We start from the raw sequence: 144179 nt of genomic DNA, 5'->3' as shown, positions 1-144179 counted from the left end.
GCTTATAGCTATTCCAACCACTTACAGGTGAAGCACTCGAACCACTATATAATTATATAGCTATGCTGGCTAAGCAATTCTACGAGAGTGACAAATAGGAATATAATGCACTGCAGAAAAAGCTGGCCACTGCTATGGTTGTTAGTTTATATTTCTTTGATGTAATTCTCCAAATTGACTCCTGGAAACAAATTAAATAATTCTTATCAACAACTGTGGAGGTCCAAACTATTCCCTTCTTAATAAATGAAGTCAAAAGTGAAAAAAGACAATTTCCCCTAATTTCCCCATTTTCCTGATCAAATGAGGCTCAAGATAAGTACTTTTCCATATGATTTCCCATATTTTCCCGAAAAATAGCACTTGAACCCCTACAGGGGTTGCTATAGGAATTCTAGGAGAGTAAGGATTAAGAATATGCACAAATTTAACTCAAATATATAAGTAAGTATAGCCATGTGCATCAGCAAGAGCCACTAAATTGCATCAAATTGATAACTAACAAATTGAGTAACATCCCAGTGGGCACAGGTTAGGATTTCAATGTTGTATCAACGTTGAAACAACATCGAAGTTTCAACCTAACCTGATTTCAACCTGATTTTAACCTTAAGGTTAGTTGAAATCACATTGAAATTTCAACCTGATTTCAACCAACTTTCAATGCAAAAATTAAGGAGGTTGAAATCAGGTTGAAGTCCATTTGCAAATACAACCTGATTTCAACCAGTCGACGTTGACATTTCAACCTGACTTTAATGTTAGCTGTGCGGCTGTGCCCACTGGGATCAGTGTGTTTTATAAATACACAAAATAATTATTGCTACCTAATGATGTAATTTGTCGTTGTTGTTGGTTTCATTGTTTCAGTTAGCTCTTCTTGTGCCATATGAGTGCTTTTTTAGTGGATTTGTGCGTGGTATAAATGTACACTATTATATTATTAATGTTTAATAATGCCTCAATATGCTAACTAGCTCCTCCTTCCTAACACTAGACCATTCCATATTTCAAGAAACTGCCTGCATATAAACCTATATTCAAAGTTACATCTAGTCATATTTATAAGCTTGTAACCTATACTTACACCAGCCATATTGTGGCATATTATTGTACACAAAGATAACTGCATGGATCCCATACATGTATGATGTTGTCCACATAAATATACATTGTCATGTAACATCCCAAATGTAAAGAGTGAAAAATAAGGCCTATAAAAACCTGGAAACATGAAAGGATTAAGAATCCATCATCTCTGCATTCACACCAGTTTAAAATGGCAGTTAGAAATATATTCCCATCATGCACCTGTTTGACCCTTGGGTCAACCACCAAGGAATGCTAGTCAAGGCTATTAGCAGAATGCCTAATTGAATCGAATGCCTATTACTTAGAATTTTTTTAACCGAATGCCTAATACTTAGAAATTTTTCAGTGGAATGCCTATTACTTAAGAATTTTGTAAACCGAATGCCTATGACTTATCCGAATGCCACTGAGTGCCTATAGCAAACCGCCTAATCCTAGAATCACTTAAGAATGCCTAAGTTACGAATGCTTAGGAATGCCTAAGTTAATAGTATTGAGCTTTAACGAGGGCTTAATGAGTAAATAGGCATTCGGTAGCATTCTTGTGAGGCATTCGGAATGCCTGTGAACCAGCTCTATAGGCATTCATTAACTGCTGAGTGCTAGTGACCACCTAGTACCACTATCCTTGGCACTCGAGGGCTTGGCGAATACCTACAGAATGCCAAATAGGCATTCATGTTTGGTAATATATATATTAAAATTATATCACATACTTGATTACGTAACTGCATTAGCATAAACTCAATGGTCTACAGTCACTGGCTGAAAATTAGCCATTTTTGTTAAGGGAAATAAGAGCCTCAGAGGTTGAAATACCACCCTACCCCACACCGACCCCAACTCATCTACCCCAACAACTACCCTTATACCACCTCACCACACAACACCCTAACCTACCATCCCACCTATGTAAGACAATTATGCCCGCACCACGTGCACAGTAAACCCCAATTGATAGATTGCAATAATGGCTATTTTATTTTTTCATATTGTCGAACTCTCTATATTTTTTTAACCATCGTCATTTTGCCACCCCACCCTAATGTGGTGACCAAGGCGCATGCCCCCTGCCCCCTTCGCTACAACACTGACCCCACCACATCCTGGTGACCCCACTACCAGCTAGATACATGCATTGATATCCTCAGTATATAGCCCTGTACTGTACACACAACCACATTTGTCTTGCATACAAAAGTTGTTGGGGACACTGACAAATGACATTATGCTACAAAGTATTCACCATAGTAATGGAGAAAAGTTGTGATTGGTTGCTCTGCAGTCATATGCCTTGCTATCTTCAGTAGATAGCAAATTGTATGCCTTGCTATCTACAGTAGACAGCAAGTCTATAGGAGATAGCAATTTTGCATTCAAGGCCATCTTAAATTAATAGTTCATCTCAAAGCTCCCGACCGCATTAGTAAAATTGCCCACCTTTCGCGAGTTATACCTGGATTTAATAAATTTTAGCTGTTTTATTTATTTTACAAATCCATCACACAATAATCTCACGTCGTCAGACGTCATAATAGACTAAATCGTAAATCTGAATAAAATACTTCATCATGACCACAGTGAAACCTTGAGAGATGAAAAGGTGGTCTATTCTTGTCAAAAAGCTCGTCCCACAGATAACAAAAAATTAAAGTAAAAAAACCCCCAAAAAACAGCATTTCTTATAATAATTTAGGTTTTTAACTTGGGAAGGGCTTTAAGACAAACTATTAAATTATGATGGCCTAATACTGCAGAGTGCAGACAGCAATTTGCTTTGTATACATTATTCATTTCTAACAACAGCAAGTTGCATTTCTAACAACAGCAAGTTTCATACATTGATATCTACAGTCGATAGTAAAATACATACCGTAAAACGGGGTGGCTTTGGATGCTTTTGATGTATTGTCGTAAATATTTTTATAATGATCAGTAGAATTCTGAGTTTCATGTTGGCTTTGGCTAGTACCAATAGAGGACAGTTCATGCCCATAGAGTCAACTTGAGTTTATTTTATTTTCCGATAATTTTTGGGGCACAAAGTTTGTCCAAAGTCACCCTTGGGTTTGGGGTGACTTTGGACACCATGTATTCAAGTGCATGTCCAAAGTCACCCCGACCTGAAGAGTAGAGCAATGGAGAGGGTGGAAGTAGATGTGAGGTGGGTAGGAGCACAGAGGATGCTGTTGGGGTAGGGCATGGTCACTGTGGTGTATTTTAAACAATTAAGTGTCAAATTTTTTGGTATTCGTTTATTGTGTCCAAAGTCACCCCAGAAAGGAAGCCAAACCATGGGGTGACATTGGACACAGCCTGCTTTTAAATTCTTCAGAGTGGGTATAGATATCATGACTATCCAGGTAGGTTCTTGGTTCATCTAGCTGTGTTCACTACCCAACCAACAGGCTTGAGTTTCCACTCTTATGTTCCGGTGGAGTACCGAAAGTTTGACCACCACAAAAATCCTGTATTTTATGGGCCCCGCTAAAAAGTTATGAAAAACATATAAGATAACACATTATACTGGGAAACTTTAGTCATTTGTAATGTCCATATATATATATTACCACATAAGAACATATAAAAATATTCTTAGAAATGTTAAAAGGTAAAACAGCCTACATGAAATAATAGTTTTTCCTATATGCGTGTCCAAAGTCACCCCACCGTCCAAAGTCACCCCGTTTTACAGTACATTATTATATACAGTGACAATACATGTATGTAATTTTCATCCAATGCTATTAACATGTGGTAAAAAATTGAAAAAAAAAGTTATACATATGTAGAAATATTACAATACTAGGCGGTTACCCATTTTTGGCGGTTCTCGGCTGGGCGCGATTACCTGGCTGATGGTGACTGTACCCACCAAGTTTCATGCCCATACGACAGTTTTTACTAATTTGACCTCAGATGACCCCAAAATGACCTTCCAAAAATTGGCTCTCAATGTTGTCTGTACCCATAAAGTTTCATGCCCATACAACAGTTTTTACTAATTTGACCTCAAATGACCTGTGGGTGACCTTGGATGACCCCAAAATGACCTTTCAAAATTTTGGCACTAAATGTTGTCTGTACCCACCAAGTTTCATGCCCGTATGAGTTTTTAGTAATTTGACCTCAAATGAGCTGTGGGTGACCTTAGATGACCCCAAAATGACCTTTCAAAATTTTGGCTCTAAATGTTGTCTGTACCCACCAAGTTTCATGCCCGTATGACAGTTTTTAGTAATTTGACCTCAGATGACCCCTGGGTGACCTTGGTGACCCCTAAATGACCTTCCAAAATTTTGGCTCTAAACGTTGACTGTACCTACCAAGTTTCATGCCCATACGACAGTTTTAGTAATTTGACCTCAGTTGACCCCTGGGAGGGGCCCGGGGTCAGATGACTTAACGAACCTAAACCTATTCTTGCCAGGACAGAACTACACCCACCCACCAAGTTTGGGCCCTGTACGACCTACTACAGCCTCACACAACAGTTTTTAGTAATTTGACCTCAAATGACCCCTGGGAGGGGGCCCGGGGTCAGATGACTTAACAAACATAAACTTCTTCTTGCCAGGACAGAACTACACCCACCCACCGAGTTTGGGCCCCGTACGACCTATGACGGCCTCACATTAGCAGTCACAGACAGACAGACAGACAAACAGAGAGACAGAGAATAGCGTATTATTATATAGATTGAAATAACCCTAACACGTACTGCTTTTTGCTATTGGAATTTAAAGAAGAACGAACAAGAGAGAAGTTGAGCAAAGAATTCATTTGGTACCCCCGGGATTCAAACCTTAGACCCCTCTTGTGCCAAGCACAAGATCACCGACCGGTATAACCCTTACGAAAATGCAGGCAAAAAAAGGTGTGTGCCGAAGCGTGCTGCATGCTTAAATAAGTGTGCAGAAGCGAGCAAGAGCGTGTTCCTGTGTGCAAATTAGCCATGTACGTGCAGGATATGCATGCAAGTATCAATTGCACACATAATAAACTGTGCGCCGCACGCAATTTGCACATTATTCTCTGCACACACTTAAAAGTGTGCAGCGCACGCATTTCCATACCTATTATTCTCTGGACCCAAACTTGAAGCATGCAGCGCACGCATTGCACAGTTATCTTCTCTGCACTCAAACTTGCAGCTCGTGGACGCATGATGCATGCATGCAACTTCCTGCACGCATGCAGCGCTGCATGCTATATAAACGTGCAGCACAGACGAGAAAGAAACAGACCGTGTGCAATCAGTCAAAGTCTCAGCATCACCCGATAATGAGGGCTGATTGTTCCATGCAATGCGACAGGCGAGACTGCTACGCAATTACCGCGAACGTGCGCGGTGCATGCATGCACATGCATGTTTTTTATGCGCACACTTCATATGCACATGTGCGATGTGTGTGCGCATTGTCCTGCTGCATTCATGCTGCACGATTGCAAAAAAAAGTGCATCATTTTCATATAGCCACTGTCTTTGGTGACAGAATGTGACGAATTGGCCCTGCATGTGTATCAGCGGGCTTGCAGTAATTTTCATATGCAGGCTTGTGGCCCTCACAGACTTAGCGAGCGCGAGCAGCCGAGCGTGATGCGCAAGGCGTTCAACCAAATTAAAAGCATGCTGACGCAACCTCTCTGGATAGTATACAAAATAGCAACAGAGCACGAAAGTAGTGCTGGCTTAATTGTGAACAGAGGACCCGCCTTCAAGCAATGCAAAAAATGATCACAGGCATATATATTATCATACAATTGACCTACTCAATTCCGTGCAATTTAACCTTTTCTCTTCTCTTTTACTACCTTTTCTCTTCTCTTTTTCTCCCTTTTCTCTTCTCTTTTTCTCCCTTTTCTCTCCTCTCCTTTCCTTTCCATTGGGGGCTGGGACCGTCCCCCCTGAACACAGCTAGGTTGCGCTCCCCTCCGGCCCACTTTAAAGGCCTTTAAAAATAGTTAATGCCCATGCACACACATGCTTGTCAGACTTGAGTAGGCCTATATCACTGCAAGTTCCAAACCCTGCAAGCACCCGGTTGCAAATGTAGCGCATACACCCCATTTGGATTGTACACCCCGTTTTAGCATACATATCCTTTGTAGATTTGGCACACTGCACATGGCTTGGAGGCGGACGTGACATATGAAAATATCTTGTTCCCTCAAAATCTTGAGGGAACAAGATATATCATGAGGGAACAAGATAATTATCTCAAGGGAACGAGATAATTATCTTGAGGGAACAAAATATATCTTGAGGGAATGAGATTATTATCTTGAGGGAACAAGATAATTATCTCCAGGGAAGGAGATATTTTGAGGGAACAAGATAATTATTTAAAGGGAATGATATATTTTGAGGGAACAAGGTCATTATCTCAAGCGAATAAGAACATTATCTCAAGGGAATGAGATAATTATCTCGAGGGAATGCGATAATTATCTTGAGGGAATGCGATAATTATCTTGAGGGAACAAGCTATATCTTGAGGGAATGAGATCATTATCTCCAGGAACAAGATATATCTTGAGGGAATGAGAAAATCATCTCAAGGGAATGAGAAAATTATTTAGTGGGAATAAGATATATCATGAGGGAACAAGATAATTATCTCAAGGGAACAAGATAATTATCTCAAGGGAACGAAATAATTATCTTGAGGGAACAAAATATATTTTGAAGGAATGAAATAATTATTTTGAGGGAACAAGATATATCTTGAGGGAACGAGATTATTATCTTAAGGGAACAAGATAATACCTCAAGGGAAGGAGGTAATTATCATGAGGGAACAAGCTATATCTTGAGGGAATGAGATCATTATCTCCAGGAACAAGATATATCTTGAGGGAATGAGAAAATCATCTCAAGGGAATGAGATAATTATTTAGTGGGAATAAGATATATCATGAGGGAACAAGATAATTATCTCAAGGGAACAAGATAATTATCTCAAGGGAACAAGATAATTATCTTGAGGGAACAAGATATATTTTGAAGGAATGAAATAATTATCTTGAGGGAACAAGATATATCTTGAGGGAATGAGATTATTATCTTGAGGGAACAAGATTATTATCTCCAGGGAAGGAGATATATCTTGAGGGAACAAGATAATTATTTCCAGGGAACAAGATATATATCTTGAGGGAACAAGTTCATTATCTTGAGGGAATGAGATATGTATCTCGAGGGAATGAGATAATAATATTGAAGGAATGAGATAATATCTCAAAGGAAGGAGGTAATTATCACAAGGGAATTAGCTATATCTAGAGGGAAGGAGATAATTATCTCAAGGGAATGAGATAACTGTTTAAAGGGAACAAGATATATCATGAGGTAACATGATAATTATCTGAAGGGAACCAGCTAATTATCTTGAGGGAACGAGATAATTATTTCAAGGGAACAGTATATCTTGAGGAAACAAGATATTTATCTTGAGGGAACAAGATATTAATTGAGAGAACAAGAAAAATTATCTCAAAGGAACATGATAAATCATGAGGGACCAAGATAATTATCTTGAGGGAACAAGAAATATCTTGAGGGAACAAGATAGTTATCTTGAGGGAATGAGATAACTATTTAGAGGTAACAAGATATATCATGAGGTAACATGATAATTATCTCAAGGAACCAGGTAATTATCTTGAGGGAACGAGATAATTATTTCATTCCATCAAAACACATGCTAATTATCTCAAGGAACCAGATAATTATCTTTAGGGAACAAGATAATTATTTCAAGGGAACAGTATATCTTGAGGAAACAAGATAATTATCTTTAGGGTACAAGATAATTATCTTGAGGGAACAAGATAATTATCTTGAGGGAACAAGATAATTATCTCAAAGGATGAGATAATTATCTTGAGGGAACAAGAAATATCTTGAGGGATCAAGATAGTTATCTTGAGGGAATGAGATAACTATTTAGAGGTAACAAGATATATCATTAGGTAACATGATAATTATCTCAAGGGAACCAGGTAATTATCTCGAGGGAACGAGATAATTATTTCATTCCATCAAAACACATGCTAATTATCTCAAGGGAACCAGATAATTATCTTGAGGGAACAAGATAATTATTTCAAGGGAACAGTATATCTTGAGGAAACAAGATAATTATCTTTAGGAAACAAGATAATTATCTTGAGGAAACAAGATAATTATCTCAAAGGAATGAGATAAATCATGAGGGACCCAGATAATTATCTTGAGAGAATAAGAAATATCTTGAGGGAACAAGATCTTGAGGGAATGAGATAACTATTTAGAGGGAACAATATATATCATGAGGTAACATGATAATTATCTCAAGGGAATCAGGTAATTCTCTTGAGAGAACAAGATAATTATTTCAAGGGAACGATATATCTTGAGGGAACAAGATAATTATCTTGAGAGAAGAAGATAATTATCTTGAGGAAATGAGATAATTATCTTTAGGGTATGAGATAACTATTTAGAGGGAACAAGATATATCATGAGGTAACATGATAATTATCTCAAGGAAACCAGATAATTATCTCGAAGGAACAAGATAATTATTTCAAGGGAACAGTATATCTTGAGGAAACAAGATAATTATCTTGAGGGAACAAGATATTTCTTGAGGGAACAAGATAATTATCTCAAAGGAACAAGATAAATCGTGAGGGACAGAGATAATTATCTTGAGGGAACAAGAAATATCTTGAGGAAATAAGATAATTATCTTGAGGGAATGAGATAACTATCTTAAGGGAACGATGTATCTTGAGGGAACAAGATAATTATCTTAAGGGAACGAGATATATCTTGAGGAAACAAGATAATTATCTCAAAAGAACGAGGGGGTATATCATGACGGACCGAGATATGTGACCCCTCGGCACAACTGAGCCCGGATGTCGCCAGTGCCACTATTGAGATATGCTCCATCGAACTTAACAATAAAGAATAGGAAACAAAGGGTTTATTGACTGTTTTATTGATGTTTCACTACTTAAATGTCAAGTACTATAGACATGCTATACATCATTTTAAAGCTAATTTCAAGCAGAATATTTTGGTGGAATATCTCAAAAATGATGATTGGCGACTTCAGGGCTCAGTTGTGCCGAGGGGTCACATATATAATTATCTTGAGGGAACAAGATATATCATGAGGGAACAAGATAATTATCTTGAGGGAACAAGAAATATCTTGAGGGAACGAGATAATTATCATGAGGGAATGAGATAATCATCTTGAGGGAACAGGATAATTATTTTGAGGTACGTACACGGCGTGCAGGACATACACATCAGTTGCACATACTGCTTCGCATATTAGGCCAATGAAATGAAATGATTAGTTTCCTGTCACATTTTTTTCAGTGAAATATGAGGTCATGATTTCATTATTCATTATTTTGGCAAATTTAATTATTGTCAAAACTTTCATTTTTATATGGCTATTACCTATATTGTTGATAAAAGACCAGCTCAAAACAGGTATTAATACTAAGATCATCATTAGAGACATTTTGCAACAGATTGAGAAAAGATTTGAATTTATTTTTATTAAAATGAAAAGAAATTTGCAATTTTTGTAATCACTAGAAACATGATAAGGTAATCCTTAAATTTCCATTATTTACCACATCCTCTACCCCTACTAAGAAAAACTGCTGATTATGATCAGCAGGGGATGTCAAACATTTTGAGTTTCATTTTTGATTATTTCCATCTCAATTTTCAGATAATTGACTTTTATATGAAAATAATGAAAGTTTTGGTCAAATTGAAAAAGTTATGAGGGCGGGTAACGGGAAACTAATAATTTCATTACATACACTTTATGCAATACACTTACAACACGCTATACATAGTGCGTACCTGAACAAGCATGTTCACTGCTGTCTACCGTGTAATAGACGACATCCAGGACCAATTAAATTCAGCATTTAGAAGTTATTATACCACAGCCACTGCACTGACATGACTAGACAGTGCACGATTTGAGGTTGGTAATTTGGCATATTTTTTGGGTCCACGGGAACAGCCCTGAAGAACAGGGAAAAAGCCAAATGAAAGAAATGCGAGATTTGCTAAACCAGCATGAAGAACTCGGTGGGCAACATGAGGAACAAAGGAACTAAACATAATTCTTAGTCAGTGGGAGTGGTCTATTACCATGATTACGTAGACACATAATCTGATTGGACAATCGCATGATTTTGGGTGTCGTCTATCAGGCTGTAGACGTCCCCACGTCATCATGAGTGTTGATAACACGTAACACGCTCATAGAGGTGTGCGTATGTAACACGTTGCATGCGTAGATGCAGTGCAGAATACTCACATGCACTAGCAGTATGCGCAACAAAAGATGTGAAGTTTCGTTCATTTTAGAAAAAGGGGAGTTTTTATGACGGTAACTTAATTTTTGCTTTAAAAAATAGTTTACAGTTATTAAAGTAATATTTAACTGACTAAGAATGAGAATAAACGATAGGAATTTTTATTTTGACTATCCTCTACCTATGATAGACGACAGGCAGGTCCAATATTTTTATCGTAGTGGATACCGGCGCAGTTATTCTGTAAAAATCGTGCATGTTATGCAGAATGGACATGACTGACTAGAATTATATCAAATAATTATCCTGCGTGAATAAACTCACTTTTTTTACTCAGTAAGCTTACTAAAATTAGTACTAGTAGCAGCCTAAATTCTACGTACGGACTCACTCTGATGCAGTAAACGTTTGTGTAAACCTTGCAGCAAGCTTAGATGCCTGAAAGTTTGGAAAACGTCAAAATTTTATTAGAATTATTGCAGAATTACATTATTTTTCGCGTGTTTGTTTACCTTTGGATCCCAATTACAGCCCGTCACCACTTGAGACAGGCTCTCCGAAGCTTTCAATCATGAATATTCATTACCAGTGTAAATCAACTTCCGGGTTTAATTCTTTAAAGGGACCATTGAAAGAAAAACATATTTGGTATCAAAATAAAGCTAATAACATATAGAATCCATTTCTAAAATGATAAACGCAATTTTCCTTTATTTTACCCCCCAAATCGGCAAATAAAGACAAAGCGCCCAATGTCGCGTCGTTCCGCCCAATTCATATGTGCAGAGACACGTGGCAACCCCTGTGACGTCAAAGTGGTTATCATTTCCGCTGCATGGCAACACTGCATAGTCCAGACTTGGTCCTAAACCAACGCATGAACGTGTTTACAGCAATGAACTTTTATGTGCCTTTTAGGCCTAACAAGTATATTAAAAAGGATATTATAATATAAATTACAAAGCTACAATGACTTTTATGATAGGCCTATATATAAATTCTAGCTAGGCCTACAAAATTGGCCAACAATGGGGAAACATAAGTAAGTTAGGCCTAGGCCTTCATAATTGACAAAGTCAAAGCTGTCAGTGCTAGCTGCTCGGCGTTTGCAAGAGAGTATCATTTGTTTTGACTGAGGCATTCTGATATAGCAACTCTTTACAAGTAGGCCTATTATATTTCCTCTGAAATATCTGGTGAGGATAGGAAAGAAGCTGAAAGGCAATGATGTTTCGGGTTAGCCCATGACATGCGACTTAATTTCTTTAGACCTAATTAGCCTACCACCCGGGCGTGCGGCCTATTATAGGGTAGGCGGTATAAAATTAATATTTTGGTTCTCGTCCAGAGGATTTTCATGAATTGATGAGGGAGGGAAGTGGTTTTTTTCAGTGTAAAATCAGCATTGTCTGCAGTTTTCGGTCTTTTCCAACAGTGCTCGAGGAAACGATGACGCACTTTTTTTTTTCAAATGTGAGATTCCGAGGAATAAACCCCCTAGCCTATAGGCCCTACCACAAAAAGACTTGGAAGTAAGTGGTCCTTGTTCTCTAATAAACTTATTTATAGGCCTATGTATGAAAAATTCATAAATCATTCCAAAGTCTAAAATAATTGAAAAATCTAAAAAGAAAAAAATCTTACAAATCCCAGAAATTGAGGAGGGAGGGGACGAGCCTCCAAAACATTAATTTTATACGGCCTTAACCGCCAGGCCTAAAACGCAAACCGATCCTGACTCCGAAGTTTGGAAGTATAATTGCGAGTGATTAAAGTGTGTTGCTTGTTTCTAAACGGTCGCTCCGTGTAGAGACCACAGAATTAAAACTTCCTTCACACAATGAAATTTGGGGAGCTGAAAAGATTATTGGTGGATGTTACAATCCAAGTGCGGCTAGATTTGCGACAGGTTCGGCAGCATCCAGCCTAGATGATGCGATCTGATTGTGAAGTACCATGGCAGCGAAATTACAGCGCTTTGAACCCTCCGAGATCTGGGAAAAGGCGTTATTATATAAAAGCCGAAATTTATTTTTATTTATTTTTAAAAGCCTATGAAAAATGAGAAACAACTTTGAAGATAAAGAACCACGAGAGGAACTTATAAAGGCCACTCCAAACAATCATATGAACAATATTTACTGTCAGCCTTTAGTTTACGTTATGGAAATGCTTATAGGCCTAATCCAATCTCAACTCCCACTGATACTTGAAAGTGCAAAGTGTCCGAGCGTTTTATCAAAGGTAGGCCTACAGTTACAAAGTTTATGTTGATTGGGTAAATCTTGTAAAATACAGCGCGCCTGGCTGGATATTTCGTTTTAGAAATGACTGACATCAATTTCGCATAACCTAGGCCTACCCCGGTCCTAACCATCCATGGATTAAAATAAGTGTAGGCCTATAATATTTCCCATTTGATGTTTGTATATGGCATAATAGGCTTTTTGAAGGCCTATGTATGTTTATAGGCGCTCCTCGTAATTTATTTCAAGAACAGCTTGCATGTCATGTTCTTCTGAACCAACTTCTTCATCTGCCGTTCAGCTACTGCCCCAGTGCCAACGGCTCAAATAATATTGGCAAGTCTCCCGTATAACACATGGTAGGCCTATAATAGGGGAATACATTTGCAAAATAAAAGGGCCTAGGCCTACTTTGGGGTATGAAAATAAGCACTTTTGAAAGTTAACTTATGGAAGAAAAAGCTTTTTTATACCAATTGTCAGGTTTTGGAAAAAATAATCATTTCTTGAATATTTTTTAAGGTAGGTCCTACGGAAAAAATACATAGGCCTATAATAATAATACCCATGGGAGGTGCTCGCGCCGGCACATCATCTGCAATTTATGTGTTGCGACAAATCTTGGCGATATTCCCCTCAACATCGTCACTATCATACTCATAGGCCTATAGGCATACTCATAATTAGTTTTATGGTTTTATATATGCCATGTAGGGCCTACATAAAGTCATCGGAATCATGGTCATGTTGACCGGGGGGTTGAATTTATGAATAAGTAAAATAGGAAGCTGCATATGCTTGATGATGATAAAAAAAAAAAAATTGATCGTCCCCGCCCGCTTCCTTTCGCATGGCATTGCAATTGAGGGAGTCTGAAATTTTCTTTATTATAAGGGAAAACTTCTTTTTTTAAATGTTTCAAAAGTTAATAATAGGCCTATTGTCAATAGTTTAGATTTGCTTCTGTCCAATAAGCATTTCAATTTAGAGGCTTTGTTTTAATCATCCTCTCAGAGAACCATCAAATAACAAGAGCCTCGATCCTATCATCCTCCTCTACAAATTACACAACTTGTAATAATGTCCGGGAATAATACATATAGGCCTAAATGATCCATTTGCATTGTAAAAAATAACTAATAAATGATAAATAAAAAGGCCCCACTTCCTCTTTTTGATAACATGTGGACAATCAACTGGAATTTTGTTTTTACTTGACCTTTAAATAATTATAAGTGGTTGTATTACCATGATTATTGCATCTGATATTTAGATCGCGATCGCTGTTGTCAAATTATCCAGGCAAAAATGTCAACGCAACACAAAACGCGTAACCACAATGACGTCATCAGGAAAGCGCCCAATTTTCTACTTCTGATAAATGACGCGCGATGTAGCGTCGGAAGGGGGTAAATCGAGTACGTTGTTTTCATTGTATTTTTATTTCTAAAATAGTTAGTTCTTTAATTGTTTTAGATACTGATTCTATATTTTATGGGCTTTATTTTGATACCAAATCATATTTTCTTTCAATGGTCCCTTTAACGCAGGAAGAACATGCCTTTTGCAGATGGCGCGGAATGAGGGGTCAGAGGTCAATCAGCCTCGTTCATCATCTCTATACATCTCTAAAGTTTTGTAATTCCAAGACTTATACTCCGCAAAAATATATTTTCATCCATCAAAAAAAACCAAAAACTATGTTTTTTATTTATTATGTTTTAATCTTATCATTATTATTCTTTTAAAAGTGTATTATTTTGACACACCTGTCAAACAATCAATCAATTATGCAAATAAGTGATTCCTCCTCTGTGGTTCTCGTTATCATTTTTGCTCAAGATTATCATTCCCACACATCATTACTGTCAAAAGATACTGGAAACTGGCAAAACTGAATAAGTTCTTCCGGGCAGGTTCTTGGGTCAAGTTATTTTTGGAAGTAATGTCATTCCGTCAAAACAGATCGACCGTCATGCTCACGCATAAACTGATTGAAGTAAGCTTAATTTAAGGTCCCATTTTTTAAGCTCGGTACCCAAAAAAGGTGGAGCTGTTACATTTCTATCTCATCATATGTCTTTAGATGTGTGTAATTTTGTAATCCTCTATCTGACAGACTTGATTGTGGGCTTATTTTAAAGGTTAGTTAATAGGCTTCAAATATCAAAAGAGAAAAAATTGGTGAATTGTTTTAATTAATTACAACAGTTCGTTAAGCATTATTAGTCAGGGGTGGAGCACGGGCAGGAGGAGGATGGGCAGGAGGAGGAGGAGGAAAAGGAAGAGGATTTAGGCTGCATATTAGATTCAATAAGTTACATAATGTGGTATAATCATCAATGTAAAGCCACTCTATAAGATGACTTGAGTGCCAAATGATCAGAGCACATTTTTGGAACATTTATTTTAATAATCAGTAATTAAAAAGTGGTAATAAGTAACAAACTTGGCCGGATTTAATAGGCTTACATACATGTGTATTTTCATAAAATGTGTCTACTCTTGCAAGTAAGTCATCAACTGAAACAGTTTGTATTCAAAGCATGCAGAGTAAGTTTGTGATTGTTTTGGCATCACATAGATGGCTTTGGACTCAAGTTTACAATTTAATTTTAACACATCAATCAATATACAGGGTGGCCAAAACAAGTGTTTTGCCATAAGTGCAACTTTTGAACATGTATGTTTATTTAATTTTATGCCACCCTGTAACTTCATACCACTATACTAATGTGCAAGGCAAAAATATGTTGGTAAAATAACATGAATATTAATAATAACTGCATTAGTCATTCACCATCAATGTATCTATCTCTCAAAAGATTGCAGTATATGGAGATAGAAATTTAACGTTTGAGCCACCCTGTACATGTATAATTAGTATGAAACATGTGTAATTAGGTGATGCTTGTTTGGCAATGATACATAGATGTCAAATTATGTTAAATATTTAGTCAAAATTTACCTCTTTCTAGCTAATTTTAAACATCAATAACAAAAACACAAAAAAAACCCCATATTTTTGACCACCCTGTATGCATGACCGAATATTGATAAACAAAATTAATTTTGGTATGTGTTGGTGGGTATTGGGCTAAGCTACATCATGAACACATTCATGTATCATGTAAGTGCTTGATATGTACTGTAGAGGGAAATTAGTAGACCATAACTTTCACTGACTTTTAGTTTGTTACACCCTGTATATTGTTTAGGCCACCCTGTATATTTGATGAAACATATTATTTTTACAATCCTTATACAATAACCTTTCAGAATATGTATACTTTTATATACTTCAGATGTAAACTTTCTTAGCTATATTGGTTCAACTGTCAAAGGAGCTAAATTTCTTGAAAATACACATGTAACACAATTGGATCCCAGGTTAAAAAACATGGCCTTAACAAAACCGTTAATTTTTATTTGCCATTGTTATCAAAGTAAGTAATAGTTTGTTACCGGAGTGTGGCGTATATCATGGTAAATGACCCCGGGTAAATGACAATGTTATAATCGAATCAAAAACACGGACGCGACGCGTACATGCGTAAAATTATTTAAATAAAAGTATTAAAACACAGTCTGGAGACTGGGCTAGTCACGATTATCGCACTTTCAGTTTCCCACGCGTTTGAACGGGAATTGGATTGCGTAATTTTTCGATGTCTAGTGAGCAAATTTTTTCAATATTTTGAGAAAATGATGTCAAATTTTCTATTCTGTATTGTTTGGTAATAATGTCTTTTGCCAATAGTAGGCATGTTCATAAAATTTTGAAATTTAATAAATTCATCTAAAATTGCTTTCATTAAAAAGAGAATCATTTAACTTAAAAAATGAGTGGTCAATCATGTATGTAGGCCTATAATTTAGGTATCCTAGGTGAATTCAAATTTGCCATCAAATTGCATCGTTTTATATATCAAATTAAAGCCCTTGCAGACATGCCAACTAGTACGGTTTCACCGTATTTTGTACTGTAAAAGCGTGATAAATACTGGTAGTACGGTCACCTCCCAAAAATACGGTATTCCAGAATTTTGACCAAAATAATAAAATGTTGTGTCTTAAAGTTAAACAGCTGCAAGATTAGACTACCGACTGAATTACTGGTATCATTTGACCACTTTCTTGGTCTGTTAAAGTGGTTGCCTACATCGTTTTTCTCTCGACTTTCGGTGATGCATGCACATTAAAAATTATTATTTAATAGGCCTACAAGATGCTTTTTCCGAAATAATTTTCTTCCGACTTGCAGATTTTTCATGCACATTAATGTTTTTATTAACCACCTAATGCTATGTCTTCTGAAGGTATTTAGTTAAAACTATTTAGCTCTTTTGGTGCAAAAGAATAAGCATAAAAGAAGGTTTCCGACCTCCTTTTACTTCCGACTTTCGCACCATGCATGCACATTAAAGAAATATTTAATAGGCCTACAAGATGCTTTCGAAATAATTTTCTTCCCAATTGCAGATTTTTCATGCACATTAATGTTTTTTATTAACCACCTAATGCTATGTCTTCTGAAGGTATTTAGTTAACTATTTAGCTCTATTGGTGCAAAAGAATAGGCATAAAAGAAGGTTTCCAACTTCCTTTTACTTCCGACTTTCGCACCATGCAACCACATTAAAGAAATATTTATAGGCCTACAAGAATTATTGAAATAATTTTCTTCTGACTTGCATATTTTTCATGCACATTAATATTTTTATTAACCACCTAATGCTATGTCTTCTGAAGGTATTTAGTTAACTATTTAGCTCTATTGGTGCAAAAGAATAAACCTACAAGAAGGTTTCGGACCTCCTTTTACTCCCGGGGGGGTCACTCCCATTGTGGCCTGTACACCATCCGCGATAATCAACTTTTGAAAAGCACCCTAAACAAGGATTTAACCCTTGGCTAAAACGACACCCTAAACAGGGATTTCATTCCTAACATCAAATTTCATACCCTAAATTTCATTTCGCGTATTTAGAAATTGCAATTTTGCTACCCTTTTTCCAATTTTTCATGTTTTTGACACCCTAAGCGCGATCTGCAGCGTATCGTGCATACCCACTAAAAACGACCCTTTTACGCGTTTTCATTATCGCGGATGGTGTACAGGCCACAATGGGAGTGACCCCGGCTTTTACTTCCAGACTTTCGCACCATGCATGCACATTAAAGAAATATGTATAGGCCTACAAGATGCTTTCCCACTTTGTTTATTCAGATTCAGATGATGATGATCAATGATTTTCTGAACTTGAAAGTTTTAACAAAGCATGCTTCTAACAACATTAGAAGTATTGTTTGGTCTACATACTTTATCCAATTTTATGAGGTCAAATGTCACATACAAGGTCAAAGGTCGACTGAGGTCACCAAATCTTTTAAAAATTAATTTTCAACTGTGCATCATATATCCGGAATTCAGCTTGATCAGTTATGTAATTAAGGAAATATGAGCGACTTTAAGATGGCCTCTTTCCATGTAAAGTATAGCAAAGTAGCACTTTCAATGAGTGATAACTCGTAAAGGAAGCATCTTTCTGTATTGATTTATTACTTTGATGGAATGGTTCTTTGGTATTGCCAAATTTGATTGCAAATTTGTAAAGTGGGCCCCTGGACCCGGGCCGTTACGTGCTCGCTGCTCGGTCGCACAAGTGCCACTGCTCCCTCTCAATTATGTGTTCTACTTTTGGAGTTTCTGGGGTTGGCAGGTATGCAAAAGGTACATATTTAAAAAATACGGTTTTAGGGTGCAAAATACGGATTTTTGTTCTTCTGAGTACGGAAATCTGGATTTCAAAGTTGGCATGTCTGCCCTTGAGTAAACTAAGCCAAAACTGAAAACCTTTTTTCATAGCACTTTCCGTAGCAAAGTTACATCTTGTCAAAGATTGACTTTTATCAAAAAGATTCAGCTAGCAAAATTCCCCAAAACGGCATTTCGGGGGTGTTTCTAGATCTTAGTCTCATGGCGATGGCAGCTTTTTTAATGGAACTGCTATCAAAATCCTCTAAAATTCCATAATGCGACTTGATTATCACCATAAAAAATCATATATTTGGGTCAAGTGAAGTATAGAAAACATATTTATGTAGGTTTCCTTCACCCACCTATTCTCGAAAAATCTTTAAAATTTCATCAATGTATATAAAAGTGGTACCAACCGTATTGTGCTTGCTAATTTAAGACTCGGTTGAAACAAAATTAAGGATCGAAAGAATTTTAGTGTCCAAAAAGGCAAAATTATCGTCAAAGTTCTGCAGAAATCGGCACCCTTGCGAAGGGTTAAGAATGCGAATCGAGAACGAAAGTATCCGATCTTTGCGATCAAAAACACAAAATTACAACTTCAAACATACTATTGGCAAAAGACATTATTACCAAACAATATAGAATAGAAAATTTGACATCATTTTCTCAAAATATTGAAGAAATTTGCTCACTAGACATCGAAAAAGTACGCAATCCAATTCCCGTTCAAACGCGTGAGAAACTGACAGTGCATAATCGTGACTAGGCCTAACGCAGGGGTAACCTTGTCAATCAAATACTTAAGCCATATTATAACATTTCTTTAAAAATAGATTAGTATTAATTTTCAATAAAATATTAGCATTTACTGTCAGATATGTCCCCTTTTAATTTTGAGCCGAACAAGTGAGGTAAAGCAAGCCAAAGCAAGAAAATCGGAATTTACAACTAAGCGCCAATGCATGTCACGCATGGCGGTTGTAATATGGTACGACCCTCTGGCGTGTGTGTGTGTGTGTCCCATACGCCGTGTAACGTAGTACTGTGTTGACATCGCATACGCGTTCGACTAATATTTCTATCGTAATAATAAAAGCGCTGATTCAGGCGGTTTATTCAAAATCTCGGATTTTGACAAAACTACAGCACCTAAAGTCTTGATTTTTGCAGAGAATCTTTGTTTACTAAAGTACATTACAATCGTGTAAAAACCTGAATTTAAAATTTTTGTGAGGGCGTTCTCCTCGGCAAATGTTATAATATGGCTGGGTCAGTCCATGTCAATTCAACAGATGGCTCCCGCACTACCCTCTCAGAATTTCTTTGTATTTCACTCAAATGTTATACCTATAGTATAGCCATTAGAAAAACCCGCAAGTTTTAGACCCGGGTTTTAGATCCCTAGCCCTTGTCGTTTTCCCGTGGTGGCCAATCAAAAATTGGGGTGGGGGGGGTCTATTTTTACCATCAAAATGCTCAAGGGATCATACTGCATCAAATAAGCTGGTTCCTTAAGAAATTTGAAGTGCATCATTCTTTAACCCATTTTTAACAGCAAGGAATCTGAATATACAGATTTGGTGTAAAAACAACAATATTAATGAAGAAAATCACCAAAAAGTGTTTGGCAATTTTTGTTTGGTACATCATAAGATATATAACAAAAAAACACTCTTTCCAAAAATTTTTGTTTTGTTTTTTCTCTATCTTAAGACTCCATTAAAAAAAAATAGTTTTTTATTTTTTTGATATTGGCCTTATTTTTTGAGATGTTGACCATATAAGGCATGAAAATGAACTTTTTAAAATCCACAAACACTTATCTGCACAAAATGATGTTTAAAATCTATGGACCTTAATATAAAAAAATGAGAAAACGGTTTCTTGATTCGACCTTGCTTTTTACAATGAACATAACTGCTTACCTATGCTGTATTTATTGAGTTATCGTGTACCGTACCTAAATCATCAATTTACCGAGAAAATGAACATTGAAATAATGGCAGTTGAAGTTTAAAGTGGTCACATTTTGCACTTTGATCGAAGCCTACAGGAGAATGCACCGTTGCTATTACTTCAGTAAAGCATTTGACCTACATGTAGTAGACCACAACATCCTCATGAACAAGTTAATCAACCTAGGCGTGCGCCCATCTGTTGTTACCTGGATTGCCAGCTTTTTAGATGGTAGGGAACAATGTGTACGCTATCGCGGCCAAACTAGTGACTGGAAAAAGCTGAATGGTGGCGTGCCTCAGGGTACTCGCATTGACCCACTCGGTTTCGTTGCAGTCGTAAATGACGCAGTCATTGATACCCCATTGGTAACATTGAAATACGTTGATGATCTATCAATTATAGAACCTAGATCGCGTGCTCAAACTTCCGTGCTGCAGGAACATCTTGACAATTTTGAGCAATGAGCTGTAAATAATAACAATTAACATGCAATTAAAGCCAAATAAGTGTGCTGCAATGAGGAAGCCCCTTGATGAGGCTCCTCTTACCATTTCTAATGTTCCCCTTCAAGTTGTTGAGTCAGCCAAAATTCTTGGCGTCAAAATCAGTTCCAATCTGAAATGGGACATTCAAGTGTCTGCAGTGTTGGAATTAAGCATTTTTTTTATGTGTAGCAAAATTTGCTTTCATTACTTTTCTCTTGGTACATTCACATACTTCAGTGTGTAAAGCCTCCAGCATACTTTCCTGCAGCTTGCCGCTGCGGCAAGCGGCAGGGCGTTTCAACCAATGACAAGCCTTTTTAACCAATGACAAGCCAATTTATGAATAAACCTTATTATGAATGAATGAATGAATGAAATCCACAGCCCCTTGAGATGTTTGGGCGAAATCCATTCATATCTTGATATTTAAATCGGGGGAAAGAACTTGAAAAATCCACATTTTATCACCACAAGACAATTTCTTTGTGTATATTTAACTTATCACCTAAAACGGAGCCATTTGACCACTTAGGTTTTTGTGACATCAGTGCTTCCGTTGTACTTCCACAGGATGCACTGCACTGCGCATGCAGGTAAGCGTTGATTGTTGCCTAATTGTAGTGTTTTTGATGACAAGCAGAGAGTAATATTTTGTGGTATGATATGAGCATTTTGAAGGAATTAATGAATTTTTAAATTGATTTATTCTACAGCTATGAAGATGAATCTGTCACGGTAGCATCACCCAAGGGCAATACAAACAATGCTGTCATCCATCTTTAACCTCCCAAGGCGTAGGAGGTCTGCATCATCCACACCATCCACACCACCACCTCCTACCACCGGTGTATCAGACCCAAGAGAGGAGGACGGTTTTTTATTGGTGGGTCAGTCCGCTAGCGAGAGAAGTACAATAATGCCTACATCATCTGCAGTGCCTAATGGGGTATGGTACCACCTCCTCCGTCATATGATCAGGTGTGAATGTGTACATTTTGCTTCAGTATAATATTATTGTACTATAGTTTGATCAGCTCGTAATCGGCGGGCCTTATAGCATTGCGGATTAATATCAATCTATTTTATTTCGAGAATTGTCTTGTGACATGTCACCAGATATATTATAATTATTTTAAAGTCAAATCCTATAGGTGAGTTGACCTCAATGTTTATCAACAAAGGCAAGGGACCGGTATATCTTTATGCTTGAGTGAACCCCATGTAACCACTATACTGTTCAATAGTCTTATTTTGAGGTGGCGGGAGTTTTAAAAACACGAGCCCTGAACAAAATATGATGCGTGCATTCTGCCAGGCAATAAACAATGGAAATTGTGATGATGCGTGCGCATACTGCCAGGCATTGAGGTCAGAAGTCAACTCATCTATACTTTGTCTACTTTATTTAACGCGCACAATATAGACCAGACAGTTTGGTCGAGATTGGTGCAAGTGTCTGGCACTAGTAGCATTTTAAAAGAGGGTTTGACAAAAGAAATGGAAGAAGAAGATTCGCCTGCATCACAATATATCAGTGTGGCATTTCATGCCACCTGATGACCTGATATAACAACAGAAGTGGAAATGAGAGTATAAACTGATCAGTAGATACCAGCTGTAGTCCTACTAGTTAATGACATATTGGATAGCCATGGGGAAAGTTAGCCCATATTTGTATGACTATAATCTATGCCTTCAAGGTGATATAAACCTACTTATGTTACTGTCTGGTCTGCTGTTTTCCTGGAAAATAAGCCCGGAAAATAAGCATTTTCAATTTGAGTCTGTAACTTTTTTAGGGCAGTGTATGCATATTATTGAAAATTAAGTCCAACAATTGTCCAATTTGTGCACAAAAATGCAGAATTTTCTTGCTTATAGTGGTTATTTTGCTGGTGGGGTGTTGTGAAAAGAGTTGCTCACATGTGTACACACTTCATAGGCATCATAACTGTGGTTTTATGTGGAACACACATTGATATAAAATTGGATCAATTGAGCCCATATTTATTGGTCGAGCTATGAGTTTCAAAAATATTGGTCAAGACGAAGTCGAGTCCAATATTTAAAACTCATAGCGAGACCAATAAATATTGGGCGTAAAGCACCAATTTTATCATTATTATGTTTTGGATCCACTATTTTCACACACTTGGACTCATTAAAAAATAATAATGTCTGAATGTGGATAATTAATTAATAAACTGTTAAATGATAGCTGTAAACTCAAAATGGAAGGCCAAACTCATTTCAAAGTTCTGTGACTGTCTGAGATCCAAATACACCGTATTTTGCTATGTTTACTGTATATTTCAGAGCTGTTGAAGGGCCAATCACAACTGGTTAGCTGGTTGGATCTAACCCGCAGGCCACCTATTGGTAAATCCATAATTCTGTGCGTTCGACCCCAGATGTCGTCATTTGACGTCACATCGACATCTAGGGTCTAACCGCAAGGATTTATGGGATTTACCAAAATGGTCAATTGAAAACCCCCGCACTAAACCACAGTGGCTGCTGCTTATCCTAAAATTTAACTTTATCATTTAATTTGAACAGTTTGGTTTACACTTTTTCGTACAATTTTCTTCAGGATGCAAATGCAACTTAAGAAGAGCTGTAGAGGAGTGATTGCTCTCACTCCTCTCAAAAGGCAGTCCCTGCCTATAGTTTGTTTGGAGGAGATTTTGCACCATTAATCGCCTTTTCCATCTATCTGTAAGACTGTCTGTCCATCCATTCAGTTAACACTCTCTGATATGGGTATTGGGTAACTTAAAGTCATGGGCAGGGCTAAACTCGGAATGTTGACTTAAATTCACGGGCAGGGATAAACTCGGAATGTTGCGTCTGATATCTTGTCAATCAGATGAAATATTCCGCACCGCTCAGGTCAGGAACCAATCACAGTGTGCCTAGAGCCGCCCCGATGTCAGACACATCATTCCAAGTTTATGCTGGCAATTATAGCAGGGATGTAGAAAGTGGTTTCATCCTCTTGAGCATTTATGAGCATGGTTTTTCTTTTTCCTTGATTTTGAAAGTAGCAACCTGCTGCATCTAGTTGAATGAATGTATACTTTTATAAACAGCAAAATATGCTGATAAAGTATGTAATTTCACTAATCTGCATAGTTTTATTCATGTGCACATCTCAAACCTTGTGAACAAGTTATATTCAGATGTGTAATGCAAATGGTGACGAGAATTGCATACATGTAATCAGGAGGAGAACTGCCTTGTTTATGGTGTTATTCATCAGTCAGAGGGTAACAATTCTTGTCCCTATAGATCACTTGACATCATTGTTTATCAACAAAGGCAAGGGACTGGTCTATCGATATGCTTGAATTAACCGCTACACTGTTCAATGGCTTTCTTGTACTATATGAAATGTGGTGGGTGATTTAAAATGCATGTGCTCTAAGATATGATCTTACTCTCCCAAACAGGGGGTGTAGATTTCAAATGGAGTCACCCATTCAGGTATCTCCATTTGAAATTCACACTCCCTGTGTGGGAGATTAAGGTCATGTCTTTCATAGAGGGTATATGGATTTCAACTGGAATAACCCAATTTACTTTTAAGTGAACACCTGTAAATTGCTAAATTCAGTGAATATCTTCTGATAATATTTTTTATATCCTCTTTAATTACCAGGTTACCAGATCACCAGGTTTACCGCCAGCAGCTGTCGATTCTAGTTACCCAAGCAACCCGTCATCACCCCCTGTACAATGGAATCACATACAACAAACTGGTGATAACAGAACTATACACACCGCCTCTGCCGCCATGAGCACTAGCCCTGGTCTAAACAAATCAGGCAATTCAAATTGGGGGATTGCAGACGTTCCATTTCAGATGTCACCCATGTTGTGTCAATCAGCGTCAACTACGGATTTTTTTGTGCCAGATTTACAGGAGGTGAACTGGAGACAATACGACTATGACTTTCAGTTTGATGAGAATGTGAAGCGAGAGTCGGAGGTGGCGTTGGAAGACGAGGATTATGTTTGGCAGGGCACTGTGTCCTGACTCCTGATTGATGGGAATAAATCTGCAGGACATGATATTATGCAATGTGTAATATGCATATCTGTAGTTTGATCAAAGATAGAAGGCAATATTTTATAACCTCGTTTTTCATGTTGCTTCGTCAGCATGCTTTTTCGTCAGTGGTGCACGCTCATAAGACTTTAAAAATAGTGCTGGATTATATCTTTGATCAAATTATAGCATATATAGTGTTAATGGGTGAATTTATTTTGAAAATTCTCTAAAAATATGAGAAATAGGCAACAGTGTGAGAATTATTTTTTTCTGAATCAAATTGGGGTATTGCAGTTGAAATCCATACACTCTTTATGGAAGATATGACCTTAATCCTACACATAGGGGGTGTTAATTTCAAGTGGGGTTACCTGAATGAGTAACTCCGTTTGAAATCTGTGCTCCCTCTGTTAGCGATTAAGGCCATATGGCTTTCAAATTGAATACTAGTAGATCAGGGACTGCCTTTTGAGGAGAGCGAGCGCAATCACTCTCTACTGCTCTCCTTAGTTGACCATTCTCTCTGTACATTCTGTTGTAAATGCGCTAAGAGCTATTTAGTGCTCTCCTGCCAATTCCAAAAGACAGTCCCTGGTAGATCACACTTTGATAAGATTTGCTGCATTCCTCTGCAGAGGTACATTTAATCAAGTAGTTGAACCAGGCCTCAAATTTCACAATATCAAGGGCACTCATTTTCAAGGCCAGTGAGCAAAGGGCACAAAGGCCACTACCGTAAAAATTTGATAATAAGTATAGTTTGTGTCTATTAACAAGTTGCTTGGACAAGAAGGAATTTTTAGGGTACTGTAGTTGGGTTAACTTTTTTGATTAGAAAAAAAAATGAAAACGTTTAACAAACTACCCTAAAAATGTGTTTTTTTCTGAGCAACTCGTTAATTGGCACATGCTTATTATCAAATTTTTACGGTATCCTGAAGAACGTTTTGAAATTGATGTGCACAAGGCAAAGTGTAAGGGCAACCATGGCTATTCAAGAATTTCAAAGCCAGAGAGTTGAACCTCATACAAAATATATAGACCATCGAAACATCTGTTCTATGTACAAACAGGAGGTGATCTGTCCGTGGTCTAAGTTTATGTCTATCTGGCTCATCAATATACGTTTCTCAACATTGAATCGGTGATTGTTTGCAACATACACCCCAATATATGAACCCAGATCTCCTTTAATAGCTCTAATTGTCTTTGGTGGTCAGGTGTCTATAAAATTTCAGTTATTAAAGTGTCAGCAAATAGCTCACACATAGCATTGGGTCCTTTAGCTCTTGATCGGTGCCATAGTGAGATGTCACAAGTACAGTAATCATCGGACACCATGTGACTACCCCTTTCTAGTGATGCAAGGAAGTCCAATGCCAGCTGCTCATTCCAAGTGTTCATAGCACAAGGCCACTGATTGTGAAATTGCAGTGACTACTATGATCAGCTTGTTATAGACAAGAATTATTTGGTTTTTGTTACTTGTGCGAATCGATGAAGTCCCAACTACATGTACCCCCTGCCGTCCGCGTAAATTCGCAATATGCAAAGCGCAGTTCGTGTAGGCGTAGGTATTGCGCCCAGCTCTGTGTTCGCCATTCTAGATCAATCCACAATGTTATGAATCTCACCTGTTATGAGCTGATCAGAGTATACCACCAACCAAGCTTTCAAACACACTTCAGAGGGGGTAGGTTATGGGTTTATGACAACAACTTAATTGAGGACTCATTTGGGCTCATAATCTGAGATCAAAGATGTACTTTATCATGAGGTTCATTCAACAGTTGTTTTTCCTGTGCAAAAGTGTTTATTACTTATTTATATTAGATACACATGTACAGCACTGCCCATATTGTCAGTTATTATGTGCAATTTGGATGGAGTTTTCAGCAAACCTTTGCTTTCAGTTAAACAATCATGAAAATTAAATTTGATTAATTCAAGACGTCTTATTTTGATTATCATGTACTACACCAATATTCAATTTGTGGCTGCAAAAAAAAAAATTAGAAAGAATAAAAAGTTTATTTTTATAAGAGGCTACCCATATCAAATAGGTGGAAAAAAAAAAAAAAAAGAAAAAGAGGTAAAAAATAATATATTGTGATTATATGCATTTAAAATGTGGGTAGCATGTTTAAATAATTAAACCCTTTATTCAAACCTAACAGGAAATGTAAGAGAAGATATTGAGTCCAGTACATCGACTGCTCAGTGCCAGAAGTGGGTAAGTGTAATAGCTGCCCTTTCAGCATTTGGCAATTACACTCGTATATTGTAGTCATCTACACATGGCAGCAACATATGGCAGCTATTGCACTTACCCACTTCTGGTAATGAGCAGTCGACATCTTTATTCCTAGTTTTGGAATGAGACCAGAACATTGGTGTTATTTGTCAGATTGCACAGCAAACTTGGTGGCAGTACCACTTTGGTGCAGTGGTTTACCGATTATTGTTATTGTTATGTTTATTCAGAAAACAATCTATTATTAGATGCTAAGTTTTTAGTCTCATGCTTTACGCTTCTGTCTATCAAGGGTTAGTCGGTGAGGGCAGTACTAAGTTAAAGTTTAAATGCAAGAGGGTTGTTAGCCCTCTATATTTAGGCCAAATAAGAATTGTTGTGTTGACCCCACATGAACAATTTAGATTTTAGATTTTTTGCTTCATTTTCTAACAACTTTTATCTGAAAAAATAAAATGCCAGCTCAAAATCTTGAAAAAAATCGGGTCTGGTGGGTAAGAGCAACACAGCAACTTTTTTTGGCCTTATTATTTATGCTCTAACAAACTTCTTGCATTTGACTGACAAAACAATTGTAAGTCTTTTAAATGACCAGTTCATATCAATCTGGTTTCAATTGCTATATGTAAATAGCTTAATTAAAGGTTTACACATTCTTAGTTTCACCCTTTGACTATTTAAAATAAATGAAAATGTTATCCAGGAAATAAACAAATTATAAATGTTATTAATATGTATCGATCGTAAGATTCCATCTACAAGCATATACCTCTAAATGAGTGGTTTTAACAGAAGTGATTAAAGGCAGACGCCCTCCACGAAAACATTATTTGGAGTTTGAGCAGCTATATTACTGATACAGGTGGCTGTACAAACAAGTATTATTATAAGACCAATCTATTGTTGTAGAGGGTGTCTCCCTTTCGTCTCTCATCAAAAAGCACTCATTTAGAGGCATACGCTTGTGGATGGAATTCTACGATATTTGTTTTACACACTTGATCCACTTGTTTGGTTACAATGGTGTAATACAATCCTGTAAGGCGATGAAAAAAAAAGAAAACCTGTTCTACGGGCGGACGGACCTTTCAAGCAGGGTCGGTCGGTCGGGCTTTTTTTTTTGCTTTTCTTTTCTTTCTTTTTTAAATGACCTAAAAAGTCACCAAAATCTGTAAATATTTGCAATTTGGGAAAATACAAAAAAAAATTTGTTCCTGAAATTGTTGAAATTTGGGTCGGTATTCATTTGTACAGGAACATTTTTTTCCCAATTTGTTCAAAATCTGGGTCGGTCGAGCCCGTAGAACAGGGTTTTCTTTTTTCGTCGCCTAATCAGGATTTATTGGGTGGGGGCTGATTTTGAAAAAGTGGACTTGGTGATCAGGATTTATTGGGTGGGGGTGGATTTTGAAAAAGTGGACTTTTTTTCAAAAATTGGACAATTTCTTACCAAAAAGGTATATAAAAACCCCTATTTTTTACTCACTACGTTCACAATGTGACTTTTTGGGCCTTCGGCATCCACCCCCTAGTTACGGGCCTGGTTCAATATGTATTACAGTAAGAAGATGCCGTTGTGGAAGTTGCATTTGTGTCCACTCAATGTCACAAAACATGCAGAATATTCTAGACTGTAGCTTACATTATGCATGCTTTGTGAGGGTTGAATCCACCAGAAGTGCAACTTTCAAAAGTGCATCTTCCTTACGTAGTGAGCCATTGTGATCAAACACAATGATTTATGAGTCTTGACATTGTATATTGGACCAGGTGTGTAAAACAAAATAGGCTACCGATAACCTCAGCGGCGTAGCCAGGATTTTGGAACCGAGGGGGCACAACTTGTAAATGTACCGACGGAAATATTTTTTACCGACGGAAGTTGTGATTTGTTGACCCAAATTTTTTTGCATGGTTTGAAAAAGTGAATAGCAAAAAAAAAGGATCATAGGCAGTACTAACATAAAAACACATACATTTTTATATGTAATTGACAATTTTACATCATTTTCATTACAATTCTCCCGTTTTTCCTGTCACCCTGGGTGAAAAATAGTCTATTGTTAACCCAATTTTTTTTCAACAAAGCCTTCCATCTACCGACGGCCTTACATGAACCGGACGGCCATGACGAAGCGGGGCACCAGCCACACTGGCTATGCCACTGAATAACCTTCATAATTTCCTATTTCATAAAAACACTTTCCCAATTTATTTTAAAATTTCATAGGGGGAACTTAGAAGTTGTGACCCTTTATGAAAATATGGGTGTATACCAAAAACCATGTAAGCTTTAAAACTTTTGTTAAATAATTTATAATTTAGTACTTGTACATAATATTTGTATATCATGAAGCAGCGTGTTATGAAAATAAAGTTAAACGGCATACTGCAATATTTGTCATACATATATGGAAAGCACAGCCTCATGGATGTATAAAAATGTTGTTGATGTTTCTTCCTTCTTGGATTTTTCCCAGGGTTGGCACGATTTAAAATCAATTGATTTAAATCACGATAATCAAATGATTTTTTTTTAATCGCTGATTTAAATCAACTTTTTCAGCTTTTACCATTTTGATAAATTTAAGCTAATTTCTATGTTGAATTGACTGTTTTATTACTTCATTTGTGTAATGCTTCTACTCCTTTTGGATACAATTAATTACCTCTATGATGTCATTTTATCTATTGCTAAAAAATCATTTTTAAGGTGCAGAATTTTTAAGGTTTTTTCCCATGATTTTACCAAATTTTTTCTTCAAAATGTTCACATCTGAAAAGGCATTGTGATTTTTTGTAAATACCTAATAGGATTGCGCATATATGTCTAGCATTCCACTGGTCTCTAAACTTTATCATGGGGTATGACAGTTCTTGGAATAAAAAAAATACAATTAAAGAATTGATTAAAAAAAAAAATTAAATCAAAAAATCACCAACCCTGATTTTTCCAGAGGTGACTTTCAGGGTGGAATTTGATAGATTGGTAAAAAACAGGCCTAAAACATTTGAACTTGAACTGCTGTTTGGGACTATTTTCTGCGAGTGCAGAGCACAAGCCTCAACAGGTGGGATGGTGGGGGACCACCCCTGGAAGCTCCTGGGTCCACCCGCTTCTGGGCTTTGATGCAATGATGCTTTTTCTTGGGCTAATTTTTTGCTGAGTCCAGAGGTTCAGTCAGTTCAAATTGCTATTGCTATAGCATCCATGATTTGTTAGGGCCTGTGCAATAATTATGAGCCAGAGGGGTAAAATTTCCAAAGGGTGTGCTAAGAATGCTTGCCCCCTCTAAGCCTGCCAAAAAGTGCTTGCCCCACCCCTCTTGGCCTGTCAGATATTTCTTGCCACACTCTGCTTGTGCCAAAATTTTGGGATCCTAATTATTTTGCAAACTTTGAATGGTCAAGATATTCTTAGCGTTTCCGTAGTATTTTCCTAAGCATTTTTAGAGCATTTTATTTAAAGCGCCCCATGAATGTGTGCCAAAATTACTTGCTCCCCTCTCAGCTTGGAAAAGTACCATTGTACCTCATAATTTATTGCACAGCTCCTTAGTATGAGCTTGTTTTGAGTTTACAGAACTTATTCAAGCATTATTTTAAGAATTTTGCAAGAGCAAGCTGCCTGTCCAAATTGACAGGTGGCTAGCAGAAACCCTGAGCAAGAGTACAAGACCCCTTGAAATAATTTTTTCACGGCAGTGAAATGATGCCACTTTCCCCCACATCTCATATGCACAGTTTATCCCTTACATATCCTGTGTCTTGAATAGGTATTGTAGCCCACCAACCTGTGGTTAAGAGGCTAGGAAATAATTCCTAATATCTCACACCCTAGTTTGTATGCCTTTATGTAATCCTGCCCCACATAGTACATGACAAGGACTAAATTAGCCTTTAAACCTGGCAGTGAGTAGGAATTTTGTAACCTTTTTTATAAACATGTTTGCAATTGGCTTATGACCATCACATGCTAACAATACACATAACTGATTGGTTAATCAAAGCTAGGTAGGCAGGTCATGGTCAGTATACTGAATGTTTACTTTGTGATTAGGCCTATCTGTATAGAAAACTATGCAGCAAGCTACAATGGGCGATTTACTTCAGAAAAAATTCAATATAACTACATTGCATTGCACAAAACTATAAAGTCTATTATCTATAGTTAATTGAATGATGTTTATTGACTCTTGTAATAACCCAGCAATGTGTGTATAAACCTGTATAATATATTTTCTGTTACAAAATAATAATTGGTGTTCATAAAAGCAGGGCTATAAGACAAATATCCCTGAAAAAAGCTAGCATTTTCTTCGTAGTTATAGCCAAATTTGTTTCCTGTAGGTGGCTTAAAAACCTTTATGCGAAATTTTATGAGATCCTGTAGGTGGCTTAAAAACCTAAATGCAAAATGAGGTTTAAAAAAAATTGTTTTCCAGAGTCAAGACGCAGATATCATTATTAAGCCTCATATCACTTATTTATCGTGGTATTAAAGTGCAGAGTAGGTTAGATATGAATATTAAATGTTAGACCAAAGTAGACCAAAGTAGCTCAAAGTACTATACACCTGATCCGTGAACTTGTCTTTTTTAAATACAAATTCTTGTTAGATTTATAGTAAGTTAGGCCCCTAAGGGGCTGGCATTTTCTTGAAAAGGGGGGGGTCATAGAATTTTCAGACCATTCGTATCTTTAACTTCACAATCGAAATGTGCGTAAAATCTATGCAAAATTTTTACGCTGGCAAATAAGGGGGATGTCGTTTTGAGCAGAACAAAAGACTTAAAAAAGAGGGAGGGAAGCAGTTCTTAGCAGGTTGGAAGCACACGAGGAAAGGGGTAAGAGATTTTGGGCATGTCAAAAAAGGGTGGGCAAGAGATTTTGGACACTCTTTTATAGCTTTATGGGGTACCAGCCACATAGGGCCTAACGCTTTAAAAACCGTCTAAAAAGGATAAGTAGGAAAAGCCCCACTGTGCCCATGGGGAGCTAATTATTGCACAGTCCCTTCATTTGTTTTCAAAATCAGCTACCCCTCATCATATAACCCCATTTGTTGTACGTGTCACTCCCTTCTGGGGTCTCTGATTATTTCTGGGGATTTTATAGGCCCAAAACACTTAGGCCTATAAATCACCATGGCCCATGCAGGCTGTCATTTTCAGTCTCAAAACAGTTCTACTAAAGACCCCTCTGATTATTTTTTTGGGGGGGGGCTTATTTTTATATAGGCCTATAGGTCAAATACTAAAAAATAGGTCTAGCCCCGGGGTCTAGCACCTGTTTAAATACCCATTGAACCAATTTTTAGTCATGACCCCCCCACCCGTTTTTCAGCATCGGAATCGCAGGCTCTTTAAAGTCTTGACAAGTTTATCCCAAGTGCTGGCACCAAGAAGGGGGGGGGGGGGGGGTTCCCAAACATTTTTAACTTCCTTCATGTAGTTTCCTCGACCAGATAAAACACTGAAAAAATCACTGCTATGTCATCTCAAACCGTTGTTGACCCCTCCCCCTATGTATGTCGTCAGTTCAAGTGTGGTCTTTTGGGACCCCCCCCCCATCCCCCTCCCCGGCCCTCCCCCCACTGAGTTATTAACTCATTTTGCCCCTCCCAAATCAGGTGTAAAATTCAAAATTGGCCTGCCTGGATTAACACAAAATTCCTGCAAAATGTAGGCTATAGGCCTACCTTTATTATGTTGGGCAAAATTAGTGTAAACACAAAATTTCACCTTAATTTGAAAGTGGTTGGGGCCTGTGGGCCTTAGGGGCTGTGCAATAATAGCTAATAATTATGAGTCCTGGTGGGAGGGGTGGAGAAATTTTGGCGAGCCGAAGGGGGCGGGGAGCAATTTTTGGCAAGCCGAAAGGGGGGGGCAAGCAATTTTGGCACACATTTATGGGTGCCACTCTAAAAGGCATAGGAAAACACTAAGGAAACGCTTAAATATGCACATTTTCCTGCTTGATGTGCTTGCATCCAAAAAAAAGGCATGTGCAAGGGGGGGGGGAGGAGGAGGCAGATTTTTGGCAGGCCGGGGGGTAAAGCGTTTTTGGGAGGCCTCAGAGGCCTTTTGGAAATTGTATACCCCCAGTGGCTCATAGTTGCAGTCCCCCCTCCCCCATGTTGAAAATCTAAAGCCTATGGTTGCAGCCCCTTGAGCCTATAGGCCTACTAGCTTATACTGAGCCACTGCAACTATTGCTGCAGTGGCCACTTGTAGGCCCCAGGCATGCCATGCCAGCCTACAAAACGGTGCATTTTTATTATTGGTCTGTATTTTGTGAAATTGTGATGATAAATTTATGAAGTTCTATATGATATCCCCTTGCCTTTCCTTTATATATTTATATGTATAATTATATGGGGTCTCTTTGTTGTGTCAATGTTTTGAATAAATTTACCGCATTATTATTTCTCCAATCAGATTTTGCACGACCTGGGATCACTTCCGCTATGCTCAATAATTTCCTGGGCCTGATTTGGCTGTATGCCATTTTGGGCTTTAGTATTCGTGGACGAGGCTACATAATTTCTGCTGCCTGCGCTGCCGAAACGATTGCAGACTGAAGAGAGTAAACATCGGAAAAACGGGTCCCAAATTTTGGGCCAATATTAGCGCTGTCGATGATCGTAAGGAATTGAAATTTTGGGAGCTTTTAAAGGGACTTTGGGTTATAAGTGGGCGAAGTTTGGTTGCGATAATGGCCGCACAACCGCCTCAACGACCCCAACGTAGAAATGCCTCCCCAAGAGCAGGCCCGCAGCCAATGCGAGCTACACTGCCATTTACTCTCAGGCAAAGCAGCCCGATCCGCGGTAGCAACGGACGCCGATCGAGTCCTGGTCCAGCGTCGTCCCCCACACAACCTTGGCCAGATAATCACAAAAAGCACAGCAGGAGATCACCTGATCACAGAGCATCCCCAGAAAGAAGCCCCAGTACACCAGGTTTTAAAGGTAAGAATCTTTATTTTTAATATATAACTCGGATATTCTCTATAAAAATCGGCGACACAAAAATGTTTTTGTTCATCCATCGCAATTTTGTGAACTTGTCAGAACACGTCGTGGATATGTTCTGTTTCTTCAGCCTTTTTCTTCCTTGTATTAAACATCTTTAAAAATTCCCGACAGACCCCCTCTAGTCCAGGTATTACTGTTTCAGAATTTTGAGAATTTTTGTTATTTTCTTCCATTGTAAGACAAATAATTGCGTTTAAATTTTCCCTTGTGTGTGGAAAAATGCCTGCTGGCCCTATCGATCACGTCATGAGAACAAATTTGCATGTGTGCTGACGAAGTGAGCCGTGAACCATGGAGGTGATACAGCTCCCTCAATTTATGAAAGAAATTACTTTTATGAATGAAATTATGACTGAACTCTCATGCACTTGAGACTGATGTACATGTAGAATAAAATTGTCAAGTATAAAATCAGTCCTGTGTTTTAGTTTTACTATGATCATGATGTGTTTCCAAAAACTAATATCAGGATGATGTGTACATTTTCATTCATTGCCAGTGGCATTCAGCATGTTCAGTCCAATAAATTGAGGAGTCTGGGATGGGGGTGGGGGTGGGCAATTGGGAAAGCCTTTCTGGCTCAGCACTGAAGGGGGATTGACTGGTACAGACTACAGAAACCAGGTTCAGAAAATGGTCAGTGGAGGCTGGGGCCGGGATGATGCATTAAAATTCAGAGTGACATTTGGACTTGGTTTTAGCATACTATTAAAGTATCCCGTCCTGTTGGCAAGACTTCAGTCTTGATCATAATGACATCCCGGGAAATATATGCGGCACCAGTAGAGATTGCATGATTGTAAGGTTTACAAGAACAAGTTTATGCACTCAATCAATGCCTGCTCTGGATCAATGCCTTTCTCGCAAACCGCTCCCAAGCTCAGCTGTCTCGGTGAATAGTCAACACTCTTCCTGGGTTGATGTCACATCAGGAGTTCCCCAGGAATCTGTGCTTGGCCCAGCTTTATTTTTGTTATACATTAACGGCAATCAAGATAACATCAATCAAGCATTCGCCTATTCACCGATGACAGCATAGAGAAACAAACTCACCAGATGATCACAAAATCCTGCAACAAGACCTTCAGGCTCTTGCGGATTGGTCCAGTGCATGGCTCATGGAATTTAATATCAAGAAATGTGCCATCCTGAGCGTCACCCGCAAGAGGAAGCCAAGCGACTACCAGTATACCATCTTCGGAGACGTCCTTGGCAGAGTCAATCAACATGATTATCTAGGTATTTACCATATATCCCATGACCTCAACTGGAACAGCCATTCACACCAAATCGTCAACAAAGCCAACCAAACACTAGGTCTTCTCAGAAGAACACTTGCACCATGCCACAAAGATGTGAAGGTTAGACCGTTAGAGCCTACGAGTCGTTGGTACGTCCTTGCTTAAATACGCTGCCGAAGTCTGGAATCCTTTTATTATACAACATCTATAGTGGACCAGGGTCTTAGCTAGCCACCCGTCTGGCCGTCTAAATGACGGCCAGTTTGCTCCTGGGACGGGCAAAATTAATGCCTTTGACAGATGCTACATGTATGTTATAAATTGTATGTTTTGAGAAGCTAATTTGACCTTTTTAGTAGACCCAATTTGTTGTACAAGGCCATACATGTATCAGCACATATTTGAACTCTTTGAACCCCCAATGGGCTATTATAGATGTCTGGTAAATGTTTTAAAGGTCAAATTAGGACAGGCAATTTTATTCAAATGACGGGGAACCATCAATTTCTAGCTAAGACCCTGTAGTGGACCAACAGCGAGCAGCTGCAAGGTTTGTGTATGCTGACTACCGCTGCACGACTTTTGTTACATCACTCAACAACATCGGATGGGACTCCCTTCATACCCGTCGGCTCACTGCACACAGGCCATCATGTTCTTCAAGATTCACAACCACCTAGTTGATTTCAGTCTTCCTCCTTCATTCCAATCAGCCTCCTACCTAGCAAGGCAAGACCATGTGTTCAAATACAACATCCCAACTGCTACAAAAGCCTACAATTGATGTACATATATGTATACAAATTCCTTTTATCCAAGAAGCATACGGATATGGAACCAACTACCATCCCCCACCGTTACTACTCAAACCACTGCTGCCTTCAGAAATAAATTGGAAAAACAGTGGCATGATCAAAACAATAGGAATTATAATTTTTCACCAGAGTGCCAGTTTCAAGATGGCCGCCACTGAAAAGCAAAAACTACATGTAGTGTCGCAATCATAGATTTTAAAAGAGACTGTACAGATAGTGCCTGTCGTCTATAGTAAAACAAAAATTCCTGTCGTTTATTCTCATTCTTAGTCAGTTAAATATTATTTTAACAAACTATTAAAGCCGAAAAAGGTTACCGTTATAAAACTCCCCTTATTATAAAATGAACAAAACTTGTTTACAACTTCACATATTCTGTTGCGCGTACTGCTAGTGTGCGCGAGTATTCCGCACTAGTCTACGCATACAATGCGATACATACGCGCACCTCTACAAGCGTGTTAAGCGTTATCAATACTCATGATGACGTGGGGTTGTCTACGGTCTGATAGACGGCATCCAAAATCATGCGATTGTCCAATCAGATTATATGTCTATAAACTAGACCACTCCCACCGACTAAGAATGGTCTGTGGACCAAAAGATACCGGTACTCAAATGTGGACCGGATCTGGTCTGCGGGCCGTGTATTGAGAATCCCTGACCTATGCATAAATGTGGTCTCTCGCACATCATGCAACGATTGGCCCTCATTTTTTAAACGGATGATGCTGGACTTTGCCACCTAGTGCAGTAGTGCACCATCTGTTTACATTTTGGGGGGTGTACATGTATTTGGGGCAAAGTGAATTCCACAGCCTGGGCAAAAATCAACCAATTTTGCGCAAAATTGCCACAAAAAGTAATTTTGTGTTTACGGGGTGGGGGCATCTGGGGAGGCAAGCGTTCGAACTAGGGGGCATATGGCACCACCACTGTACACTGGACCTTACTATACAAGCAGAATTAATAAAATGCTCTAGCTTTACATCAATTGGCATGATTCATACAAGTGACCTCAAATCCTTACCTGGCAACCCATCACACAACTTATTTCTACTGCATGGATCACATGCTTTGACCCGGACTGATCCACCTCAAATGGATTCCTGGGCTTGTTACTCGTCAATACACGGCATGGCACAGCACGGCAACTGACACTTGGTAGAAACATGCTGCATTTGAATTGATGTGCTGCTTTTTTTAGGTTGTCCGAAGGAAGAGACATTATGGCATCACGAATCGTGTCCGTCCATCTGTCAGTCGGTGTGTGTCCGTCAGTCAGTGTGAGTGTCCGTCAACAATTGGTTAACATTTGGTCAAGTATTTGAACAGTTCAAATCCTATTGCAACCATTTTTATATGTTTTGATGAATCCAAGTGTGATTTTATATCAAACTTGGGGTCATAGCTGCACTATGGGAACTCCATTATATTGGAGATGTTCAAGGTCATATCTGAGGTCAAAGGTCATTTGTAGTCACCTTGTAAAATAGACTGAAATGCAAAAAATCTGGTCTCACATGAGCAGTTCAATTCCAATTGCAACCATTAATATCTTTTGATGAATCCAAGTGGGGGAAAATATTGGATCCAAAACATACGCCCAATTATATTGAACTTTACTTTTTAAAAACTCAAAAATTAGCTCGACCAATAAATGGGCTCAATCGATTCAAATTTATATCAAATTTCAGCCCAGGCCCATACAGCCCATCCCCCCAAATGTGCAAAAGTATACAAAAAAGTCCCAAAATATGACAATTTGCGAGCATAACGAGAAAAAAATTGGGTTTTTTTTAGGTAAAGTCACATTTTACAAAATTGCCCCCCTGGAAAAAAGGCCCACTTTTTCAAAATCGGCACCCCAAAAAAATCATGCGTACTGGCCTGCTTCAGCCAAAGCTGCATGATGGGAACTTTCATGTAAATGGTGGTGTTCTGTTCAGGTTCACATACTAAGGAAGGTCAAAGGTCATTTTACATGTAGGTCAACTTGTAAATTGGGCTGAAAATCAAAAAGGGTTTCTCAAAAATAATAAAAATAAAATGTTTCAAAATCAAATGAATATTTTGTGGTGTTCACTACCCATTCGGACGACCTATTTGGGACCACCGTCCCTATTTTTTTTATGCCGAACAAGCTAATCAGATTTTGAAATTTAATTTTGGATTTTAATTGCACAATCTCTGAAAAGACTTAGCCCTACTAGTATAGGGCCTTTTGATTGTGGTGATCCAAAACCATGCTATATCATAAAACCTGGCTAATGGCTATATCCAGAGAACTCCTAAACCCAGTGACTGCTATTCCCCAGGTTTTTTCGGATGGAGCGGTTAGTGGGTTTTAGCGGTTCTCGGATATAGTGTCTTTAAAAGGCCTTATAGTAGGGCTAGAAAAGACTAGGGTAGGAGCTCTTGAGTCTAATATGAAATGTCCCCTGTTTTAGTTGTTCTTTATGAGCCATTGTGAATTTAACTGTGTGCACAATGTATGACATCACAATAAGAACATAGGAATGTCTTATAAATGTATTTGAATTTCCACACACTTACACATTACAGCACACAATAGAGATTCAATCATCCAAGGTTGTGCTAAGGGGTTTTAAAAATGGAGCATATTTTGGTGTCAAATTGTCCTCATAAGGACACCTTCCATCAACAATTTAACTGTGCAATGCAAGGACATGCAAACAAAGTCAGAACACCCAGCTGGGAAGACAGTGTTGTGTTTGACATTGACAAGATGCATGCATACTAATACTATCAATTTTATATTATCCTATACAAAAAATACATGTAGGATCAGGGTGCGAATTCGACTGTATCGCATAGCAGTTTGCTCCACATTTTGAAGTAACTACTACCCAATTTTGCATTTTGTATAGCACTTTTTTAAATAGTGCTTTAGTATATGGAAGTATCCTGATTATGATGAATTAGCCAAAAACTGCTACCGTACGCAATTTTTTAAAACTAATTCGAACCCTGTGTAGGATGTACTCTCACTTCCCTGATTTAGTGTTTTACACCATGGTCTAGTCGTAAAGGAGCACTGTCCTGAGTGTCCTCTGTTTTAAGAGGAGGATTGCATGCCATCCTCTTTTGTGTGCATTAAAAATATTATCCGCTGTTGGTAGGCACTTTTTTTACTGTCTTAAATACACAGCTAGTATAATACACATGTACACAAATCCACCATTTTGGTCCTCAAATTAAACATAGTTTCAGAGTCAGACGTCCTCTGTTTTATAGCTACAAAGGACCACAATTGCTAGTATAGGATGGTTGGTCAGGACATGTGACACATACAATAGGGGTGTGTTTTTTTTTTAAGATTGAGCTTTTTTATAGACCCATGTTTCATCTGGAAATAATATATTTTCCTTCAAAAATTTGCACTGTGTTTTTTGAGAATGTATTCATCTGGTGATCTTGATTGATCTACTTTTGATTTTTCAGTGCACAGAAAAATAAAATAATTAAATTTAGAAAAACCATAGAGAAGTAAATTGGGACAAACACTAATTTGGAGGCCAAAAATGGGATTCCTATGTAGTGTTTTTTAAAAACCTTGAACCACTTGATTACAGAGTAAACTGGAAAACTGAACTGATTGAACATGGTACCATTGCCATGCATTTACACTGCGACCTGACGTGACCTGGCATTGGTAGCCAAGGTGTTAACACCTGGCTGCCTACACATGACTGCAGGCTTTCTTCTCAGTAATTCCAATTTTAAAGGGACTACAGGAATCATAACAAAATAGGAAACTAAGGAAAGGTCACATGCATCATCACTTTACCATTTGGTCCTATGTGCATCTAGTAGTTACATGGTTTCTCATCTGAGTACCTTGGTGCAGTAAACAAGAAATATAGGGAGTGGAACTTGTCAACTTGGAAGCTAAACTTAGCCCCTTGCACCCCCCCCCCCCACATATACACATGTATGTAATGTACATACACCCCAGGTTACATCGAAAATAGTTGGGATTCAAAAGTAAACTGTACAGTGAATTTTAAATTAGGGTACTTCAAATAAATAAGGCACTTGCAAAGTCATACACAGTAGTACACACACAGTGATCACCTACGTGTAAACACATCCATGCAAATAAAATGTGGTCATCGACCCACCATTTTGAGTTTTTGGTGGACCGCATAGCGGGACTACCCTATCTTCATCCCCAATTCAATGGCACATTGGAATAGAAGGTGAACTAGAGCTACTGTGGCTCACGAGCCACGAATGTCAGGCGTTGACTTCTGATTGACCTCATTTGACCTTTGACCTCGGGTAAACGTGAGTTGACTACTCATGCTATCTCAAATCAAGGATAATTTGCATCACATTTAAGCCCAATCGGGCCTATTTTAACATTTGACCTCATTTGACCTTTCCTGTCCTGTAACCTTGGATGACCTTTACGGTTTTATACTCCCCAAGTGTCAGGGATCATTTCCGCAAGTTGTTACAGCCTGATCGGCGCAATATTTAATTTGACCTGACCTTTGACCTCAGATGACCTTCATGGTTTCATACTCCCCAAGTGTCGGGGATCATTTTCCCTGAGTTACAGCCCAATCGGAGCAACTTTAAATTTGACCTGACCTTTGACCTTGCATGACCTTTTTAGTTTTATACTCATGAAGTGTCAGAAATTGGTTTCCCTGAGTTACAGGCCAATCGGACAACTTTAAATTTGACCTGACCTTTGACCTCAGTTGACCTTTTGCTGTTTTATACTCCTCACGTGTCAGGGATCATTTACCCCGAGTTACAGCCCAATCGAAGCAACTTAAAATTTGACCTGACCTTTGACCTCACCACGACCTTTGCGGTTTAATACTCCCCAATTGTCAGGGATCATTTTTTCCAAGTTACAGCCCGATCGGCGCAACTTTAAATTTGACCTGACCTTTGACCTCGCATGACCTTTGTGGTTTCATACTCCCCAATTGTCAGGGATCATTTTCCGAAGTTACAGCACTATCGGAGCAACTTTAAATTTGACCTGACCTTTGACCTCACATGACCTTTGCGGTTTCATACTCCCCTAGTGTCAGGGATCATTTCCCCAGAGTTACTGCCCCATCGGACAGCTGTAACATTTGACCTTGGATGACCATAGCTGATGTTTCATGATCCCCTTATGATTATTATATTATAAGTTTTAGCCCAATCGGACAAATTTCAAACTTCCCCCCACAAACCCAGTACTGGTATTCACCATTATTGCTATATAGCATTTACCATATAGCCTTAGTGTGTATGTATTGATTTTCATAAATGCATCATGGGAAGGAATATAATTTGACCACCATCCCCACCGCACAAGCAACTATATAGTAATATAGCATTTATCAGATACCTTTAATGTGTATTTTCATAAATGCATCATGGGATAGCATCATTTCCAAACCTTTAGTGTGTATTTTCATAAATGCATCATGGGATAGCATAATTTCCAAACCTAATAACTCTTACCTCTTATTATCAAAATAGCAGCACAATATTTACTGTTAATTTTCCTGGAAATTTAAAACCACACCAGTAGACATGCCCAAGCATGCAACGAAACTATATGGTCGAATCCAACGAAAAGTGTACACGGCATGTTCATGGCCATAACTTAAAAGTATTAATCAATTGGCATTTGTTTTTGTATTGTGTTTATTCGCCTTGATCATACGCTTCGCCATATATAATAAGACCCCTTCTGTGAAAAACTTAGACACAGAGACCCCAAAACATGCTATTTTTACCCATTTTTTCAAAATATTTCTTAAAGTATTTTTAAAAACATCTAAATCAGTTATGAAAAGAAGTCATTGGATTGAATCTAAATTGATTTCCTGAAAGGTGTGTATTCAAAGATTGCCTGTTCAATTTTTCACATATTTGTACATAATTATGAATTTTTTGTGATAGTTTTTTGAGTGGTATTTTTTTATATTTCTTACGAATACAATTTTTCATAGCTCTAGATATATCTTTAAAAATGGAAATCACTAATAAATGCTTAATTGATACAAGCTTTGATATGTCCAATACTGAAATGCATTGCATTAGGACATCTTTATTATTGTGTTTAGCTGCCAGAAATTCTAAATGGCACAAAGGTAGGTTTGGTAAAAAATATGCATTACCTCCGAATACATGTTAAAAGCTGTGCCATTTCCACAAAGTGAGAGAATAGTAAACAATAGTTAAGCAATAGGTGCAGGGTAATACACTCTTTATTTCTACCAAGTTTCAATAACCTGCGTTTAAATATTTCTGAGATGTCAACAATAAAAGCAAGTATTCGTAGGTAAATTTCGGTAACCAAATGTTACCTACGAATACACTTTGACATCATGACAGTATTGTGAAACACCGCCATTCATGCTAACTAGGCGGTTACCCGTATTTGGCGGTTCTCGGCTGTCGCGATTACCTGGCTGATGGTGACTGTAATCACCGAGTTTTATGCCCATAGGACAGTTTTTACTAATTTGACCTCAGATGACCCCTTTTGACCTCGAAATGACCTTCCAAAATTTGGCTCTAAATGTTGACTGTACCCACCACGTTTCATGCCAATACAACAGTTTTTAGTAATTTGACCTTGGAAGACCCCAAAATGACTGTCCAAAAATTTGACTCTAAAAGTTGACTGTACCCACCAAGTTTCATGCCCATACGACATTTTTTTTACTAATTTGACCTCAGATGACCCCTGGGTGACCCCGGATGACCCCAACATGACCGTCCAAAAATTTGACTTTAAAAGTTGACTGTACCCACCAAATTTCATGCCCATACGACAGTTTTTACTAATTTGACCTTAGATGACCCCTGGGTGACCTTGACCCACTAACCAATACAATCTTGTTCTGTCTTAAGTCAAGATGCACCTACCCACCAAGTTGCATACCCATATGACAGTTTTTACAAATTTGACCCCTAGATGACCTCTGGTGACCTTGACCCACTAACCAATACAAACTTGTTCTGTCCCGGGTGAAGACGCACCCACCCATCAAGTTTGAGGAATGTGCGACCCCCAGTCTCCGAGAAAAACAATTTTTACTAATTTGACCCCTGGATGACCTTGAGTGACCTTGACCCACTAACCAATACAAACTTGTTCTGTATGGGGTCAAGCTGCACCCGCCCACCAAGTTTGAGGAACGTGCGACCCCTAGTCTCCGAGAAAATAGGCGGACAGACAGACAGACAGACAGACAGACAGACAGAGTCACAGAATCACAGAGTCACAGACTACCAGTATTATTATATAGATGCCCATATTGGTACATAACGAAGTCCTGTATGTTAATTTGCTATCAAATCATATGTCAATGAAAGTTGCGAATTCACATACATGCCCACCATGCAAAACTGAATACGGCTTAATTGGTGAAAAATATGTACTGAAATAGACTACGGTCTGCTCATTTGAAAGAAAAATCAGATTCAAAGAAGATTAGAAGGGGAAAAATACTTGGATTGTCAACTGTCATGTGTGCTTCATTTTAAATGTTTACCGACCTTCTGGTTTCTGAGTAATTTGTGTCCAAATTGATTTATTCGAAGGTAACTTTTGACGTTTTCGCCAAGGTTACCTACGAATACCATGGAAAAAACGGCTGTTCTCATTGTCTCATAATCTAGACAACACATTGATGGACCCTGGTATAAAGCTAATTGTAGTTGCCCTCAAACGAAAGGCCACAAGACGTAACTGACTCCAAGATGGACTTCACAAGTCTGCAATAACGGTTTTAAGTGATTTGTGTGCAATTATGCCAAATTAAAGTCACGTTAGTACCTTTGTTTCTTACTTCAATCCTCTTTCAACCGCTGTGAACCGACATTATTAATACATGATAGGGTCTAAAGTATCAATAAACGCACATAAAGAAAATAATACATTCAAAGTGCTTTATAAAATGAAGTTTTGATTGCGATATCCACCAAAAGTCTAATTCTTACCTACAAATACTGAAATGTTACTTACGAATACAGCATAATACATGACATGTGTAATGAAGTGTCCCTACCAATGGAAATTAATTGTCAAAAACTTTAAGCGGTACCCCAGGACACTATTATTACCCATATACTGGATTCATTCAACAATTATTTATTATGCAAAATTGCTGATTAACTACTTGTATATCAAAATGAAGTGGTCAGAATCTTGCTAAAAGCATCAACATTTTTTTGATCTAAGGTAATAGCATTTATTCATTTGGACGTACCATCTGAAAGAGATCTAAAACTACCATTTTATTAATTCATTACCATAATAGCAAAATGTAAACCTATAAACTCAATATAGATATTGTTAAATCGCTCATGTTACCTACTGAATACCCAGGTTTCTTCACCTTTTCATTGTATAAAGCGTTAGGTGTATGCGTATAATTCCTAATATTCTTGAAAACATATATCATACTGCGTTCTTTTACAATGTGTAAATTGATTCATACTCATTTGATAAATAAAATAGAGAAACTGACCTAAACTTCATTTTCAAAAATAAACTAGCATAAATGGACGAAGATCATATTGATCGCGTTATAAAAATAAAAACAAATATTTTCTGGTTGAGCTAGCATTTTCCTGACACCCTGTGGTCTACATTACTAAAAAAAACGTTAATGGGAATATTCCATTTGTTTTAGGTTGATTAGTATTGCGATAGTGAAAGCATCCTAGTGGTATTCGTAGAGGTAACATTGCGTTTTGATATCACATTTACTATTACACGTCCTGGATTTATTTTTCAAGATTAGTAATGGCACTTTTGGTTCCTATAAGGCCAATTTGTCATCAATCAATGGGCAAAAGGAAAAAATTGTGGAGACATTTTTATTTCGGACTTTTATTTTTGGCCCGTGGACACTTTTGGTTGGATTCGACCATATGCTTATCTCTTGTTATCAAATAGCTGTTTCCCTGCACAAGGTTGCTGCCTCTAATGATAGCTGCTTCATTACATTTCACGCAAATATGTTCACAAAATGACCCTATTAAGCCTTACATGAACTTTGACCCCAATCTTGTGGTACAACTTATTTGAAGCTTGGGCCAGCGGTTCTTGCTGACCATGTTTGGTGGTCATAGCATGTCATTTAAAGGAGCAGTAGCATTTTAAGATTTTCACAAAATGACCCCTAATAACCCTTACATGACCTTTGACCCCTATCTGTGTAGGAGTTATATTAAGCTTGGGTCAGTGCTTCTTGTGGCCAAGTTTGGTCAACATTGGTCCAAGCGTCTGGCACTAGTAGCAATTTTTGGTTCTACTAAAGAAGAAAGAAAGAAAGAAAGAAAGAACTAGAGCTACTGTGGCTCACGAGCCACGAATGTCAGGCGATGACTTCTGATTGACCTCATTTGACCTTTGACCTCAGGTAAACGTGAGTTGACTACTCATGCTATCTCAAATCAAGGATAATTTGCATCACATTTAAGCCCAATCGGGCCTATTTTAACATTTGACCTCATTTGACCTTTCCTGTCCTGTAACCTTGGATGACCTTTACGGTTTTATACTCCCCCAAGTGTCAGGGATCATTTCCGCAAGTTGTTACAGCCTGATCGGAGCAATATTTAATTTGACCTGACCTTTGACCCCAGATGACCTTTATGGTTTCATACTCCCCAAGTGTCGGGGATCATTTCCCCTAAGTTACAGCCCAATCGGAGCAACTTCAAATTTGACCTGACCTTTGACCTTGCATGACCTTTTTAGTTTTATACTCATGAAGTGTCAGAAATTGGTTTCCCTGAGTTACAGGCCAATCGGAGCAACTTTAAATTTGACCTGACCTTTGACCTCAGTTGACCTTTGCGGTTTTATACTCCTCAAGTGTCAGGGATCATTTACCCCGAGTTACAGCCCAATCAGAGCAACTTAAAATTTGACCTGACCTTTGACCTCACACGACCTTTGCGGTTTTATACTCCCCAATTGTCAGGGATCATTTTTTCCAAGTTACAGCCCGATCGGAGCAACTTTATATTTGACCTGACCTTTGACCTCGCATGACCTTTGTGGTTTCATACTCCCCAATTGTCAGGGATCATTTTCCCGAAGTTACATCCCTATCAGAGCAACTTTAAATTTGACCTGACCTCTGACCTCACATGACCTTTGCGGTTTTATACTCCCCAATTGTCAGGGATCATTTTTTCCAAGTTACAGCCCGATCGGAGCAACTTTAGATTTGACCTGATCTTTGACCTCGCATGACCTTTGTGGTTTCATACTCCCCAATTGTCAGGGATCATTTTCCCGAAGTTACATCCCTATCAGAGCAACTTTAAATTTGACCTGACCTCTGACCTCACATGACCTTTGCGGTTTTATACTCCCCAATTGTCAGGGATCATTTTTCCAAGTTACAGCCCGATCGGAGAAACTTAAAATTTGACCTGACCTTTGACCTCGCATGACCTTTGTGGTTACATACTCCCCAATTGTCAGGGATCATTGTCCCGAAGTTACAGCACTATCGGAGCAACTTTAAATTTGACCTGACCTTTGACCTCACATGACCTTTGCGGTTACATACTCCCCAAGTGTCAGGGATCATTTCCCCAGAGTTACTGCCCCATCGGAGCAGCTGTAACATTTGACCTTGGATGACCATAGCTGATGTTTCATGATCCCCTTATGATTATTATATATAAGTTTTAGCCCAATCGGATAAATTTCAAAATTTGCCCGCCCCCTCCCCCCCCCACAAACCCGAGTACTGGTATCCACCATTATTGCTATATAGCATTTACCATATAGCCTTAGTGTGTATGTATTGATTTTCATAAATGCATCATGGGAAGGAATATAATTTGACCACCATCCCCACCGCACAAGCAACTATATAGCATTTATCACATACCTTTAGTGTGTATTTTCATAAATGCATCATGGGATAGCATCATTTCCTAACCTTTAATGTGTATTTTCATAAATGCATCATGGGATAGCATAATTTCCAAACCTAACAACTCTTACCTCTTATTATCAAAATAGCAGCACAATATTTACTGTTAATTTTCCTGGAAACTTAAAACCACACCAGTAGACATGCCCAAGCTTGCAACGAAACTATGTGCTTATCTCTTGTTATAAAATAGCTGTTTCCCTGCACAAGGTTGCTGCCTCTAATGATAGCTGCTTCATTACATTTCACGCAAATATTTTCACAAAATGACCCTATTAAGCCTTACATGAACTTTGACCCCAATCTGTGGTACAACTTATTTGAAGCTTGGGCCAGCGGTTCTTGCTGACCATGTTTGGTGGTCATAGCATGTCATTTAAAGGAGCAGTAGCATTTTTAAGATTTTCACAAAATGACCCCTAATAACCCTTACATGACCTTTGACCCCTATCTGTGTAGAAGTTATATTAAGCTTGGGTCAGTGCTTCTTGTGGCCAAGTTTGGTCAACATTGGTCCAAGCGTCTGGCACTAGTAGCAATTTTTGGTTCTACTAAAGAAGAAAGAAAGAAAGAAGATTTAGGAGCTTCACAGTATATCAGGCGGATAAATCCGCCTGACATAAAGAAGAAGATTTAGGAGCTTCACAGTATATCAGGCGGATAAATCCGCCTGACATAAATAGGACACACAGGTGCACACCACTCAGCAATCGCGGACAATATTGTGCATTGCTATCAAAATGGGAACATCTACATCCAGGCCCGTACGGCTACGCAGGGGTGCGGGTTTTTGAGGCTTTATTGGTAAAAAGGTCCAAATTTTGGAAAGAAAGTCCATTTTTCACAAAATCTGCCCTCCCTCTCTCTTGAAAAAAGTCCACTTTTTCAAAATCGGCACCTCCCCCAAAAATCCTGCGTACGGGCCTGTCCACATCAACATTTGATCAACATACCCTGGACCAAAATGGTGGATTTTTGTGTGAACATTGCCCTAGCTGTAGTGTGTATCATTGTATGATAGTAAGCAGTATGCCTACTAATCGTGGTTGATATTTAATGCATGTTAGGGGATATAAGTCAAAAATTTTATGCAATTGTGACTTACTGCAGACCATTGCAAACTGAGGATTGTTGGAAGGTGCTTGTTTGTAAGTGGTCCATGGTTTAAATGTGAAAAGTCTTGTACATTGTATGTACCGTATTTCATCAAATACTCGCCCCTCTCAAATAAACGCCCCACCATTTTTTCCAACCAAGATGTTTCAAAAATGCCAATATTTCCATGCTATCTTATGTAGTAAGCTTACCAAGTTGCCCACATGGTAGATAATAGTGTCAATAATTGGCGAAAATCTGGATTGGAAACCCGGAAATGAACCAGAAGTCAGTGTTTCTAGTTCATATTTCGTCATTTTGAAAATGTAACGCCCCTGGGGGCGTTTATTTGACGAAATATGGTATGTCCTCCTATACAGGTAGACACCGACACACTTTAATACCACATCACCCCCATAAACTTTGACTCTATCCTTGTATTTGCATTCCAAATTTCAGTGTCAAAAGAAACGAAACCTGGGAAGATATGTTGAAAAGAAAGAAGTAGGAGGGTGGTCGATAAAGTGAAAACGGAAGTCGTCGTCAAATAAGGCCCAAAAAAAAAATTGTTTGTTTGTCCTCGTCCGACCGACCGTGTACCCTGGTCCCGACCGCTTTTTTTTTTTTTTGGAATTTTTTTTTTGGAATTTTTCCAAAAAAAAAAAAAAAAAAAAATTTTAAAGTTTTTTATTTTTTCGGTTTGTAGTGTCCCTGGACCTAGACCTAAATGCTAGGATCATTCATGGTTGACCTAAAAAAAAAAAAAAAATTTCAAGATGTGGCCACACGTTTTGAACTCGCCACCCAAAAATGGTGGTGTTGTTACGCTTTTCCAAATCGAGACTCGTTCAAATTGTTATATCTCTGCTTAAACAAAAGGTATTGAAGTGTGTTTGGTGTCATTTTGTAGCTATGTAAGTGCCCTAACAGACCTCCAAAGGAGAATTGTTTATCAGCTAAGATAGTTGAGTTCAGAATGACCGAGGTGGTGGATGAGGCGGTGGCGGATGAGGCGGTGGCGGTATGTGCAAAGTCTATGGGAAATAAAGATTTTGTGTGTGTGCGTTGAATCAACTGATCATATCTTTGCATCCATATGGGCTACAGACATGGTTAAGAGCTCTTTTGAAAGATTATTAATTCTGCTAATTGTTTTTAATCACTTTTAACTCTTTATGATTGGTTTAGTCTATAAAATGCAAACTTTTATGTACAAAACTACCCGTTTTCATATTAAACACTGTAGTAAGCAATGCGGATGTCTTCAAAATCTAAAAGTTGCTGTAAATTTTAATTACTTATCCTATCATAGTCAAAGTTTACATTTTCTGAGAGGAAATTTGATGAGGAATCTAAATATGGACTTACTTTTTTTGTATGGGTTAGGGTAAAATGTTTCAGTTCAAAATATGTTGAATTGTAAAAAAATTTGAACATATTTTGGGACACCCTGTATTCCGAGATTACCAAACAGATGTGATTTTTTTTCTTCCAGAGTCAGTAGGCTCCCCCTAACCTCTAACCAAATCAATGATGTTTACTTTCAGTTTATAACTGCAAGTTAGTAATAAGCAATGCATTAAATGACCCATTGTTTATTTGGATTTTTTTTATTCCACCCTGTATAACTTCAATGTCACCCTGTACAGTGAGTTGAAATGTGTATATTTAAATTGCTTTTGCCTTCAGCTTTCCAAAAATGTATACTTTTGCTAGTTTATGGTTGATAGTTGTGGAGATATTCTAATTTGAAACTTGATTGGTGTAAAAATTCATAATATTTGTGATGTAACGCTAAGGGTGGCGAGTTCAAAACACGTGGCCATGTTTTGTATTTTTAATATGAAAATTGATAATTTTAATTCATGTCATAGTCTATTAATGATTTCAAAATGCATTGAATTTGAATGCATTTTGAAATCATTAATAGAGTATTTATGAATACAAAGTATCAATTTTCATATTAAAAATACAAAACATCTTGAATTTTTTTTTTTTTTTTTTTTTTTTTTTTTTGCAATTTGGTGCCGGTTACCCGTCCGAAAAATGCTTGGTACCCGGTACAAAATTACCGAAAATGCCAGGCCTATGCAGAACCATCTCAAGAGTTAAACCAGTGAAGTGCTGTGTGTTTTGACTTATTTACCAGTCTTCAAATTGTACGTTTCAAGTGCAATCTGTAAAAAAAAAAAAAAAATAAAAAAAAAATCCGACCTACCGACCCAACTATTTCATAAGCCTCTATGGACAAACAAACAATTTTTTTTTTTTTTGGCCTAAGGCCAAATAAAAAATAAACATGTTTCACGCCCCTCCCGCTTCCTTTTTTGAGGTTTCTCAAATAAATTTTTATTTTTGAAATTCAGTTATAACTTTTCAAAAATATGTCTAGGAAGTTGGGATGCTTTCTATAGCCTTGTTAAGATACAAGAAACATTTTAGAAAGGTTTTGCGATCATTAGAGGGGGTGTAACTCTCAGAACAACAAATAAAAAAGGGCCTCCTCCTTTTTCCATGCATTATTGTATGTACGGATTTTACGCTAAAACAGCTCTAAGTATGGGTATTTACACCAATTTTGCGATAAAAATAGAAAATAAAAGCCCCTCTTCCTCCTTTTTTTCGAAAACCCGGACGTGAAACATGTTTTATTTTTTACTTAGCCTAATCAAGTGTTGAAAATTCTTTCCAAAAGTAAAAGATATGATTTTTAAAAAAAGAAAAGAAATTGCTGCTGCTTAACTGCCTCAAAAGTAAAAGTTAATGATTTAAAAACGAAAATAAACACCAAAACAACATGAGAAATTGCTACTGCCCTGAACCAACAACTTTTTAGGGTGAGGACCAATTTGTCCATGGATATAATTAGAGTGCTTCATGCTCCAAGAAAGAAAACAGTTCTGCTACGACTGCATTGTACAAGCATGAATACACACACTCACACACCCATGATTTGGCCAATGGTCATGCAAAAAATTTGATCCAATTCTATCCACTTATAACTTACCAATACCATTAGAGGCTTTTTTTCATCGAACAAGCAGGCGAAAAATCAAATTATATGAAATTGTGTTGATAAATCAAATGTGAAAGGTGCTCTGAAAATATGAAATAATTTTAAATTGTTTGATTATATTTTTATCATATTTTCTCGTCAATCCTTGCATCTGCACAGAATAATTTAATTCAATTTAGTAATAATAGTATGCACTAATTGCATAAAAGAAGAAAAGGTTCTTTTCAAGTTAAAGATCAACAAAACATAATGTGAGCAGTGCACACACTGCATGCACCCATTTTATGATAAAAGGCTTGAGCTTGCTTCTGCATGGCTCTTGTAAAAGCAGCTGCTGCAGGGACTATCTGAGAAGAAAAGTTTAATGTTGAGGTGATCCCCTTGTATACAAGTGTGAATTTTTGAAGTGGAAGTGTTGTTGTATTTGTGTATTAATAAATTTTGCACAAGAAGTGGTTTTAAGTTATTGCTTTAAATATTGTATTTCCTGTGAATTGTATAGCAAGTTTTGCAATTGAGGTGATGGAGTTTATTCAAACAATTAACTGTGCTTCATGCCTTCACATGTTCAGGTACATCATACATGCGTGACATGCTTGCCAATATGGAGTCTGCAAATATTGTTTTTAGCGTGATAGTTTTCCATTGCTTTGACTACTTCATAGCATAATATTTTTTCACCACAATACTTTTGAAAGGATTTGAAAATATAAATCTTCAATTTGATACGGCACATCCCTAGCAAAAAGGAATACATTTCAGGGAGTTTTGAAAAATAAATTGGTTGAAAATTTTGTGTCCCCCCTTCCATCTGCTCAAACATTGTGGGATTCCTCCTTTTTTTCCAGTTTTCCATTTAAAACTTAACATGAATCTCCCCCTCATGCTTCAAATAAAAAATTCAGATTCACCCCCCTCCCCCAAAAAAAAAAAAAAATTGGATTGTCCTCGGTAAGTTGAATGGCCCTAAACTGCAAGCATAGGAATTCATGAATCTCTGGCCCTTTGCAAAATGATTGTGCATGTAAGGAATTATTTTTGGCTTACAGTTTATTTGATCATGCTGGCTACCATACCACTTGTGTTTGTTTGTTTATAAATTTATTTATTTTGTTTATTTATTTATTTATTTATTTAATATATTTATTTATTTATTTATGTTTTTTGTTTTATTTATTTATTTATTTATTTATGTTTTTTAGGGTTAGGAAGTTCTTAGTAAAAGCTAGGACAAGGATTTAAATGTTTACATGCAGAATAAGGGCAGGGTGTCGATAAAGCCTGGGGAGCCAAGAACTACATATAGGAAGCTTGCTGGCTTCAAATTTTGTGTGTGTGCGACCTCGAAATAAGCCAGAATTTCTGGCCCTCACAAATTTTTGTGGGCCCGAATTTGGGCCATTGGTTTTAAGTAACCTATGAACTCCACAAAAAAGTGAGAAAAATGGTAAATTTTTTGTGGGCCATTTGGGCCCGCCGGATGTACCTTTTGCAGGCCCTCACTGATTTTTGGGAGCTGAGGGCTCTTGTGCCCTCCTTATATCGAGGCCTGGTGTGCGTAAAGCATGATATTTTAGCAGCATTAACATTTTGCATTTTGGGGAGAACCTGTTTCTACGTCATGACTACATTTCCTGTAAGGCCAAAAGGAAGAAAAAATATGTGTGTATGAAAAGTTTGTGAATCAACTGCACTCGCGAAATTTGCACAATTTTCATGCACACAAATATTTCATGCTTTTAATTATTCAATGTGAACTTTGCCCAAATCTTGGCTTGTTCTTAGAAGGAAAGTAGGGGAATCTTAAAGGAAATGTGTAAATCAGGGACGGGAACATTCATGTTCAATCACAAACGTATAATAAAACTTAGTTAATCCCTTGATCTTAAACTTGGAGCATCCATATGTTCGATGTAGATAGCATCAGTGTGCAATTGGAAAAGGAAGTACATGTATGTGTTGGATAGCTCTGAGAGTAAATTATTTGACATAATTGGTGCCCTGGGTGCTTAAAGTTATATTATAGGCCTACACACTCATGTAGTGTGAAGTCAAAAAAGTCATTTGCATAAATGATTATCGTCAGGGTTTGAATTCGTTAAAAAATTGTGTGTAGCAGTTTTTGGCTAATTCATCATAATCAGGATACTTCCATACTATGATACTAAAGCACTATAAAAAGTGCTATACAAATGCAAAATTGGGTAGCAGTTACTTCAAAATGTGGAGCAAACTGCTATGCGATACAGCCGAATTCGAACCCGGATTATCGTATTCCTAAGCCATGGTAATTTTCAGCTTTTACCTGTACATTATTTGGGTAATTAATGGTTGCGATGGTTATATTTTAAAGGTAGACTAGGAGACTGCACCTATTGAACTGCATCCCTGAATGTTGTATGGTTTACACAGGATGGTTAAATTATAAGGTGTGTCATGGGCCACAGTGGTCAGCAAAAATCTGTAAAGTGTGCCTGTGGGTTGACATCATGCACTAAATATCCCCAAATTTTAATTAGTTCAGGGGTTCTAAGCTAGTTGGGTCCAATACACTACAATGTATTTTGTGGCACTTTTCTGCCTATTTCTAGAACTGAAAGTTAATTTTTTTTTAAAAACACCTAAAACTGAAAAATTCTAGCTGCATAAAATCTAAAAATCCCAACAAGATTTATTTTTTGAATAAATTTGAATTTGATTAGTGTAAAATCAATCTTGCAAAAATTGCCATCCAGGCCAATATGGATATTCCAAATTTATAATACTGGTGCAGTGCAGTGCTAAAAGCTAGCATAGCTGCATACATGTACAGATCCTAGATCTTTTTCTATGGTCTGTGCAGCATGCAAGAAAACTGGGAAATTAGAACAAATTGCATGGAAGTGTGAACAAAGGATTCTTGCCAAATGTGCGGAATCAAAAGAGTATATTTTATTATGCTCGGTTTTGCAGTAGTCATGATAACTACATTAGGAAAATGACCATGACATTTAATTTTTCCAGGTTTATATAAAACTGACATACAGATCAATTTCTTACACATTTTGATCATCCGATGTATCGGGTGAAATTTAATCTCTCCCATTAATCAATTAAAGTGTATTTTTAAAACACTGACATTTCTTTTTTCTCTGTAATTTTATATGAAGTGTAATGCAAAATTGCAGCGATGAGTAAAGAGATGTCAGTGTTTAAAACTATTCTGATTGATCAATTGTAGACAATAGAACTGATGATAATTAACTACGGTACTTCAAAAAGATGACTTTTTGTTTTTATGTAAATTTGTCTTGTATTTTGTTAGAAGGTTCCACCTTTTAATCAAAGTTTACAAATCTGTTTAGTTGATTTTGAGGAAATTTGAATGCATCACAAGAGCCCAGCTGGCCCTAGCCCTACTAGTAGGGCCTTGGTGATCCAAAACCATGCTATATCATAATGATCATAAAACCTGGCTATATCCAGAGAACTGCTCAACCCAGTGACTGCTAATTCCCCAGAATTACAATCACTGGGTTATAGCGGTTCTCGGATATAGTGTGTTTAAAAGGCCCTATAGTAGGGCTGCCCTGTCCTCAAAATTCAGGAGACCACCAAGGTCATGCCCTTTATTGTTGGGCTTGGTGCCCCATAATGTCAATGCATTCTTCAGTACATCACCAGTACATTGGTCTTCCTGTCCTTTGCTTACCTTGGTCTTGAAAATTAGTGCACTTGAAACAGGGACTGTCTTTTGGAATTTGCAGGAGAGCATTAAATAGCTCTTGTGTAGCCTTCCAAGGAGAGCAGTTTAGAGCATAAAAGAATATTACAAGGAGACAAAGGTCAACTGAGGAGAGCTAAAGTTCACTCTCCTATGTCAGATTTAAGGAGAGCAATAGAGAGCGATTGCTCTCGCTCTCCTCATAATGCAGTCCCTCCTTGAAAATGTGAAATTCTAGGCGTGCAAGGGGCCCTATATAATCTCAACCCCAGTCTATTCTCAACTTAAAAACAAATGGAACCTGTACAAAATAATAGTGTCATTTGATTAACTGAGGTCATGTATCAATATTGCAAAGGATTCTGGGAAGGGTAAGATATCTTCTTTGATGACCATAGACCTTACGATTTATACATGTAGTGCTGCTGGTACTTTTATGAATCAAACCAAAGACTAATTTAATTGCAATTAATGCTGAAACTAGTAAAAAAAATAATGATTTTTTTTAATCTGCTACATGACATTTATTTTGAAAATAAATTCTTTTATGGAATATTTGAGGCAGATTTTTAAAGGAACGTTAAAAGATTTTGTGGGGGTGGTCGACTAATGTGGTTATTTTGACTTCATGAGGAGCTATGAGGTGATTTGTGACAGTATTACAAGTCCATGATGTGAGCAGTTCATGTCGAGTATCATCATGCAAAATGCTCACACATGTGCTCATCTCGTGCATGTTTAGTCATTATTACAGAGCAACAAAGAAGATCATGTGGAAAAGTAAATCCCGATTACATTATGAGATTGATGCCACTTAACATGTGAGTCACAATCACACAAGCGACTTTGTCTTGAAATATTCTTCATGTATTGCAAATATGGTACCGGTATGTAATAACTGGAGAGTTTTGTCTATTTATAAATTTTTGCGCAAAACCATAGACAGTAGATGACCACTTGCTAACCCCATTGCTTAGTTTATCATTTCATTTTAGCCTTGCCCTATAAAATGCAAACCCTAACTTTCAATATAGTTTTAAAGATTAAAACCTGGAGCATTTCCCTAACATGCAAGTCATAACAAATTAAATGCCATATGTGACACAATCTGGTCCATGGGGGCCAAAGGAGGCATTTTTGAAAATTGAGTAAACTGTAATTATTACAATGTACATTATACATACAATAGGCTATCATTTGCTGAAAACACCAAAGGTCTAGCATACTTGTTTCTAAAGTTATGAAGTTTTTTGATGTCTATTTTCGTATGTATTTTATTGTTTTTTACTCCATATTTTTACCTTGATCTCAGTTTCAAATTTGCCGCCTTTGGCCCCCATGGACCAGACCGTGTCACATATTAGTATTGCATTAGGACATTATAATACATGTAATGCAGAACAAAAGTGTCAATGCATCAATATCACTTAGCAAGTTTCTAGATATGCTAAATTAGGCAATAATAACTCAAATTTTGAGAACGGATTGTTTTACTAGTTAGGCCTCGGTGTAAAATATAAAATACAGTTTATGTAAAAATCATACCACCCACTATTTTAACGTGGTGTCAAATTTGAAAAACAGCTTACTTATAAAATATCCACAAACTATGAACTTTACAAAACCAACCGTTTATAAATAATTTCAAAGCAGGAAAGAGTTTGTAAACATATCAAGTTGCTCCTTTAAAGCCCCCAGCACCTTTAAAATAACAAAATAGATTTATGAAAATTGTTGTGAAGTATCATCTTCAATCATGGATGTTAAACTGGGCCCCTGCAGCGCAACATGTAGGTCAACATGGATGGTTCAATGTATGCTTCTCCTGTCTGTATGCTACCATGAGAGAATGGCCTAGTGGGATGTACTGGTGCTGAAGAAGAACATTTTGTGCACAGTTAATTTTTCATGCTTCCTGTTGTTTTATACCATTACCATTATTTTTTATTTTATTAATTTGCAAAATGATATAAATTCAATCTGATTTGATCAGACATGAACAAATTTATCACTATTTTGAACCATCAGAGACTTTTTTGTTTTGTAGGGAAAATATAGGGCCTAGTTATAGTTATAACTCACAATTATTTCACCACCTCCGATTTTATAAAGTGTATAATTACCATGCTCAAACCTAAAGTGTTTTCTAACTCTTTGTGTTTTACTTGTACATTTATAAGATGCCACCAAAATAATGCAGCAGTGCAGAGTCCGTTTTGGCCCCTGTACATGACGCCCAACCAGCATTTGAAGTCTATGGTAGTACTAGCCTGAAACATCATGGCCCTAGTTGTTCCTTCCTCATCATAGGGCCATGAATGCCGTACGTACATAGAAACAGGGCACCGTGAACTCGCGTCGCGGTGATGACGTCACACTGACGGCATCTATTTATAGGAAGAATTCAAAACACGCCGACGATAACAGTCAGAAGTCTGGTCTTTTACATCCTCAAATGTGCTCAAATTTTACGAACATGCACCAAATATGTTTTGTTTAAGTCTCATCTTCACATGGGAATGGTAGGAAGTGGTATTTATGAGAAAAAGTGGTCTTTTATGTGTACCCTGGACCAGATAGGCTCAGGAGTCTCAGACCTTCGTACGGAGAAGGACAGTGGAAATCGTAGTGACGGAGGTGTGAGTACCTCGGGCTATGGTAGTACCATTAACCATGTCACAGACTTCAAGTACTTGGGTTCCAAGATGGGTTCTAGTGCTGGAGATCTAAAAAAGAAGAAAAGCACTAGCCTGGGCAGCTTTCTGGAAACTGGAACGCGTTTGGAGAAGGCTGTCCCTGCCAATCGAAACAAAAATCAAGCTATTTGAGACAACTTGTGTTACTGTCTTTCTGTATGGGTGTGAGTCATGGGTAATCACTAAGGACATGGAAAACAAGATCAATGCCTTTGCAACATCTTCAGAGTCATGTTAAACATTATTCAAGCGTGTGGATCAGATTCCAAATGAAACCATCTACAATCTGCCCAACACTGGTTGCCAGAGTCAAGATTCATCAGCTCAAATTTCTCGGCCATATATTGCGTCTTGAAGATGACAAGCCTTTGAAAGAATATGCCCTTTATATTCCACCACATGGGAAGAGGAAACCGGGACGGCCGCATACACTGTACTTACAGTATGTCCAGCACCTCCTGGGAGATACTGAAGGGATGCTCCAGCCAAACAAAATAGTTTCGCTTGCCCAAGATAGTTGGAGAAAGCTTGTAGTCGCCTGCTCCGCAGCCGACTGATGATGACATGACAAGCCAATATGTGGATTTTCGGTTGCAGTACAAATTCTTCTTTTTTGCTACAATGTGATGTGATCAAACAAAATTCAGCCCTTGTATTAGGGCACAATATAAGAATTCCCAATTTCTTATATCTTGATGCAAGGACTAAGAACAAAATTGTACAAATTTGTTATAGTTCAGCATGCTTAATATACTTTTAAAGCTTGGCTTGAGCATTTTGCTTGAGCCTGGTCCCATCAGGACCCAAGTGTATGTCCGCCCAGACGGACCGGTTAAACAAACAAAATAATTGGATGTTGAGCGTTTAGGTACATGTAGAGTCCAAAGTTTTCTGTTTTACTGGTAAAGAAAATGGAATTCAGTGTTTTGGTGTAAAACCAGTTTATGGCATTAACTTCTTGGAGAAGACTTTGTCAGACTAATTAATGTTATTTTAAGCTTTTCTTTGCCTTTCACTCCACATTCATGCTAACAATATAAATGGCCTGTCTATGTTGAGGGTGCAATTTTGCAATTTGAAAACCGTTGGAAACTGGTATTGCAATTTTCTATATTCTGAACTCGCCACTTCAGAACTACATGTAGAAGCGCTCCCAATTCGAAAACCTAGCAAGGAAATTTTTCTGGGCAAAGCGGACTCTGGGGATGTGTTTGTGTTTTGTGGTAGAGCGAAATAGGTTGATCAAAAGAGACTACAACTTGCAAAGTAGCCTAATGTGCATAATCTGAAATCAAAGAAAAATGCTTCTATAGCAAATGAATAGATGTAGGTGACCATTGATTGTCCAGATTTGGTGTAATATTATTACTAGATTCTTGTGAACTAGTGAAAATGACCAACCCACATGCATCCAGATAAAAATCAAGCTGAAGCTCAATCTCAAGCTCAAGTCAAGTAATTTGCTAACTCATATACACCCACTAGTTCCACTGGAGTGAGAGGGATGTTGGTTTTCACCCTAGACTTTGTGTGTTGATGCCTCAACACCCCTGACCCCTCTCAATCAAGTAGAACTGGTCGGTGTATGGAGTAAATGGATTTAATGACTGTAATGTTTTGTGCAGCCTGAATGGGTGGGGGGGATACAGAATTTTGGCCAAAAATTTCTGTCATAGTTTTAATAACAGTAGTTGGCCTTATATCAGAAGCGATTGCCATTCCAGGATGCCTTGGGGGGGTAGGATTTCCAAAATGTGGAATTTTTTTTTTGCACAAGAGCAAGAAGGACTATTTGGTGCCTAAAGTTCTAAAATTAATTTTTACACTTTGGACTTAAAAATTGACTTCTTGGAAATTGTAATGGTTTAAGGGCTGGGGTATGAGCGTTTGGACAGTATTTATTTTGGGACATCAGAGCACATCAGACATATCAATTGCATTCTGAATACGAAGAATGTCATTCTGATATCAAATAATTTTGATTTTTTGAAATTGCAATTTAATACACATTTTATGGCAAATCATTAAAATTGATATTTTGATATTTAACAGTACTTAAAGTAAACTTTATAAATCTGATGATTTATACTTAAAGTGTATGTAGGTGGGATGAAAAGCCGACAATCAATTGAAAATTTTGACCTTTCGTATTGAAGATATGGATGTTTTTCTACACAACACCAATAAAAATTAGGTCTTTTTGGGAAAAAATCCATATCTTCAATATGAAAGGTCAAAATTTTCAATTGACCGTCAACTTTTCCTCCTGCTACATACACTTTAAGAATATATCATTAGATTTATATAATTTACTTCGAGGACTGTTATATATCAAAAATTTGAAAAATATCACATTTTTATGATTTGTCATAAAATTTGTATTATATTGTGATTTTCAAAAAATGAAAATTATTTGATATCAGAAAGACATGCTTCGTATTCAGAATGCAATTCAATAGGTCCGAGGTGCTCTCATGTCCCACAAAAAATACTGTCGAAACGCAATAAACGCTCATTTTAGATCCCTTAATACACCCCTCCCCTTTTTATTCTAGAGGTTTCATACTCATTCCGGTAAGTTTTCTCTAAGAGCTCTTTAAATTTCCTCTGGCATCTTATTATCCATTTCAATTAAGATGCACAAGTTGTATGTAAATATTGAAGATCACAATGATATATTTTCTGTCCATGGTGCTGCTTTAAAATTATCACTAAAATGCATTATTTTTATTTTTCAAAGAAAGTGCAAAAACCTTTCAAAAAAGGAATTAAAATAGCATCACACAGTGTCGACTTCCTATTCGATAAATATAAATTTAATACTCCGTTGGTGAGCGACAGGCGACTGGTATTTCACCGAAAGCAAGAAAAGGAGTTCTATCTGATTGGCTAGCAATCGGTCGCTTAGTAGTCAACTACAAACTCAAAACTGAGCATCGTATTCAATTCGATTGAAATCGATATTCTATTATTGCCGTAGATAAAGAGAGTGATAGTGTGTCAATAATGTACATTGTATTGCAGCTGGATTTTACATGCATTCTTTTATATAAATTTTTTCTCAAAGAGTTGAATATGATCAAAATTTTTACTCAGGATTTCAAATTTTTTTACCCGCAAATTGCAGTTAACCATATCCACAGCAAAATACCGGTCCTCACTAATTAGTGTATTTAATTTCCAGTTAGTGTATTTAAGATAAAACCTGACAACAAATAAAATTTTCTTGCAATAGAAATATCATATGGGATACTGATATGGTAGGTCGCAACCGCCACAACGTGGAGCTGCTACACGTAGCTGACTTTTTGCTCCGTGGATCCAAATTGACCAATCATGATCATGTTAGAGTTTTTCATTACTCGGAGGTAAAACTGACTAATTAAGTACGACTTACTCATTACGTGAAGCTTAATTTATTCATTAAGAATTTGCCAGACGAAGCGCCACGTAGTTGCAAGATATCCTCGGTCACGAAAGTTATGATTCAAAAAGTAGTTTATGAAAAGTACGAACTGACTTATTATTAAGATGGACATGCACTCATAAGAAACTCATACAGTATTGTACATAACTATATAGCTAGGCAGAGTGGTGGTAAACTATGCACACAGTTCTGCGATCTGCAGTGTAACGCCGGGAGCTAATTTGTATAACTTATGCGGTGTCCCTGCGAATTCGACCTTCAGCAAACTGCAAACCAGTTCGGATTTACTTTATATACTAGTAGTAGGCCATACATACTGTAGTTACTGTCCGTTTTCCTATAATACTCAGTGCGCTCACCATTGACGCGTGACCTCTACAAATAGTGTATGTTAGAAGTATAGGCCATTGCCTAGTTGACGTCACTACTGTGTAAAAAATAACCGGCCAATATTTAAAGTATTCTCTGAAATTCTAGAAAATATAGTTTTGTAACATGTCCGAAATTTTTAGCTAATTTAGGTGTTTGGAAATATTGGTACTTTTGTACCAAAAAATATGAAGAAATTATTTCTAAACCGTGTTAAGTCATTAAGCTTCTCATTTTCAAGAACGCTGGTTAACAATAAGCAGACTATTGTCTCATTTCGTGAACAAAAGCCCACAGTATTGTTACCTTGCGTTCGCTTTATAATCGTTCACCCAACTGAAACTATAATACCAGCTCATTGCACAGGTAAAACAGACACAAGTGCAGTGTGTATTTAACCAGAGAAGATCTGATGTAACATAGTTGAGCCGTTTTCATTGAGTGTTATCTTGGTTTAATAGCTTTTAATAGGGTTTAAGTCCTTCAAAGGTCGTGGGAGTTCTACTGTAGACATGACTGCATCATGATTATTTTAAGTCAACAACATTCAACAATATGATCACCGTGATAGTATGAGAGTATCAGTACCGTGGGTGTCAGTGATCCTGGCCTGACACAGTAGACAAACAAACAAACAAACAAACAAACACGCCACACACACTACACATGCATGCAAGGTAACATTGACTATACACTAATCAAACAATGGTATTGATCCTGTACAACTGGTCGTGCTTTATTTACAATCGATTCATTTAAAATCCCCATAGTAAACATTAATTTTGGCAAGAGTTTTCTCTCTGGAGCGAGGATGCATCCACTGGCTCAGCGTAATGAAAAGATCTAACATGATTGGTCAATTTAGCTCCGCTAAAGTAAGCTACAGCAGTAGCAGCTCCACGCCAGGCGGTTACGCCAACCATATATTGATCATGCTGAAAATCGTAAAACATAGAATAGAAACAGTGTGGCAGGCGCTCAAAATCTCAAATTGTATGCTTAGCCTGAGTTGCATGGCCTATCTCGAATAAAATCACCATGCGTAGTTGTTGAAAAACGTGAGGATTCATCGTACTATCACGGCAATTTTTAACACAAAGATATAGGGATGATGACGGTGTGCATCACGTCAGATGCATGATGAACTGAGAATGATGAACTGGGAATGAGTTGAAAACAATTCTTTGTGTATTTGAGAATGGCATTACATTGTCATGGTAAGAGACCTTGAACATATGCTATCATCAGGAGGATCAAAGAGGTTTTTTGTATGGTTCTGATGTGTATTGTTTGTAGTCAGACAACCTGTCAGGTTTCCCACTTGTACATGTTGTACATAATGATGAACATGGATATTGCTATTGTTGAGCGATAACATTTGCATTCCATGACTGATTAAAATGTGCTGTAATTGAAAGAAAGGATGCAACAAGACGGCAACTTAGACTGAACTGATCCATGTGTCTTTGTGTGCACAGCACATGTGACAGTGGAACACATGTTTGGCGATATGATCAGGGAGGGGGACTTAGGTATGATGAAATTAATAATCCTTGTGCAAGGCTTGGACATTCACACTATTAAGGTGGCATACAGGTTTTTTTTAAAGATGGTAAAAATGGGTCTTTGAGAGATTACGGAATCATTGGGCAAGAGTAGGCCTGGGCAGGAATCACATTCCTGGGAAATTTGGTAATCTGAAGGGAAATTATCCTCTTTTTTTTGGATAAAGAAATACATCAGAAATTGTGGGGAATAGCATTTAACAACAAGAGACGTCCGAGACAGTCCTCAAAATCCTGATATAAGTGTGCCATTCTTACAGAATTTGTGGATTACCGGATATTACCATCAAAGGAAACTGGGCCATTTCAAAATGGAAACTGCCGCTCAAGTTGGAAAATAGGGGTCTTAATAGCATAGCATATTCAGTATATATCATTTTTAAAAAGAAACATATCATAATCAGTTCTATTTCTCTGTTTTTGTTTTTTCCACAGTTGAGAAACCCAAAGCAGTGAAGGCGAGTCAAATCCGACGAACCAGCTCCTTAGATACGATATACTTAAGCGGTCATTGGCCGAGACAAGAAACTAGTTCATCAGGGATATCATATGGACCATATGGCCCCAACCAAAAACACCAATCTACACAGGTTTGTTGTTGCTGTTGATGTTGTCATTTTAGAGGGGGGTGGCAAAATCAACAAATTTTTGCCCAAAATCGTAATTTTGAGTTTTAAGGGGGGGGGGAGGAGTTCTGACTGGGGGGGCATCAATTTGCCCCATCCCCACGCCCCCATGGTGCTGCCACTGTGCAAATTGCTGCAAGTAGCTTACATAAAATTAAAAGGCTTGTACTATAGTTTTACACAGAAACCATCCATCTCTGATTGATTTTGAATCAAAAGACCAGTATTGATCCACTCTACATGTCTTTACAAAGTTTGGAAGCAATACACTGTGTACACACACACAATAGCCTTGTTCAGACTGGCGTCGTGTGAAAGTCTGTGTTAGGCTAACACTGAGGTAGCTTAGTGTTAGCGCCCGTCTGAATAAGTATCGTGCTTAAAAACGATTAAACACAAAGCTTTAATAACACGAGATTTAATGCCAGGGGTGGTACTTACATATTTTTGGATGGGGTGTGAGGCTCCAGACTTGAAACCCATACCAATGTCTAAGGATTTTCTCAAAAATATAGACCCAAGTCTAAGGACTTATGAAATATAGACCCATTTTCCATGAAAAGATCGAAATTTACTCCTCATGCTTGTGGAAAAGGGGTTTATGTCAAAAATGGACACATGTCGAAGGATTTTCCAGCAAAAAATAGGGACCCATGTCTAAAGATTTTTTGCAAGAGAGCAACCCATTGGAGCGGCACATCCCCATATGCCTTTTGTATGGGAGTACCCCCCTGGGCCCCCGGATTTAACGCAGAGAAATCTCTATGGTAGCACGCTAACACAAGGATCGTTTCAGCTAATACGGAAAGCTTAGAGTTAACAACCTTAAGGAGGGACCGTTTGGCCAAGTATCAGTGTAAAATGATGACCTCGCACTACCTCTGTGTTACGCTAGCTCCCGAGTTAAGCTCCCGTCTGAACAAGTCAATTTTGTGAACTACACATCATGCTGTCAATACTATGGCCCTGAAATATTGGCATGGTTGCTAGGAATAGATTTAAATAGCTTTCATGATACTATATAGTGGCAAGTAGCAAAGTATTCTTTGCATTTAAACTGAAAGTACAATGTGAAGTTTTGAAATCAATGTTTTGCACATGGAACATACACGTGTAACAATGTTCAATGGTGTATTATTTAGGCCTATACAGTAATATTATTATTAGCCACATAAATGTGACCAAAACATATTTTTGTGTCCAAATTCAAACTGGAACATATTTCAACTCAGAGAATCCAAGTTATTAGTAACTAGAGCGTTTACCGCACCATAGCTGAACCATGGGGCTTTGGCAGTATGGTACATGTATATATCATCCCTTTATGACCCCTTAATGACCTTAAATGAATTTTAAAATATTTAAACATGTTTAGAATGTCATAGGGATCATTGCATTTAAATATCAGCTCAATTGGAGCATTTTCGGAAACTGACCTTTGACCTCTTAATGACCTTAAATGAATATTAAATTATTTTAAACATGTTTAGAATGTCATAAGGATCATTGCATTTAAATTTCAGCTCAATTGAACCGTTTTGAAATCTAGACCTTTGACCCATTTATTGGCCCCTTAATGACCTTAAATGAATTTTAAAATATTGTAAACATGTTTAGAATGTTGTAAAGATCATTGCATTTAAATATCAGCTCAATTGGAGCATTTTTGAAAACTTGACCTATAACCCCTTAATGACCTTAAATGAATATTAAAATATTTTAAACATGTTTAGAATGTCATAAGGATCATTGCATATAAATTTCAGCTTGATTGGAGCATTTTTGGTTAAAATGAACTTTTTTGACCCCTGTGACCCCTTGGATGACCTCTGACGTTAGGAAATATTTTTATCATATTCTTTACTTCTTTCCCTTTCATTTGACACCACTTGGGGGTTCATACCTTCGTGGCATTTAAAGATATGTCCATTTCAGACCAAATGGTTGGTAAGTAAGTAAGCAAGCAAGTAAGTAACATACACTCATATAGGCTGATACCATTTCATGGTTCAGCAATAATGCAGTCATTTGCAACCCTAGACCAGGAACAAGAGTGAGAATCTTGTCAGGGACATCAACAGGACTTGTAAAAATCTCTGTGGTATGGGAGCCAGGTCTCATTCGAAGATGCCCAGTCCTATGGGGAAGTTGGCAGGGCCTAGTGAGAGATTTGTCAATTTTCACACTTGAGTCTCTGTCCAGCTATACCCATAGGTGCAGGGTCAAAACCGTATAGGCCAAGATATTGACTTAAATTCCCTGAACTGGGTGGCAATTCCCCAACTGATGTACAACCATTCCCCCACCCGCCTCCCTCTTTGCATTACATACCACTGCCTCTTTACCAGGGACACCGCTAAGGTTGTCAAACAAAGGATCAGAAATTTTGTGAAACTATGGATCCAAAACAATAGAAATAATCAAATAAAGGGTTCAAATGACCCGTTAGCAAACTCTAAATGATAATTTTATGTGCCAAAAGCTAAAACAATGAGCCTATGACCCCACGGTGCAAGTTAGAGCTACCTCTGCTCTCGACCCCAACCTGTTATTGATAAATGTCTCCTCTAGATACACCCACTGTACTATCTCATCCCATCTCCAGTCGTCCTCTTGGTTTTGTATTATTTCTAAATCCATAATTCTAGCTTTGCTGCTGCTAATACAGTTCACGTGGCTGTCTAAATTGGATGGCTTCTTCAAGCCCTGCATTATCTACATCCAATTACACAGTGCAATCCTATGCTGACACATTCCTAGTACACTCTCCATTGAAGATTTAATAGATAATATGCACAACACATGGTAAGCTCACTAGCATAGCGACGGTTCATCGTTTTACTTGCAATGATGTCAATCACACTGCAGATAGCAGACAGACCATCATCAATTTGAGTGGCCCATGCTACCCTCTGTGTAGCAAGTCCTACTTACAATGTATCACATTCTTGTTGATGAGCTCTATTTTACTTTTAAAGTAATGAACATAATGAAGCAATGAGTTCAGAACTTCAAGGCACATGTGTTACAATTATTAAAGGAAAATCATGATGAGGCTTTTATCCAATTATTTACTTGAAGTGTGCCAAATGGTAAATTTGAGAAGGATGTAAAATGTGACAGGGTGCTTTGGGGGCTCAAAAATAAATATATATGTTATGGGTGCACAGGGAGGATGGTCATGGGGAAAATGCCCCCTCCCTGTCACAACCCCCCCCAAAAAAAAAATTTGTTGATTTTACCCTTTGAAATTCAATTTGACCCCCAAAAAGAAGTTCCTGGCAGCGCCACTGTGTGGGCTCCATAATCTTGGTAATAGAAATATATATGCACACATTTGCACGAATTAAATATTGACTAAGATGTTTTCAGGAATCATTTAATTTTACAAATCCACACACAGTATTAAATGCAACATAAACTTTCCATTTTGGTTCATGTAGATCGTATTTACAAGAAATAATTCATTGGATTCTTAAAATCTTAACCAGATATATTTTAAGAGACAGAAGTGGCCAATTTTCAAGAAACTTTTGAATTTCATCGTATAATTCATAGAAACATAGTTTTCAAATTAACATTGAAGTATAAAGCAGTGACTAACTATGCAGCACACTACACACAGTAATGTAATAACCTAGCTAGGTTGCACCAAAGGTTGAAACTGTCCTCATTGATAAATGTCTTTTACGCATCATGCCTCCAACTGTCTGTTACTCTCTTCTGGTCAGATGCTAGTATAATGACCCGCTTCATACATATCTTTGCACTTCAATTTACTTCTTTGCAATTATAGATTCCCTTAATGCTAGTAATAGTAGAGAGCAAAAAATATATAAAATTTTAAGAGGGGCTTAAATTTTGATGCTTAGTCCCATCAGAATTCTATCACTAGCAGAGATTGAGACTGAATTTCCATATATTTGCACTTATGAAATTGACTATGTATCATCTCTGTAGTTTCAAATGTTTGTCTGTTTGTATGCAGTGGGGGATCGGGGAAAATGCCCCCCTCCCATCAGATCTCTTGCCCCACCCCCCGGTAAAAACTCAAAATTATGAAAATTTCTACTTATTGCAGCAATTTTGAGCAAAATATGTTGATTTTGTCCTCCTCCCCCTGAAATTCACTTTGCTCCTTGGTGCCACCCCGAAAAAAAAAATTGCTTGCACCACCACTGTTTGTATGTTTGTTTTGATGGTTCTGATGAGTACAACGGTTGATCGTTTAACCATTCGGTCCAGGTGGGCCTGATGGGACCAGGATCAATCAGAATACTTGAGTCAGCAAACTTAAAAAGCGTGTTATGGAGAGGAAAGACAGAAATTAATATCAGCAATTCAGCATTTATTGTGTTCAATAAAATTTGAGTTCACAATATATTGAAGAAGCATGTAAACGGGATAGGCATGATTGTGTTGCAACGGTGTGCATTTTACAAATGATAATACGTGTGTGCAGCTCAACATGTGCAGCTTACTCGAGTCGCCCACAGCCTTGCCCTGGTGTCCATTCAAATTTTGAAACAAGAGTACACATGAATAATCAGTTGTGTATACAAGAGTACACACGAATAATCAGTTATCAACAAATTGTACTTCTTGTTTCAGTCTAATTAGTGGGATACATTGATATTGTCAAAAGCAATTTTTTATACATATTTATTTTGCCTGATTATAAAAAAATAACTCAATCATTGCTTAATGTTGCTGCATTTATTTTTTTATTTTTAACTTGCTTCAAAAACAACACATTTGATATTTAGATGCCTTTCTAACATTGTTTAAATGTTTGTTTGTTTGTTTGTTTGTTTCTTGTTGTTTTTGCTTGTCTGTTTTGTTGAACTTGTCTGTAAATTTGTAACTTGGGCTTAGCCATGTATCGCAATGTAATGTTACGTAAGATGATTTCTGTTGTTTGATTTCAGGCCTTGCCATGTATCTCAATATAATATTACATAAGATATGATTTCTGTTGTTTGGTTTCAGACCGATGAAGTGGACAGGAAAGGGTCATCACATAAAAGGTCATCATCATGGGGAAGCTCAGATAACTTAAAAGAGGTGAGACAAAATATCAATAGAGTTTGATCTTAAAATGGTCATAGCGGAGAACTAAACCTCAAGTTTCACACAATTTTGGTTTCCATCATAAAGGTTATATTTTACAAATATATAGACTGCTCATAGACTGCTCATGACAGACGGTGAGACCTGTTTCCCTGAGGTGATCTACTATTTCCCAGAGACCATTTAGTACTGTCTTGTGACCGCATTTTAACCAATCAGGTGACAGAAATGTACGTGTATGAGGTGTACGGTATTTATATTACTATTTTAACCTGTTAGCCCCATGTGCAACGTCCATTTGCTATACTGGATTGTCGCATTTAGGGTCCAAAACAGTGTAGCTGCCAACATTCTGAAATTCCCAAAATCGAGAAATAAGATTTTTAAGCATGAATGGTACAAAGGTTTGTGCATGTAGCGTGCATTATTGCCACAATGCATTATACACAGAACACAAAACAAGCAGGCACTTTTGAATTAAAGTTTGATAGGTGCATGCACTGCATAACTGGTGATAATATCGTGCACTGTTTTGTTCCATGGTGAACGTGGTGGAGTTGGAAACCTCAACTAACTGTCTATGGAAACCTGGAAACCGCTTTGGTTTCCATAAGTCTTGGCTGTTTTTGCGACATCACATTATTCTAGTGAGTGTGTGCCTTTTATCCTGCTATCATTTTTACATGCTTCCAAAGTATGGTGTGTCTGTATTACAGGACTGGAAAAGGTAGAGAATCGGGGATAGCCGGGGATGCCATGGCCGCCCCACTTTTTGAGAAATTTATTATGTTTTTCTTTATATCTTTATTTCAATTTGGGCCTATATTTGTATTTTGGCCGCCCCACATTTGTCATGGCCGCCTAGAGAATCCAGGAACCTCCTTCCTGGGATGTATTATTGTGACATTTGGAGGGAAATTTTGCTTTCCCAAAGAAAGAAATACATATGAATTATTGGGTTATGATAAACATAACATTGACTTTCATTAGCCTAATGAGAGCTTGCAAATGGTCAATATGTTTGCCTTTAGGATTGATTTAAACATTGATTAATTTATTTCTTCATCAAATTTGATTCATTTTGCATCACTGCTCCACCCTGCCCTTCAGTCATCATTTAGAAACATTGTGGCAGAAAAAATGAAAATTAATTAAAATGACCACACGGGTCAATTTGTATTGTATCCATGGCATTGTCTTCATTATAAAAAAAACCAGGTGAGCATAACGGAATGCAACAGTCTATGGAATCTTTTTATTATCACTCCTATAACCCTCACTTTGCCGATATTATTAACAAACTATCCGAAATTCTTTTGTTTGAGAACAAATTCATTTATTTTTTATTTTAAATAAAATCTACATAAAAATGTATTCAAATGAATACAAGAATTTTGTCTAGATCAATGCAGTGCTTCTTGAGATATAATCATTGAATTTGGTGACATTTTGCATCAATAAATTGCGTAGCTGAATGCAAAGCACTAAATAGGCGAAACCATTGTGGGTAAGGTTAAAATATGATGATTATCATTCATCCTTGCGGTGCTTTTATAAAGAAAAACACTCATTAGGAGAGAGTGATTAAGATGGGTGGGAAAGGAGGGGAATGTACACTCATGGCATCGCCAGTTTTTTAAGTGAAAATTGTTAAAAAATGCTGCTCACGTTAGACAATATGAGGGAGGCCAAATTGTGCGTAGAAAATGAATCTAGTTGTGGGCATGAGTCATGATTTTAAATTAAGGCATTGTGTTAGACAGTCGTTTTCTTGTTTTTTAGTAGGAGACAGGAGTATATGCTTAGCCTCTTTCTTGAGGGAAAATTAAAGGTACATTTGATTCAAATGCAATCTTTTGTTTCATGGTAAATTGATATATTTCGAGGAGGATTGATGTTGAAGCAGAAATTCAGTTTCTGATATTGAGAGGTTTCTCCTGGTTCTCTGTGTTTTGGGCACTGCTGAACCAGATTGTGAGACAACTATTATGAGCTTTGGGAAATGTATGAAATGAGCTGGATGTCCATGTATATGTTTGTCAATAATGATAACCATTAAATATTTGTTTATTTCAACTAATAAAAAAACCCATCTAGGAACATTTAGGCAGGTTTTGAGTCCCCTGTAAAATGACAATACCTTCAAATTTGACAAATTATAAAAATGAAAATTTACATCAGATGTTTTTCCTGCCCAGTGATGCAATGCTGCCATGTCAAGGGTCTTAAGGTCATTTAGAGGTCAAATTTAAAAAAAATGTGTTTGTGATCATTTACTATCAAAGGTTAGAATATGGTCAGACCATTGATTCAGGCATCTCATGGAGATGTCAACATTCACATGTCAGGTCAAAATTTATCTAGAAGTCTTTGAAAATGTCCCCAACTAAATTTGTTCAAAATTCTGAGAAGTCAATTATCATGTACTGTCATGACATAATCCCTTCTCTAGGTTTCATATGGCTTAACGTATGATATGTTCCATACTTCAAAATACTTTCTGATTTACTTTAATACTAGCTAAGTGATGAGGTGGAGTAGTTGAAGATCTAAAATGTAAAATGTTCCTAGAATAAATTGAGGGAATAATATAGATGTTCGATTGCATGGTAAAATGATCACATCTCAGTTCTTTGGTAATTTGCCTTCATCTCACTTTAAAACTTATGCATTCATGTCCATGAGTAATTGTTGAATTTCCATATCAAATGTTAATCTTTCTGAAGCAGTGGGTATTATTTAAATGCAAAAAGCAAGTGACTTACCGTGTATAGTCAAATTTTCTTGAACTTGAATTTTTACTGAGAAATTTGAAGAAGCTTACGAAAACACATTAACCAGAATAGCATACATATTGTACTAATGTTCAAAAAACATACTTCTGAAATATCAAAGGGATTGTAAGTTGTGGTTCATGAAAGTCAAATGAACTGATTACTGCCAAATCGTATGATAAATAGGGATAAGATCATGCATTCTGAAGATAATGTTTGAAGCATACATGAATGTTATGAAAGATTTATATATTAAGTTATGAAAATTGATGACATTTTGTTGTTTTACTGACATTGGTGATTGTGACATTGTAGTCATGTTCACATTTCAAGTTACACCCAGTGCAAACTTACGCCAACATCAATAACAATTCTGGAAATATTTTCGCTACTCTTACCACGTGTCCACACCTAATCTACTCCTAGCACTACCCCGACCAGTTCCACCAAGTATTCACTTCTGGTCGGCGTAAACATCGGCTCCACTTCCGGTGTTTCCGTGACCTTTTTCAACCACGCGATATGTAATGTCTTAGGTTTCGACCAACAAAAGGTCAAACTTACACCGGGTGCCAGGAGTAGCAGCGTTCACATTGCAACTTACCCCTGGCGGAGGTTACACCCAGCTCTCTACTCCTGACTTTAAGCTACTTTAATCAGGAGTAAATCGTCAGACGTACGCCTGGCAGAACTTCCGCTGACTATCGTTCACACTGCCACTACTCCTAGCAGCGCCTACCGCTACTCCTAGCAACTTGCGCCGACCAAGTTCCACCGTGCGTACGTCCAACAATGTGAACACAACTAATGTAACCAAAGTATCATTCACTCTCCTGCTCTCAGTAATGCTGCATGAACTGATATTAAATTTCGGTGAGGAGGAAAACTCTCAAAAAAGAATAAAAGGTTGGGTAACATTTGTCTAGTTTTTAGTCAACAGGGCTTTTTGTGCAATTTCATTATGGTTTACTTTGTGAAATCGATCTGCTTATTTTGAGCTGATATGACTTATGATATTGTGCTGAAAACGATATTTAAAGTGAATCTAGAATTTACTGGTGTCATTTTCCGTATACCTATTTTAGGCTCTTGTTGAAATCAGTGTCCAGCAAATACCAGGCTCTCAAATATACTCTCATCTATTGGTATATGGTTCTTTAGCCCTAATATCAGTGATTGTATTTAACAAAACATACCATTCTTTAAAATGGGATTTTCCTAATTTTTTTTAAAGCGCACACTGTTAAGCCCGATCCTGACTCCACTTCGCAGCGCGATGTGATGCTATAAAAACTGTAATCTGAGCCAGGTTTTTACGAGCTCAGCGGTGAAAATTCTCATCGCGCGGTGGAAATTTGTTCAATGTTCAACTTTTTCGCATCGCGCTGCGATATCGCAGCCGTGCACGCTTCTGATTGGCTGCTAGAAAATCAAGGTCGGTAGAATGACCTTAAAAGGAGATGCAGACCCCACATGCTTTTAAAACATCGCAACATCGCGCGATGAAATTAAAATGTACATTTTGATTTCATCGCGCGATGCTGTGATATTTGAAAAGCATCGTAGCATCGCATCGCGCTGCGAAGTGGAGTCAGGATCGGGCTTTATAGATGTAACAGGTATAATTAGCAGTTTACACAGAGACAGACAAATGGAAAATGAAATGACCTTTGAGAGTAATTAATGATAGTATTACTTCATGAGAGTTTATTATCAGTTTTGACATAATGACATAAATCAGGTGGCTTAATCTAACAGTAGTTCAATCTTGTCATCTTTGACAATTTATCATGTAATAAATGGCTGTGTACCAGTACTTGCAGTATTGTAATGCAGTTGACAGGCTGCCTCACGACCATTATACAGCCAAGGCATTGCAATTTTGCCATAGGCTTGGGTCTGGGGAGGGGGCACTCCCACTTAGGAGGTGATGAGTAGGTACGGGTGTTAAGACCCTTTTTCAGGATCTGTCACCCAAAGACCCCATATTTTGGTAGGCAGGATCAGGATGGTTTGATGTTGGGGTGGAGATAGCTTTGATTGTGATGACGAGGAGGAGGAGGAGGATGATGACTGATGGTGGTCAATAACACATTAACATGTGCAAGTTTTCAGGCTCTTGCAGGATTTCAATCAATCAATCTTGTGACTTTTTCTGGTTTCATTGTTATATTTGCTTGTTTCTATCCCTGTAAGAGCAAAGTAATATTTAATTATGATGATAATAACGTATAATACAGTTGAATAGATGTGTGAGTTCAAGTGGTTTTTAACTTCAGTAGAATAAAAAACAGGAAACCAGGGAGCTCTTATCGCTGGGGATCAGGTGGCTGGCAGACAGACAGGCTAGTGGACATACACAAGCACATGTTAAGACCTGCATTCAGGTGTAATCCAATGTCATGTTACATATTATATGGGTCACCTGGTTTGTATTCGCTCAGGAATAAATGCATAATGTCCGTCCCAAGTTGTTGAATCATTTGTCAACATAAATATTGCACAGAATAATAACCTCGCTGTTGCAATGAGGAGTGTTACGAGTGTAATGATTCCAATTGAGTGTGACAAAAATTACTTCTTGTCACCCCCTGTACCAAAATTAATTACCCCATTTGCCTAATGATTTCTCTATCCTGATACCAGCATAGTGATCAATAATTTTGCGTATGACTATGATACGAGGGGGTATCCAAAAGTCACCCAGAAGTGAAAGAGCTATATTGATGAAATTTTGTCAGTGTAATCACTGGTCTGTATGTACATGGTCCAAAAATGGTCTCATAAGTATGTTTGCTTTCTTTACAGGTGGCGCTAGATGGGCAGTAGGCGCATAACCTGCAAGATGGTGAAAATTGAGGAACTTAGCGTGATTAAGGTTCCTGCATTTGAAGGGTTAGGCCTACAATGCTCAGAAAATCTATGATGAAATGAAAGCTATCTACGGTGATGATTGCCCATCATATGGCACTGTTGCTTTTTGAAAAAGGAATTTCCAACCTGGCCACATGTCCCTCCCAGATGAGCCAAGAAGTGGATGTCCATCCCTTATGGATGGTGCGGCCACAGTGAAGAAACTCAAGAAAGTGGAGGATTTTATCATGAAAAGGTTATGCGCCTACTGCCCATCTAGCGCCACCTGTAAAGAAAGTAAACATACTTATGAGACCATTTTTGGACCATAATGTATACATAAGGACCAGTGATTACACTGACAAAATTTCATCAATATAGCTCTTTCACTTCTGGGTGATGTCAAAAACTTTTGGATACCCCCTCGTACATTCTGGTCCATTAAAAGGCGGCAAATATGAAATTGAGATAAGGTAAATATGTGGATGTGGTGCAAAAACAATATGTATAAGAAAATACACATCACAAAACCTCTTTTCTTGAATTTTTACTTTTTGCATGATTATGTAGTGCCCAATGGTGTACTTGTGAAAGACGAAGCTGAAGTGCCAAAAATTACAGTAAAGTGCTTTTTATAATAAAATCAGGAATATCCCTGGTTTTATTCGCCAATTCGTAGAGCTTCTCAGTTGAAGCGGCTTAGTGGTTTTCTTTTATTTTACCTTGCATTATTTCAGCTTAAAATGATCAAAAAACCTCCTTGACAGTTGTTACTATAATGTTATGTTGTAATATTTGGCAAAGAAATTTGACCGAAATCATAAATTATGGCTGTAATGATTTCACTTCTTCCCCTTGTAAATGTAGGCCGATATTTTTTTTCTGCAGTATTCTGTACATAATTAGTAATGACAATGGACTTTCTCAACCAATCAATTAGTAGTAAATGAAGTGTGCTATAGCCCATTGTTTGGCATGATGAGAGAATAGGGAAACCTTACACATTATGTCTCAACACCAGTACACAGAGGCAGATGTTTTGGTTACTGAATGGAAAACCGTGGATATGTAACATTCCCCTTTAATATCAATACATTCCTTGATTTAATGAAACTGTAAACATTTCTATATTTTCAATTTTCTCCATCCAGATAGCTCGATTAAAGGGGCATTTCGTGATCCACAGCCTCATTCCCCACTTTTCTCAAAAAAGTTGAGATTTTTATATCACTGGAAACCTCTGGCTACATAATGTTTATGTACAAAATATTTCTTGCAGATTAATTCGTTTTGCAAAGATATCTTGAAATTTGAATTTCGTTCTGGTGCAAATTACAACGCATTGTCTATGGAGCAGTGTAATACACATAATCATGCATAACTCGCAAACGCAAAATCGTAATCAACTGAAATTTTGGGAATAGGCTTTTTTCGTGGATATGTACTGAAAAATGTCATAAAAAGAGGATGCTAGGATCACGAAATACTCCTTTAATTGATTGACAGGAAGAAACTTAATTTTGTATCATGCAAAATAAACAACAGAAAGCAGGCCCTGGAAGTAACAGGCGAAAGACTTGTTGAATTTGGTCTAGAGGTCCTCCTCAACTAAAACCACTTTGAAATGTAGAGAATTGTAAGGTTTCTACACGTATGACCCTGTTCACATTAGAAAATTTTCTTCTTTCGACGAACCTCGAACGAAGATTAAAAATCATTTTGTCCTAATGTGTACGCACTTTTCTTCCTTCGGCGAAGATTTAAATTGCTTCGTTCAACGAAGCTAAAAAGGTTGTTTCGACGAAGGAATACTTTGTTCGACGAAGCTAATTTTGTCATGTTTACGCTCGCTTTGTTCGACGAAGGAAAGTGGTCATGTGACAAGTGACCTTTTCCGGCTTTAATAATAGCCGGGCGTTAATAGCTTCGTTCGAGCTTCGTTAATGTTCATGAAATGTCACCGCAATGTCTTTATTCGGGCTTCGTTCAGCGTAATGTGTACGCATGCTTAATTAGTTAATCAGGATTAACTTATCTTCGTCGAATGAAGAAATGTTCTAATGTGAACAGGATCTATGAGAATGGAGGATTGAGTTTAAACGGGTGGGGTTCATGGCCTCCGGGATGGCCGCTTGTGGGGTCCATGGGCAGCTCCCTGGTAGAGGTCCAGGGAGCAGTGCCCTGTGAGCTCTTGGATTTTAACTTTTTTTATATGTCTTAGGATGGCTCTCCTTTGGTATGATTTTCTTGATTAATTAGTCCCCCTTACTAGCCGCTTACATTGTGGCACTGCTGCGCGAGAGGCGATGTGTGTACCCCAGTTGCATATCCCTGGTCCAGACATTGCAGCCTGGATTAAGAGCTCTACACCAACCATAACCGGTGTCACAATGCAAAACTAACATACTATACACATATGCTATCTCTATCTTCCAATGAAGGAAGTTGAAATTTCAAACTGATATTCCTGTTTGTGGCAATAAAAATTTCTGCTCACCATGCTCATTACCTACTGAACTGTAAAATGTCTTCATTTATGCATGCATTTGATGTGCAAATTTCACCATTCATTTCAGTTCCCAAAATTTAATTGCTCCAAGATTTGTTGTCTGCATTGGGCGTCTATTTCTACAAGCTGGAATTCACTCAAATATCACATCAATAAATAAATAATCCCTATTCCAGAAAAAAAAATGGCACTAATTTTTTTTTTAATTAAAAAAATATTATCCTGTTTTGCCAAATAAAACGTAGCTTAATCCTAATCCTTTATTTAGTTCTAACTGGAAATGAATTTAATTTTTAATATTTGGTAAATTTTTGGAAGCCCTAAAACATGTGTTTTTAGGGTGTTTTTCGTATGCTGTGACAATCAAGCTTGAAGACTTGTACAAAAACTAATTTTTAAGAACACATTTTCTAATATTTTTCATTTCCAATTATCAAAAATAACATAAAATATTTCAAATTTTGACCCCACTCTTAGCCTATAATGAAGATTTTGAATGCTTAGGCTTCTATCAAGTCTCAGAAATAGAAATATTCCGCAGCAGTAATGCTCTTTATATTGAACGCTACCAAATGAGTGTACATACCGAGTATTTATATGGGTCAACCCTGAGCTCTCTCTCTTTGTAACCAATGTGTGTATTTATATTATTATAATATAATAATGTACAGTTTCTCAACTAGTTTCATTTTAATAGACCTACAGAATATATCCATAACTTATGAATGGTTCATATTATTTTTGTATGAAGGCCCTATACTAAAAACAATTTGTTTCCTCAAATTGTGATTCCATAAAAATTGCATGACTACTAATTAACTTTTGTTGTCTTCAAACTAATCATGAGAAGATCCCTAATATTCAAGCTTCAAAATAACAAGGCACCCAGGAGCCATTTACCCAATGGTCATAACATTTTGGCTCCTGGTCCACATCAAAATCATATGTATTTAATGTGTATAATTGAAATTTAAATGACTCAATAGCTCTTTAAAATGGCTCCTGGAAAGTCCTGGTTTACTAGATAGCTCAGGACCAGGAGCTGCTTGTTCCAAATGGGTGGCTCCTGGTCCAGATCTGCTTATTTTGAGGCTTGCTAATATTGCTATGTAGGAATCCATTTATTCTCATGCAGTTAGGGGCTGTGTAGACAGTGTAGTAATCATTTTTTTTAGGTCAACCATGAATGATCCTAGCATTTAGGCCTAGGTCCAGGGACACTACAAAACTGAAAAATTAAATAACTTGCACGATTTGATACTGCAGCACAGGAAATACGCACACATGAAGCAAATATGAAGAAAAAGCGTGCTAGAAAATGGGCTTTGCCAAATACTCTGCTTCGAGCTATGGCAATTCTAATCAAACCATTTCCCTCAAAAATCTATATACATGTACAGGTAGTTATCAATAATAAAATTTCAAATTGGATAATGTTTTACATCATAGAAAAAAAATCAATTTGATCAATTATTTTAATTTTCATATCAAAATTTGGAATGACAAAAAGCAGGTTCAGTTGGTATTAATTTGTGGTTTGGGTGCATTTTCACTGGTGATGGAAAAACCATAATTATCATTTATTATTCATTATTAAAGCCTTGAACACAAAAATGATATCAGAGTCACTTCATTATTATCAAAGTTGATTAAAATCATTTAAGACAAGATGGGATAACTAAATGATGAAATCAATCAAATCATGCAATATATTTGTTTCGCTGACATCATCCAGCATCATCCATTATCCTTGAAGCTTGAGTTAAATATGACCTAACATATTGTGAAATCTTAGTCTTGCCCAACATTTTGCAACATTTCTGAACCATTCTCACGAATCTCAGGTCATTTAACAAGTTTTGATTAAAAATGGGTTAGGGACGCACAATTAGATTCTCAGGGGGGGGGTCATGGGAGTTTGGGTCAGGCAGAATTTTTTTTTTCCGCCACCGAGAGCAGCAAATTTTTTTTTTTCGACGCCTTGGGCGGCGAAGTATTTTTTTTTCAATTTTTATGTAAATTTTTATACAAAGTTGGGTGGGGGAATTTTTTTTTACTCATCAGTGAGGCAAAAAATTTTTTTTTGTCTCACTAGTGGGCAAAGTTTTTTTTTTTCCATCTCACTTGTGGGCGAAGTTTTTTTTTCTTCAAAAAACTCCCATGCCCCCCTGGAAATCTAATGGTGCGCCCCTTATGTCCAACAGCTGCCATGCACTAGAAATGTACATGGAAATATGTAAGAAGATCCCTTTGACGTTGCTAATTAAGGATGGCCATGGGGGCACAGTGAATTTCGGGGGGAGGGGGCAAAATCAACAAATATAATGCAAAAATAAAAAGGCGAATTTTTAGCTGTAAAAAATGTTGACAATCTACCCTGTTTTGAAGAAAAAATTGACAAAAGGTTCACTTTTGAGCCTGCCGTACCCAGGGCCGTACCCCCAAAATAAATCCTGGCTATCTATATGGACTTGCTGTCAGTAACACCAGTGCATAGTATTTATTTTTATCAAAAGGTTCGTGAAGATATAAAGCAGCATTCGCATGCATGTTGCACTTGAAATTAGAGTACATTGCACTGCCAATTTTGAATAAATATTGTTTTCTCAAACACTTGATAGTCATCCTTCAAGCTCAGTTAACCGATGACCTAATGCTTATCTTTGAATCCCGCCCAACATTTTGCAACAATTCTTGCCAATCTCATGACTTTATTGCACAACCGAACAGAATTTTCTGAATAAATTTGTTTTCTTAAACACTGACGGTCATCCTTCAAGTCTTGCGATGGTTACATTAGTTCCAAGTGTGTTGTCATCGTTTTCTGTCCCCTTGAATAGCCGGCCTCTTCCAATAATATTTGGCTTGGAAGATGGAGATCTTAGCGTGTACTGTTTAAGTGTTAATTTTTGTAGCATTAATATTTCATGAGTTTAATTTATAGGCAAGCATCGGTTGTTTTAAAATATTTTTGATTGTTTCACCAAATCTGGCTTGTACATAACCATAAAATGCTATGCATTGCTTTAGTGTGCATTTTTTATTCCTTTTAGCTTGATAGTGTTTTAAACCATAAAGATTGATTACACTTGAAAATTGTCATGCTTATAGAAGCTGAAGTGCATGCATTTATATTAGCAATCCTTTCTTTAATAAAGAGTTATTTTGGAAATTTTAATATTGTCCCATGCAGGAAGCTATTTTGTGGCTTGAGATTTTATCATGAAACCACTCAAATTCAAGCCAGGCCATCTATTTATATGTCGTGACATTTGTATCTTTTATTTGACAAGATAATACTTATCTTATAATAAGTCAGAATTTCCATCCACTTTTAATGAGAAAATGAATTGTAGGAAAAGTCGGAAAAGACTGAAAAAGGTCAAGGTTTTGTAGAATGATTACGGTACACTATTTGCACCTATTGTTGGTTACTGTATCAATTTCAGATCTTATTTTTGCTCACCTTCCCAAAAAAATGGGGTGTGTGGGCAGGGGTAGCATTAAGGCCCGAAAGTTGGGGTTGTTTTCCCATGTTTTTCACTCCTGAGCTTGCAGAAAATCCAAATACATGGGGTGAAAATTAAATCTCGGGGGTGAAAAATATTTTGCAGGACTTGTAGTCAGGGGCAGGAGTAAGGACCAAAAGTAGAGGGTCAGAGTTCACCCCCGAGCTTGCACATTCCCAATATTATGGAGGGTGAAAAATTAAAAAAAATTAAATTTAGGGGGTCATTCAACCCCGATCGGGGGTTAATGCTACCCCTGTGTGTGGGTTCCTCCCCCCCCCCAAAAAAAAGCCCAAAATGTTTTTATTTTGGTACCCCTCTCACTTTAAACCTTACCATACATAGTAACTTGAATAGCATGGATTGTATCATAGACTGCTCTAACCATCTCGATGCTCTAACTAAAAAATGGGTAATTACTTGTTTTGGGAAGACATAAGGCCAAGGAAAGTCGATCTTGAGTTTCCCGTCAGCCGCCCTCACTTCATTTTCTGACCCTCACTTGAATTCATTATTGTGATTTTCCAAAAAATACCGATAAAAACTGGTTATATTTGCAAAAGAATTTATGAATATCCCTTTATTTTTTGTGGAAAAATCAAAATCAAAACATACATTTTGCTGTCAACCTTGCAGACTCTTTTTAATATACTTTTGAATCTCATTTGGGCTAAACATCCATCTCCCGGGGGGGCCACTGGTCATTGACAAGGGGGTATCATGCGTGGCCATGGAGTTTCAAAAAGCACCCTAAACAAGTATGTGCAACGACTGAAAATACACCCCTAAATAAGTATAACAAGTGTAATATCCTACCCTAAACAAGTGCTGGCGTTTTTTTACCCCGTAGCAAGTAAAACATATATTTTCGACACCCTAAGCAAGTAATAGGCCTACTACTTGAAGCTCCATTTTCATTGATTTCTTTAATAGTAACTCGGAATGGCTCTGTTACCAGGGCAGAATATGAGCTATTTTAAAATTACAAAATAAATGTTACATTATTTTAAGCTGATTTATAGTATCAGAGAGCCTAAGAGGGAATTAAATGAAAAGAAAATTTACAAAACTCTAACTAAGAAAAAACAACAACGAAGAAAAGAAAATAGAGAAAAAGAAGTCAAGAAATGTTTTTATATCATTTTTGTAGGCCCTATTAAAGTTTCGACAATTTATTCTCCATCCTCCAAATATTATTATAGACCTACAAATCATGTTTCAAAGTGAGAAAAAAATCATAAAATAGTGGTCAGATTTTTTTATGACCTTGGCCTAATTATTGCGAAAAGATGAAAAGTGCATAATATTAATAATTTATTTTAAAAGCTTAAAATGACAACAATTAAGGCCTACTTCTGGAAGGAATCGGATGAATAATAGTGTATTATCTCATAGGCCTAAGTTGAATAAAGTATTAGGATGAAAATAAGTCGGTAAATAGCGACTGAGATGCATGGTGCTCAATCAGTTCAGCTAGGACTTGCAGGATTCGTGTATGACTGCAGAATTTGATAGCAATCCAAAAACGTATTTTAATTCTGCACCATATCCATCTTACCTTTTAATATTCATTTGATGTTTTCACAATTTATTCAAAAGTTTAAAATTTGTTTTTTAAATAAAATCAAGATCACTTATTTGACAAAATTCTGACAAAAATATGATGCTTTTGACGATAATAATATGCATGTTTTTATTTATTTATTTTGAGGATAATAGGTCACAGGTCAAATCAATCAATCCTCTACCATAGATATTTGTGGTTAAATGATTGTATACAACATGAAAATTAGCTTGAAAATCTTTATTTTTATCCATAATACAAGATATAAAATTCAAATAATAGTACAAATATTTTAAAATGAAATGAGAAACTTTGGACTTTATAAAGGAGAATTGAAACTCTTAAAATCAGAGTATACACGTGCTGTGCATGTACAATGTACACTGTACATGTACTGCATGTGTACATCACCACTGAATGTTGTAGGGTTGTGTAGCATTGAATGGGTTAATGGAAAAATATTAACAGGGCCAGCTGGCGAAGTCGGCAATCTTTATGGACTTAAAGAAGAGACTAAACAGAGAACTACACACTCAAGTCTAGGGATAAACATGAATGACATGAAACTTATGAAGGACTGGAGTCTGGACGGACCCTAAATACGTAAATCTGTTGTGAAAAAGATACCCTTTTTCTCTAATTTCCATGTTTTTGACACCCTATTCACGATACGCACGCACGTACAGTGCCTGATCGTGAAAAAAGACCCTTTTTACGTGATTTTTTGGCCACGCATGATACCCCCCTTGTCAATGACCAGTGGCCCCCCCGGGATCCATCTCCAAGTGAGTGAGCGGCAAATAACACATTTTACATGCGTGTTGGTCATTATATAATGAAAGGCAGAAAAATAATGAATAATGAAAAAGTTACCTCACTTGTTTTCAGAAATTATGTGATGGGAAACTCAAAATTGAATGTTAGTGGCCTAAAAGGCTGGCTGTATGGTTTTACGGGGTTCAGAACTGAAGTTGTGCTGCTGATGAGCCATTTCAGAAACTGCTATGCAGAGTGTTGTATATTAACTGTTTCTATTTTATTACTAGTACATACTGGAGGTATTCATATATTGACTAGATTGATTTTTACCGAGAATAGAAATGATTCCATTGACAGTATATTAAATAAATTCGCTCATAAAATGTTATTACATGTAAATTTTATATAATTTATATAAAACAATAATAAATTACCAGCTAAATTGGACTGCCTTAATAAATTATGAATGTAGATTTCAGACCCAGTTAAAAAAAAGTACTTGGGTCCAAATTAAATCTTCTGTCTATAACTAAGATACAAGTGTATAAAGTTATGTGATTTTGAAATCCATTTTGCAAGTCGAAAGCAAAAGTGGGGTTTAAGCTAATAGCTTAGGCTTGTTAGCAAAATGACATCATTATGAAGAATATTGATGATGCTCAAAAGGATGATGATGATAATAAAAAACCTGTACATGTATACATGCTGTATGTATACTTGTATGTACCAACACATAGAATTGAAGATGACTGCAGGCAGATTATGCTAGTACAATTTATGAAAGTAAATCATCAGTAGATGACATAGTGATCAATATTTCGTATGGATTTTGACAAGGCTATTGAACCTAATATGGACTGACCGACCTGCCTGCCAACCAACCAGCCAGCTCGCTGTATCTATATAGCTGTATATAGTCCATAAAATCTATGGTTGATACAGAGATTAAGAGAATCATATTTTTGTAGTTCCAATAATTTGTTCCGATCTGTTATTGTTTCAATAGTGTTTATAGGGCATAATAAAAATAAATGTAGATATTTATATAGCGCTTTATGCCGTAAACAGCCTCAAAGCACTTTACATTTATTCCGCCGTCATTAGAATAATCGGAACCACGTTTGCAGCCTACAAATGGCGCAGGGTTCATCAGTACAACGACTGTGACTACCCCTAACAGCTTCCCATTGCACCAGGGTGGGGTGAGGCAAGCGAGGCAAAGCGCCTTGCCCAAGGGCACAACACGGTGGCGGGGACGGGACTCGAACCCACGCACGCCGAGCAAGCTCTCAGATTATGAGTCCAAGGTCGTATCCATATCACCCAGGCATATCAGGACTCCAAATGCGCATGGGCTAAGGGCATTTCACCCCAAATTTTCCAGCAAATTCCATGTGACTGATATTTTCTGTGTATAGATGGCAAGAAGTATGCACATGGGTTACTTTCCAATCAAAGATTAAACCATAAGTTTTCTGTGATACAGAGAGCAGACAAATTTCATGGAATCGGGAGGTAGAAAAGGGTAAACACTAAACAGGATTTCATGTCTAGTTGGAAAAAAAGATTGAAATACCGGTAATTGAAAAAAGTGGATCAAAAAATGTGTGTCTTTCGTTGTTTTCAATAAAATAAATGTGTAAAAAGTGTGGTAAATGTACCCCCTACCTCAACATCAGTCCCACAAGAGTCAATAAATGGTAAGTTACAACACACAGTTGATATATCTTGTAAAATGGAAAAAACGTGGTATGGACAAAACACAGGTCGTAAAAAAAAAAATGGAAAAAACACGGAAAGTGTCATATAGTGTCATATTGACAATATAAAGTGGTAATTTATAGCGGTAAAGATGCAAATGCAGTATGCATGCACACGACACCATCTTTGGTTCCAATTTTGGCACACTACCATGTTCCCTTTCTACAGTAAAAGTTTCACCAAGTTTCAAGAGAGGGTCTTCATTGCACAGCAGAGAAAACTCACAAATTAACTAGATGGAGTAGCAAATTAAAATAATGTGAGGAATCTATGCAGTCCAATAAATCCATGCCAAATACAAAGTCCTGAAAATCTATGCCAAATATGGCATTACGCCAATTGCACATGGTGTTTTGAGTTATAATATGTCGTCCGGGTCTACAATCTCATTCACTTCTGGTGCATTGCTCTCGACCAAGTGTGGATGAGGGAAGTCGGATCAATTTTACAAGCTTTTTTTTGCTGGAAATTTCATCATATGCAAGTTACTCTCTGCTGTGAGTAAAAATCAAGTAAAAGTATACTTTATCAATGTAAATTTGAAAAACATCAAAAACATTGAAATTTTGATGTACTTGGTGGTAAGAATTTATCAACATTGACAACTCAATGGTGGAAAAAACATTGTTAATCTTCGATGGACCGCAACACCTTAGTCGTGAACAATGTAACCTGACATTCGTGAATGAAAAAGGCGGAGCCTTATGTTGCAAATGTTTGAAATTAAATGCAGCATTCGTAAACAAGTTCATCAGGATTGTCAGTAGGTGCGGTTTTTAATAGCTTGTCTATTCAAAAGCGTTTTTGTCACCATGGGGTCTCCCTGTTGGTTTTGTTTTGGCTGGGTTTTTTCTCGATGTTCGGGGGGAGTAAGGCAGGTTGTATTAATTGCCCCAGCTCAAGCCATATCAGTAACGTCACCCTTGTGAGGTAGTAACTGCGGCGGGGCTATTCCCCTTCGTGATTGGCTGCCTTACGACCTTGCCAGGCTCGGTCCAATCAGATCTCTTGTTAGTGAGCCGCCTGGTACTTCAGCGGTTTTTCCCTTTCCATCTCATTCACTTTCTCAGCTGGAGCGGTCAGGTTCGTTTGAAAATAAAATTTGTCTGAAGTGATCAAGTTCGCCTTTTAGAGCTGAATCAGTCGAACTTAGACTGAATTATAAACGGTCAAGTTCGTTGGACTAGCGTTGTTCTGATGGGTTGAAAGAGGAAGTTACTGCACCGGCGAAGCAGCCGGACTCGGCGTAAAAAAAGGAAAATCTACAAGGAATACAGAAGATGACACATCGTGAACTGTGTTGGAAATTCCAAGATGGCCTCGGATAGCAGTAGCATGCATGTCTAGTGCCGGTGCGGTGCCTGCAGCAGCGCGGGGGCAGGCCTGATGTCAGGGTCGGTGTCGATGCTGCAAATGCTATGATGCTGCCTCCCACCTCAGGGGCCGCACCGCCCTCCAGTAGTCGGCGTTTCAGCCACTAGAGGCCAAGATATTCACCCCGGTGAGTTTAAACAGTTTCGTAGTGCATTAAGCCCTCCTGTAGGCCTAGTGACTGAAAGGTGAATTCAAATTGGCCATCAAACCGCATCAACTTAAAGTAAAGAATGCAAAAACTGGGACCATTTTGTCATAGCCCTTTCCGTAGCAAAGTTACATATCGTCGGGGATCGTCTTTTATCAAAACTATTTCAGTCATTATTTTATAATGCATTATTTAAAAAACAAAAACAAAACAAAAACAAAAAACAGCATTGTCTTATGATAGCGCAGTTTGTCTCTACGGTAGGCCAAATGGCTATCAAAGTTCCTCTAAAATTCCACGTGCGATTGCTCATGAAAAATATTTAGGTGAAGTGAAGTATATGCAACATGTTTATGTAGCCTTTCATGGACATGCCTGAGCAATCTTTTTTCTTTTAAACTTCTTGTAAATATCAGGCTAAGATAAATCGCCTATCCGACTCGACTCCGGGCAATTTAAAAATACTGCCGGGCAAGCTAATTCCTCAGGCCTCTGCCGATCGGAAAATGGGGAAATTATTGTTCAAAGACGGCATTTTGACCCGCTGGCTTTACTTTTGTAACGTGGACAAGCAAACAAAATTTATTTCCGCACTAATTTCCACTGAAAATGTTATGGAGCGCGGGCTAGTCCTAAAAGCATACATGCTAGACATGAGTGGACATCACCTGTTCAGACCGTGGGAATCCACCATATCAAAATAATGTTTTTAAATATTAATGAGGTCAAATCGTTTTTCATTTACCCCGAACACGTACAGAGTATATCGCAGTGTTCATTATTGTTGGTACCGTACAAGCACATGTTTACTCTTTAATTATTATGAGGTCGATCTGATGACGCGATGCTTTTTCCCTGACCCCGAAACATGTGCACGCAGTGTATATCGTATGTAGAATACGACCGCATGTGTACATCACTTATGAATTATTCAGCGACGTGGGTTTTTCGGGCCGGCGCTGCTCGCCTGGGAGATGAGTGTCACCTAATTTGCATAGAACATTATATCAGGATTATCAGCCCGTCGAATTTTTTCCTGCATGCCACCGTGACTCGGAGGTTGCTTACAAAATTATTCATCACAAAAAACAAGATGATAATGAGATAATAATTTAGAGATAAACAGAGAAATAAATAATAGAGTAAAATTATTAACAATTACATAATGAGGAAATATATATATTAATAAATAAAGATATAAAAGAAAATCAAGAAATTTACAAAAAATTAAAATAGACAAGAAGGAAAAAGAAAACATCTGCATGCAATAAGAAGGGGGTGCATTCACGCATGATGACAAGAAAGGATGAAATGAACAATCTTTATGATAGAAAAAAAATTGAAAAAAAAAAAAAATAAAAAAAAAAAAAAAAAAAACAAAAAAAAAAAAAAAAAAAAAAAAAAAAAAAAAAAAAAAAAAAAAAAAAATATTATAACATCAACGAAAAAAATAAAGTAAATATAATATGAACATATATAATAAAAAAAAATAAAAATAAAAAATAAATAATAGAAAAAAAAAAAAAATAAAAAAAAATAAAAAAATAACAAATAAATAATAACCAAATAGAATGATAGTTAAATAAAGTAATAGAATGAACACAGTACATATTATATATATATATAACAATAATAAAGCAAAATAAATAGATTTAACTAATAGTTAATATGCACAAATAAATGGACCACAATGGGAAGGGAAAATACAAAAATAAAATAGACCACAACAATAGGAAAAAAAAAAAAAAAAGAAAAAAAAAAAAGATTAAAATAAATAAGTCAATAAAAGGGATTAAAGACTGGAATAACCCAAAACTCGGCTAGGTCATTCAAGACATAAAAGACTGGAACAAACAAAAATGGGTTTCGTTCAATCGGACATTACTCAGTTAGCTCAATTAAGGCATAATTACAGGAACAAATCAAGACCAGTTTACTTAAATAAATACAGAATAAGTTCAATATTAATGTTATTTATTTATGACAAAAAACAACAACAACTTGGTTTAGCTTAATCAGGACATTAACTAAAGACAGGAACACACCAAAACTTGGTTAGGTCAATCAAGACATGCTAATAAAAAGTAATACAGTTCAATCAAGGATACTCAATACAATATTAAAAATTCATTTAATTAATTAATTTAATCAAAATTGGTGTAGTTCAATCAAATCATTTAATATGGTAATAAGAATTAAAAGTTAAATATTATAAACCAAAAAATTAGTTAAGTTCAAGCACAACATATTCAAAGACAGGGAAAAACCAAAACGGGTTAGTCAATCAACCCACGATATTAAGAAGCGTTAAGTTCAATATTAAAAACTAATTTAGAAAGGATGGAAAACAAACAAACAAAACAAAAACAAATTGGTTTTATAGTTCATTCAAGGCAGAGTGATAGACAGAGACAAACAAGAACTGGTTTAGTTCTTAAATCAAGACAAGTTTAGAAGAAGTAATAAGTTCAGCGTTAGTATTAAATTATTTAATCAAACAGAGTTTCAATCGAGACAGAATTTAAAAGCACGAACAAACCATAACTGGTTTAGTTGAATCCAAACATAATAGAAAGTAATAAGTGCAAAATGAAAAGAATCAATTTAACTAGGCAATTGAAGACAGGAAAAAGCAAAATTGGGAGTTAATATCATAGACGTAATTAAAGACAGGAACAAAACAAAACCTGGCTTAGTTCAATCAAGACACGATAACAGAAAGTAATAAGTTCAATAGTAAGAATCACTTTAATTACCGTAAGACAGTACTGAACAAGCCAAAATTTGTGTAGTTCAAAAGACTGGAATAACCCAAAACTCGGCTAGGTCATTCAAGACATAAAAGACTGGAACAAACAAAAATGGGTTTCGTTCAATCGGACATTACTCAGTTAGCTCAATTAAGGCATAATTACAGGAACAAATCAAGACCAGTTTACTTAAATAAATACAGAATAAGTTCAATATTAATGTTATTTATTTATGACAAAAAACAACAACAACTTGGTTTAGCTTAATCAGGACATTAACTAAAGACAGGAACACACCAAAACTTGGTTAGGTCAATCAAGACATGCTAATAAAAAGTAATACAGTTCAATCAAGGATACTCAATACAATATTAAAAATTCATTTAATTAATTAATTTAATCAAAATTGGTGTAGTTCAATCAAATCATTTAATATGGTAATAAGAATTAAAAGTTAAATATTATAAACCAAAAAATTAGTTAAGTTCAAGCACAACATATTCAAAGACAGGAAAAACAAAACGGGTTAGTCAATCAACCCACGATATTAAGAAGCGTTAAGTTCAATATTAAAAACTAATTTAGAAAGGATGGAAAACAAACAAACAAAACAAAAACAAATTGGTTTTATAGTTCATTCAAGGCAGAGTGATAGACAGAGACAAACAAGAACTGGTTTAGTTCTTAAATCAAGACAAGTTTAGAAGAAGTAATAAGTTCAGCGTTAGTATTAAATTATTTAATCAAACAGAGTTTCAATCGAGACAGAATTTAAAAGCACGAACAAACCATAACTGGTTTAGTTGAATCCAAACATAATAGAAAGTAATAAGTGCAAAATGAAAAGAATCAATTTAACTAGGCAATTGAAGACAGGAAAAAGCAAAATTGGGAGTTAATATCATAGACGTAATTAAAGACAGGAACAAAACAAAACCTGGCTTAGTTCAATCAAGACACGATAACAGAAAGTAATAAGTTCAATAGTAAGAATCACTTTAATTACCGTAAGACAGTACTGAACAAGCCAAAATTTGTGTAGTTCAATCAAGGCATAATTTATGATAGGAACAAACCTAACCGGTTTCGTTCAATCAAGATGATAATAAAAAGTAATAAGTTAACATGCAGAATTAAATTATTTAATCAAATAGTTTCAATCAAGACAGAAATTTAAAAGCATGAACAAACCATAACTGGTTTAGTTCAATCAAAACATAATAGAAAGTAATAAGTGCAAAATGAAAAGGTTCAAATTAACTAGGCAATTAAAAACAGGAACAAACAAAATTAGTTGAGGTAATATAGACGCAATTAAAGACAGGAACAAAACAAAACCTGGTTTAGTTCAATCAAGACACGATAACAGAAAGTAATAAGGTCAATAGTAAGAATCATTTTAATTACCGTAAGTAAGACAGTACGGAACAAGCCAAAATGTGTTTAGTTCAATCAAGGCATAAGTTATGACAGGAACAAACCTAACTCGGTTTCGTTCAATCAAGATGATGATAACAAGTAATAAGTTAACATGCAGACTTAATTTAGTTAATTAAAAACATGACACAGGGTCGACACCCTATACTATTAACATAAACTTAATACTCTGGCGCTGCACTTTGCGAAGCGGGCAATGGTATTTCACGAACGCAAGAAAGGGAGTTCGGTCTGATTGGCTAGCAGTCGATCGCTAGATCGCTTCAGCGGTGAGCGACAAACTCAAAATGGAGCGATGTATTCAATTCGATTGAAATTAATATTCTATTATTGATGCAGATAAAGAATGTGGCATAGCATGTATTGTTTAGACTTGTGATTTAATTTTCTAATATACGTGTTCCCTTATAGAATTGGAATTCCCAACAGTGGTATACATTAAATGTTTATTTTGACGATCCAATTCGTTGCTTATAAAACGTAGTAAAATATACCCGCAGCAAACAGCAGACCCCGCTAATTATTCTTACATTTCTAGTTAGTGTATTTAAAATAAACCTGGGATTTACCTGACAACAAATCAAATTTTCTTGGAATAGCAATATCATACTGTTTATCAGAGTTAAGAAGGAAAATAAGAAATAAATACATACCATAGCGTAAGTTAAGTTGCATTTGCTGCTGATATTTCTTTTTTCTGTTCTGTGTCCCACCTTTTATTACAACAGGTCACCAGACGTGGACGGTGGGTGATAGCCGAGTATATTAGGCAGGAGAGCGCAACCCTCCACTCCCTGGCGCTGGACAGGTTCTCATGGATGGGGCTTGGCGGCACAAGAGTCAATACATTTAGGAAAGAGTTGACAAAAAGTGAATGGAAGGTCTGCTCCTCCTATGCTATAAGACACATTGGGAAAATGACATTTTCACACCCTAAGAAACTATGTCAGGCGGTTGACCGTCAAAGGAACTTCGCAGATTACCCCATACATGCGTAGGGTCGCATGACCGGTTTATTGTCACGCTATTCTGGTTCTGCAAAGTCCTTTTGACGATCAAAAGTGGTGACAACAGGGTCATTTCACAAGGGCATCACGCATCATGTCCGCTCCGGGTGAAAGGCGGTGTCCATCCTCAATAAGGTTTTCGCCAGTGTCGCGACCAGGTGAAAGTTTTGCCAGCTCTATACAAACTCTTAGTCTAGACTGGTAGTCTAGTGGCCGTTTCATTTCATAAATAAACATTTTACATGAGTTGCACGGTAATTATAAGGGCAGCACTTTTCGAGCCTCAGTTTGCATTTTCTCATCCCATTGTCGGCCTGCAAAAGGCCCGGTTTCGGGTTTCATGTAAATGTAAAATGGTTTCACGGTTGGAAAGGCCGGGCTGTGCTTCTGATATAGTTACCGTTCAATTGGATAAGGTATATCAGTAATTGGTTATAAGTAGTTGGTTAAACGGCTTGTTGGCATGCCTCGCTCAAATTCAATTCAAAAGATGTGCAAAAGCGTTGTAGCAGAAGGCCAGGCAAACATGTCAGCTTTGTTGTGGGGCATTGGCTCACTTAAGGAAAACTAAAGCAAATTCTAAACCAATCAGCAATTTCAGGGGATATCGCTCAAAACGTTAGTCTCGTTGTGGCGGTGCATTTTTCATGTTAACATCAACTTGCAGAATGGATTGATGTTGTTTTGTCCTGTTCTTAGTCCACTTACGTTCTGGTTGGATGGCAATGAAAAGCCAAGTGAAAATGAAAGAGTGTTCGGTAAGGCATTTTCATTGAAATCAATTAAAAATAGGCACATACGCTCTTGTGCGTAGGGTAACTAAGAGCAAATGACAGGAATCAACCAAAAGTGGTTTTGCATTTCGCTGGGAAAAATAAAAGGGTTTTGGGAACAGGATTCCAAAAATGGTTTCCGCTCAGAGTTCGCTATTGCCGGTGAAGATGGTAATTAAAAGCAGGTAGCTTTTTAAAAAAGACCAACCAAAAATGGGTTTCTGTTGTTGCGGTGACATAGTTCACTTCAACATTAATAGCTGAGTGCGAAAAAATGGTTCGCTTATTATGTTATTATTCAGTGGAAATCAAAGCGAGGTTGGAAAAAGAAAATGTGTTTTGGAAGTAACTTTTCACAAAGGTCAGCTAAAACATGCTTGCGTTATTGGCATGGTCAAGCATGTTTATTGTGTTGACGGCAATTTAAAAGCCAGACAGCTTGGTCACAAAAATCATTCCAAATGGATGTTGTTTGGGTGACTGTGTTCACTCAATAGGCAATTCAAATGCCCACCCAACCCGCCCACATGAGTTTTACAAAAAAAAAAAAAGGGCGGAAGTTGGCAAGGGTTCAGTATGGAACCCTTGGGTGGCATGTTTTTCAGGGGGATCAGGGTCTGGACCGTGTCTTTTTTGGTAGTTTCAATGGTCGTGTCTGGAAAATATTTGGAGGTGTGTTGCCCCAAGTGGGATCCACCATCAAAATCATCAAATAATATGTCCAGAATCCGTTCCCACCTTTTTGTTCCCTATCAATGGGTAATCTCTGTGGATAGTCCTACTTGTTCGTGCATCAGTGTGGTGCTCTGACCGTTTCAGCTAATTCCGCAAAAATAAATGTTAATCGGGTGGTATCATAAATTGGCTGTGTGATGAGTTATTTTTCTCTCTGTGCATGTAGCCTAAGACCCTCTGAGGACAAGTGCGGGTTTTAATAGCTTGTCTATTCAAAAGCGTTTTTTTTTTTTTTTTTTCTTCCTGTTGGTTTTTTTTTGGCTGGGTTTTTTCTCGATGTTCGGGGAGTAAGGCAGGTTGTATTAATTGCCCCAGCTCAAGCCATATCAGTAACGCCACCCTTGTGAGGTAGTAACTGCGGCGGGCTATTCCCTTCGTGATTGGCTGCCTTACGACCTTGCCAGGCTCGGTCCAATCAGATCTCTTGTTAGTGAGCGCCTGGTACTTGCGGTTTTTTTTCCCTTTCCATCTCATTCACTTTTTTCAGCTGGAGCGGTCAGGTTCGTTTGAAAATCCCGCCCAACCCACCCAGTTTGTAGCTGGGGGAGGGTTTGGTGGGTCGTGCCCCAGACCTGTGGTGTTTGGGGGTAGCTGGCCAGGTCTGTGCGCAGTCCCCGTTCCGGATGTGGGGTGGGCTGGCAAGATATCTTGCAGCCGTGTGCTCAGCCGGGTATGGCATGTTTTTCAGGGGATCAGGGTCTGGACCGTGTCTTTTTGGTAGTTTCAATGGTCGTGTCCGGAAAATATTTGGAGGTGTGTTGCCCCAAGTGGGATCCACCATCAAAATCATCAAATAATATGTCCAGAATCCGTTCCCACCTTTTTGTTCCCTATCAATGGGTAATCTCTGTGGATAGTCCTACTTGTTCGTGCATCAGTGTGGTGCTCTGACCGTTTCAGCTAATTCCGCAAAAATAAATGTTAATCGGGTGGTATCATAAATTGGCTGTGTGATGAGTTATTTTTCTCTCTGTGCATGTAGCCTAAGACCCTCTGAGGACAAATATCATATATAAAATTTCATGTAAACAAATCCAATTGATTATTTGGTAAAATGATGTTAAACATACCTAACAATGACGTTTCGTGCTACATCGTAGCACTTTCTCAAATCGACTGACCAATTCTCCCAGTCCTCCTCGTCTGCTTCCTGTCGGAGCGTGACGTTGGTGGTGCTGTTTTAGGTGGTTTTAGGAGTTGGTCATAGATGTGTGGCAGGAAGTGATTTCCTTTATCCCGGTTGAGTGTGTTGGGCCCCCTTTTCCGTATCCAATACGCTTCTTTTATGCGTCTTCTATGTGTCTTTTATGTGTCTGTGAAAAAACCTATATAGGTGAAACCTCTAGAGTTCTAGGTACGCGGCTTAAAGAACACAAAACCGAAGCGGAAAAAGCCTCAACTAAGGCTTATACCAGAGCTCAGAGGAAGGCCTCGGTCACCGGTGAGGTCAACAAATCCGCTATTACTGACCATGTAGCGGAGGACAACCATGTGATCAATTGGGATGACGCGAGCATAAAGGACAGAGAGCAAAACAGAAATAGAAGACACATAAAAGAAGCGATTTGGATACAGAAAAGGGGGCCCAACACACTCAACCGGGATGAAGGAAATCACTTCCTGCCACACATCTATGACCAACTCCTAAAACCACCTAAAACAGCGCCAACAACGTCACGCTCCGACAGGAAGCAGACGAGGAGGACTGGGAGAATTGGTCAGTCGATTTGAGAAAGTGCTACGATGTAGCACGAAACGTCATTGTTAGGTATGTTTAACATCATTTTACCAAATAATCAATTGGATTTGTTTACATGAAATTTTATATATGATAAATGCAGCATTATTGACTTTATTGTTCCATTTAATATTTATGATGGTGTAAGATATACTACATTTTCCAGACCCGTAACTTTTCATGTAATGCATATCATGAATTTGATTAATTCGTAAAGCCTGCAACATATTAATTGAATTCATTTGATATAATACTCATAGCACTTAAAACGTTAAAATAATAGCTTTATTTCTCAGCTTGAGTTTTGACTGCGGTAATATAGTGGTAATTTTAGTGTGATTTTCATGTTATAAATAGCAATGTCCTACATTTTTGCTTGTTTTTAGTTTTGCAAAGTTGAAATTTTTTATATAGATCTAATAACTTACTAAATAAATCTTTTCGTAAGTTTTCAATTTCGTACTTGAAGCTTTTAAATACAGATGTATGGAACATTGTGTGGCATGAATGTATTCACTTTTTTACTAGTCTGTGACACAGCCTGTGAAGTTGATAAACTGCCAACATGTTCAGGGCCATAGTGTGTGGGAGTATCACAAGGGTCTTTGGCAAAGACCAACTTCTACAGTACTTTTAAAAGCCATGCTTGATACCTGTGATTTGTTTTCCTTAGGAAGCTCGCTAAAATTAAATACAAACTGACACAACAAAGCAAATTTTCCTTATATTTTCTTCCCTTTCTCGAGACATTGCACTTATTATATTGATTTTTGAGCTTGCAAAAACTTTTCCGGGTGTACATTCCGCTATGAAAACAGCCACTTCAGCAGTATCATTACACCCTTATGTGACTGTGTAATGTGTTCGAGAGATATGGCATCAAATATGACTCAGAAAATATTATGTCATGTATGTATGAGTCAATACGTTAACCTGGATGGATGGGTGAGTGGGTAAATATGTACTTGTTGCTACAGTATCTTAGAGAGAATACATTATTTAAAGAAACAATTTTACAAGTAGACCTGTGTCAATATGGCAAGCTTTTTAAAGGGTCATGCAAAGATTTGTAGTTTTAAAAAAAATGTTTTAAGGCGACCCTGCAAATGAATATCAAAAGTTAAATTTGATTAAATTTGATGGTAAATCATTTTGGTATGTCACTGGATTCATTATATATTCATGTTTTATTGTCTTTTGGTACTTTACAATGTCTCCTTGCTGGGATCACAATTTGAGGCCTCAGCGCAACACTGCCGCATCTCCATCTGTTTGGCAAAAATGAGATTTTCAGAACGTAATGAACTTTACAGTGACAACAAAGGTGTAGGTCAATTTCCAACCTCAGTAAAGCCGTAGACCAGTGAAACATAGCCTTATTATTATACAGGGCTTCAAGCGGTCCTATATTTTCCTTTACAAAATGTCCTATAATTCCAAATTTAGGAAGTGTTGTACAAGGGAATTTTATGTGAAATTGAAAATGTCTGCATGCTTTGCGCACAGTTGTCTTAAATTTTCAGTTAGGTCAATGGGTAGATTTTACTGGACTCTATTTTTTGCCCAGTATATTATTTATAGACATCATTGAGTCCAAAATGATGCACAAATCATGCAAAACAAAAATTAAAGTATTAGGACTTTTCCCCCTTCACAACAGTTACTTGTCTCTACCCTAATACGGTTTAATACCCACTGTCTGTTGTCCTATATTTTCATTCAAAATGTTCCTATGTTATTTATTTCTATATTTTGCAAGGGATTGCTTGGAGCCTGCATATACAAAGTCCTACATGAGGCTATGTTTCTTATAAATGCAATTTTTTCAAAATGCCAAATATAGCGTGTTTCTATTGTGATCCATTATCCGGAATATACCGGCTAAGAGATTAATTTTGCCCAATAGAAACTGACCTTCTCCGCTATTCTGCAGCTAATAGCGGCGAGTTTTACCGGGAATTTATCTAGTGGCGGCGCCAGGATTTTTTTCGTGGGGGGGGGGGGGCATTGAGGGGGCAAAGTGAATTTCAGGGGGGTGCAAAATCACCAAATTTTATGCAAAATTGCAGCAAAATATGAAAATGTTCGTAATTTTGGGTTTTTACTGGGGGAAACGGGGGAAAGAGTTCTGACTGGGGGTATTTTCCCCCTCATGCCCCCCCACCCAGGTGCTGCCACTGAAGTTATCCTGCAAAGGTGAGGCAGTGTTGCACCACAGATCCTGGAAATTACACTTTGCCCTCCAATTGTAATGATACATTTAAAAGTGTAGCTCTGTAATGTTGATTATTTATCTATAGTATCAGAATGAGCTTGCACATTTTCACAGACAGACATATCTACTTGTTTTGAGGAGTGATGAAAATTATCAGATCCAATAACTCTTGTTTTGTCAAAATAAACACATGTTGCAACTATTATGATTGTAATGTAGGCATATCACATGAAATCAAAATGTGAACACTCCAAAAAATTATGTTGACCATCCGCGCAAAATCGACGATACACCTTTAAGGAGCGTCTGCAATTTTATTGCATTGCTGTTAGCATCTGTGATACCATCAACTTCTTATAATGCTCCAAACCATATAATGTGATATGATCAAGTCAGAGAGTAATAATTTTGTCACCATATTGATTTTGAGATACAGTTGAAGAAGATTTGAAAGTTTTCTTTCTTTATTTCTTTTTCCTTGGTTACTGGTGTTTACATGTAGGTGTGTGCACAATAACACGCACATGTACACCCCATACCCAAAGTTACACTCTGGGTTACTTCTGAGGACTTTTATGTAAGGTTCTTGGCCAGCACATATAGTGTCTGTAATAAATGCCCCAGGGGCATGCAATTTCTTCAAAGGGGCGCTGTTATTAGACGAAAATTTTCAGTGACAAAAGCTTAAAAATTTAGAGTGATCCGATTCGTTTCATTTCAATATAGCAGCATCCATGTAGAAGGATATTTTCACAATATCACAGTAAGTTCAATGAAATTACATTTGTGAATGCACTTGTGATGTACTTTAGGCCAATTACAATTGATTCTTAGTTTCCTGTTTCCCGCCCGCGTCCAAAGTAGAAAATTGCAAAATATTTAATTATTTTATTTATATTTTGGATTTTCTCTTTAAAAATAACTTTTAATGACTACCATTTGCTACTTTCTGACTTTGATCATATCATCTATATGATGAATAAACATAGAACCTAATTGTACCATTACTTAAGTATAAAATCAAACATAGTAGTAAAATAATTAAATGCATGCTCCTTGTCAAAATGGCTTAATGTAGGTTGCGACCACTTATTTTAAAATAAAGAAAATAAAAGATAATTAATAATTAATAATTAAAAGTCGCCTCATCACTGGTTTTCAACCATGAAACAGGAAACTAAGAATTAATTGTGACGGGCCTTATAGGTTTTGATGACCACCACTGTCCACTGATGCAAGTTTTAAGCTAAGCACCGGATAAAACGCGATTTTGGAAGCCAAAAACGCACTACGATATTCCAAAAACGTGATTTCCTAAAAAAACGCAATTTTTTTTTTTTTTTTTTTTTTTTAATTTTTAATTTTTTTTAGAAGTTGTAGACCCTAAATTACATTAAAATGTACAACTTTATCCAGCTTTGAACAAAAATCTCAGAATTTTTAAATTTTTTTTTTTTTTTTTTTTTTTAAGTAGCAGTATTTCGGAAGGTTCCAACCTTCAATAACAAGTAATTTAGGGTCTATAACTTCTAACAAAATTTAAAAAAAAAATAAATAAATAAAAATAATATTTTTGAAAAACGTAATTTCACCCAAAAACATAATTGCGGCCGCAAAAACCGCATGATCGCTTTTCCTCCGGTGCTTATTTTAAGCTTACTCGCATGATATGGCATGGACATTATTGCATTTTGAAAATTTGTCATTGAAAAATTGCAGGAAGTGTTTATTCAAGGGGCGTTTATTACAGACAATAGTTAGGTAGGTCTTCGGGAAAGGTGTGCTTCCAAATTTAAGTCCTCTGACATCGCACAGACGCACCCCACAGACATTCAATTTTGCATCAGGTTTTTCAATCTACAGGTTCATGCACTGGCTGGCTATGTGTTGTTGAACATCCTGGAGTGCTGCTAGCTACAGCTGCTCATGAAAGACAGACATGCAAATGTAATAAACCATGCAGTCTGCACGAACTTGTCCAAATATATCTCTATCAAAATAGCTAGGTCAAATTCCAAGTTTTATTGAACAATCTCTATCATGTGTCATGGTGGAAAACACCTTTTCTTTTGTAGGTATTTTATGTCATCAATTTCCAAAAGAGGTTATATTACTTCAAAGAAGACTTACTGCATATGTTTAAGCTCTGCAGCTTTATTTCAGGGTAAATTGATCAGACTTTGTACACTGCCATTCGGCAAAGGTGTGCTCTATGCCAAAAGAACTGACACAAAAATAAATGTTTACATGAAAGATTAATTTTTGGAGTTTACAGCAGAAATTATTTCTGTTAAATGAAATGACCTATTTCAAATGGCTTGGGGACAGCAATCCAATAGTAAAGTGACATGCATATATGCGGCTGCAACTTTCAACATGGGGGTCTTTTGGGGGAAAATTGTGTAAAAATATGGGTTTTTCAGGGACAAATGCTCAAAATTTGAGGTCTTTCAGGGAGAATTAAGGACAAAATAAGGTCTTTTAGTGCAAAAAGGAGTCTTGTTGAGGATTTTTTAAGGGCCTTTGAGGGGCAAATAGGACAATATGGGATTTCTTTGGGGTGGTGGATAAAAATATATGTAGTCTTTTGGGGCAGCAGATAAAAAAGTAGGGTGCCCCTCTTTCCAGGTCAGAAGGACATTTCTCTTCCTATACCATATTCCACAAAAGTTATACTAAAGGTCCGTTCATACTACCACCGCATTTGCGATGCGTTGCTTTGCGATGCCGATATATCGATTACTTTTTGCCGCAACTCAATGCAACTCGTCGCATTTCCAGGTTAAAATGTATTTAACTTTATTGCGATATCGCAATGCAATAGTTTGCAGTACGATGCAGTGCGGCACTGGACCGCATCGCAAAGCAACGCATCGCAAATGCGGTGGTAGTATGAACGGACCTTTACTCTTCATGAAGCTATCTAAAGACTGCACAAAAAGTAACACAACCGTTACAGATATGTCTATAGCTTCAGAACTATTAGTCTTATTGAGTTATTCACAATATTTCTTCAGAACTATTAGTCTTATTGAGTTATTCACAATATTTCTTCAGAACTATTAGTCTTATTGAGTTATTCACAATATTTCTTCAGAACTATTAGTCTTATTGAGTTATTCACAATATTTCTTCAGAACTATTAGTCTTATTGAGTTATTCACAATATTTCTTCAGAACTATTAGTCTTATTGAGTTATTCACAATATTTCTTCAGAACTATTAGTCTTATTGAGTTATTCACAATATTTCTTCAGAACTATTAGTCTTATTGAGTTATTCACAATATTTCTTCAGAACTATTAGTCTTATTGAGTTATTCACAATATTTCTTCAGAACTATTAGTCTTATTGAGTTATTCACAATATTTCTTCAGAACTATTAGTCTTATTGAGTTATTCACAATATTTCTTCAGAACTATTAGTCTTATTGAGTTATTCACAATATTTCTTCAGAACTATTAGTCTTATTGAGTTATTCACAATATTTCAACATAAAGAATGGTGGTTTATGTAAGCACGTTTTGATACCCCAGTTGCCCAATTTCGTTCAATATTTTAAAAAAACCTGATTGATTTTAATTCAGCGTGAAGATAATGGCAAGTTTTACATGCCACAATGCTTGCGTTTAATATTAACCATTGATCGCTGTAAGTATAACTTATCAATTCAGGTTTTTTTTTCTTTAAGTAAAAATACTGCTGCACATTGTTAATATTGAACGAAATTGGGCATCTGTTGTATTAAAATACGCATGTAAACCACCTTTCTTTCGTTAAAATATTGTGAATACGATAGTTCTGAAGGTAGGCATATTTGTAATAGCTGCATTACGTTTTGTGAAGTCTTTATTATCTTAGATTTTTTAAGCATTTTCTTGCATTATCGTAAGTCCGGCGAGGGTTGAAGCATATATAGGCCGCCTCCTTCATTATTTTTATCCTAGATTTTCGATACATTCACCTCACCTCACATTCACCTCACTTGCAATATCTTTAGTCCTGCTGGGGTTGAAGCATATAGGCCGCCTCCTTCTTTATTTTTATCCTAGATTTTCGATACATTCACCTCACCTCACCTCACATTCACCTCACTTGCATTATCTTTAGTCCTGCTGGGGTTGAAGCATATAGGCCGCCTCCTTCTTTATTTTTATCCTAGATTTTCGATACATTCACCTCACCTCACATTCACCTCACTTGCATTATCTTTAGTCCTGCTGGGGTTGAAGCATATAGGCCGCCTCCTTCTTTATTTTTATCCTAGATTTTCGATACATTCACCTCACTTTTGCATCTGAATTTATATAAGCTGTGGGTTTTAATTGTAGCTAATAATAACTAAGGTAATGAGCTATAATGTAGGGCCCGTGTTCTACATTTTTAGCCATGCACTTAAAATGGGATTTAAATACTCCTACAAAATCATTCTTTCAATTATTGAACAAGGAAATAGTTGCAACAGCTTTGATGACAGAACAGAATACAGAAGTGCAGCTTTAACGAAAGCTCAGCTGCTCACATGGCAGACTGTCTATACTTTGTGTATTTGTATCACGAATGGGAATTCAAGTGTACCGTGTATTGAAAGAGAACATTCATAGTGACAGATCTAGTTTTTAATTGAGTGATAGCAACTGAGTCATGTAAAAGAAGATGGAATGCCCCTTTAAACGTCGTTGTACGGCTCTCCTAGCAGGCTGCCTATGTTTCGTAGTGTCATAAGTGAACATGAATGTGCAAAGAACATTGGAAATGACGGATAACTTTGATACATGACATTTCAACAAGTCATTTTGATTAGCTCACCGCTGAGCGATATCAAATCTGTACTAGTAGTGAGCAAGTATTAGAGTGTAGTATTGCAATGAGCAGAGTTGGATGAATTTATTCAGAGCATGTATTTTGGTAAGATCAGAGCCTGGAAGTAAAAATAGCAGCATTGATTGTTTGTCAAACATGGGGGCAAAATGAGTATCTCAAGTTGCTGGAATATTGCTATGAGTTGACAGGGGTACTGGGGGCAGGATTAATAATGATGATGAATATCAGATCCAGCAGTTATTGTCCATAGATCCATTTCATTAATCTGCACCCAGGCCTAGAAAAGTCATGGGCTAAATGTATTGAGAACACCCCAAAGTCATGAAAAACATATCCTGTTGATATCATAAGGATGAAATGTCAAGAATTTGCGAGCGTAGCGTGCCAAAAAATTTGATTTTTAAAGCTTTTTTGGTCAAAAAGGTCTACATTTTTGGGGAAAAGTCCACTTTTTCAAAATCAGAACACAAAACCCCCACAAAAAATCCTGGCTATGGGCCTGGATTCATTCATTTATTATTTTATTTTTCTAAACATAGCTTTATATCAGCTTGAAAAGCATAAAATTGATTTAGCCCGACAAGACAGAGAGAGACATCATTTTGCTCGACCGCATTCCAATTGAATGCAAGTTCACACATAGTCCTAGATATTTCTCCTGACCAGATAATTTCCCTCACGGTGATCAAAAGAATTTTGGTAGAAAAGATGTTTATGGTGACATCATTGAGTTACAAATTTTGCCGATCTGCCAACTGGCGCCAGTTCAATTCAAATGAAAGCTATTGGATTTTGTCATAGGGGGTTTGAAAGAAGCAATTGGGCCAAATTATCATGGTCCATATGGACAGAAAAGATTGCCCCGCACTTGTCTCATTATGATCTTGAGCATGCACATAGTCAGGACACAGTTCTGTCTCTCAATAGGTTTTTACATTCATAAAGTGACCTTTGAATGTGTTGGGTACTAAAACTCATACTCCACAACTTGAGGTCAAATTTACAGCCATAGTTGTATAATTGGGGTTATTGGACTTTGACTTTGGAAATGTGGCTGCTAGTGGATCGTTAGTGCACTAGAGATAGGTGACTGTTGTGCATAATGCCGCTGCTTGATTGTTTTGTTTTGCTTGAAGGTGAATGGTGTAGCAGAGGTAGATAGAGCATTATACAGCGTGTTACAATGTATTTATGTTCGAGATGGTACGAAATTTTGAAGAAGACTCATTACAGGTTGACAAAAATACTGGAAGTGCGGTCATAAGACCTTTTAGGTATAATAAAGGCTCATTTCATTTCATTTCATTTCAGGCTTAGGTTGGTAAGGTGATAAAATTAGGACAACTCTCCTTGTTCAATGATATTATTTTGTACATCTATTACAAATAATTTCTTTGTATGTGATTTGGTTATCTTTCTCTGTTGCTGTAACATTTGCCGGGGAGGTTGGGTGGTAATCAAGTTTTGTTTGAGTAGGGGTGTGCTGCTGAGAATTTGAAAGTGGATCCATCAATACAAATTTTTCAAGAAATTAAACCCATCGATATACCGAAATTCAAAATTCTCGGGCAAGAAAAAAGGTAATTGATTATTCACATCCCTGCATGGTCATTTGTACTGAGTCCCCCTGATAGCGACTTTTAAGTTGTTTTATTTTTAGAAATATACAAAACAATTGGTGTTGGTACATACTGTAATCAAATTTTTACAGGTTTAACTAGACCAGTTTTTATCATATCGAGCAAACAAGCCAATAAATTGAAAATTCCAAAGTAGATCAATTGATGCATTTATAAGTTAGTACTTTGGAATCAATAATTTGACTGTCATCATGGTCATAGTAATGCTAATCGTTTTGAATATTACGTTTGTATGGAAGTGCATGGTAGACCAGTTTGGAGAGCAGTGAAGTGGAATTTCCATGTTGGGAAGAACTTAATCGGATTGCAACGTTTGCACAGTATTTTTTGTGGGACATGTAGCTGGGTGGAAAAGCCGATGATCATTTGAAAATTTATACCTTTCGTATTGAAGATAAACATTTTTTTCCCAAAAAGAACTAAATTTTAATTTGAGGATTGTTAAATATCAAAAATATCAACTTTTAATAATTTGCCATAAAATTTGTATTATATTGCGAATTTAAAAAAATTAGAATTAGTTGATAGCAGCACTGAGGACATTCTTTGTATTCAGAATGCAATTTGTTATACATCACAGGCCCCACAAAAAATACTGTGCAAAGGTGTGTGACTGACCCCTTAACATGATATGTGTTAGAGATGAATCATGCCGATTGTTTTTATCAAAATTAGTATTCTGTCGGTCCAACATCCGGGCTATCTCTAGTCTCAGGCCCAAACTGCATGTGGCTCACAGTTTGTATGAACAACAGAAACCGGCTGTGAAGGAGGCTACATAGCGATGTTGTTGGAGTGGCCTTCAATTTCGGAAAAAACGACACTCGACCATTGAATTTAATTTTAAGTTTGTCAGTATATAAACGGTAAATCAAGTAAGTTTCTTCCACTCTGAAGACTTGGAAACGGTTGTTTGATTCCACTGACTATTTGCGATCGAAATTTACATAACACCAATGACAGAAATCATCAACAAAAATCGGAATGTTTTCATCGCATCATCAACCGGAAGTGACGTGGCACGGACCGACAGAATATTGTTTGATAAGAACCATCACTATAAATAAAAATTTAAATCAAAATTCTAAAACAAAATGCTGAGGTACTGCACATAACTACATAGTATAATTTGTCATGTTCATTCACCTGCACATGTACTTCATTTAACCCTAAACGTCCATTGGGGTCATTGGGTGATTCCATTGCCTCTGAGAGGGGTATGATGGAACATGATCTGGATATCAGACTGCATGTATTGACCACAAGAACATTTCCATCTCATCACTTGGTGATTGTTCCAAGTACCAGAAGAATATCTTGCTAAACTAATGTACAGGCATGAGAATTTTCAGGGTTTTTTTGTAGTCAAAAACTTTAATTTAATTTCAGCCTGTTTTTGGTACTTTTTGCCCAATTTCACACGCATTTTCATTAAAAAAAAAATGGTGCAGTCTCATGCCTGAATGTAAAAACATAACTTAAAGAAGTATGCACATAATATTACCAACACTTATATATGATATCATGGGATTAGAGCCAGAAGGCCCTATCTGCAATAGCTGCCACAAGTCATATTTGTAAGATGTGTATAATACAGAATGCAGAAATTATCAAATATCTATTAGGCAGCTATTGCAGATAGAGCCATCTGGCTCTAATCCCTCGCATACAACCTCTTGCAAGCTAATACGGCCGCCAACCTGAGCCGCACTGCCAAACCTGAGTCTGTAACTTGATAAAGGTAATAACAGGACACGGGTCTTGTAAATGAGGGCAAATTACAAAATATGCATTTCTACCTGGCACAGACTGTCACTGCAAATCAAGATTTTGCAGAACTTGCCACATTTTACCGATGTTGCCAGAGAGTTGAATGTGATAAAAATTAATCGCTGCAAACATGAACTTACCAAGATTGCAGTTCTACACATATATACCTAGCACTGTGACTGCCACAGAACTTAGAACTGGCTGTAACAACATAGCAAGGAAGTTGCAAGTGATAAAAATTGATACCTGCACGCATATTTAAACTTCTACAAGAATAGAATTTTACTAAATGAGGACAAAATACAAAATGTGCAGTTCTTCCTATAGTTTGATCAGCTTGTAATAGGCGGGAAATGTTTGGCTTTTACCACTAAGCCCAAAAAGTAGACAATGTTAAGAGTGCTATTAGTTGGCTTGTCTGGTCTATATTTTGTGTGTTAAAGAAAGTAGACAAAATAATTTTTGATGCTTAAGGCGAGATGTCACTAGACAATTCTCAAAATAAAATATTTTGATATTATTCCGCAATGTTATAAGGAACAACGATTATGACCTGATCAAAGTATAGTGACTGTCACTGCAAATCAAGATTGGCAAAACTGGGTACATTATATAGACAGCAAAAAAAAGTTGTAGATGTGATAAAAATTAATAGCTGCAACCATAGGCCTATATATATTTAAAATTTAACACAATGAGATTCTTGTAAATGAAGGCAAATGTGCAGACTTTCTACCTACATGTAGTACTGACTGTCACTGCAAATTAAGATTTTGCATAACTTGTGCATGGTAACAACAGTGCAAGAAAATTTGAATCTATTCCACTGCAGGCATATTTAAACTTTTAACGAGAACATGATTCTTGTAAATGAGGACGAATTACGGAATGTTCTATTCTACCTAGTAACTGTCATTGCAAATCAAGAATGGCAAACCTGGCTGTAGTGTAACAACGGATTGAGCTACAAGAATGCATGCAGTTGTATCTGGTGTGCACTGCATTATGTTAAATAAACATATTTTTGACTTTAAACAGGATGAGAATATTGTAAATGAAGTAAATCTTTCACAACAAATCAAGATTTACAAAACTGGCCGCTTTGCAATGAGAGCTCTAAACAATTGTTTAAAAATTGATAGCTGTATCATGTTTAAAAAAAAAGTATATTTAACTTTCTTAACAAGATTATCATCTTTTGAAATGGAGACTGAATTGTTCCATTTCATGATTCTAACTTGTCAATACAATTAAGGGATAGCTGCCAACAATATGAGATACATTAATACAAATGATTCTGCAAGGCATTCAATCTTGGATAGTGTTGTTAAAAGTGCTATTTCGCTTACAAATGAAGTTTTTTTTCTTCATTTTTTGGTGCATCAGGATGTTAGGAAAGGTGTGTTATGCATGGAATATGCACACACAAGTGGCTTTTAATCATGGTCTAGTGTGAAGGCATGTCCATACCGGAGATCATTTTACCATCTATGATTCATCCAAACCCAATACTTGCAAGCAATTTTTTTCCAAGAGTTTAAATTTGGACTTAATTTGCTGCATGTGAAACAAAATATTCAAACTGGATTTTAGCAAATAGTTTGTGAGGAATGCAGACAGAATTGGTGTTGTCCGTAAATGCCAGGCCTGAATAACAACGAGTGGAGTCTGGTTTAAAGCATTATTATGTTTTGATGAAACCAAGTGTGTGAAAATATTGGATCCAAAACTTAATGATAAAATTGGATGCTTTACGCCCAATATTTATTGGTCTCGCTATGTGTTTTAAAATATTGGACTTGAGTCACTCCACTAAAGTCTAGTCCAATATTTTAAAACTCATTGCTCAACCAATAAATGTGGGCTCAATTGATCCAATTTTATATCACAAGTGGGTATTTCCGTACTCCGTAACCAATATAACATCATTCATATGGCACTCAGTTGGCCCAAGAAGTTGAGAAATTGGTCCTGAAGAATTTGAGAAAAGTAAGGAAAATTATCGAAAATACAAATTTTGAGGGAAACATTAGTCCAAGCCATTCGATGCTTCACTTTAATATGCAGTTTCATATATTCATACAGAATGACTCTTTAAAATGGTAGGGCGTCTCCGGGCAGCTATTGACCGCTTTTCAAACGTGCTGCTATTTATTGTGTGGAAGTTAACCCCAATCTGTCAATCGAGAAACAGGCTATCCTATACACTGGTGATGGCAAGGTCCAGATTCTGGATGTATATATGTCCACGATCAATGTGTTACACAGTATTATTTTGCAACCAATTTATATTTATTTTATAAGCAGTTTGGTTTCGGTTTCCTATAGTTAATTTGCTGTGAATTTTGTCCGGTCGCAGTTTGCTTCATTGCACAGTTTACATTGTACTGTTGAAAGTTGAATTTCTCTTAGCTGATCAGTGGCCTGTATCAAGGACTCACAAAAATATAGTTGCCTCCAAAAAATTTAGTCACAGACATGTGATAACTCACTTGAAGCATGGAAGTACTAGCTTGAAGTCTAAATAATTGCTCCAGTTCTCAAGAGCAGGGCTCGATTTAGAGGGGTTTCACATGCACAAATAATGCATTTAACTTAGGCTCTGTGCATGTTGCCTGTGCATGCAAAATTTTGTGTTATTTTATTAGCCCATTTTGAGTTGTGCTTGTAAATTTTTTTCTAAATCGACCCCTGCTCAAGAGCAGTTAGATTTTAGTAATAAACATGTAATAGTAATAGGCATGTTCAAATATAAAATATAAAATAACATGTGACCTGATGCAGTGAAACAATGAGAAATCTGAAAATTTTAATTTTAAGGCTCGTTATGTTTGCACTGTCAAACAAATTTAGTCAGCTGGGTCATTCTTTGGGATATCGCATTATTGTTACTGTATAAAGTTGAATTTAAATATATTCTGATCTTTATGTATGATCATTGCAACATAATGTGATAACCAGTGTTGCCAATAAATTTCGGCCTGAATCACAGGTGAAATAATCGAAAAGTCACCCAATTTTTGCCCATTGGTTTCTGTGGGACATGAATAATCTGAAGTCGCGGGAGCCAGTGTTGAAAAAGCGCCCAGTTTTTTCTTAATCATTGATTTTTATATGACAAAAAATTATCAAAAGTTGTGGGGAAAATTGTGGAAAGTCACCCAATTGAGCTACCAAATCGTGGGTGATGATATGAACTGATTTGAAATACTACTATATGATTCTCTCTATATAACGTGAGTGAATTTACATACCATCAAGATGTAGGATTTGAAGCTGGGACATTATAATTCAAGATCAAATGTGAATTTAGCATCAGCACAAGTTCTTAACATTGTTTTATCTTTTATTCTTTTTTTTTATCATGCAGAAACTAAAACAGCAGCTGCGAAAACAAAATAGTCGCAATCATCAGTCGTCAACGACAAACCAGCGTGCCTCACCGGTCCATGGCAATCATTCCACGGCGCATTATTCCTCCCCGTCGCCGTCATCCTCCACGACGCCGACAACCTCAACGCCAACCAATACCACGCCCACCGCTGCCACACAGACAGAAGAGCCGCCGCCGCCAGCTCCGCTGTCTACGTCTCGTTCCACCTCAACCGCCATTCCCGTTCCAACGTTGAAAGCGCCCTCCACCAGCCCACGGATACGAGGGAGTGTTGAGGGTCTCAATCAGGAGATAGAGACACTGGTGCTACGTGGGTTTCCAAATGAACATGAAAGGGTAAATCTTGAGTTGTATCTCATTTGGGCTATTCCAGTTGAAATCTACACACCCTATGGAAGACCTGACCTTAATCTCCCACACAGGGAGTGTAAATGGAGTCATCCATTTTAACCCCATTTGAAATTCAAACTCCTTGGATGGAAGATTAGGGTCATGTCTTCCAAGGGGTGTATGGATTTCAACTGGAAGAGCCCAATCTCTACTAGCTAGATGGAACATGTACATGTAGTGATATGGTTTCGCCGCAAGTCGCTTTTGTATGTGTTTACATGCACTTTGCAGGATTATGATAGTGCATGCAATTCAATACTATGACCAGCAAAATTTGAACCTTCGTTACTACCAAACTTGGGGTCAAATCAGGTATAGTAGGATGTATTTGTTGGTCTTCAATTGGCGGTGGACTGGATTGTGTAACAAAACGAAAGGTACAAACTTGACTGGGAATATGAAAAAATGGAGCATGTTTTAATAGCGCATCAGCACATCACAACTCTGTCATCATGAGTTGGTGCAGTGTTTTAAGTCTGTGTTTGAAGGATTGAATGATGAAGGCACCTACAAAAGACCTGTACCTACAAGATGGTGGACATTGAGTACTCAATATCGAGGTCTTAGAGGAAGAACTAGCTATGTCCACAATTACATGTTACTCATTTTGGCAACAAATGGATGGTTAATTCTGCTCTCCATAATAAATGCAAGTGACTTTGGGGTATATGCATGGTCACTTAAACAGTTAGCATGGTTAGTTAGACGCAAATGACCATTTACATACCCCAAAAGTCAGTTACATTATATTATAGAGGGCAAAATTAACCGTCCATTTGTTGCCGAAATGAGTAACATGTAATTGTGGACATAGCTAGTTCTTGCTCTAAGCCCTCGATATGAAATTAGCCTATTGTCAAGACTTCTATAGGGATTATATAGCTTTATCTGTAAACTGTATAAACCCTGTCTTGATACTGGGCTAACTCCGAGAAGGCTAACATGAAGGCATTCCTGATGAAGGTAATACGTAGTACCCAATTTTTAGCCCCCACAACAATAATTGGGCTTGCAGATTTTATCAGTGTTCAGTACAGCCATATTAAACATGCTCCACATATATTTTCAAAAGCATTTTGATAAAAAGGTAAACCTACCCAGCATCTTCTTCAAGAAACCACATACTGTGTTTATAGAGTAGTAGAGTAGGCTTTACACTAGGATCTCACATATCCTCATATTACAGGCACAGTTCCTTAACCCTCATAGGCTTCTTCATGCATAGAATGGCATTTTTGTGTGCCGTGTACAAAAACTCATGCTCTATAACTTAAGGTCAAATTGTGAGCTATTAATGATGAAGGGAGGTCATGGAACTGTGCCACTGAAAACGAGAGTATTAGAAATAGAGTCTGTTTGAATAGGGATCAGTTACAAATAAGAAGCTGGATTTAGAACTAAATAATGAATAAGAGCTGTAAGCTTATAACCCTAGCTCACAGCACAGTTGTTGTGGGTAGTCTAAGCTTGCTAAAACTATATTTCTCTCCAAAAAGTAGAATTAAAAAAATTGTCATGAAAATATTTGCGGTCTTTTTGAAAAATGCTTTCAAATGAGTCCAACAAACCTAGTATTGGTGTGGTGGTTCAAAGATACTCATTGAAATTGTTTGGGAAATGGTAGATTTTCGTTGATTCTCATGCTGTATAGGTGTCCTTATTTATACCAAGTCACTTTTGTGGGCATGGAAGTGCAGTGTCGATAATTTTCTTTATGCCAGGCTAATTGAACACTCTATACACTATACAGACTAAAATAACAGCACACAAATGATTTTTTATATTTAAAATCAGGGGTGTGATTCAGGATTTTTGTGGCCAAAATTTACCCAATTGTACTCACGCATGAGAATTTTCAGTTTTTAAACTGAATTCAGTTTGTTTTTAAAGTCAAAATTACGCAACTTTATTTAATTTGAGCCTGTTTTTGGTACTTTATGCCAAATTTGATGCACATTTTCAGTTTTGTTAGGATAGTGCAGTCTCATGCCTGTGTATTGATTTTCAGTCCGTTTTGAGTAATTTTAGCCCAATTTCAAGCTGTTTTTCAGGATTTTTTACTACTTTCAGGATATTTCACAAGCTTTGAATCACACCCCTGAAAGTTGCATTATACTTGACATGAATTCTGCGAAACAAACAACTCACACAATTTTCAACAACCTTAAAATTGTGAACAATTTTAATACGTGAAAATAACAGTTTGTAAAAGAAGCAGGGAAAATGTAATTCAAGTATCTCGGTTGTGTTGAATGGCTAATGAGGGGAAGATTATCTCCACAAAGCCAGCTGATAGTTGTGCATGAGTAAATACATGGCCATGAATTTGAGTCAATTCAATAGAGTGTGATATCCACAGACGAAAATGACTTCATAAGGTAGAAGGGTTTCGTTACACTAGTTTGTAAAAAATAATACAATTATTATGTTAAGATTTTTACTGGCTGGAAGGTTGAAGTGAGAATTATAAGGTCATAATTTCATCCGATATGCCGAGATTACATGTATGTCTTCCTGTGTGAAAGCAGTCCCATCTTTTGCTTTTTATTGCTGGAATGGACACAAGCATGAGTCAGGCTGGCAAGGATATATATGTGACACGATCTGGTCCATGGGGGCCAAAGGAGGCATTTTTGAAAATTGAGTTACTGTAATTATTACATTATACTTACAATAGGCTATCATTTACTGAAAACACCAAAGGCCTACCTAGCATACTTGGTTCTGGAGTTCTGAAGTTGTTTGATGTATATTTTCTTATGTATTTAATTGTTTTTTCACTCAATATTTTTACCTTTATCTCAGTTTCAAATTTGCCGCCTTCGGCCCCGATGGACCAGATTGTGTCACATATGAAGGGGTTTGCATGTTATTTGCACAGTAAAGGAGAGAGCCCTGTTTTTATCAACAACAAACATGATGGTGTCTCCGTGGAAAAAATTCTGATAGAATTTGAAAACCTGGGGGTGGGGGCACTTACATACCATTTATGTATTGTCATCCTCAAGCAGCTCCTCAGATTCCTAACCCTAAACACCGACCTTCATTAAGTGAATAAATGAACCCTTATTACTGACCTTGAGCAAAATAGGAATACTTTTCACTGATCAACTAAAAAATATACACCCTTTCACTGAAACAATAAAATAGGCCTAATACTCAAGCTCCCGTACAGGCTTTAATATGTTTTGCTGTGTATGCAAAATACCAGTTGGAAAATAGCTTCCGACAAAACATGAAAATCACTACTAAAGGCTACCATTTTTTGCAATTAGCTTGAAATTGTTACCCTTATCGCTGGTCGTGCCACAGGCTGAAACCCTACCCTTTTCGGCATTTTTTTGCACAAGGATGACTTCAAGTTTGATTTGATTTGAGTGCCCCAGCCCCTCAGGTTTGAAAAGCCATGGTTTTGAAAAATCCTGGTTTATCAAATTTGAAAAACCAAGTTTATCAAATCGTAAATTAAATTTATTGAATTTGAAAAAACAAGTTTTCAAAAACTTTAAAAAGGATTGTGAGGATGAATCTAAAACTTGGCTTTTCAAATTGAGAAAGCAGTTAACAGAACCAAGAAAACCATGTTTGTATAAAATGTGAAAAGCCCAAGTTTTTGACAAATTTGGTTTATCAAATTGAAACAAACAAATATTTATTCAAATCAAGAAACATGGTTTCTTGAATATGTGAAGCCAAGTTTTTGAAAAACTTGGCCTTTTTCCTTTATTGTGCAAATAACCGCCATAGACAGGATCAAGCAGAGCGAGTCAGATGTCAGTAAAATTAATTTTGAGATCTGACAAAAGCAAGCGCTTTATATTGTTAAAGGATCCTAGATTAAATTTGGATGTAAATTTCAGCCTAAATTTGATGTAAATTTCAGCTGAAATTAACAATGTAGAAAAATCAAAATTGAATGTTGCGTGCATCCTATTCAAATTTGTTTTACTTGATCACTATGGAATTAATTGTGCCTACATGTATTCAGTGTCAATACAATGAATTCACATGGTCTGAAGTCTGTCTATTAAATGCTGATTGAATAATACAGTTGATTCTATTTGTGTTACTATCAAAATTTGCATCAGCTGCACAATTGTCATAAACAAAGATTCTAGACAACATTTAGATTTGCAGACTACATTTGGTACCATATGCATGCGTAACACAACAAGAAAGCTACCATTTTGGATTTTCATGCACAGAGAGCAAAATAATGTGCCTGCGACATTTTTTTGGCAAGGGCAATAAATAAAAAATAAATAAATATAATAAATTGAAAGTAAAAAGCAATGCAAAGAAGGTTTGCACAGTGCACTTGTCTATATCACAAACATACATGCACATCATAATCAAGAGGTGCACCATTTTACCCTCCATAAGTAACATGAAAACATGGCCGGATCCGGATTCTTTAAGTCTATAATCCATTTGGATTCCTCGAAACTGTGTAGCATCTCTTGAGTGATAAACGTGCGATCAAAGGCGTTGCGTCTGTAGCGTGCAAAGTGACTGTGCTACAGATACACTGCCTTTAAGTGTGTGTGTATCACACACGGACGATACTGGCTCAAGGAAGCCAAATGGACTATAGCCTCTTTGGTCAGGACTCAAAATTGACACAAAACTTGGGAGCAATGTGTTCAGGTGCATAATTTGATGAGAATCTCACTCGTTTGCAGTGATTAAAATAAACTTAACTAAAAGGATTATTTAACATTTTGTTTTTGCAGCCGTCTAATCCAGGCCCAACTCCAGAAGGTCATCGTGCGCCAGTCCCACGGCTGTCACGCACACGCAGCGTCGACACCCAGACGCCAGCGGCAGACGATAGCAGTGACAATGGCAGTCGCTCAGAGAGTCGCAGTCAATCGGTTTCGCTTAACTTTCCCCATGGATGGGTCAAGGCCATCCAGCCGATCAAGTTCAACGGGTAATGGAGAGAAGATAGAAAAGGGTAGGTTTAAAGGTCAAAAAGTTTTATGGAGTACTTTACCATTCCCCATAGGCCATAACACGTCGCAATTGGATTGAAATTTGGATTGAAATAAAATCACACAATGATGTGATGATGTTTGCAGGACAGCCACGACAGCTAAGTCGAGCTTGCATGTGCAGTGGCCTTGTAGGGTGGGGCTTTGTTTCAATCCAATATTTGATTAAAACTGTGTCATACAATGCAACTTGGCACGTTTGCAGAACAGCAGACCAAAGTTGAGCTTGTGCATTGGCCTGGTGATGCATGATGGGAGATTGGCAAAATATATTCCATTATTATGATAATACTTTTTGTTGTATTTCAGTAGCACATTTGATCACAAATAATAACTTTAGTCTAAACACTGACTTCACCCTGACAGGGCATTTGGCAATTTGGGACTCATATATAAGAGAGAAGCATGGGCAAATAGACAAGTAATGAATTGAGCAAGAGAAATAGTAAGTTTTAGGTCCGATCTGCTGTCTGTGCGGGGCATTTTGAATTTTTATGTTACCCACAGGGCATTAACTGATATCCAGTATGCGAGATCATTAAAATCCTGCTGTGTGAATATTCTGTCAAGGAATTAGTACCATGTATTACCACCAGCATTGTTCACCCTTCTTAACATTTGAATGTTTTTATTTCTCATTGTTACAGTTTCTCCAGCTGAGAATGAGACGTCTCCAGATTTACATTATGGTCCAAAATATGCAACGTCGCCTAGCCACAATAAGTCCTATCAACTAACAAGGTGTCCACCCGATGGCTGTGAAAGGGCAAAACCAATGGAAGAACAGTAAGTCATGAAGCGGAGGGCAAGTGTTGGATTACTTAGTAAAAAAAAGTAGATTACAACTCGACTGAAACAAGGGAGTCTTATTAGTCGCTGGACGCAGAATGGAAACCGAATATGTGCGCTCAAGGGTGGTTTGTCGGCACGCACAAAGCGAAAGTTGTTAAAGAGGAAGCCCTGCCAGAGTAGTTCTTCTGGGGTGAACCAAACCTGCCTGGTTATCAAATTAATCGGTGACAAGGTTATCTCTGAATTTGACAGCTGCTAATTAATGCAATACGATAAAAACATCAATTAGCACCTATCGAATTCAGAGATAACCTTGTACTGATTAATTTGATAACCAGGCAGATTTAGTTCACCCCAGAAGAACTACTCTTGCGGGACTTCCTCTTTAAGATCACTGACGTCACTTCCAAAGTCAAGGTGAAAGTGTAGTAGTACAGTGTCTGTGTGTGATTTTCCTTTGCTGCAAACGCTGGGTATTCCACTCCTCCACTGTAATTTGCCACTTAAGAGGATTAGCATTGGTCATGGCTTTGCTCTTCCCAGCAATTTGCTTTTGCATCAAATTTTTGCAGCAGCGGGAAAAAATTGCATTGAAGGCACACAAAACATTGAACTATAGTGGTCCTAAGCAGGTGGAAACCCACAAAACCTTTAGGAAAGAAAGCAAGATGTTTACATGAACGCCCTGGTATTACAGTTTCAAGGTCTGTATGGTCAGTGATAAGAAATTTGAACAATTTATAAAAAGTGTTTCATTCCATGATGTCAATAATATAATCAACAAACAGTTCAACATTAAGTGCTTGTTCCACAGTATCTGTAATTATTTAACAAAATGTTTGCAACGGTGTAGCACTTGCTACTGTAGCTTAAGCCCTGTTATCATAGGCTTAAGCATAAGCTGATGTTGTTTGTTTGTAAGTTGCAACGTTATTGAGTATTTGTAGATGTAGATGAGAAGAAACACAGTTCAAGGAACCTTCACAAGAGGAAACTACAATGGAGTGCTCATCATAATAAAAAGGGTGAAATAAGGCTCCGATGGTGACAGTGCTGGTGTTCTACTAATGAATAACTTCTCTATTATAGGCATCATGGAAGAAAATTTGGTTATTCCTTCATGTAATTTTACATGAAATTAGGGTTAATATTAGGCTCAGGGTTAGGATTAGACTACACAAAATAATTACATCACCTGAAAATTTGTTCAAGTCCCATCTTAATATCACCTGGATGAGTTTTTTAGGGTGATTGGGTTACAGGCTCTTTAAATTTGGTCAAATGGAAAAGTTTACAATGAATAATTAATAGTCAATAATGTTTGGTTTAAACTAATACTTGAAGCAAGCTGAACGGGCTATTCTATTTGAAATCCATACACCCCTATGGAAGACATGACCTTAATCTCCCACATAGGGAGTGTAGATTTCAAATGGAGTCCCCATTTGAAATTCTTACTCCCTTGTTGGGTGATTAAGGTCATATCATGTGTTCCATGGAGGAGTATGTATATCAACTGGAATAGTCCTATATGTGAGAGAAATGAGAGCCCAAGGAAATGCATATGCCATGCACCAATAACCTTATGTGTTAGTTAGACAAGTGAGCTAGAGCTTGACATGCAAGCACTTGACTATAGTGCCCTAGGTCATAATGTTGACAATAACATGGTTACTTCCCATGTCTAGTCTGGATGTAACACTCGTGGTACATGTGCTCTGAATACATTTACATAGACCTTCAGCAAACTTAAAATCAAGATTTGGGAACATATAAAACTCACCGAGTTGTATAGCCAAAATAACAAATTCTCGATCATGAGAAGATGTACCTTCTGCGTCAGCGTACTTTTCATAGAATAACACGACCGCGCGACCTGCATGACCAAACCTTGACCTTGCCTAGCAGCGACCGTGTGATTGGTCAATTCTCAAAAGCTGTGTTTTGCGCCGTAAGCGCCGGTCTTTGCATAGTACGCTCGACGCAAATAACTGTGCGTATCCAATTTGGCTCTCATGATTGAGAATTTAATATTTTGGCTATAGTAGGATGTTTCATGTTCCAGTGACTATTTTTTATGACTTGCTTCCACAATATGGACATAAAGTCGCCAGGGCACTATAAATGATATAGTCTATTAAACATGACAAAACGTGATAAAAGGAAAATAAAAGAAATTCTGGATGATATATTGATTGCTACCCTAGCATCTTTGGTGTACATGATTTTAAAGGGTGTAAAATAAGGATTTCAAATATGGAATATCTCAAAGTTATTTTGTCAACTTTATGCTCATTTGTGACATGATCAAGGGGAATGAGTCACATGTCGGCCCTGGTCGAAAATGAGTTTTACACATGTTTCTAAAGAGGATATTTGGAGCTTTCAGAAACTCAAAACCCCATGTTGATACGACTTTTCGTTGTGAAGTTACATCAATTTATGAATTGCTGAAAACAATATAAAACAAAAGAATTTTAACACTTTCTTTGCCATTATCTCAAAATCAATATTAGCGACATCCGACTCATTTCCCTTGATCGTGTCACATTTTATGAGAGCAGATCACATTTGGAAGAAAATGAACATCATAATCATGATACAAATAGAAGATGTAATTTCTTGAGAAGAATAAAGCCTGTACAATAAGATGAGGATATGTTGGATAGGTTCTTTAATGCATACATCGACTGCTCAGTACCAGAAGTTGAGTAAGTGCAATGGCTGCCATGTGTAAATGAGCACAATATACTGTGTGTAACTTGTCAAATGTTGACAGGGCAGCTATTGCACTTATCCACTTCAGGCACTGAGCAGTCAATATGCAATACAAGCCAGGAAGTTTGTTGGGTTCAATGTTGAACAAGTTAAAATTATCAACTTTTCCTTAAGATTCAGGACAAAACTATCAGAATAGAGCAGTCTTCATGATATAACGCCTGTGTTTTTTGATGAAATCAAAGCGCATCCTGTGTAACGGCTTGACATTATAATGAAAGACAGAGATAAAAAGACTCGATCACGTCTGAAATTCTGACAACTAGACAGAAAATGCAGTACTGCGCAGGTCGGCAACCAATCACAGTGCGCCTTTGCCCTGATGTCAGATGTGAACTGGTCTTTTTATCTGTGTTTCTTAATAGTACCATTTACACATGCGTAACCTAAGAAACCATTTTTGTTTTTTCATTGTTTGAATTGCAGACCTCGTCCAGAGATCATAGAAAGCAACACCAACACACTAAGTTGTCCCGACAAGAGGGTGTCGTTCAAGCTCAAACCCAGCAACAGCTCGGCTTTCTGCTCGCTACTACCGGACTATCCTCCCGGCGATCTTGTACGCGAGATGGCGGGAGTGCAGATCAAAGAGACGAGCTGTGCAGAGTGATGATCATTGCAGGGAGACCAAGTCATGTATATGCAGAGTGACAATGCAAAACATTTTTATGAGACAAAAAGGATGATCAAATGGAATATATATATGTGTTGTGTTATTTTGCCGTCTAAATTCTTTGGGTATCTGACTGAGCACATACCATCCGTAACATACAAGCATTTATAGGAGGGCTTGTGTGTGATTGCATTTCATTGCAAAGCCTTGTATGAATATTGGGTACAGCATTTATGCAGCACATGAATGCTTAAAGTCCAAAGTATTCGAATGGCTATTATAGTGGTTTGACTTTGAATGCTTTCTTTCTTCCTCGTTCCCTCGAACAGCCTAAAGTTTGGGTAACAGTGAAGGTATGACAGGAAGCAGATTATTTACAGCTTAAATGAAGCCGTTCATTAACTGGTAGTAAGATATTTCTTGTGTAACAAGTGGATGAATCAATCTCCAGCCCTTTACATCAGAAAAAGATCTCATTATTTAGGAGTAGGACTTTTTTTTGTAAATTTCATTACAACTATTGTGATATGAGGCCAATATAGCATAAAATATCAAAATTGGTGGTATACCTGTTACATTTTAATAGAGTGAAAATGTATCTTTTTTAGACACAGTAGATACAGGTACTTCTAATGTCCAGTTGTTATAATATTTTGTACTCCTTATCCCAATGAAAACTATTTGATGCTAACATCACTGTCAGAAATGTTCAAAAATGCCCATGCAGGTTCCATCACTAGTAGGCTAAAAAGCAGGGTGTCAATGTATGACCTCTCTCATTAGAAGGTACGAGAGATGAGGTGTTCAAATGCACAGCCTGTCACTGAAAAAGGGAGGCAGGGTGTCATTGCATGCCCCTCTCACTAATATATAAAAACAAGCAAGGCATGAATGTATTCCCACAATAAGTATGTGCAGTTTGGCACTAATGGTTTAGAAGAGGCAAGGTGTCAGTGCATGCCTTCACCACTAAGTACATGTTGTTTGGTGGCAATGCATGCCTCCCATTTACCAACAACAGGTTGGTGTCGATGTATGCATTCACTCTTGACAAGGTGTAATGAGAGGCAATAATGGTCATGCATGCTGCTGGCGGTTGCTTGCATATAAAGTAGTGGATTACATGGTATGTTTTTTTTTTTGCATATAATTGCAAAGTAGTCTAAACATTTCCTGGTTAGATTCCTTGCTGGGATTGTACTTTAGTATTCACAAACCTGTGTTCTTCACTATAGGAAGATAAGTTAGTTGGTGTTCATTGTAGGACGCTTGCACTGCGTACATGTGGCATATACAGCGTAGGACGCAGACGTGTGTTGTTATTGCACAAGCGCGATTGGTCAATTCAGTCTGAAAATGTTGCAGGTGCGTCGTACGCCCTCATGTTGGCTATCGAGAGTTCACAATGAACATGAAATTAGCACTTTTCTACAGCATTATTCTGCTAAAGTAATTGTGGCAGTATTTGCATAACAGTTATGCTCTGAGCCACGGTTCCTTTGGTTGTATTTTGTGCACTAAAGCATTTTCCACCCTGATGTGGCAGTGACGTCAAAGCGTTGAGGCAGCTGTTTCGCGTGCACATCTATACAGCGTCTTGAAGCGTGTTCGTGTACGCCAGCACTTTTAGTGAACACTAGCGATTTGTAGCTGCATCCAGGGAAATGTGCACTGACGTCACTGCCACATCAGGGTGGAAAATGCTTTAGAATCTCAAACATCCTCATCTGTCAGGACACCTGACATCTGAATATGTTGGGTACAGTAATTATGCATTTTCCATAACTTGAGGTCAAATTTGTTTAGCCATGGTTGTTCAATGCAGGCTATTGAACCATGACATTAGAATTGAGACATTAATGGCTCATAGTGTTAGCAATTAACAGGCTGAGGCTTTGGCCTATTATAGTGTCCAGTACGGTTCTTCAGCAGTCAATTTATGGCATATACCGAAGTGGGGTCCTGATTGGCTAATTAAATCATATCATTATCACAACGCCACCTCATTCGCTGGTCAAGGTGCTTAGCAGCGCATGACCTAGTACTTTTTATGCGGTAATCAGACAGCACAGCAGACACCGCTGAAGGAATTTGCTGAATAGTATAGTATGCTGTTTAAGCATGCATCATGCAATTGTCACTCAAGACTAATGGAAAATATTGCAAATACGCTTTTATCTGTACTTCCTGGTGTTCAGACATAATGCTGTTTTTATCCATATTTGAATAGGAATTCTAGAAAAGAAACCCCCTATTGAGTGAACTAAGCAGAATGATTTCTAATACCAATATAAAATCTATATAGAAATTTGATGGTAAATTTAGTATAGTCACAAGATGTGAACACATACTTCGGTTTCCATTTGAGAAATACATCCCTGAATTACAAACTATTCAACATTTTTTTTCTTGATGTTTTTTTTCTAAACTCTCGCACATATATGTGTAATTGTATCATGCTGATAACACTCAGAGAAATACATTTAGGGTTGCCTGAAATTCACAGCCCATTTTGTGCGTAGGACACTTGAAAAAGTGCACAAATCTCAAAAAATCTGCACAAATCAAGATTAAGAGAGCATTATAAATGGGATTTTAAGTCGATTTTTGTCTAAGACTTGATTTTTCTACAAATCACATCCAAAAATGTTTTCTGAAGTCACAGATGAATGTTTTCGGCTTAAGTCGCCCAAACGACGCAAAATTTAGGTGACATTTTCCATTTGTCTAATTGGGCTACAAATGTCAGGATTGGCAACCCTGTTTTCTGGGGTTTTTTTGTACAGCATTAGATATGTTTACTCTTTATCTATTTAGTTTGATAGGTGTCTAATAAACATTTGTTTCAAACAGATGCATAGAATGTATTTTTGTCGCTTTGTCAAGCCTTTTAACGGATGCATCATTGTCCTATCTATGTACTACTAGACTACAAGTTTGCTGTAACGTCGTAGCGGAATTAATCGTCACATTAATTGTGGACGATTAATCGTTAGAGCCCAAGTTTTGTGAGATATTTTTAAAATGGCAGGCAGAGAGTTTGTAAAAATTAAAAAAAAGTTTCTACAATTGTACTTACGGGTCAGATCATATTATTTTTTTGAAAACTATGCCTTTGATGAATGATGAATATTATTGAATATTGTCTCTCGTTTTTTTTTTTTTCAATGGATGTTATTTTATCCCATTTCCCTTTTTTATAGATGGGGCTGTTCTAGTTGAAATCCATACACCCTGATGGAAGATTAAAGTTATGTCTTCCATAGGAGGTGTATGGATTTCAATTGGAATGTCCATTGTGTCAGTTTTGAAAGGCCAAGGTACAATTTATTTCTGGGATACTAGTTACGATTGCTCATTAGTTTTGAATACGCTATTGTATTTATTTCTTGGACCGGCTCTACATATCATGTTTTCTTTCAAAAATGTACTTTTTGTAGCAAAATGTGAGCAAAAAAGAACGGTGAATAGTTGAGGCATTTTCATGATAAGAATGTGCTGTGAGTATTTTGATTTTGACATGGTATCACAAATGGTACGACTGTGGGTCAAGATAGAACAGTTTGGAACTGTTGCCTGGACCCCTTTGGATCATAACTAAGCGGTAAATTTCCAATCTTATAAACCTCTGTTACTTACCAGGATAATAAATAGATCCATGTATCCTTCATATTTTGTTTTCTTCTTGAAGCATTAGTTGCCTATTTGGATAATTTCATGATGTATACTTTGACTTTAGCATAGTCAATGCAGCTGCTGTTTAAATGAATGTATGCGCACTGATGGCATTTTAACACAATATTCCATGTGCTTTCCAGTTCCAAAGGATCTGACATGTGCAGTGGAATGAATCAAGAATTAGCACTCTATTTTGGTTAACCCAGGTGGCTATTATTTCTGTCCTTCTACTAGTCCAGATGAGTTGACCTCAATATTTATCAACAAAGGCAAGGGACTGGTATATTGATATGCTTGAGGGAACCCCATGTAACCACTACACTGTTCAATAGCATTATTGTGATGTGGGGGAGCCCTGAACAAAATATGATGCGTGTGCATACTGCCAGGCATTGACGTCAGAAGTCAACTCATCTAGATATAGATATTGACAAACTACTAAAGAGAAGTTTAACGTCTTGCTTATGTTATGCCATTGCAGCAAATGCAATGAAATGGGCTATACCAGTTGAAATCCATACACCCCCAATGGAAGTCTATGGATTTCAGATGGAATAGCCCAATTTTGCCATTTCCGGCAGTGACAAAAATGTTGAAACAAAGCATGAAGCTTATCATTTGAGCAGACAATTGCAGAGTAGAACCTCAGGGGATGTACAGGCATTTGCCTGATTTCAGGCCTTTTGGTACGCCGAATCTCTGCACTTCGATTTATATTCAGCTCGTTTTGAGGCTCTATAGCCAAATTCACACGCTTTTCCCTGCATTCCTGCAAAGTCATTTCAGGCCACTTGCATCTCTGAAACTAGATTCATCACCATTTAACAATGGTTGGCTCCTGTGCAAAAGGTGTAGGAGGAGTTGCAGAACAATAGATGAATCACTGGAGGAGTCACTGACTGTTTTTGGACAGATTAAGGCCAACCTTGGTGGTAACCATATAAATTATTTTGTTACTCTACCATAGTGAGGATATCTAGCAAACATACACACATAAGAAGTTTGGTTTAGTTTAATGCTTGATGGAAAGGTCTATAATATTATTACATTTTCTTTCTTTTTTGTTTATATTATGTTGATATTGTAAATATCATAGTGATGTAGGGGACATTATATGGGATGCGTTGTAATGAACAGGTATCCTATGTCGACAGTGACATGCACATTTTGTAAGGGCTAGCAAAATCTATATTAATTCCACCAGAAAAATGAGCTATTCCAATTGATATTCATACACCCCATGGAAGACATTACCATAATCTTCCACACAAATATTGGAAATATTTTGACAAAATGGGCGCCATTTTGAAAAACAAGATGGCCGCCTTCTGCTGCGCCTGAATTTTTGTAAACATGTATAAATATGTTACTTGGGACCCAAAACAACATGCTAGGATAGGTGGCACATTGTCTTCATCAAAAGGCCACGGGACTTATAAACTGAGTAGTTTGCTCCCGGACTATGGGGTGTAGATTTCAAATAAAGTCATTTTGATACCCCATTCGTCAAATGTCGTTCAATATTAACAACACAGTAGTGCTTTTACAGAAAAATACCCGAATTTAAAAGTTGCAGTTTACAGCGATCAATGGTTATAATGCCAGCACTGTAAACACGTAAATCCCGCCATTATCTTCGCGCTTACTTCAAATCAATACAAATAACTGCAACTTTAAAATTGTGGTATTTTTCTTTCAAAACACTGCTGTATTGTCAATATTGAACACAATTGGACAAATGGGGTATCAAAATGCGCGTAAATCATCCATCTTTTTATGTTGAAATATTGTGAAAACAATTATTAGTTCTGAATCTATAGGCGTATTTATAACAGCTGAGTTACTTTTTGTGCAGACTTTAGATGAAATGTATGTTGCAGCCGATATAGGATACTTCTCATTGTGAGGCATCGCATAGAGTTGTATGGATAGCATCTCAAAACACCCGAAACCTATTATGCATATATGCCGTAGAATTTATTTAAATGTCTTTTGTGTTGTGTGTTAAGTTTTATTGTTGATTGTTAGAATGTTGTGACATTATCTGTAATGTTAAATTGTAGCATCCATACAGCTGGTATGAGTCATAGACTGGCTGCAAGCAGGGACTCGAGGGCTGTTACTGAAATTGCTGACACATGGCAGAAATCCTCCCACAGTGTGGGCTTAAAGAAAGCCTTTGGATTCCTTGCTCCTGTATATGTGTAAACAATGGATTGGAGTGGGCATTTCTGGTCTCCCGGACCCTTACTGTGTATTAGCATAGAACTCGCATAGACTTTCTAAAATCAAAAACACTGGTGCTAAGTATACAGGCTGTATCAAAAATGATTGGTACCCATCAGTTTCCATTGCCTATGGACAAGATTATTATATAAAAAGCATAAGATCCGACAAATTTGTAAATTAATGTTTTAATAGGTCATAAAACTACAAATTCGGTTCATTTCAAGAGGATCCAACTTTGCATTTGGAAGAAGCTGTCCACACCAAAAGTGATGGGTACCAATCATTTTGATACAGCCTGTATGACAAGAAGAGTTGTTGGTTGATTAATGCAGGGATAATTTGCCAGTTCATTTCAAGAAGGTCGTAAGATCATTATAATAACAAAGCAGTTGTGACCCTCTTGCATTGTGTAAAATGGAGCTTAAAGAGGAAGCCCTGCCAGACCAGTTCTTCTGGAGTGAACCAAACCTGCCTGGTTATCAAATTAATCAGTGACAATTGACAAGTGACGTAGCTAATGCCTATGTTTATACCACGCCAGGGTGATTTGTTTGGCAACATTTTCTTAACATGATTAAGGACATTTCATTCTGGAAGTACTGCTCTGGTGGAGCTTCCTCTTTTTTAAGTTGAAAGTATACTTTTTGAGTTTGTTCATATTCCTTTCTTTTGTAGTTCCTATATTGTATGATTTTCATTCACAATTTATCTGTATCTTCAAATATCTTATATGGCTATTATCACATGAAGTAACAGCTTCATCAGTATTTTGTTTCACTGGATCAGAATCCTGTGTTGGTTGCTTTCATTGAGCTTTTTAGTAAAAAGAGACACTGTTGATGGTTTATATTTGTGTGATAATTGGGCTTTGTGCAGTTGAAATCTGTACACACTCTGTGGAAGAAACAACTTTAATCTTCCACACAGGGAGTGTGAATGGGGTTACCTGAATGGGTGACTCCATTTGAACTCTACACCCCCTGGTGTGGAAGATTAAGGGCATGTCTTTCATAGGGAGTTTGTGGATTTCAGCTAGAATTGCCCATAACAAAAGTGTCTTATGCTAAAGCTTGGTCTTGATTAGCTCAATAAACATACATGTATATCATACTGCAGAAAGAAAAAGCAAACATGCATCATTCTAGAGCTAACTGTGCACACATCATTTATTAGTACCCTGTGTTCCTTTTAGATGCAAAATTTGTATGCTTACAGTGAAGTCATGTAAATTCAAGCAAGTAAAAGTGTTGTTTGCAAATATAGGGTTGCTTTGGTGTGCTTGTTATTTCCTGAAAAAGCTGATCAGTTTCATAGGCAATGATAATGGTTTAGATCACTAAATGCAACTAATAATAATAATAGCTTTTTTGTACTTAGAAAAAAATGAATAAATATAAGAATTTTTTAATGTGTTAACCAGGATGTATTCAATAAGGGAAGGGAATAAGGGCATTGCACACCTTGAGTGCTCCTTAGAAAGAGGGATTTCTAGTATGATAGCAGTTATAACCAATGAATGAAACCTTTGCATTTTCTAAATGTTCTCAATATATAGTGGATTATATTGTGCTTCTAGATCCGTGTTACCCACTCAGAGGTCATCGTCTTGTTTCCACATGTATAACATCTCAACACAGCTCATTTGCATTGCTCATGGAACCATAGTTATACTCTCTGTTTAATTCCATTTGTTAATGCATGTAATGATGTTCTAAGAAGTTTTCATATACACTGGATTTTTGCAGCCTTTGTTGATTATGTTCTCCCTCAAACTGCAAATGGCTTGTGCTATTATATTAATGTGTGTGCCCACGTCTTAGGTCAGTCGGGAGCTTAATGATGAAGCACCATTGATACAGGGCACCAGTGATAATTTCTATACTTGCTATATCTGTAGATTGACCGTGTCTGTAAATCCCATAATTCATTGCGGTTAGACCTGAGATGTTGTCATTTGATGTCACATCGATGCACACATCGTTTAGCGAATAACGTTACTGCCCATTGACGTCAAATGATAACATCTTGGGTCTACTCACAAAAGGTTATGGGATTTACCGAAAAGGTCAATTAACAAACAAACACATGTTTTTCAAATTGCATTTCATCGTTGGGCAAGAAAAACCTGTGTCAATGGCCCTGAACATATTTAAAGCAAAACCTTCCATGTAATCTATTGGCAATTTTGTATTAAACATGTTCAAGGGCCACAAGTACATATAGGTTTCCTTGCCCACAATTTGTGCATTTCAGGCCCGAAAAAAACCCCTGAACATGTTTATAGCAAAACCTACTGTGTAACCTCTTGGCAAATTTGTAATAAACATGTTCAAGGGCCAGAAGTACAAGTTTTTCCCTGCCAACGATTTGTACATTTCAGGCATTCTGCTTGGATCTTCCTTGTACACAGGTATAGGGAAATACACATTTCTAGTGCCGTCGTCGGCACCGTTTTTTAATGTCGACATGTCGATAAAATTCGTATACCGACGTCGACAGTGTGTCGACATAAAAAAATTCTAAAAAAAGAAAAGAAAAGAAAAGCAAGTTATAGGCCCAAAATGACTTATTATTCAAGAATGGAAACAAGAGAAATACTGCTACTAAAAAAAAAAAAAATGCCAATTTTTTTTACAAAGTTGATACATTTGTATATTTTAATTACTTTTGCTTCTATTGAACAGCTAGCAATGCATACTAATTCAATGTGTCCCTGACTGTTCAATAGAAAGAAAGGTAATCAAAATAAACAAATTTATCCAACTTTGTAAAAAAAAATTGGCATTTTTTTTATTTTTTAGTAGCAGTATTTCTCTTGTTTCCAACCTTGAATAACAAGTAATTTTGGGCCTATAACTTACTTTTCTGGCCAAAAATATTTTTTGAAAATTAAAAAAAAAAAAAATTTTTTTTTTTTTAGAATTTTTTTTTGATGTCGACATGTCGGGATTCGTGCCGACGTCGACATTATGTCGACATAAGGCATGTCGACGACGGCACTACACATTTCCAGGCATTGTTGAAGCTGTTTCAGGCATTTCTGTCAGTGCTTGCCTCGATTTCTTCCCTGTATTAGTGATAGTCAGTTTGATCAAGAAGGTTAATTTCATCACAGGTGAAAAAAACTTTGGTTGAAGTATACTAGACTGTTAAAGTACACTACATTTGTGTCAATCAAACATTGCTGGGTTCAGTATTTTATTGTTAGTGCTATTGATGTTACTGCTGAAAATTTGCAAACAAATGAAACAAAATTGTAAATTTAGGTTATTTTTCTATGTATTGCTTTATAGTATGATTTGCTGTATGATGTAAGATGTATTTTTTCTTATTGAGGCAAGGTTGATTTTTGATACTCAGTGACAGGTAGATTATGTGAATATACTAGGGCATGGAGTGCCAATTAGTACTTGGTAGGGATTATGCTGCATGGCAGAAGGGTATGTGATTCATGTACACAACCAAACTCCAGAATGGGTTACGTGATACAGGGTGTCTTATTATAAAATTAGGTCCGATACTTGGGGTTTGAAATGTTTTTTGGACATTTTTGTGGCATAGACTAGTCCTGTAAATGCTGCATGTGTTACCTTTGGCTGACAAGTTTTCTTAGTATGGGTTCTGTGTTTTTATGTGTATGCTACAATTGTAGTCAACTGAAAAAACAACAATCTTGGCGATACCTTTACAAACTAGTTTTCAGTTTAAAGTCAGAATGTCCAATGAGTGAACACAGTGCGACATTTCAGACATGCACATTATTGCATGCTTCCAGTAATCTCCCTGTGGGTGTGTTGTCATGGTTGAGTGGCGGAAACACTGGCATTTGTCACGCTGCGTTCATTCATGTAAAATTCTGAATAAACTTTACAGCCATCGGGTAACAAGTATTGCATAGGATTACACACACACTTGTAAGTGGGTCAAAATGGTTTTAAGAAATCAACCCATTTATCGGAACACCCCTTTTCAGAAATAAGGGACACTTGTGATGAAATTGGAATGGAATAAATACCTTAAATATACCCCTTGGAGTTTAGCAAACAAGTTGTGCTCCAGGAGCACTACATTGTGGCAATATCTCATGTCTTCATTACAAGGAGTCAATATTACATTGGTAATGGGCAATTCCAGTTGGAATCCATACACCCCCTATGGAAGACATGACCTTAAACTCCCACACAGGGAGTGTGAATTTCAAATAGGGTTACCGAAATGGTTGACCTTATTTGAAATCTACACCCCCTGTGTCATATCTTCCATAGGGGTGTATGGAGTTTAACTGGAATATTCCAATGGGTGTCAAGTCAAATAGGAACCAAACAATGCATAGTTTTTGCATAATATCAGTGGTTGTGTACATGTCTCTTGTCCATTTCTGTGATCAAACAATAAAAATATCTGTATTTAAGTTTTTCAAAAGTTGCATATCCATCCTATAATTTGGCTGCACATTCAAGTTGTGTTGTCTATATATTGCATTGTCCATTAAATGTGCCAAATATTTTTCATATTTGCAGTTTTGTGCGTAACCAAAGTCGTAATAATGGTTGTGATGTGAGTTTTACCGTATTATTTACAACTGTTGTGCTTGCTTTTACTCTCATGTTGTCGCACAATTTTAAAGTATTTGGTTTTAAGTTGGGAGAAAAAAATTGTAAGTGAATAAAAGTCCACACTAAGTTGTACTTAAAAAGATGTAATTAATATTGAATTTTGTGAATGCTCAGCAGTCTTACAAATAAGTCTTTTTTGTTACTAAGTAATGTGTTTAGAAGTGGGTGAACCAATTGAAAGTCACATACCCCCACTTTAAATGGACTTTTTTGGCATCAGAAGAAATCTTATTTCTTTCTAATAATCCTCTAAAATGTTGGGCCTAAAATGTTTGGTTTAGATGGCATGAACAAAACAGTGGTAGCAGAGAGGTTTACCACTCCAAGGGTACAATGCAATACACATTTGCTTCCAGGGGTAGCATTAAGGCCCAAAAGTCGGGGGTTGTTTTCCTGTGTTTTTCACTCCCGAGCTTGCAGAAAATCCAAATACATGGGGTGAAAATTAAATCTCGGGGGTGAACAATATTTTGCAGTGTAGTCAGGGGTATGAGTAAGGTCCAAAAGTAGAGGGTCAGAGTTCACCCCCGAGCTTGCACATTCCCAATATATGGAGGGTGAAAAATTAATATTTTTTAAATTTAGGGGGTCATTCACCCCCGATCAGGGGTTAACGCTACCCCTGTTTGCTTCTAACATCCAAAAACTTATAATAAGAATATTTGGGTGGTGGGCATCATGTCACAAAATTGGAACACCCACCTTTAAATCAGCTATTCCAGTTGAAATCCATACACCCCTATGGAAGACATGTTCGTAATCTTCCACACAGGGAGTGTGAATTTCAAATGGGGTATCCTGAATGGATAATTCTATTTGAAATTCACACTCCCTGTGTGGGAGATTCAGGTCATGTTTTCCATAGGGGGTGTATGGATTTCAGCTGGAATATCCCAACCCTTTAAATGTCAGTACAGTATTCCTATTTAGCCTTCATTTTTTTATCAAGTTGGAAGGGATGTCAATATTTGTGTATAGGAGCTCAGGGGATAGCACTATTATGTTCAGGATTTCTCTTAGATTATCATGGTTTTGTTCTGATCCCAATCACCAAAGTATAAACAAGAGAATGCATCAGTTTTGCCGATTAGTGGAGTCAATGTAGTGCTTATTATATAATGAACCTTTTGGTGTATGATATCCATGAGTTGGATTAGTGTAAAGACTCCATTGATTAATTAAGCAGCTTACAGATTGAAAGCTGTATGATCCTTCACAATAGAATATTTCTGTGCTACTTCTGTGCAGCTTTATATGAAGGATAAACCCAAAGCTATGAAACAAAAATCTCTACTGGTACTTTGGTCAAATGGAAATATATAGAAAGATATAAGCATAGAATAATACAGACTATTTTCCAACAGTCAAAGTCCCTGTGCATTGTATGCTGTGAATTCTCGCATATTCATGAGGGCCGATCGTGCAGTGTCTAACAATCACACCAGTGTTGCGTGCCAGTGTTGCGACATAACCACAGGGCCTTATTATTGGGTGAAGCTGAGATTTGACTGTTTGGAGTTCATCTGTATCACTTTAGTCCATAGATATAAGAGACGGTATTTTGAAACTTAGCAAGTACATGTGCTAACTTAACCATAGTGTTTATGTTGTAAGCTATCGCACAAATAGATAGGTAAATGCCCTTGCAGGTCAAGGTCACAAGATGGACATTGCTCTATGCATTGGTGAACTTATGTGGCAATTTTGGAGAGTACAAACAAGATTGGTTACAAGAACATGGTCATATTTTGAATTGGGTAAAGGATGTGAAGCTCAGTGGAAGTGAACAGTCCAATACAAAGTATTTAGCACTGCCATGCCTTAACTTGTCACCACAGAGGACACAAACAGAAAAGCATTTGGTGTTCTTGCTGCAACGGATAGCATTGAATGTTGACAGCTTGTGGCAGAGATATTAGGGGACTGATTTAACCAAACTGATTTGGATTGCCTCAAACACATAGTCTGCAATGATATTTGAACATTGGTTTGTGGTATATATTGTTTAGATATTTATTTTTATTTTTCAACTTTTTGATTGTTGTTAAATTAATATTAAATTGGAATCATAAAACTAGTCAACTGACTCACGTTTTTGAGAGGCTACAGTATTGCAGCTTATTCTAAGCGCATCTTCAGGCCCTCTATTGATCTGTCAGCAAGTCATTGACCAGTGGCAAGATGGCATTGCCAGAAGTCAAATTAAGGAATGAGATCAACAGACGGCCTGAAGATGCACCTAGGATAAGGTGCGATACCATAGCATCTTAAAAACATGGTTGACTAGTTTTATGATTTCAATTTATTATTGAATTTAGCTGGATGAATGATAACCTTCGTTCCATAGTTCCAAAAAATTTATCCCAGAACCAAGAAAAGAATATGGTTTGATTTTGCAAGAAGACCGTTTGGGTTTGTAATAATGATGTTGATAAGCATGTAAAAATGATGGATGAGAGTACTGTTGATTTCTTCCACCGTGGAAATCTGCTTCTGATGATGAACAAGTGTATGATTGATTATAAAGATACAATGTTTTGATGTATGTATATAGATTTTTTTAAAACATAAAATTTGTTTTAATAAATATAGCATTGCTAGTGTAGATTTGAGGACCAAAAATGCTTTAATGATGGGAAAATGAAAAACCTGCTCTAAGTGGCCACAATGAGATGCATTTTTTTTGTGTGCACCCATATAAAATGCCATTTTTTTAAACATTCTGTTTTTTGGAAAGTCTTAATGTACATGTATATTGCAGTTCTAATATTTGCCCCTTATGTAAATTATGTACAGTTCTTGTTTAACAAAGTGTGTTGAAGATGAAAAAAGTAGTTTTTAATTAATATGGAATATTTGAGATGGTTAATCTTTGCAATTTTCATGAGACAAAATGATGAGTTTCTGTTAGGAACAACAACAAAAAGTAATGTCAAGTGATGATAAGTTGTAATATTTAACAGATCGGTCACTTATTTGCAAATGAATAAATTGCGAGTAATTGTACTCCGCTTCATTATTAGTAAATTGTTTGTTTCCATTGTGTATTTCTTTAAATGTAGGGGTTTTTTGGCTTTATTTTATCCTTGTGATTTGCAACAGATCCATGTAACTCTATAACAAGAGATGATTTTGCTGTAATTGCAATTCATGGTGACCCCAAATTATTTTATGAACCATTCCAAGATAAGATCCGTGTACATGCCAACTGTCCATATTAGGTAACGCCCCTGGCCACATTGTTGAAAGAAAGAATGCCTGATCAGTGGTCTGTTCTAAATACAAAGTCAGGTTACCGTAGTGCACGTTAGTTACTGGTTCAAGCGTGGGCTCATAAGGACTCTCATACACCTATTCTGAATTATGATATGCCATAGGCTTTCGTGTTGTGATCAGTGGTTCGTAACAAAGAAAGCGTGAGCCACTTGACCTAGCAACGGTTATCTTCTAACATGCACTACACCAGCGAATACCAAAGAGGTAACCAACATGGCATCAGTCCATCCTCAATAGTGGCCAAAACTTTCAATAGGATGATTGATACTCAACAGGACAAACCTTGAAGTTGATTATCTTTTGAGAAACAACCAGAATGGATTCTGAGTAGGCAGGACTATTGTCAGCCACATACTGGACGCAACGTTCCCGGAACCACCGCTAGGTGGCAGCAAACGACGAAAGCTTTGATGGAACACCTTAAATTACTTTCATATGGAAAAACCCGGTAATGCTCTGAGATGCCCGAGATATCTATGATGTAGCCACAATTTTGACATTGTAGCGCATGGAATGCCTTAGAATGGTTTCAAAAGGGTTGGAAACGCTGATAAATATATGAAACAGCATAGATCTGGGCCAAAAAGTGCATTTAATCTACAGATCTAATAGACCTGTGACGTCACACATCTGTGTGACGTCATGGGTACCAGTAGCCGGGTGTGTAGCCGGGTATAGCCCCCTTCATCTGGCCAGACGCCACCAACGGCATCCATCTCTAGGTCCGTATGCACAAAAGAGTTAGACCTGGTCTAAGTGGAATTTAGTATCACGAGAAAGGACATTTTCCTTTTCATTTGCTTAAGTTATTTTGTATTATTTTTGAATGTTGCATTAAAATCTTTAGAATTTGCTAGCTACTCCAGGAAGGAAATAAGAGTAAAGGACCATTCCTGATGGAACTTAAGTCCAGTTAGACCAGGTCTAACTTTAGACCCTGTCTAACTCTTTTGTGCATACGGACCTTATAGTCTATGGGATACCAAAACAAATTGTGGACACTATTGGAATGGCATACAAGAGCAGAGCGAAAGTGATCTTAACTCACGGGGAAATGGAGCTGTTTGACATCCTGGCTGGTGTTGAGCAAGGTGATACCATTGCCCCTTATTCGTTTGTGATAGTGATCGACAATGCCTTGAGAATGGCTTTTGATGGCAAGGAAGAAGCATAGGATTCCATCTAGAAATAAGAACAGATGAATTGGGCCAGAAGTTGTGTGTAGTAGTTTGTCCTTGTTTGGGCGGTTACCTAGCCGTAATATTATAAGGAATGCATTCCATCAAAAGTCCCTGGTACTGTATTGCTTCTATGCAATATTTCTAGTCCTTGCCTTCCAAGTGGAGAACCCTGAAAAACTGCTCACTAAGAGTAGTCTCCTCAGCAGCCAGTTTGGTTATGCTAATGATAACGAATGATTTATACCTTGTCATTGGCAGACTTTATGTGGAGGGAGCAGAACCAAACTGGTTGCTGTGGAGACTAACTACAGAGCAGTCTGGTTGGGAGAGACGACTGGGTAATGGGTTAATCCCCATTAAGAATGCTTGGTTACCACTTCCACAGGGACAACGCAGCGACAAAAAACCTGTACAAAAACAGGAAGCCAATAAGAGGTCAACCCAATTATTTTATAGCCGATAGTCATATGACACAAAAAGTAACGTAAAATTGTCGAGCAGGCCTCTAATGTAAGGTGCTCCAGTTGATTAAACATGGATACAGATTGTGTGAGAACACTACGAACAGAAGGGCACTGGGATATACTCCTAGAAGAAGAGACTCGCCTGACTGGTTCTAAGACACTCAACAATGAAGATACTATCCTACTGTCCAGCAGAACAGATGCTATCCGTAGAGCGAGAGAGTAGGTTTGATTATACCTTAACCCTAACTTAACCAAGTCTCACTAAAGCTCACTATTGAAACCACTCTGCGTGGCATGCGAGGGGTCCCGGGTTCGGATTGCGGGGGGTACCAAGTGACTTCTTTCTTCACCTTCTCTCCTTCTTTGTTTCTTCTTTCCCTTCCGATAGCAAAAAAACCATGGGTAGGGTTGGGGTTAACGGTGCCTAGATAAACAAATTCACTAGGATTCTTACAGCCAAATTCAAAATGAAGGCGGACCTGTGAATGCAATCCAAGCTCCTGCATGAGCTCAATGTAATGAATTCTATGATGTCCTACAATTAATTACGCACTCATAGGGTCCCTCTGAAGGAGAGCCTTATTGCATTAGGAGACTTCAACACAATATTAGGAAGTCCGGCCTTGACAATGAACAACAGAGGTGAGAAGCTCCTGGACTTCTGCACACTGCATAAATAGTAGTTAATTAATTCCAGCCTAAAGAGTGTAGAAGAGCAACATGGGCATCACCAGGTGATCAGTATAGAAACCAAATTGATTCCATCATCACTCAACTAAACAACTTGAAAGCTTTTCAGAACTGTAGATCATATTGCTCAGCGGAGATAATAATCAGATCATAATAATTTGGTACTGGTGCTGCTATTCACTACAATCCTGGAAAAAATAGTGTTCACACTTGTACTGTGAAATATGTGTCCTATCAAAATTAGATAGGCGAGTGAAACATGCATTGTGAAGTACAGACTCCCCTGTGTCTCGCCCTTCCCCACTCGACATTGGTTGGTTGTTTGGTTGGTTGACGTATTTTCCTTGATCTAGGAGCGTCAGATTTCATAAATCTGTAAAAGTCATAGTTAAGGATATGAAGTCATAATTAAGGGTAAAAAGCCTAAGTAGAGGGTATAGAGTCTATTTTGTTAAGCAGATTAGCAATGATGGCAGACCTCTTAACATGCAGTCGGTAAACTAGATGTCTAGCAATGTGTTCTGTGCAGGCATGCAGGTTGGGATAGCAGTAAAGTGTGTAGGGTCGAGGATGAGATGGGTAAGGGATGCAGGTGAAATTGAAATCTTGTCCCAGCTCGAGGATATAGGCCCTAATACTCTGTCTTCAGTTGCTTGAGGAATGGGTGTCTCTGTTGGTGAAGTTCTGAACAACATGCAAGGAAGTGTTCCCTGGTTTCTGCAGTATATAGACACAGAGTGGACACATGGGGTCGATGTTAAATGCAGCATTTGCTCTTTAAAAAAAATTTAACCGAGGTATTGGTTGGGCCCTGTTGTCCTGGTGGGGGGTATTATTTAAATCTCATTGTCATAATCTGATTGTATCTTTATATCCGCATGCAGCGCATGCAGGGTATCTTCCCATCCTGTGGTTTCTTATATATGCCTGTGTAACAGGGCATATATATTCTCCTTATGCTCTTTAGTCTTCTCCTTCTTATCTATGCCTGTGCAACAGGGCATAGATATTCTGCTTATGCTCTTTAGTCTTCTCCGTTTCCTTCTTCTCCTTTTCCTCCTTCTCACGCTTCATATTGACAGGGCTATCTCCGAAACTACAAGGGCTCAGGGGCTCATATTTGGCACACATAATGGCCCTACCCCGTAGATGTGCCTGTTGCCCACTTTGGCCCCATAGGTCAAAGGCCATGGGCCCCAGGGGCCCAAATGTAAAAATACAAAGCACACAGTTTCTCATCAAATAAAGCAGGCTCATGGCCCTGAGTTGGTGCACTGATAGCCCCAGGGGTACTCTATATTTACAGGTATACAAGAGCCCCATATGTTATATATTATGGGCCCCAGGGCCCCAAATGTCAACATAAGGGGCAACAGATTGACAAGGTTAGCTGTAAAACTACATGGGCACTAGGGCTCATGTGTGGCACATGTATGGGTCCAAACTTGTAGATATGCATTTTGCCCATTTTGGCCCCAAAATTTTAAGGCTAGGGGCCCCAGAGGCCCAAATGTTAAAACAAAGGGCCGGCCGTATCTCAGTAAATAAAGTGGCTACAGGGCGCAGATTTGGTACAATAATAGATCTTTAGCATTACATTGTTATATGAATATACGAGCCCTATATGACACATAATATGGGCCCAGGGCCCCAAATGCTAAAACATAGGGCCGGCCGTTACTCAGTAAATAAAGCAGCTACAATACTCTAGGTTGGTATACTGATAGCCGCTTCAGCATTAAACATATTACGTGGTGTCAGGGTGAGTTAAGAGTGTTGTGGTGGGTGGGTGGGGCGTGGGGAAAGGGGTTAGGGTGGAAATCACAGGCATAGATATTCGTGTTTGATCAAACACAACAGTGCCATCTAGTTATATATGCCTGTGTAGCAGGGCATATATATTCTCCTCATTATATATGCCTGTGTAACAGGGCATATATATTCTCCTTATGCTCTTTAGTCTTCTCCTTCTTCTTCTCCTTCTCCTCCTCACGCTTCATATTAACAGGGTTAGCTCCAAAACTACAAGGGCCCCAGGGCTCATACTTGGCACACTTAATGCCCCCACCCCAAAGATGTGCCTTTTAGGGTCAAGGTCATGTCAAGGTCGTCTAAGTATATATTGTTGGATTGTCATCATATTTGGTGGATGTGATCACAATCGAATGCCGAAAAGGTCAAGGTCATGTCAAGGTCATCCGAGTATAGTTTGTTGGATTATCATCAAACTTGGTTGATGAGATCACCATCGAATGCCAAAAATGGTCAAGGTCATGTCAAGGTCATCAGAGTAAAGATTGTTGGATTGCCATCAAACTTGGTGCATGGGATCATAATGGAATGCCAAAAATGGTCAAGGTCATGTCAAGGTCATCTGAGCATAGATTGTTGAATTGCCACCAAACTTGATGGATGATATCACCATCGAGTGCCAATAATGGTCAAGGTCATGTCAAGGTCATTGGAGGTTAGGGTGAGAATCACAGGCATATATATTCGTGTTTGCTCAAACACAACAGTGCCATCTAGTATATATTCTCCTTATGCTCTTTAGTCTTCTCCTTCTTATATATGCCTGTGTAGCAGGGCATATATATTCTCCTTATGCTCTTTAGTCTTCTCCTTCTTATCTATGCCTGTTGAACAGGGCATAGATATTCTGCTTATGCTCTTTAGTCTTCTCCTTTTCCTTCTTCTCCTTCTCCTTCTCCTTTTCCTTCTCCTCCTTCTCACCCTTCATATTAACAGGGCTATCTCCAAAACTACAAGGGCCCCATGGCTCATATTTGGCACACTTAATGGCCCAACCCCGTAGATGTGCCTTTTGCCCATTTTGGCCCCATAGGTCAAAGGTCACGGGCCCCAGGGGCCCAAATGTAAAAATACAAAGCATGCCGTTTCTCATCAAATAAAGCAGCCTCTGGGCCCTGAGTAGGTGCACTGATAGCCCCAGGGTTACTCTATATTTACAGGTATACATGAGCCCATATGTCATATTTTGTGGGCCCCATGGCCCCAAATCTTAAAATAAGGGTCAACAGATTGACAAGGTTAGCTGTAAATCTACAAGGGCACTAGGGCTCACGTGTGGCACACCTATGGGCCCGAACTTGTAGATATGCATTTTGCCCATTTTGGCCCCCAGATTTTTAAGGCTAGGGGCCCAGAGGCCCAAATGTTAAAACAAAGGGCCGGCCGTTTCTCAGCAAATAAAGTAGCTACAGGGCTCAGATTTGGTACACAGATAGGTTTTCAGTATAGGGTGATGGAACAGCCATTAAAGGGACACTCCGTTTTGGGATTAAAGGGTATTCAGATTTTTGATTTTTTTTTTTGATTTTTTTTTGTATGGAACATGTTTGTTGCATTATTTAAGGAGGAGCGCCCTCAAGCGTTTACACAGCAAATGCAATTAAAGGGCTATTATTTGATTTTTAATTAATTAATTAATTTTAATTTTTTTGTTGGTATACTGATAGCCCTTTTAGAATATGGGGTGTCAGTGGGTGTTAGGGTGATGGAACAGCCATTAAAGGGACACTCCGTTTTGGGATTAAAGGGGTATTCAGATTTTTTGATTTTTTTTTGTTGATTTTTTTTGTATGGAACATGTTTGTTGCACTATTTAAGGAGGAGCGCCCTCAAGCGTTTACACAGCAAATGCAATTAAAGGGGTATTATTTGATTTTTAATTAATTTATTTATTTCAATTTTTTTCGTTGGTATACTGATAGCCCTTTTAGAATATGGGGTGTCATGATGGATTAAGAGTGTCATGGTGGGTTAAGGGGGTTAGGGTGGGAAACACAGGCATAGATATTCGTGTTTGGTCAAACACAACTGTGTTATCTAGTTATCTATGCCTGTGCAACAGGGCATAGATATTCTGCTTATGCTCTTTAGTCTTCTCCTTTTCCTTCTTCTTCTTCTCCTTCTCACCCTTCATATTGACAGGGCTATCTCCAAAACTACAAGGGCCCCAGGGCTCATATTAGGCACACTTAATGGCCCTACCCCATAGATGTGCCTTTTGCCCATTTTGGCCCCATAGGTCAAAGGTCACGGGCCCCAGGGGCCTAAATGTAAAAATACAAAGCATGCCGTTTCTCATCAAATAAAGCAGCCTCGGTGCCCTGAGTTGGTGCACTGATAGCCCCAGGGGTACTCTATATTTACAGATATACATGAGCCCCATATGTCATATATTATGGGCCCCAGGGCCCCAAATGTTAAAAGAAGGGGCAACAGATTGACAAGGTTAGCTGTAAAACTACAAAGGCACTAGGGCTCATGTGTGGCACACATATGAGCCCAAACTTGTAGCTATGCATTTTGCCCATTTTGGCCCCAGATTGTTAAGGCTAGGGGCCCCAGAGGTTCAAATGTTAAAACAAAGGGCCAGCCTTTTCTCAGCAAATAAAGTAGCTACAGGGCTCAAATTTGGTACAACAATTATAGATCTTTAGCATTATATTAAATATGAATAAATGAGCCCCATATGGCACATAATATGGGCCCCAGGGCCCCAAATGCTAAAAGATAGGGCCGGCCGTTACTCAGTAAATAAAGCAGCAACAATGTTCTAGGTTGGTATACTGATAGCCGTTTCAGCATTAAACATATTACAGGGTGCCAGGGTGAGTTAAGAGTGTCATGTGGGTGGGGTGTGGGGTTGGGGGTTAGGGTGGGAATCACAGGCATAGATATTCGTGTTTGATCAAACACAACAGTGCCATCTAGTTCTTCTTCTCCTTCTCCTCCTTCTCACGCTTCATATTAACAGGGCTATCTCCAAAACTACAAGGGCCCCAGGGCTCATATTTGGCACACTTAATGGCCCTACCCCATAGATGTGCCTTTTGCCCATTTTGGGCCCATAGGTCAAAAGGTCACGGGCCCCAGGGGCCCAAATGTAAAAATACAAAGCATGCCGTTTCTCATGAAATAAAGCAGCCTCGGTGCCCTGAGTTGGTGCACTGATAGCCCCAGGGTACTCTATATTTACAGATATACATGAGCCCTGTATGTCATATATTATGGGCCCCAGGGCCCCAAATGTTAAAAGAAGGGGCAACAGATTGACAAGGTTAGCTGTAAAACTACAAGGGCACTAGGGCTCATGTGTGGCACACATATGAGCCCAAACTTGTAGCCCCAGATTGTTGTAGCCCCAAACTTTGGCCCCAGATTGTTAAGGCTAGGGGCCCAAGAGGCTCAAATGTTAAAACAAGGGCCAGCCTTTTCTCAGCAAATAAAGTAGCTACAGGGCTCAAATTTGGTAGAACAATAGATCTTTAGCATTATATTAAATATGAATAAACGAGCCCCATATGGCACATAATATGGGCCCAGGGCCCCAAATGCTAAAACATAGGGCCGGCCGTTACTCAGTAAATAAAGCAGCAACAATGTTCTAGGTTGGTATACTGATAGCCATTTCAGCATTAAACATATTACAGGGTGTCAAGAGTGTCATGTGGGTGGGGGTGTGGGGTTGGGGGTTAGGGTGTGAATCACAGGCATAGATATTCGTGTTTGATCAAACACAACAGTGCCATCTAGTTATCTATGCCTGTGCAACAGGGCATAGATATTCTGCTTATGCTCTTTAGTCTTCTCCTTTTCCTTCTTCTTCTTCTCCTTCTCCTTCTCCTTCTTACGCTTCATATTAACAGGGCTATCTCCAAAACTACAAGGGCCCCAGGGCTCATATTTGGCACACTTAATGGCCCTACCCCATAGATGTGCCTTTTGCCCATTTTGGGCCCATAGGTCAAAGGTCACGGGCCCCAGGGGCCCAAATGTAAAAATACAAAGCATGCCGTTTCTCATCAAATAAAGCAACCTCAGGGCCATGAGTTGGTGCACTGATAACCCCAGGGGTACTCTATATTTACATGTATACATGAGCCCCATATGTCATATATTATGGGCCCCAGGGCCCCAAATGTTAAAAAAAAGGGGCAACAGTTTGACAAGGTTAGCTGTGAAACTACAAAGGCACTAGGGCTCATATGTGGCACACGTATGGGCCCAAACTTGTAGATATGCATTTTACCAATTATGGCCCCAGATTTTTAAGGCTAGGGGCCCAGAGGCCCAAATGTTAAAACAAAGGGCCGGCCGTTTCTCAGCAAATAAAGTAGCTACAGGGCTCAGATTTGGAACACAGATAGGTTTTCAGTATAGGGTGATGGAACAGCCATTAAAGGGACACTCTGTTTTGGGATTAAAGGGGTATTCAGATTTTTTATTTTTTATTTTTATTTTTTTTGTATGGAACATGTTTGTTGCATTATTTAAGGAGGAGCGCCCTCAAGCGTTTACACAGCAAATGCAATTAAAGGGCTACTATTTGATTTTTAATTAATTAATTTTAATTTTTTTGTTGGTATACTGATAGCCCTTTTAGAATATGGGGTGCCAGTGGGTGTTAGGGTGATGGAACAGCCATTAAAGGGACACTCCGTTTTGGGATTAAAGGGGTATTCAGATTTTTTGATATTTTTTTTTTTTTTTTTTTTTGTATGGAACATGTTTGTTGCATTATTTAAGGAGGAGCGCCCTCAAGCGTTTACACAGCAATGCTATTAAAGGGTGATTATTTGATTTTTAATTAATTTGTTATTTGAATTTTTTTCGTGGGTATACTGATAGCCCTTTTAGAATATGGGGTGTCATGATGGATTAAGAGTGTCATGGTGGGTTAAGGGGGTTAGGGTGGGAAACACAGGCATAGATATTCGTGTTTGGTCAAACACAACTGTGCCATCTAGTTATATATGCCTGTGTAGCAGGGCATATATATTCTCCTTCTGCTCTTTAGTCTTCTCCTTCTTCTCCTTCTTCTTCTCCTCCTTCTCACGCTTCATATTGACAGGGCTAGCTCCAAAACTACAAGGGCCCCAGGGCTCATACTTGGCACACTTAATGGCCCCACCCCAAAGATGTGCCATTTAGGGGTCAAGGTCATGTCAAGGTCGTCTAAGTATATATTGTTGGATTGTCATCATATTTGGTGGATGTGATCACAATCGAATGCCGAAAGGGGCCAAGGTCATGTCAAGGTCATCCGAGTATAGTTTGTTGGATTATCATCAAAGTTGGTGGATGAGCTCACCATCGAGTGGCAATTATTGTCAAGGTCATGTCAAGGTCATCAGAGCAAAAATTGTTGGGTTGTCATCAAACTTGGTTGATGAGATCACCATCGAGTGCCGAAAATGGTCAAGGTCATATAAAGGTCATCCGAGTATAGATTATTGAATTGCCACCAGACTTGGTGCATGGGATCACCATCGAATGCCAAAAATGGTCAAGGTCATGTCAAGGTCATCAGAGTAAAGATTATTGGATTGCCACCAAACTTGGTGCATGGGATCATAATCGAATGCCAAAAATGGTCAAGGTCATGTCAAGGTCATCAGAGTAAAGATTGTTCGATTGTAACCAAACTTGGTGAATGAGATCACCATCGAGCGCCAGTAATGGTCAAGGTCATGTCAAGGTCATCCGAGTATATATTGTTGGATTGTCACCAAACTTGGTGCATGGGATCACCATCGAATGCCAAAAATGGATAAGACCATGTCAAGGTTATCAGAGTAAAGACTGTTGGATTGTAACCAAACTTGGTGGATGACATAACCATCGAGTGCCAATAATGGTCAAGGTCATGTCAAGGTCATTGGGAGTTAGGGTGGGAATCACAGGCATATATATTCGTGTTTGCTCAAACACAACAGTGCCATCTAGTTCTTCTTCTCCTTCTTCTTCTCCTTCTCACGCTTCATATTAACAGGGCTAGCTCCAAAACTACAAGGGCCCCAGGGCTCATACTTGGCACACTTAATGGCCCCACCCCAAAGATGTGCCTTTTAGAGGTCAAGGTCATGTCAAGGTCGTCTAAGTATATATTGTTGGATTGTCATCATATTTGGTGAATGTGATCACAATCGAATGCCAAAAAGGGTCAAGGTCATGTCAAGGTCATCCGAGTTTAGTTTCTTGGATTATCATCAAACTTTGTGGATGAGATCTCCATTGAGTGCCAATTATGGTCAAGGTCATGTCAAGGTCATCAGAGCAAAAATTGTTGGATTGTCATCAAACTTGGTTGATGAGATCACCATCGAGTGCCAAAATGGTCAAGGTCATATCAAGGTCATCCGAGTATAGATTATTGAATTGCCACCAAACTTGGTACATGGGATCACCATCGAATGCCAAAAATGGTCAAGGTCATGTCAAGGTCATCAGAGCAAAGATTATTGGATTGCCACCAATCTTGGTACATGGGATCATAATCGAATGCGAAAAATGGTCAAGGTCATGTCAAGGTCATCAGAGTAAAGATTGTTAGATTGTAACCAAACTTGGTGAATGAGATCACAATCGAGCGCCAATATTGGTCAAGGTCATGTCAAGGTCATCCGAGTTAGATTGTTGGATTGTCACCAAACTTAGTGCATGGCATCACCATCGAATGCCAAAAATGGATAAGGTCATGTCAAGGTCATCAGAGTTAAGATTGTTGGATTGTAACCAAACTTGGTGGATGATATCACCATTGAGTGCTAATAATGGTCAAGGTCATGTCAAGATCATTGGGGGTTAGGGTGGGAATCACAGGCATATATATTCGTGTTTGCTCAAACACAACAGTGCCATCTAGTATTCTCCTTATGCTCTTTAGTCTTCTCCTTCTTATATATGCCTGTGTAACAGGGCATATATATTCTCCTTATGCTCTTTAGTCTTCTCCTTCTTATATATGCCTGTGTAGCAGGGCATATATATTCTCCTTATGCTCTTTAGTCTTCTCCTTCTTCTTCTTCTTCTTCTTCTCCTTCTTCTTCTCCTTCTCATGCTTTATATTAACAGGGCTAGCTCCAAAACTACAAGGGCCCCAGGGCTCATACTTGGCACACTTAATGGCCCCACCCCACAGATGTGCCTTTTAGGGTCAAGGTCATGTCAAGGTCGTCTTAAGTATATATTGTTGGATTGTCATCATATTTGGTGGATGTGATCACAATCGAATGCCGAAAAGGGTCAAGGTCATGTCAAGGTCATCAGAGTAAAGTTTGTTGGATTGTAACCAAACTTGGTGGATGAGATCACCATCGAGTGCCAATTATGGTCGAGGTCATGTCAAGGTCATCAGAGCAAAAATTGTTGGATTGTCATCAAACTTGGTTGATGAGATCACCATCGAGTGCCGAAAATGGTCAAGGTCATATCAAGGTCATCCGAGTATAGATTATTGGATTGCTACCAAACTTGGTGCATGGGATCACCATCGAAAGCCAAAAATGGTCAAGGTCATGTCAAGGTCATCAGAGTAAAGATTATTGGATTGCTACCAAACTTGGTGCATGGGATCATAATCGAATGCCAAAAATGGTCAAGGTCATATCAAGGTCATCAGAGTAAAGATTGTTAGATTATAACCAAACTTGGTGAATGAGATCACCATCGAGCACCAATATTGGTCAAGGTCATGTCAAGGTCATTCGAGTATAAATTGTTGGATTGCCACCAAACTTGGTGCATGGGACCACCATCGAATGCCAAAAATGGTCAAGGTCATCAGAGTAAAGATTATTGGATTGCTACCAAACTTGGTGCATAGGGTCATAATCGAATGCCAAAATGGTCAAGGTCATGTCAAGGTCATCAGAGTAAAGATTGTTGGATTGTAACCAAACTTGGTGGATGATATCACCATCGAGTGCCAATAATGGTCAAGGACATGTCAAGGTCATTGGGGGTTAGGGTGGGAATCACAGGCATATATATTCGTGTTTGCTCAAACACAACAGTGCCATCTAGTTCTCCTTCTTCTTCTCCTCCTTCTCACGCTTCATATTGACAGGGCTAGCTCCAAAACTACAAGGGCCCCAGGGCTCATACTTGGCACACTTAATGGCCCCACCCCAAAGATGTGCCATTTTGGGGTCAAGGTCATGTCAAGGTCGTCTAAGTATATATTGTTGGATTGTCATCGTATTTTGTGGATGTGATCACAATCGAATGCCGAAAAAGGTCAAGGTCATGTCAAGGTCATCCGAGTATAGTTTGTTGGATTATCATTAAACTTGGTGGATGAGATCATCATCGAGTGC

At 37.6% G+C, this 144179-nt stretch overlaps 2 protein-coding genes across 3 annotated transcripts; both read left to right on the top strand.

Annotated features, from left to right (window-relative positions):
• Positions 1-14569: 14569 nt before the first annotated feature.
• LOC140150752 (uncharacterized) lies at positions 14570-25449 on the top strand. 2 transcript variants are annotated; one of them, XM_072172853.1, is made up of 3 exons: positions 14570-14682; positions 21605-21869; positions 24553-25449. In XM_072172853.1, exons 2-3 carry the CDS (start codon positions 21840-21842, stop codon positions 24928-24930), a joined length of 408 nt encoding a protein of 135 aa, XP_072028954.1. In that variant the 5' UTR covers positions 14570-14682; positions 21605-21839; the 3' UTR covers positions 24931-25449. The 2 variants fall into 2 exon arrangements, with proteins under 2 accessions (XP_072028954.1, XP_072028955.1); XM_072172854.1 differs by lacking the exon at positions 14570-14682 and adding an exon at positions 16090-16129.
• An 8285-nt stretch (positions 25450-33734) lies between these two features.
• LOC140150751 (protein FAM117B-like) lies at positions 33735-125906 on the top strand. The gene is given in 8 exon segments (XM_072172851.1): positions 33735-34172; positions 63553-63707; positions 68733-68807; positions 108325-108684; positions 113472-113618; positions 113620-113695; positions 114389-114518; positions 117729-125906. Coding segments are annotated over 8 exon segments (1383 nt in total). The 5' UTR covers positions 33735-33916; the 3' UTR covers positions 117913-125906.
• Positions 125907-144179: the final 18273 nt, after the last annotated feature.

Source organism: Amphiura filiformis, chromosome 4, assembly GCF_039555335.1.
Source record: "Amphiura filiformis chromosome 4, Afil_fr2py, whole genome shotgun sequence".
In the NCBI taxonomy this organism is placed as follows: domain Eukaryota; kingdom Metazoa; phylum Echinodermata; class Ophiuroidea; order Amphilepidida; family Amphiuridae; genus Amphiura; species Amphiura filiformis.
The sequence above is the reverse complement of the archived record's forward strand: the minus strand, read 5'-3'. Positions and strand labels throughout refer to the sequence as shown.

What these genes read in the sequence shown, in the direction of transcription:
- LOC140150752 (XM_072172853.1), top strand. Translation starts at nt 21,840, where the DNA reads ATGGTACCACCTCCTCCGTCATATGATCAG. An exon ending in CTCCTCCGTCATATGATCAG is followed by an intron (nt 21,870 to 24,552) that starts GTGTGAATGTGT and finishes TTTAATTACCAG; the next exon opens with GTTACCAGATCACCAGGTTT.